Raw genomic sequence first — 121,896 nt, forward strand, 5'->3', positions numbered from 1 at the left:
TAAACAATAAAAATATCTTGCAAACTTAATTACAATACGTTTACAGCGTTATAGTTAACAAAAATGCACTATTATGTTAATGGTTCTCAAACAACTAATCTGTCACTGAAAAATTTCCGGGTAACACAATCTCATCAAACATACTGTTGAGTCAAATTCCATTTTCAAGTAAGTGTCTTAGTAAAAACACATCTACTTTTAGCACATAGATAACTGAATGTTGAAGACAAGAAAAAAGTGGGCACAGAACTGTATTCCAGTTTAAAGACATGTGCGGTGGGGTGCGATAACTATAATAAATGAGCGGAATTCGAAAAGAATTATGCAAGTAAGAAATTATTCCATTCAGTGCTACTCAGTGACTTTCGATAAATTAGATAATATCTATGTCCACTAAGGCCCGAAAGTCCTGTCACCGCCTCGTTTTGGTAATGATGTATATTTATAATCCATATGTCTTTACTTTTTTTCTCAGATGGTGAACGCAAGTACCTACAGTGTGGAAGAGTGTGTTCCAGCAAGTGCATGGCTTCGTGAACGTGCATACACTGCGAAAACCATAAAACATGTTCTATGGTATTTTGTGGCTCGGTTCTATAAAGAAACTACACCAAAGGGAACGATATTGCGATGACAACAGAAACTCTTCAGAATCGGATCCATTTCCGATGAAAAAGAGAACAGGTTGACCATCAACACGACAGCAAATATGTGCAGCGGTGGCGGATTCTGTGCCCATATCTCCCATAAAATGATTGCAGAAAAGATCTGTTGCACTGTGTGACGTCGCGGCACTCCAAGCGCGTGCTGATATTGTCGACGCTGTAGAGCTGCTACTGCCACAGCTCTCGCAGTGGAGTTGAGACACGATGCGCGATGACGTAGGTCCCCGTTGGTGAACGGGAGACAGAAATGCGAACTCGTACGATGGACGCTTCTTCTGATTTAAGATTGAATGATTCGTTGCCCGGATATGCAGTAGTTGTTAAATCTTATCTCATCCGCATTGTACACACCACCAATTGCGCGGAAACATTGTAATTATCAGTCTTCTCGTACGTTGTTGGCTCGTTGCTATGGAGTTGTTGAACCTGTATGAAGCAAGATTCACAGATACTCTTTGATCACGTCTGAGTGAACCTACGCCGTAATATATTAAAAAAAATGTTCAAAAGGTCTCTTTTCAATTAATGAAGTAGGTATTTTGATATTCAGATTAAATTGTCCCTGCTGAACAGTCGTTGGTTAACTATTATTGATTAAATCACTTAATAATGTAGTCCACGCTTGATATTTCACTTGGAACGAACAGTTTATTGTTCCTTGGCCACTAAATACTTTGTAACTTTCGCACCACACGCACACGCAGTTGGTTGGTAAAGCCAGTTCTATTAAAATTAAGTTTCTTGACAATTACGACAACTTGACTCTTCAGCGTAATTGTATTATCTTCGTGAAGTCGTGTAATTGTGTCCTACTCGAGACTAATTGAGTGTAGTCCTTTGATATACTATCCACTCTTCTTTTAGTTCCAACTATTTGAAAGTCAAGTCCAATATTCACTAGTTTCGTCAATAAAGTTCAATTAACCTGTTATGCACGGTTAAACGCGTCTATCAGTTCCTGTCTCTGCTTAGAAAATCAGTTTCCGAAGTTCGTAAATCACGTCACGCAAGAAACACTTTTGAACGCAAAACAATCTCGTCGCGTTCCGTACTCTCAATAACTAAGACAAGAATTGTTCTCGCACGTCTTTACAGGACGACAGCCAGCAAGCGACTTCTTCTGTGAAAGAACGCGCATTGAATTTCTTCGTTGCGCTTACAACTCTCTTCCACATAAAAGTTATCTCTGACTAACATCAACTTGGACTTAGCTTTCAAGATATCAATTGCAGTTATCACTTGGATATTTGTCCATTAATTAAATCTGAGATTTCTTCCTCCTCTTTTCATAACAAAAACTCTCAGTGCTGTATAATGTTGTTATTATCAAAACTTCTTGGTGTTAGTTTATCGGCAAAGATGTCGTATTTGCCAAGATAACTCTTCCCTATTTCACATTATGATATTCTGTCTTAATTGACTTTAAGGGCGTCGTTGGTGTGTTATAACTGGGAATTCCAAAAACGATTATGCTGACACACATAAGAAATGATCTGGAATTAGAATCTTTTACGTCAACATTCGCAGACGGGTGATAACCTGCGGGGAAGATATGAAGCTTGCTCAGGTTTACTAGATGTGTTTGTGACGCTCCCGCGGCGGGCAAGATTTTCTTGTCAGACGAATGTGCAATTCATCGAGCTTTTGGGGGTAGGGTATTTTCTTCTGGAGCAAGGAAACCCCATCTTAGTATGGTGAGTTAAGGAATAATCCTCCACACGTTATGATCTGGGCTGCAATGTCCAGTGGGCACCTCATAGGGCCGTATTTCTCTGACGGTGCAGTGAATCAACATTCTTACTAGCAAATGTTGCGTGAATGGTCTATTCCAGACCTCCAAAGACTGAACATTATTGATGACGAGTTGGCTTCAACAAGATTAAACTCCTGTCCAAAACGCTCTCCGTGTTCGAGAATTCTGGGATGAAATATTACCCCAGAAATGGAAAGGGAGTTAGGACTTCCGGACTAAGCTGTAATACACTCCTGGAAATGGAAAAAAGAACACATTGACACCGGTGTGTCAGACCCACCATACTTGCTCCGGACACTGCGAGAGGGCTGTACAAGCAATGATCACACGCACGGCACAGCGGACACACCAGAAACCGCGGTGTTGGCCATCGAATGGCGCTAGCATTTGTGCACCGCCGCCGTTAGTGCCAGCCAGTTTGCCGTGGCATACGGAGCTCCATCGCAGTCTTTAACACTGGTAGCATGGCGCGACAGCGTGGACGTGAACCGTATGTGCAGTTGACGGACTTTGAGCGAGGGCGTATAGTGGGCATGCAGGAGGCCGGGTGGACGTACCGCCGAATTGCTCAACACGTGGGGCGTGAGGTCTCCACAGTACATCGATGTTGTCGCCAGTGGTCGGCGGAAGGTGCACGTGCCCGTCGACCTGGGACCGGACCGCAGCGACGCACGGATGCACGCCAAGACCGTAGGATCCTACGCAGTGCCGTAGGGGACCGCACCGCCACTTCCCAGCAAATTAGGGACACTGTTGCTCCTGGGGTATCGACGAGGACCATTCGCAACCGTCTCCATGAAGCTGGGCTACGGTCCCGCACACCGTTAGGCCGTCTTCCGCTCACGCCCCAACATCGTGCAGCCCGCCTCCAGTGGTGTCGCGACAGGCGTGAATGGAGGGACCAATGGAGACGTGTCGTCTTCAGCGATGAGAGTCGCTTCTGCCTTGGTGCCAATGATGGTCGTATGCGTGTTTGGCGCCGTGCAGGTGAGCGCCACAATCAGGACTGCATACGACCGAGGCACACAGGGCCAACACCCGGCATCATGGTGTGAGGAGCGATCTCCTACACTGGCCGTACACCACTGGTGATCGTCGAGGGGACACTGAATAGTGCACGGTACATCCAAACCGTCATCGAACCCATCGTTCTACCATTCCTAGACCGGCAAGGGAACTTGCTGTTCCAACAGGACAATGCACGTCCGCATGTATCCCGTGCCACCCAACGTGCGCTAGAAGGTGTAAGTCAACTACCCTGGCCAGCAAGATCTCCGGATCTGTCCCCCATTGAGCATGTTTGGGACTGGATGAAGCGTCGTCTCACGCGGTCTGCACGTCCAGCACGAACGCTGGTCCAACTGAGGCGCCAGGTGGAAATGGCATGGCAAGCCGTTCCACAGGACTACATCCAGCATCTCTACGATCGTCTCCATGGGAGAATAGCAGCCTGCATTGCTGCGAAAGGTGGATATACACTGTACTAGTGCCGATATTGTGCATGCTCTGTTGCCTGTGTCTATGTGCCTGTGGTTCTGTCAGTGTGATCATGTGATGTATCTGACCCCAGGAATGTGTCAATAAAGTTTCCCCTTCCTGGGACAATGAATTCACGGTGTTCTTATTTCAATTTCCAGGAGTGTATAACAATATCAGTGCATCTGCCAGCGCCGGTCGAGTGGCCTCCGAAGAGTCCTAAGCGGCATGTCGTGAAACAACGATACAGGCAACTAAAGAGCTGAAGCAAGCTGTTAGGGAGGCATTCGAAAAAATCACACAGCCTATGCCTCAGAAAATTTCACACAGGACCTGACGCTACATTTTGTGGCGCCCACACTGATGTTCTGGATCAATAAACAAGCTGGAACATCGAGTATCAACGTTTGTCACACATCTACTATGACATGCTTGAAATAAATACACTTCATGCCAAAAAAGAGAGGGGGGGGGTGTTTGATAGGACTTTCGGACTAAGCTGTAATATAACAATATCGCATTTTAGAGAGAAATAAGTACAGGAAATGATGCCATATTATCACTATAGGGATAAAGAAGCTATTATCGGATGTTTATGTTTTTATTATATTCTTAAAAGGGCGTGGAACTAATGAAGAAAATTGCTAGCTGCAGATGTCATACTACACGTGAACTAAAACCTTATGTTGACAAATGGACAGAAACGTCCCACAGAATTATTAGTTTTTAAGGCAGGACATGGACAGAAGGTTTGCTTTTGTGACGATCAGAAAGATTTCGGCTCTGTTTTCCTTCGTATTAATGTCATTTTATCCTTATGTGGCTAACCAGCGTCTACCGATAGTTATCGTTTATCATTGTTTCATAATGAGTTTCCCAAAACTGGTCACCTCTCAGGGTCCTAGGGAAACATAAAAATGACCAGTCTTGTGTCTTCATTCTGCTGTTTCTACAATGTATTGTGCTACGCTCGCTGTCAATGTTAAAAACCATTACAGACAGAACGATCCACACTCACCAGATGCCAGAGTCAACAGGTCAGTTTGCCAGCCGCTCGGCACATTGCTACTGCAATTCGTAACAAAAACGAACAAGTGTCGCGACCAAAAGCGGGAAACACGTTCCATTCGTATATTTACGGAATTCCCTTATCTTTCCCTCCCCTTCTCATGCTAGAAATATAGTCAAAACCAGTAGGCGCAAATAAGAAAATGCATTTAGCGCACGTCTTTCGCTCAACCTTAGTGAGATACAGAAAAAATTGAGATGTTCCGCCATAAAAATATTTGACCAAGTATCTATCAAGTCAAGTAAAGAATTTGACATATAACAAAATTGACTTCAGTCACAAACTAAAATCATATCTGCTTGACAGCACCTTCTACGCCATGCAATAATGTGAAATAATACGAAGTGTGTGTGCGTGCGTGTGTATGTGTGTGTTTTTGAGAGAGAGGGAGAGAGAGAGAGAGAGAGAGAGAGAGAGAGAGAGAGAGAACATGGCTAAGCGTAAACTAGATCTCTGTACTGTTCACTACGAGTACTTACTGCACAATGAACCGCAAAGCTGGAGTGTGGCGGACGATGTGGTGTGCTGACGAGCTTCCACAAGCCGCTACCACTGAAGAGCTGTCGTACTGTGGCTGGGTCATTGCTGTGCTATTCGGTTTACTGAAGATAGTGCGTGGACGCTTGCCAGGCCCCTCCGAAGATCACCGATCATCGCACTCCAATGACCCAAGCATAAATACCGATAGGCCACTTTTCAGATACGGAACTTGGGTTTCGTTACTAGATCAAAACGTCTTCTATTCCACGATTTACAAATATGTCTTAGTTTGTGTGGTGTTAACAGTTGGGAAAACGGGATTCTAAATGATTGTATGGTGATCCTGCAACAGATAATATACTCATAGCAACTGGGGACAATGGCGCAGAAGAGCATAGCACCAAACTTCGGCATGAAAGTAACAACGAAGCATCATGATAGGAATTCTACAACTACATCTACGTACATACTCCGAAACCACCGTACGGTGAGTGGCGAAGTGTAATTTTGACCACAGAGAGTAGCTTCCTTTCCTGTTCAATTTGCAAATAATGCGAGGAAAAAACGATTATTTGTATGCCTCCATATGAGGCACAATTTCTCTTATCTCATATTCGGAGTCGTTACACGAAATACACGTTGGCGGCTGTAGAATCGTTCTGCAGTCAGCTTCAAATGTCGGTTCTCTAAATTTTCTCAATAGCAGTCTTCGAGAAGAACATCGCCTTCCCTTCAGGGATTGCCATTTGAGTTTCCGAAGCATTTTCGTAATACCACCACTCGCCTTCCCTCTTACCATTCTTACATGCTCTATCAATTCCATATTGCTTTGCAACGTTATGCAGAGATATTTAATGAACATAACCAATGCTGTTTTCGAACATTACGGGATTGTTTTTCCTACTTATCTGCATTAACTTTCATTTATCTAAATTTAGAGCTAGCTGCCATTAATTCGATATTCGACATCCCACAAACAAACACGACCAACAGAGGACGACAATTCAATGGTCACAGTTTCGAGGAATTATTTCAACTCTTTGGAAGCAGGCACGAAATTCTGGTTTGACACATTACCCTTGGTGCTGTAGGGACTTCACATTGCAATTAATGAAGACATACACTGTTCACCCATGAAAATTATCTGGCGATCAGTTATGGTTGCTAATTATTGTTGCCTACGCCTTTTCCTTCAGTGACTCAGGATCCCTTAACCTTCACCCACCAACTGCATTCTCACATGCACCACTTCATGCCACTTAACCCAATCAGTCACAGTAACAAAAAGATTTTCATACATGCAGATTCATCCGAGAGTGAGTTTGTCTGATTCCGAGACAGTGCACTCTGACCCCCACTCTCCCCACCCTATTCACATTCATCATCGAGAAAACTGACAGACAAGACACATATCAATTGAACGCTTAATATCAGCATATACAGACGATGCAGCGCCTGTAACGCTACACTTCCATCATTTCATTCGCAGGAACCGACAACAGATGCCCCAGAACCACTGCAGGTTTTACAAGGCCTAGTACCGATGGCCATGTAAGTTCACAGGCCTCCACTAATTTTCACACATTCCGGCAGATAAGTGATGCAAATTTCGGCTCTTAGGAGGGGCTCCTACTTTCGTGACGAGAGTATTTGGTCAAAGGGCTGATCATATAAAATGGATCAAACATTCTGCCGAATGCTTTGTGGTATCCCAGGAAAGTATGTACAAGTGACTGCGAATGGTGTCACACAGAGTTCATCTCTACTCTCTACTTGCTCCACTCTGTGTCGCAACGAGAAAAGGGACAGCTGTGTTCCACTTCACCTCCCCCAAAATTCCTCAGCGAAGTAACAAGCAACGTGAGGAACGCATGCATCCATTCACGCCATCACTTCGTTGTACCCCGACCTGCAACTTTGTAAAAGAGTTGTGAGAGGGGAGGGGGGGGGGGGGCTGATGTTGCGACTGGCGACTGCGGTAAATATCGAATCGACACCTGTGTGTGTGTGTGTGTGTGGGTGTGGGTGTGGGTGTGTGTGTGTGGGTGTGTGTGTGTGGGGGGGGGGGGGGGGGATAGTGGTTCGTAAACCTTCGCTTAAGGCAAGATAAAGTCACATAACCTTTTCTACTCAATCCTGTCTCTCAACTCCAACTTGGCGAACCCTGGAAACCTGAGCAACCCAGTGGAAGGTTGGGTACCCAATCCTACTGAGAAACACAGTCAAGACAGAGAAATTGTCCTCCAACGCCCGTACCTTGGAAAAAAATGTTGTGAATAGCTTAACAGAGAAAGCCAGACTGCTTACTGAAGAGGAAATCAGCTAAGGAATAAGAATACGTATAGGACTTAAATTTGGAACGTGGAATATGCGTACCGTGCTGCAACCAGGAGCAATGAAAAGTACAGCCGAATCAGTGTTGAATTATGGACTGAAATTAGTCCCCCCCCCCCCCCCCCCCCAAGAGAGCAGATGGAAGGGTAAAGGAGTGATGAGGAACCAAAATTTTACATTATGTTACTCTGGGAGAGATGATAGACAAGAAGATCATGGTTTGGCTTAATTGTAGCGAAAAATACGCGCAAATTTGTCCTTGCCTTTTACGTCATATAATGACAGAATATGCACCCTCAGAATAAACGAAAGATTCCATAACACGACTTTTGTAAACGTGACCAAAAGGGACAGATGAGGCTCTGGTGGATGGCTTTTACAATCAACTGCACGAAGTCTGCAAAAGGATACCTTCACATGATCCATTAACAGTCCTGGGAGAATTACAATGCAAAGCTTGGAAAAGAATCTTTCCACACTCTTTTTAGGAAGGAAAGCTTGCATGAGGAAACAAGTACTAATGGGCTGAGACTTGCCAGTATGCGGTTGCCAATGATTTTAAAGTAGTAACCACATGTTTCCCAAGAAAAAATATTCACAAGAGGACCTGGAAAATTCCAAGAAGAAATTATGCAAATGAAATTGACAGTATGTTTGTACCAAAAAATGGTCAAGTGACAGTGGAAATATACGCACATTTCGGGGAGCAAACTCAGATTAGGACTACTATCTTGTAGCTGCACAGGATTGCTATGGCATATAAAAGGAAAACTAAGGGATATATTGGAAGATGAAGATACAGATCTTGAATATCAGAATAAACGGAAACAGAGACTAGAGCTGGTGCAGCACAGTAATGACACGGGTAGAAATGGGAATGTGTTAAGAATAATATCATAACTGTGGCAATGGACGTAATAGGGAAATCCAGAAGACCTAGAAAAGAGGAGTGTTATTATGATGAATATAGACAGGTGGTGCATCAGAAGAAAAAAGTAAGACTAAAATGTCTCCAATGAAATAAGAGAATCAAGCAGGCTATGCATAGTGAAAAGAGGATAGATGCGGCAAGGGTATGCAGAAGAAAGAAAAGAGAAACTTTAAATAGAAAGATATAACACATGAAATATCGTGATAATACTAATGAAAATACAAAGTTTTGTAAGAAGTTAAAGGAAGGAACAAGGGGTTCAGACGTAAATAACAGGCTGCAAGGATAAAGATGGAAACCTGCTGATAGAAAAGGGGAAAGTAATGAACAGATGAAGAGGATATTGTAAAGAAATGCTGGAGAGTGATCGCACTGATGGGGAGCAACGGAAATACATACAGTAGAACCAAAAATAGAAGAATCTACCTTTGCAGAAGAATAGAAGGTGGTGAATTGTCAAAAAAATCACGTACTCCAAGAAATGACGGAATAGTTGCCGACCTGTTAAAGAGAGGAGGCATTACTTTACACATATGGATACAGAAACTTATCAGTTTAATCTGGAATAAAGATAGAGTTCCAGAAGAATAGACTATAGGTGTAATCCAGCCCACGACAAAGCATGTTGCTCTAACTACAGAGGGATCACTCTGCTGAATGTGGCATACAAGATGTTATCCATAATCTTACACAATACACTAGCACCACGCGTATAAGACATATTGGGTGGTTATCAGTGTGGCCTTAGGCGTAATATGTATATCAACTGTGGACCAAATATCCGTACTAAGAAAAATACAGAAAAAGCATGTGAATATAATATACGTAGAACTCAACAATAGCTACTTAGTCGTCCAGAACATGTCGTCGATAGTCTGAATAGGGAAGAGATGTTAGAAGACACAAACCTGCTTTGTGTACCACCCAAATATACACGTCTGGCCATTAAAACTGCTACACCAAGAAGAAATGCAGATGATAAACAGGTATTCATTGAACAAATATATTATACTAGAACTGACATCTGATTACAATTTGGGTGCATAGATCCTGAGAAATCAGTACCCAGAACAACCACCTCTGGCCGTAATAACGGCCTTGATACGCCTGGGTATTGAGTCAAACAGAGCTTGGATGGCGTGTACAGGTACAGCTGCCCATGCAGCTTCAACACGACACCACAGTTCATCAAGAGAAGTGACTGGCGTATTGTGACGAGCCAGTTGCTTGGCCACCATTGACCAGACGTTTTCAATTGGTGAGAGATCTGAAGAATGTGCTGGCCATGGCAGCGGTAGGAAGGCCCGTTCAGGATCTGCAACATGCGGTCGTGCATTATCTTGCTGAAATATAGGGTTTCGTAGGGATCGAATGAAGGGTAGAGCCACGGGTCGTAACACATCTGAAATGTAACGTCCACTGTTCAAAGTGCCGTCAATGCGAACAAGAGGTGAGCGAGACGTGTAACCAATGGCACCCCCTACCATCACGCCGGGTCATACGCCAGTATGGCGATGACGAATACACGTTTCCAATGTGCGTTCACCGCGATGTCGCCAAACATGGATACGACCATCATGATGCTGTGAACAGAACCTGGATTCATCCGAAAAAATGACGTTTTGCCATTCGTGCACCCAGGTTCGTCATTGAGTACACTATCGCAGGCGCTCCTGTCTGTGATGCAGCGTCAAGGGTAACCGCAGCCATGGTCTCCGAGCTGATAGTCCATGCTGCCGTAAACGTCGTCGAACTGTTCGTGCAGATGGTTGTTGTCCTGCAAACGTCCCCATCTGTTGACTCAAAGATCGAGACGTGGCTGCACGATCCGTTACAGCCATGGGGATAAGATGCCTGTTATCTCAACTGCTAGTGATACAAGGCCGTTGGGATCCAGCACGGCGTTACGTATTACCCTCCTGAACCCACCGATTCCATATTCTGCTAATAGTCATTGGATCTCGACAAACGCGAGCAGCAATGTCGTGATACGATAAACCGCAATCGCCATAGGCTACAATCCGACCTTTATCAAAGGCGGAAACGTGATGGTACACATTTCTGCTCCTTACACGAGGCATCACAACAACGTTTCACCAGGCAACTCCGGTGAACCGCTGTTTGTGTATGTGAAATCGGTTGGAAACTTTCCTCATGTCAGCACGTTGTAGGTGTCGCCACTGGCGCCAACCTTGTGTGAATGCTCTGAAAAGCTAATCATTTGCATATCACAGCATCTTCTTCCTGTCGGTTAAATTTCGCGTCTGTAGCACGTCATTTTCGTGGTGTAGCAATTTTAATGGCCAATAGAGTATTTTGATCATTAAGGCAACCTTGGCAGGTTCCAGGCAATAGAGAAAGTGAATTGGGATTAATCGACTGTTTCGGTATCAATAAAGGAATTAGACAAGATGATGCTCTTCCCATAATGCTTTTTAATTTGACCTTAGAAGCAAATACACGAAAACTATTAGTATCTGGACACATGGGTATAACGACTGCACAGTTGGCTGCATATGCTGATGATACTGCAGTTATTAGTATACAAAGTATGCTGTTGGAGAAAGTAATTGTGAAACTGAAAGAAGAAGCACAACATAGGACTGGAAACTAACGAATCGAAAACTAAATAAATAAATACCATAGAACAGGGAAAAATAACCTGAATAACTACTCCGCAGCAAGTTTTAATTTTCACTATGTAGAGGCTTTTGACTACCTAGTATTGTATTAACAAAGTAAATTCTATGTCCACTAAATAAAACCCCGCATTTTAAAAAGCTAATGTCATCTCTAATGGTAAACCAACAGCTCAAAGTGACTTTATGTGATGATGTGATTAGGGTAGCCGTTACATATGGATGTGAAGCAAGAGCGATAACCAACACTGATGAACGACGTCTCAGAATATGCATTTGAACGAAATATACTACGGAACATTCCTGGAAGGATTCGAAACAATTATGTTACCTGAAGAGCAAGGACTAATTATGAGTTGGAACGTCTTACACAATGCACTCAAATCGTAAGGCTAATTAAAAGTAAAAGAATGGCCTGACTAGGGTTTGTGCTAAGGATGGACGACATAAGAACTGCAAAGAAGGTCTTCCATTTGAAACTGACAGGAAGAAGGTTTAAAGAAAAACCATATCAATGATGGCTGAACGACATTGAAGAAAACATCAAAGCCTAGGAATCAGAGGATGGAGAAGGAAAGTGAACGAAAGGGCAGAATAGAAGGAAATTGTTAAAAAGGCGGAGACTCATGTAGAATGTGAAGCCACAAGAAGAAGCTACCCAGTGTGACTGGGAACATTTTATCAATGACTCATCTTTGATACCTGGAAGATATAACTGTCTTTGTTTCCTTGTTGTTTGGTATAGTTCTTGTGTATATTGAGAGTATATGGGATATTATTCGTTTTCATTTAGTGAGATCGTACTTAATGCAAACAAAGTTGTATTACACTTTAATTGCCCTGTACGCATTTAATACAGGGGACAGGTGGAAACTATCCCATAAGGCTAATTCAAAATGGTTCTCACATCACTTCAAAACATTCCACAATACATTTCAAATGGCGGCATTTACACAGGCTATCGACAGACGGTAGTGTTACATTAAGGTTTATCGGGAATAAAGTTTTGAAGGTGCATGTACATGTTGTTTACGCAGTACGAACTCTCGTACATAGGTGATGACCCCAGAGCTAAAGTGGCGTTGCAGTGGATACATTATTAATCCATAACTCATTTCATTACCTATTGGCATGTCGTCCTTCTGCATTACCACTGTCACGGAATGTGGTACCTCACACCAATAACAACCACGATATCACAGTATCACCTGCATCAGTTTGCTGTTGTATTCAGTGTATTTGTCACACGGCATTGTTTGGCTCAACCAGAAATGTGTGACATTAAACCAAATGTGAAGATATTTCCGATTCAATAACCTGCACTGGTGCCGCTCGCATGGACTACAGAGTTCTCGCTCAATAGCTCTTGTAGCCCACCCACATTGCGATTACAAATTCGGGCGCCACCGTTTGTACCCGAACAGCCGGATATTTGGTTTTCTATAATGGAGAACCTTTTCATATATATGATGAATTTGAACAATTTATGTTAGTGATCTGCAACCTTGATAAATGTGCTTCTTTGGTGGCGTTGGACAATATTTTACACCCCAATCCACAGCAAGACTATAGCACTCTCACAATGGTATTCTCTGTCGCTGCAAGAAACCAACAGATCAGCGACTAATACAGCTTCTTTATCATGAGCCACATGGCAACAGATCGCCTTCCAACTTTCAGAGACACTTACGAGCTATGATTGACTCAAGCATTCTTTCACATACTGTGCTATTACACGTTTGGTAGCAACAGGCACCTGTGCACGTATGTTTAACTTAACTGTGCACGAAAGTCGGCCATTGTGCTAGTTGCCGCAAGTGGCCGATAGAGCAGATCCTTTCTCAACTCACATGCTACCGTGGCAGCTGCCGCAACCACTGTTGTTCATGAAGAGTTCCAAGTGTTACCACATCCATCCACAGTGGCGCTGCTGAGCTGTGCAGCCACGACCGATTGAGGACCACCAAGCATCCCGATGATCTCCGATCTCTCTGCACTGCCACCGAGAAGCTGACAAAAAGCTGCAGATGTTGCAACAGCAGAACACAGTGGCACATGGCTCAGTCCCCAAACTAAATATGCACCACAACTCATAGATCACAAACCTTACCAGACAGGATTTTGCTGGTTCCACAGGCGTTTCTGTGTTCAAGCTATGAAGTTGAAAGCACCGTACTCTCACCCAGATGCCTCCCACGATCTGTTTTAAGCGCGACAGATAGTGGTAACTATAAGCAATGCCTACCCCCCCACAGGCTGGTGTTGAGAAACATGAGCGACGTACATCTGAGGATGATGCTACAACATGCGAGTTGACTTCTGTAGCAATGATCAGATACGTATCATTGCAAAGACTATTCATTTCTGATCATTCTACAGGGCTGACAGTTGTAGTCGACACTGGGTTGGATGTCAGTGCATTGCCTGTTAGCGCCTTCTTTGATGCCAAATGCACTAACACAGCTCCCTTAAAACTGGTAAACGGTTCTGCCATACAAATGCATGGATTAAAAATAATGATGTTTGATATTGGACTCTCTACCAAGTGCAGATGGACCTTTCTGTTTGCTGATAGTGCTCAACCTATTCTAAGCGCCAATTTCCTTACGAAAAACACGATGATCGATAGATGCAGAACACACACGTCTTCATACCATCAATGGGCGCATTACTCTTGGAGTTAAGTTACAGCTGACATCTTTAATCTACTGTAGGGTGGACAACCTCAGAAAGCCTAACATGGAGCACAACAGGAGCTAGTGGGAGCACTATCACAGCGACCTAGAATCGGCTACTATAACTTGGAGGAGAAGACTGAAGTGGGTACGTGTGAATCAAAAGAATTACATAGAGAGAACAAGGGGTTGGTATTTTGGAAGTGAAGTCCAGCCTGCAGGCTCTCCAAAAATGGCAGAACAGCTCACAGTACAGCAACAGCGAGACGCTTCTTCACCCTCTACTACAGCCTCCAAGTGACTGTGACACACAATGGATAGGGGCATGTTCAAACACAAAATGGTACACCACATCCAGAAAATGCCAGGTCCGCTAATTTCCTCACGTGTTTGCTGAATAACGCCTGATCGCCTACACAATATCAAGGCCATCTTAGATGAAATGTTAAAAAGAGAAGTCATGTAGCCATCCAACAGCCCATGGTCCTCTCCTCCACACCTCGTGCATAAGAAATATGGATCATGGTGACCATGTGGTGACTATTAGGCACTGAGCGCCAGAACCATTCCGGACTGACATCCCATGCCACACATTCAGGATTTCGCAAATCAAAAAGCGTTTATTGTGTTAGATTGTTGTAAAGCATACAATCAGATGCCTAAGGCGAAGCAGGTCATACCAAGACTGCAGTGACTACCGAATTCAGACTATTTGAAGTTTTTGTTATTATGCCATTTGGGATCAAAAGTTTTGCCCAGACTTGGCAGCGTTTTCTGGACGGTGTATTGAGGGGACTACGGTCGCAGGTTCGAATCCCGCCTCGGACATGGATGTGTGTGATGTCCTTAGGTTAGTTAGGTTTAAGTAGTTCTAAGTTCTAGGGGACTGATGACCTGAGATGTTAAGTCCCATAGTGCTCAGAGCCATTTGAACCATTTTTTGAGGGGACTACCTTACTAATTTACTTGTGTTGATGACAATTTGGTATTTTCAGAAAACGACTAGGAATATGAGAAACATTTGAATGAAGTGCGAAGCAAGCTAAGTACCCGCTGAATGAAGATAAATCCATGTTCAGTGAACAAGTGGTAACTTTCTTTGGCTGCAGAGTATCGGCTCAAGGCAGCTCTCCTCTACAGGAAAAGTTGGAGATTTTACATTCCCTTCCTCAGCCTCAGAAGCACAAAGAACTCAGGAGGTTTCACAGAATGGTAAACTTTTACCGCTGCCATCTTCCCAGAACCACTGCTATTTAGACACCTCTAGCCAACGAATTAGCTAGACACAACAAAAGTGTGCAAATGATTCCCTCTGTGGACGCTGAAGATGAATTCTGCCTTTAACAAGCTGCGAAATAGCCTAGCTGATGCGGTGGCCCTCGCACATTCTTTCCGTGGAGCACATCGGCTGTAGCGGATGACAGCCGGTTCGCTAGTGGCGCGGCACTGCTACAAAAAGTGAGTGCAACCTGGCAGCATTTGAGTTACAGCCTGCCAAAACTCACCGAAGTGCTTACAACAGGGAACTCCTCGCAATGTATAAGAGTATCAAACACTTCGCCCCTTCATACAGACCAGACCCGTCATTGTTTTCTCTGATCATGAACCAATCATGGTGGATTTTCATAAACTCAGTGACAAGCGCTCCCCTCGTAAATTTCGTCATGCTGAGTACATATTCCAGTCCACTTCAGACATGTGTCACATCTATGGAGATAACAGTATCATGGCAAACTATTTCTCACACCAGAATGAGATTTTCACTCTGCAGCGGATTGTGCGCTGTTATGAAACTTTCCTGGTAGATTAAAACTGTGTGCCGGACCGAGACTCGAACTCGGGACCTTTGCCTTTCGCGGGCAAGGGCTCTACTTCCGCCAAAACCTCGTCTCCTACTTTCCAAACTTCACAGAAGCTCTTCTGCGAACCATGCAGAACTAGCACTCGTGGAAGTAAAGCTGTGAGGACGGGGCGTGAGTCGTGCTTGGGTAGCTCAGATGGTAGAGCATTTGCCGGCGAAAGGCAAAGGTCCCGAGTCCGAGTCTCGGTCTGGCACACAGTTTTAATCTACCAGGAAAGTTTCATAGCAGCGCACACTCCGCTTCTGGGAAAGTTTTATTTCTCACACATTAGCAAACTAACCCCAGTGACGAACTATACAGAACTTGCGAATGCCCAGCTTTTCTGATCGCAACTGCAGAGGTTGTTAACTGACTCATCAACTGGCCTGCATTTACAGCTACTGGAAGCACCGTGCTGGACAGCAGAAAAATGGTGTGTGATGTCTCCACTACTAGACATTCACCACACATTACACCAAGTTCTAGTAAGTGGTTTTCGACTGCATCGACAACCCAATAAATCCTGGGACCAGTGCAATGGTGAAGCTAGTGACAAACAGTTCTGTGTAGGCTTTGATCAAGAAAGATTCAGAGGCTTGGGCACAAACTTGTATTCACAGTAATGTGGAACATCATGTGCACGCTCCAGTAACGAATTACCACCATCTAAGGTGCTATTCAGACATGTTCACACCGATTTAGTTAGGCCCCTTCCCTCTCCCACGGGCTATGGATGCTTATTTACGGCTGTGAACCGTTAGACCCGATCAAAAACGTTTCTGCGAAGATAGCGGCAGAGGCATTCATTGAAACCTGGTTGGCGTGCTTTGGGTGCTTTTTTTTTTCATTACAACCGACCAGGGACACCAATTCGAATCATCACTTTTCCAGGAATTTTCGAGATTGTGCGGCTTTCAGTACAATCGAACCACAAGCTGCCACACAGCAAGCAATGCCATGGTGGAAAGATGGCACCACATTTTAAAGGCCGCACTGATGTGCCAAGAAGATTCCTGGATGCATACATTGCCACCAGAGCTGTTAGGCCTACGTACCACGCCAGAAGACCGACCTTAGTTGCTCGTCAGCGGAGTTGGTATTTGTCCTGGTGGAATTTTTAGCACCTCCTGGTCAGGCACAGTTAATCAGCATGATGTGACATCTCTGGAAACACGTTGCAAAACTTTAGGTTACACCAGCATCACAGCATGATACTCACCCAGTTTTCATGCACAAGTCTCTCGAAAACTGTTCCCATGTCATGCTCCACATGGACCTTATACGTTCTCCTATACAGCCTCAAAAACCCCAGCCTGTACTCTGTTTTACGACATGACACACACATGATGAAGATTCTTCTCCAGGGAAAATCAACGAAGGTTTCTATCAAGTGGGTCGAACATGAACTGTGTTCCATGTACTTCTATAAAACTATGTTTTCGTATATGTTGTAGGTTCACATTCGCTGATGATTCATAAGTGCTTTTGTATCGGTAGTATCGGTTATACTAATAAAGTCATCTTTTCCTGTACAATATCCATATATGCACTGCTTATGAAATATGAGTACTCTGACAGTGTGTTTGTATATGTACATTTTCGCTAGGAAATAAATGTTCTGAAATGTTGTTTCACTTCTCAGCACTGTACCAAACAAAACTGATTAACAACAGTTGTTATGAAGTTTGCTATGGCCATTAATAAAATTTATCGTCGTTATTTCCTCACTTCAGATACTAAACTCAGACATCATGGAAGTAAATCATAGCCTCACTGTCACTCTTGGGTAATGGGCTAAGCAAACTGAAATGACATGACCTGATGGACAGTTTTAATACACCCTGATGTGATGGTGTCAGTACATGACGGCCAGTGTGAATTGGCCTTTAAGTGAAAAAGTCAGCTCTAATGAAGAAGAAAAATATAGTTGTTTATGGTGTAATTAGCTATGTACGGAAGAAAATAATGGATAAGGTAAACAGGCTCTGTTTATTCCCTTGTAAATACTGTCTGTTGTGTTTGTGTGTACATATTTTCGCTATGAAACAAATATCGATGTTTTGAAATGTTGTTTCACTTCTCAGCAGTTCACCACACAAAATTGATCAAGAACATACGTTATAACTTTATTTTGGCCATTAATAACTTTATCATTGTTAATTCCTCAGTGCCAATACTATACTTCGACTTTTTACATTACTTTTAAGCTCGCCTTCACCGTTCAGTACTAGGTTTAAGTGAATTGATTTGACGTGACTTGACGTGAAGTGACATCCAGTGTGAATACACCTTGATGTGATGTAAATTGATGTGACAGTTCGAGGATGTGTAATCATCCAATAAGGCACTTTTCACACTAGTCAATTTAAGTTGACCAATTTTAGTTGATCAGCAAAAATTGAATGAAAAACCTAACGAGAACCTTTTGTTTCAAGACAGCTGATCATCTTTTTATTGGTCCACAGTTCGTGGTCTAGTGGCTAGCGTTGCTGCCTCTGGATCACGAGATCCCAGGTTAGATTCCCAGCCAGGTTGGGGATTTTCTCTGCTCGGTGACTGGGTGTTTGTGTTGTCGTCATCATTTCATCATCATCATCATTCGTGACAGTGGCTACATTGAATTGTACAAAATTGGATGTGTAAAAATTGGGACTTTGTAAGTGCACTGATGAACATGCAGTTGAGCACACCCACAAACCAAACATCAACTTTTTAGTGGACCGAGAAATGTTAACAGTCAGACTTTATCGTTCAAGTGATGAGTCATCTTTGAGATGAACCAGGTATTGGACACGTGTGAAACCTCCAGATCGCCCAATTGGCCTACCAGTTTGCTTTCAACTCGTTTTGAATTCCAGGGTCGTACTGTGTGGTGTTTTGGGTGCTGTAATTTCAAATATCTCACAAAATGAGTGTCAAGTGGTCCAAAAGCGTGATGTTCAAATTTTTAGAACTATACAATAAGCACAGTTGTCTTTGGAACCATCGGTTGGATCATTATAAAAATAAAGAAGCATGGGCAAATGCTCTGACATGTATAATAAAAGAACATTTATGGTTTAACCATTTCTGACATAAAAAGCAAAATCAAGGCACTCAGAACTATGCATATAAATCTTTTTAAAAAAAGCGGAATGGGAATGGATAAAATGTATGTGCCCAAAATTTTTGGTATTAAAGACCAGATACATTTCTGAATGGTTTTACAAATATAAGAGATACGCCATCAAATCTAGTAAGTACTCTCTTTATTTTTTCAGGCAACTTGAAATTAACTTGTAATAATAATTATTTACCATCATCCATCATATCCAATTGCCATGCTACAGCACCTTCTCCCAAAAAATATTCTGTGTGTTCATCACACACAGTAGACGCTGATCTGGTGTTCTTATGACTCCCTAACTTAACTTTCAAAGTAACAAAACCATTCAGTTGAGTGTTTCGTGTTCTCCAAGAACCTGGTATAACGGCAGCACCATTTGGTCGTCTAGTCGTACCTACGTCTAAATTGCGAGAACAATAGCTTGTGTTTATTAATGCCATAAAAAAACGCTCTATGTACATTTGTAACTAAAATACTCTGATTCACTATGAGAGGCATTTCATATAATGACATGCTTTCCGTGTATAGCACCACAACAGTTGAGAAAATTCCATTGGAAGTAGTAGTCCTTTTTAGCTATCTTCTCTTCCTCTTCAGCTTGTGGCAACTATAACAAAAAAATTACCTTCTTTGCACAAATTTGAAACACTGAAATTACTTTTACGAAACAGCGGCTTCTTGTCAATAGTTCAACATAAAGATATTAGGTACCTACGAGATTGTAAAAACTGTTAACATTTTCATAACGTGCGATTTGTTGTACACTTTTTCACAAAAACATTTTTTTATGTTACAACAATACAACTTTCAATCATCTAGTATCCGAGCTAATTTTCTTTTATTTTTCAGAATTTCCTGCATGATGTAGGACCCAAAAGCGCATTGCACGAAAAAACACAAAAAGCCCAGAGGAACGTCTGTGCTTTTGCATCTATTACTACCACAAATACTAACAGCCAGGAAGAAATAGGGGAAAACATCGCAGCACCAAGAAGGACTTAAGCAACACAAATAAAAGTTGGTAGATGTGTTTCTACATATGAAAGACGATGACTAACGAAATTTCGCTTCAGTTGCATAAGAGTGTCGCTAGTAGCGCCACTGTGAGGATGCAAATCAGATTCGCTTTAAATTCATAGTGTAACTGTCGTGAGTGTTAACTAACCTTGAGATTGGACGTGGTGTGTTGATGTTAGTCAAGAGCACCTTCAAGGCGTAATAGGGCTATGGGAAAAGCTGGATGCTCCTTCTACGATATTGCAGAAAGATGTGGCAGGTATTTAGCCACCGTACACGACCTCTGGCAGGGGTGGTCATGAGAGCATATGGTCACAAGGCACTACCAAGAGGGAAGGCCATTGTGTCCAGTGTATGGCTTTGGCACATTGTACTGCATCTGTAGCAGCAAGCTGCCTAGCAGTTGGCACCAAAGTGACACAACGAACTGTTTGCAAATGGATAGTTACGAGCCAGATGCCCTGTAGCGTGCATTCCATTAACCGAAACCACCGCCATTTGCGACTTCAGTGGCATCTAGTGAGAGCTCGTTAGAGGGCAGGATGGAGGTCTGTCGTATTTTCTGATGATAGCTGGTTCTACCTTGGTGCCATGATGGCTGTGTCGGTTAGAAGGAGGTGAACCAACCTGTCTGCATGCTAGGCACACTGCACCTACACAGGGTTGTGATTTCGTATGACAGAAGGAGCACTCTCGTTGTTATCCCAAGCACCACGACTGCAAATTCGTATGTGAGTCTGTTGATTCGACCTCCTGTGCTGCTCTTTATGAACAACATTGAAGATGCATGGTGAAAAACCCCCCCAGATACGGTAAAATTAAAATTTATTAAAAACATAAAAATGGAACAGCGATCGACCATAAGCGTCGGCAAAGTCATAAATTATGAATGCGCGGTAAGGCGCAGACAAATGAAAAACCAAATCAATATTCATTTTTCTTTGTACATGATTTTTGTTTCTCACTCTCTCCTATGTAGAAGTTCTGTTAAGACGTGCTGCTCAGAGTATGACGGGCTACAAGTGTTTTGTATCATATATGTTTCGAAATAAGAGAAGACTTGATATCAGTACTAAGTTTTTTATTGGAGTGAAGTGAAACCAAGTAAGGTGGATTTTCTTATTTTTGACATGCACTGGTGTCCTTGAAGTCGGTTGCCTGCATCTACAATTGAAATGTAAGAGAGGAAGTCGAATTGGTCTAAATTCGTACAAGCAGAACATCTCTAATAACGCAATTGTAATATACTTTAAATTAATTTTTTCCATTTTTTATTATTATAACACAACTGGCGACCTGAGTAACACGATTTCAAGGCACCAGTTGTAAGTAGGGTTTGGTAACTATTGTTATAGCAAGAAATTTCTATGACATTGTTGTTTGTCATAAAAACTAATTGTCTGTATTTTCTGTTTACATGAATCACGACAGGGAGCAAGTAAAGCGAAAAGGCCAAAATTGAGGAGAACATTTTGGAAAGCAATAAGAACTGGACCCAGGTCACGTAAAATTTTCCATGGTAAGCTGTTTTGTTCGGCGCAGCAAAGGTAGGACGGCTACGCAAGTCGCTAACATGGTTATACTTGGTAGTGCCTCTTTTGATGTAGATAGAAATCTTTTCCTCATTATTTTCTTCCTTGAATTTTATGGTGGAAAATTTACAGGAATTTTTAAGTGTGATACGCATGATCAGTAAAACATAAGGAACTGCGACATAGTTCAAAATTGTTTCAAATGGCTCTGAGGACTATGTGACTTAACATCTGAGGTCATCGGTCCCCTAGAACTTAGAACTACTTAAACCTAACTAACCTAAGGACATCACACACATCCATGCCCGAGGCAGGATTCGAACCTGCGACTGTAGCGGTCGCGCGGTTCCAGACTGAAGCGCCTAGAACCGCTCGTCCACACCGGCTGGCTGCGATATAGTAATTTGCATATCATGATAGACGTAAAACAGGCATTAAGATCACGTAAATTACAATTATCAAGTGTAATAATTATAATATGAAATTTTAACGTTTTTTGTGAAATTGTTATTTTTGAATATTCATACAACATGGCCGAAAAATATATGTATATTGTTGATAACAATAGCGAAAACGCAATCAACCAAGATGGCGTAGAGTTGTGCGCTGGTACACTTGAAGTTCACAGGCCATGCATATCTACTGCAGAAAGTTTAAGTAGATCAGAGATGAGTGTCGTAGGTGCGACAAATGATAGCGCTGCTCCACAGCGGAATAACCTTGACAACACAATGTTTACAGTTGACAAGACGCTGTACGCATCTCCCAGAGCGACGTACCGCTTATGAACGAAACATCGGAGAGCGATTCCAATATGAATCTTGACAACACGTTACAAAGCCCACTTGTTCACAACACAAACATTAACTTGGAAGGTACTGTGGACAGCAACCGCAGTAGTACAACTGAAGCACTGCTATGGGAGTTATTATCTAACAAAAACACGAAATTACGTAGTATTGACACAAATTTCAGTGATATGAAACATGATATAAGTACCAAATTTGATAATTTGACACAGAATCTGAACACTGTCACACAATATCTAAATATAATAAAAAAGAACAGAAACAAGTATTCAAGGATTATATGAAAAAACAGGTATGTAAAGCATGAAGTACTTTCTGAAGTTAACAGTAACATTATGGAGTTAAAACAGAAGGCAGATTCTTTTAACGACCACCATGATCGAGTAGAGCAACAGATAAAGAAAATCACAGACCCAAACACAAATTTTGAAGCCACACAAAAACAGTGATATTTGCAGATATTCGAGAAAGATAAGTCTATAATGGTCATAACTTCTTCATATTTCACACTAAGCTACATGTGAATTGAAGTAAACAGTACTGGCATGTGAAGAAACAACTTGATACTATGTGAATGACTAGTCAGTACACATTATTTCCATGAAATAAAATTTCCTTAGCAACAAGTCCATGACTGTATGAGTAACATTTCCTCATAAATCCTTGAACAAGTAGATGAGTATTTCCTTTCTTCCCTCCCAAGCAAAGGAGGCAGCACCAAGTGTAATTAGTTCAGCAGTGTTTAAGTCCTAATTCGAATGTTTTTCTCCCTCATCTACCAAAGGAAGAAATGAGCTCCTATAAGTGACAAAAGCCTATCTATAAAATGAAGTATAAATGTATCATATGCTTATATTGTATCATCATAATGTGGTATGTAATTAATTTGTATTTGTGGTGTGAATGAAGTTAAGTTAAAACTAACAAACAACTGTAGTAACATAACACACTTAATGAAAAACTTATGACGTTTTAAAACTTAAGAAATTTATGCTCATAGTATAAGTGATGGATGGAATATCAGCCTTAGATATAAGCTATCATATTTGTATATTGTTGTAACTCAGTACTTGCATGAGTTTTCATTGGAAACCAAACTCCATGTGAAGGAAAGAACTTTAAACACAAGTAATTTATACAAAGTTTTGGATGGCTATATGTGTCTTTCAACAAGTAGACGGTCAAATGTGATGGCATTAACATAAGCTCACAATGAAATAATTACTGGGTATTGTGCCTCACAATGCTTGATACATTAATAAGTGAACTATAGTTGTTCGAGCCAGTACTTACCTCGCTGATGGATGCTGTTGGCCAGGGTTCTCTCGGCTGAAAATGCGAGTACGGCGGGCAATAATGACATAAGGCCGTAAAAATGGAGACCTTCTGTCACAGCGCCCGAAATTGAACATAAAGGCCCACCCACTGCACCCAGAATGAACGCAAACACCACAGGAATTCCTCAGTATGTGATACTCAGGTGAAAGTGTGACACTCAATGTGAAATTAACACTAAGAAAACGAGTACACGCACATGCGATGGTCATAGCTACATGTTGACCATTAGCAACAAGGGTTTAGCCACCAAACCTGTCAGTGCGCAAGCGTGAGACCCAGCAGCAAGGCAGAAGCAAACTGAACATTATTGTCAGTGCGCTATATTCAAATATGTAATGGACTATCATATTATGTATATAATCTTTTAATTTCTTATAGAGCTCTAACATACATAGGATAAGCTGACATGTCCATTCCCTTAAATATAAGAGAAGCCAACAAATAAAGTGCACCCCTATCAGCAAATATAAATATACATTATGAACATACAAAAACACTGTATGTCTCCTTACCATGTCAACGTGCAGTGTGGGGGCAATTGTGTAGGTACATGGTAAAAAACCCCTGGATATGGTAAAGTTAAAATTTATTAGAAACAAAAAAATGAAACAGCCATTGACCATAAGTGTCGGCAAAGACATTAATTAAAAAATGAAAAAGAATCATCATCCATTTTTCTTTGTACATGATTTTGTTTCTCACTCTCTCATATGTGGAAGTTCTGTTAAGATATGCTGCTCGGAGTATGACAGGCTATAAGTGATTTGTATCACATATGTTTCAAAATAAGACAAGACTTGATATCAGTATTAAGTATTTTTATTGAAGTGAGGAACCACTTATTAACATACCAGGGATTTCACATTTGCAATGGCTTATCTCGTGCTTTAGTTAACCTGTGATCTTACAATGTTTATCAGTTAAATATATTATCTAGAGAAATGTATTCTAGAAATTTCTTTATTCTACATTAATTATGTTTTGGTGTTGTGATTTGTCCCCAACAGTGTATTATTGCGCCTTGTTTCAATGGCAAATGTTCCATAATGACTTGGGCATTTTTCCATTCAGTGTTCTTCCACAAGCAAAGTCAGTTATCTAAAAGTGAAAAAGATTTATGTTTTACAATAACAGAAAAGAGTTGACACCCACATTGTACCTAAACAAGAACATAAGATGATGAGGCAATTTTCATTAAATAACACTGTAAAGTGGAAAATTCAGCTCTAACGAAGGAGAAAAATACAATTGTTTATTTCATTACTAGTTACGTAAGGAAAAAGCATAATGGATCAGCTAAACATGCTCTGTTTATTTCCTTATAAATATTGCCTGATGTTTTTGTATGTATATATTATCGCTAGCAAATGAACGTAATGTTTTGAAACGTTGTTTCACTTCTCAGCCCTTTGCCACTCTAAATTGATCAAGAACATACAATGTTACAAAGTTTGTTTTTGCCATTATTTTTTTCCATCAGTGTATGTGTCGAAAACACAGAATCTGCCAATCAGTCTACATTAAAATAATCAAAACCGACATATGTGTATGTGCTCCTCCGGATCGCAAATGGAAAATGGTCCACGACATAAGTGCAGCGATTGATGAACTTGGCAAAGTAGAGCAATATAATAATAAAATGAATTTGATATATTTATTAAATGTGTTGTCTGATATCTCTTTACAATCCTATCATCTCTCAAGAAGAAATTCAAACTGTATTAAGATAAAAGCGATTAGATCTCATAACGAAACAGTCACAGTATACAGCCCCATCACTAGTATTTTCACCTTTTCCACGTGTTACTCCTTGACCAGCGAGCTCAAATAGCATAGATGGAGAATAATGGTCATTCTCAATTGCAGCTGATTTCAACTACAAACAACAATGTGAAGTAGATTTGAAGCAGCCATCGGATATACTTGAGAAAGCTGTAAATAGATTCTAGAGTAAAAAATAAAATAAAATGTTGTAAAGCATCTTAACTTTGATACTTTTGTTAAAATGTATTGTACTTAGACTGAGGTGACAAAATTCATTGGATAGCTCCTAATATCATGTCGGACCTCCTTTTGCGCAGCATGGTGCAACAACTCGACATGCGATGGAATTAACCAGTCGTTCGAAGTCCCCTGAAGAACTCCTTAGCTATCCATAATTGAGAAGTGCTTCCAGAGTAGAATTTTGTGCAACAAATGAGCTCTCGATTATGTCCCATAAACGTTCCATGGGATTTATGTAGGATGATCTGGTTGGCCAAACGATTCCTTCAAATTGTCTAGAAAGTTCTTCAAACCAATCGCAAACAATTGTGGCCCAGTGACGTGGCTCATTGTCATCTTTAAAAATTCCATTGTTTTTGGGAACATGAAGTCCATGAATGGCTACAATTGGTCTCTAAGTTGATGAACGTAACCATTTCCAGTCAATGATCGGTTAAGCTCGACTAGAAGCCCCAGTCCATTCCATGCAATCACAGTCCACACCATTATGGAGGCACACAGTATCTTGTTGACAACTTGAGTCCATGGTTTCGTGAGCTCTGTGCAACACTCGAACCCTACCATCAGCTCTTACCAACTGAAATCGGGACTCATTTGATCAGGCCACGGTTTTCCAGTCATCGAGCGTCCAATCGATATGGTCATGAGCCTAGGAGAGTGATGCAGGCGATGTCAAGTTGTTAGCAAAGGCATTCGCTTCGGCCGTCTGCTACAATAGCGCATTAATGCCAAATATTGCGTCATTTGCTAGATAGTTTCGTCGTAAGTCCCACATTGATTTCTGTGGTTAATTCACGCAGCATTGCTTGTCTGTTGGAGCTGACAACTAAACGCAAATGCTGCTGTATTGTCCGTTGTGAGAGATAGTGTCTTAAATCTGATGCACTCGGCACACTCTTGACGCTGTGATTTTGTAATATTGAATTCCCTAGCGATTTTCTAAATGGAATGTCTGGAGTCTAGCTCCAACTACCATTCCATGTTCAAAGTCTGTTGATTCCCTCTGTGCGGCCATAATCACCCCAGAAACCTTTCCACACGAATCATATGAGCATAAATGATAGCTCCGCCAATGCGCTGCCATTTTATACCGTGTGTACACTATATTACCGCCATCTGTATATGTGCATTTCGCTATCCCATGACTTTTGTCATCTCAGTGTACTTTAATAAACTCTTCTAAAGCCTCGTATACAGCTGCACAAATCCCCTTCAAAAAGTTTGAAATGGCATTTTGAGGTAATGTTTTATGGAAGCAAGCATTAAAAATGAATCTCCTGTAACTAAATGTCTGAAATGTTTCTTGCAGCCGGCCTGAGTGGCCTAGTGGTTCTAGGCGCTACAGTCTCGAACCGGGCGACCGCTACGGTCGCAGATTCGAATCCTGCCTCGGGCATGGATGTGAGTGATGTCCTTAGGTTAGCTAGGTTTAAGTAGTTCTAAGTTCTAGGGGACTGATGACCTCAGCAGTTAAGTCCCATAGTGCTCAGAGCCATTTTTGTTTCTTGCACCTTTAGGCTTGGTGAAATAGCTTTTCGTATCACTGCACTGCATTTCTTTATGAGGCACTCAATTTTTTCTTCTGAAATTATCAAATGATTTCTGTATTCTTCACTATCCTTTAACGCTACTTCCTTTAGCAATATCTCTGAAGCTCCTAATCGGTTTCTTCTCAAGATCTACTGTCTCACCAAAAACGACGCGTTCGACGATTGTTACTTAATAGAATAGAACGTTATACAGCCGAAATATTAGAAGAAGAACGAGAATTCTTGCGGCTGCACACCCGAAACTTAATGGAACAGTCATTGCGCCGCCAAAACCTGAAGATTCGCATCAAGAGAATAGGGTATTTGACTGTTTGCTGGAAACTGTCTTAAATGATTAATTATGTCATTTTCTGTTCCTAAAATTCAAATAGTTTGACAGCCTGCTAAAACGCCTCATTCGAGTCATGTGATGCCGATGATGTCAGTGGCTAGCTCACTGCTTCTACTGTCATAATTCTAATTACAGTGGTCTTGTTTTGGAATTCACATTTCGGGAAGTGTGTTGTAAATGGTGTGTAGTACCATACTGTACAAATACATCTATAAAAACTCCTGAAAGTTCTTTTTGAGTGTCCCAGAGAATGAGAAGATATGTAAAATGTGGTTGTACTGAACCAGCAAATTGCCGTCACATCAACGCACAAGTTCAATAACTTAATTAAAAAGTGTTGCACTGTGAAATTAACATCAATTTGCCTCGGACGAAGGATAGCGTTATTCAACCAAATTAAAGTCCTGTCGTTTTATCGAGCTACACGTCAATTATTCGGTAGCTCAGCGTGTTTGGTTAGAGAGGCTCTTATGATGTCCGCCCAGACCAAACGCAACGAACATTAGAAGAACAAAATACAGGTTGTTAGAGCGATAGACAGTCGAATTTTATAAGATGATGTCCTTAGATCGTTCGTTCGAATCTAAGACGGCAGAATATTTTAACTTACTTGAAAACGACTCGGCAGTCGTCTCATGTGAAAACCAAATCAAATTTACAAAACTTCATCACACCAGTCAGAAACAGAATATTATTGTGTTTTCCATGCTATTTGCATGCTCTTATATTTGCAATTGCTGTTTACACACATCACGTTCAAAAATATATTTTCTAGTTAATGGGACCATACACTTTTTACTTTATTACTTTATTTTTATTCTGTCTAGCTAGCATCCTTATTGTTTAATGTTTTGCAGTTTCATCACCTTATATAAAGATAAAGTAACTTGGCTTCAGACGCTAACATTAGTTTACACTCACAAATATCACAGCCCTTACGTTTGTGTCACCTGCATGTTGGACTCGCTTTATATCTCTTTGTATAACCTCATCGTCTACACTTCATTGTACTGTGGGAATATGGTGATATCTTCACTACTAGCAATGCTTTCCAAAAAAGAGAATTGTTTGTACGCAAAGCAGTGACGGATTTATATGGGGCGCCCCCCCCCCCCCCCCCCCCGTCACCTCTTGCGGGGTCGGCAGCATTGCCACCCACTTCGTCCCCGCCGGTCAGCCTGCACGTCATTCATTCGTTTCTTTTGTCAGTCGAATTATCCAGTAGTTGTTCTTTCCTATGTAGCAAGCGTGTCCGCGGCATCCAGTTTTATACGTTTCTGTCTGGCACATAGGTAGCTAACACATACCTACGAGAAAAGTCGAGGGCATTCTAGTGACCTCGATACGTTAATCTGTCTGGTATTTGTTCGAGAAAAGTCGCGAATATTCTACTGTTTTCTTGTACAGAGAAACTTCGATACTTAGAGTTATAAATACAGACTATTCGTCGAATAGGAAGCTAGTTTAGATTCAAAAGCAGAAATATGAAGACTGAAGAATGAATAAGTAAAGAGTCCTAGTTGTAGCAAGTGCAAGTGTGAAGATTAGTCAAGAATGAGAGTGATCAGTTGATTGTGAAGTATTAATAATAGTAATTCATAGTAATTTCTCAGTTAAAATATTGCTACAAGAGGAGTTAGGTATGGGAAACTATTGATGCGTATATCTCCGATAATATTTATTTATTTATTTACTTATTGTGTCCTTTGATCATATTTAGTACAGTGTACAGGATGATATTGGACTTATTACTAAGTTGAAAATGATACATATTTAAATAATCATTTTTCAACATGCTACCAATTTCAATAGTTGCAGTTCTTACAATGATACAATGTTACAAATTACAGTAACTTTAGTTCTTAACAGTTATTCTGGTCCAAGTATTCCTTTACTGAGTAGAAACAGTGGTACTGTAGATATTCTCTGACAGATCTTTCAAAAGCACTAATATTTTGTAAGCATTTTATACTATTTGATAGTCTATTATAGAGTTTAATACCCAGATAGCATGTACCTTTCTGATACAAACTGGTACTGGCTTGGGGTACATGCAAGTTATATTTTATTCAAGTATTATAATCATGTATATCTTTGTTTTTTAAAGTATTATCATCATTTACAATCATATACTTTTTTACGTATATTGGTGTGTCAATAATAAACATACACGGTAGAGGTAGTATATTCAGTGCTTTAAATATTAGTTTGCAGGACTGTCGAGCACCACTCCCTGTCATAATACTAATGACTCTTTTTTGTATTCTGAAAGTCCCTTGAGCTGCTGGGGAATTTCCCCAGAATATGAGTCCATACTTGAGATGGGCATTGACGTATGCATAATAGGCATACAATAGTGCCTGTTCATTTATGCATCGTTTGAGAACCCTAAGAAGATAACAGCCCGTGTTCAGCTTGGCATTAATTTGTTCTATGTGTTTGTCCCATTTTAAGTCTCTTTGTATCCAGATGCCGAGAAATTTTGTAGCCTCATCATTTGCAATAGGGTGTTGATTGATTTTTATTTCTGGATATATCAATGTGGTATTTTGGTGGTTATGGAAATTTAAGGCTACTGTTTTGTTGTAGTTTATTATCGACTGATTTTCTGCTGTCCAGTTACTTAGATGTTTTGTAACTGTGTTTACTTCTTCTTGTATATCTCATTTTTTGCTGCTTTTACCAGTATTGTTGTGTCATCAGCAACTATTATTACTTTGTGGGAATCAATATGTATATCCAAATCATTGATATATAACAAGAAAAGTAGGGGTCCCATTACCAACCCTTGTGGTAGCCCGTAAGTGGTCGGGCTTTCTGATGATACATATTCTGTGATTATTCGTGCTTTATCATCTATACGTCTGATGGATACTTTTTGCTTACAGTCGCTGTGAAATGAATGAATCCAATCATTTACCAATCCCCTAATGCCATAGTGCTCTAGCTTCTTCAATAGGGTTTTGTGGTTTACCATATCAAAGGCTTTGGTTAGGTCCAAAAATATACCTGTTGTTTGTTGTTTTCATCTATTGTTTTTAATACAGTAGATATGCATTCATAGATTGCTGTCTCTGTTGATTTCTTGCTTCTAAAGCCATGTTGAGTATTAGATAGCACACTATTTTTGTTTATAAGCTTTAACAACTTACACATAATTTTTTCTATTACTTTTGAGAAACAGGATGTTAATGTAATGGGACGATAGTTTATTACTTCGTCTTTGTCACCAGTTTTGAAAATAGGGATGACTTTTAATATTTTTAGTTGATCTGGAAAGATACCTGCCTCTAGGGAACAGTTGCATAAGTGAGTAAGGGGGTCAATTATATTTTGGATACAGAGTTTTAGGATTCTGTTCGGTATACCATCAGTTCCTGCTGAGTTTGTTGTCTTTAGTTCTCTGACAGCCTTCAGTGTCTCCTCCCTGCTTACTTAGTGAATTCCGAGAAGATTCCTAAAAACGCATTGTTACTATGTTATTTTTTATTACGGTAAAAGTAAAAGTAGCTCAAGATATCTTTAGCGCCCCATCCTTGAGGTTTTTCTGATCTGCCACTGACGCAAAGTAAATGCATGTATGATCTGTTGTTCATTTCTCAGACTCAGAATAATGTGATGCTATACACTTATAATCGAAACAACAGTTATGATCAGTTCTTGCTAACGCAATTTTCGTTATTTCGTGTAAAACTTCTTTGATTAGAACATATAACCTCTTCAGTTACAGTCGGATAGGCTATCCGTTGCGACCGCCTGCTGAATGTAATATCTCTGCTGAGTGTCTTCTAAAAAGGAAATCGCCACCAAGTTTTGCGAAGAATAATATTATTATGTTTTGTGTCGTAGCTCATGACTGATAGCCAACCATCAAGTTACAACAAACGGACCCATTTGCAAAAGCTTTACAGTTCCTTGGTTTTGAGCGTGTTTGGTGATGTAACAGGGAGCAGGGTAAAGACTGTCGGTCGTTGCACATATCGCTGCTCTAAATGAATAGAGCATCAAGGCATCAACTTTCGCAATGCTTCCACTATCATGGTTCACAAAATTCCTTTCTGTTGTTACTTGCGTTTTCCATCGCTAAACAGGCTTGTAGAAAAAGTACGTGAAAACCTCGTAACTTCGGCTAGTGCTCCTATCACACACGTATAGCTTCGTCTTATTAGTCTGTGCCCCCCCCCCCCATGAACCATGGACCTTGCCGTTGGTGGGGAGGCTTGCGTGCCTCAGCGATACAGATGGCCGTACCGTAGGTGCAACCACAACGGAGGGGTATCTGTTGAGAGGCCAGACAAACGTGTGGTTCCTGAAGAGGGGCAGCAGCCTTTTCAGTAGTTGCAGGGGCAACAGTCTGGATGATTGACTGATCTGGCCTTGTAACAATAACCAAAACGGCCTTGCTGTGCTGGTACTGCGAACGGCTGAAAGCAAGGGGAAACTACAGCCGTAATTTTTCCCGAGGGCACGCAGCTTTACTGTATGATTACATGATGATGGCGTCCTCTTGGGTAAAATATTCCGGAGGTAAAATAGTCCCCCATTCGGATCTCCGGGCGGGGACTACTCAAGAGGATGTCGTTATCAGGAGAAAGAAAACTGGCGTTCTACGGATCGGAGCGTGGAATGTCAGATCCCTTAATCGGGCAGGTAGGTTAGGAAATTTGAAAACGGAAATGGATAGGTTGAAGTTAGATATAGTGGGAATTAGTGAAGTTCGGTGGCAGGAGGAACAAGACTCCTGGTCAGGTGACTACAGGGTTATAAACACAAAATCAAATAGGGGGAATGCAGGAGTAGGTTTAATAATGAATAGGAAAATAGGAATGCGGGTAAGCTACTACAAACAGCATAGTGAACGCATTATTGTGGCCAAGATAGATACGAAGCCCACACCTACTACAGTAGTACAAGTTTATATGCCAACTAGCTCTGCAGATGACGAAGAAATTGAAGAAATATATGATGAAATAAAAGAAATTATTCAGATTGTGAAGGGAGACGAAAATTTAATAGTCATGGGTGACTGGAATTCGAGTGTAGGAAAAGGGAAAGAAGGAAACATAGTAGGTGAATATGGATTGCGGGACAGAAGTGAAAGAGGAAGCCGCCTGGTAGAATTTTGCACAGAGCACAACATAATCATAACTAACACTTGGTTTAAGAATCATGAAAGAAGGTTGTATACATGGAAGAACCCTGGAGATACTAAAAGGTATCAGATAGATTATATAATGGTAAGACAGAGATTTAGGAACCAGGTTTTAAATTGTAAGACATTTCCAGGGGCAGATGTGGACTCTGACCACAATCTATTGGTTATGACCTGTAGATTAAAACTGAAGAAACTGCAAAAAGGTGAGAATTTAAGGAGATGGGACCTGGATAAACTGAAAGAACCAGAGGTTGTACAGAGATTCAGGGGGAGCATAAGGGAGCAATTGACAGGAATGGGGGAAATAAATACAGTAGAAGAAGAATGGGTAGCTTTGAGGGATGAAGTAGTGAAGGCAGCAGAGGATCAAGTAGGTAAAAAGACGAGGGCTAGTAGAAATCCTTGGGTAACAGAAGAAATATTGAATTTAATTGATGAAAGGAGAAAATATAAAAATGCAGTAAGTGAAACAGGCAAAAAGGAATACAAACGTCTCAAAAATGAGATCGACAGGAAGTGCAAAATGGCTAAGCAGGGATGGCTAGAGGACAAATGTAAGGATGTAGAGGCCTATCTCACTAGGGGTAAGATAGATACCGCCTACAGGAAAATTAAAGAGACCTTTGGAGATAAGAGAACGACTGGTATGAATATCAAGAGCTCAGATGGAAACCCACTTCTAAGCAAAGAAGGGAAAGCAGAAAGGTGGAAGGAGTATATAGAGGGTCTATACAAGGGCGATGTACTTGAGGACAATATTATGGAAATGGAAGAGGATGTAGATGAAGATGAAATGGGAGATACGGTACTGCGTGAAGAGTTTGACAGAGCACTGAAAGACCTGAGTCGAAACAAGGCCCCCGGAGTAGACAATATTCCATTGGAACTACTGACGGCCGTGGGAGAGCCAGTCCTGACAAAACTCTACCATCTGGTGAGCAAGATGTATGAAACAGGCGAAATACCCTCAGACTTCAAGAAGAATATAATAATTCCAATCCCAAAGAAAGCAGGTGTTGACAGATGTGAAAATTACCGAACTATCAGCTTAATAAGTCACAGCTGCAAAATACTAACACAAATTCTTTACAGACGAATGGAAAAACTAGTAGAAGCCAACCTCGGGGAAGATCAGTTTGGATTCCGTAGAAACACTGGAACACGTGAGGCAATACTGACCTTACAACTTATCTTAGAAGAAAGATTAAGGAAAGGCAAATCTACGTTTCTAGCATTTGTAGACTTAGAGAAAGCTTTTGACAATGTTGACTGGAATACTCTTTCAAATTCTGAAGGTGGCAGGGGTAAAATACAGGGAGCGAAAGGCTATTTACAATTTGTACAGAAACCAGATGGCAGTTATAAGAGTCGAGAGACATGAAAGTGAAGCAGTGGTTGGGAAGGGAGTAAGACAGGGTTGTAGCCTCTCCCCGATGTTGTTCAATCTGTATATTGAGCAAGCAGTAAAGGAAAGAAAAGAAAAATACGGGGTAGGTATTAAAATTCATGGAGAAGAAATAAAAACTTTGAGGTTCGCCGATGACATTGTAATTCTGTCAGAGACAGCAAAGGACTTGGAAGAGCAGTTGAATGGAATGGACAGTGTCTTGAAAGGAGCATCAGCCAAGAACAAAACGTTTTCGAACACGTGACCACATCTTGAAATTTAATGATTTTTAAGCTTTAATTATATAAAAATAGCAGATATTTTGTGAGAATATTGACCGTAAATGCAATTTAAATGTTATATTCAATCAGAATAACAACACTCTGAACCATATTTTTAACATAGGTAAATATCGTGCTGCTCGCAGTTGTTCTTGTAACATAACTGTTACAGCACTGTTTTCGCGCCCTGCTACCTACAAAGCCAATGTCACATTGAAACGGATTGATCCATTTAATTTGAAATGTATGAACAGAAGATGATTCAAGTCGCATTCAACTTCTGCTGATCAACTGAAATCAGTCAACTAAACTTGACTCGTGAGAACGCGCCTTTACTCTTGTTAAAAGAAAGGAAAAATTCCTTGATGTCTATATTTACGTGCTGCTCCATGACTCTGCTGTCAATATCTTTATTCTTGGCTTGTGTGTAACTTCTGTTTTTTTTTCTTGCAGTTAATGTGTTTTTTTCGTATCCAGGGTGTATTTACAAAGCTAATAAAATGTTTTCTTGCCTTTAAATAATATTTTTCATCAGGTTATGGGCCCAGTACACGTGTAAAGGCAAACAACACAGTTTAATTAAAACAATATTTGAAATGAGCGTATGTCTGTAAAGAAACATGACTGCTAGCGGCGATTTTAAGGTCAGCATTGATAAGCTTGAAGGACCTGACGACTGGGCCACATGGAAATGGCATATTTCTATGGTGCTACGTTCATATGGACTAGAAGATATTATTAACGGTACACGTGAATGTGTAGAGTTGCCGCAAGATGCGACAAGTGAACAAAAAGAAGCGTATGTGGAATGGCACAAGGACGATGCAAAGGCAGCAAGTCTTATAGCAAGTGCGCTAAGTAAACCTGTTGCAGAACTCGTCTTAACGTGCAAGAATGCTATAGAAATCTGGGACAAATTACGCGCCCAATTTGAATGTAGCAGTACTCAGCATTTGAATATGTTGATTGAAACATTTTTCCGTGTTAAACGTGATGAATCGGAAGATATTAGTGCACATGTGGCCAAACTGCAAAAGTTATTTGTGGACCTGAACGATTAATTATCAAAACATGAAGAAAATACGCTATCTGAAAGAATCTTAAATGGTCGAATTTTGTCTACACTGGGAAAAGACTACGACAGTTTTAAGGATCTCTGGGATACGATACCGACAGAAAAGCAAAGCTTGAATTTATTGATTGAAAAACTCTGTACTATTGAACTGCGTGAACAAGACGTTAATGGAAGTGCAGCTTTTGTCGTTTCTAAAACAAGAAAACGGCAAACAAGTAATCAGCAAGTAAAGATGACGAAGTCACAATTAAAACAGAAGTTTCCGTGTAATAAATGCAAACAATTAGGTCACTGGGCAGCAGAGTGTCCACAGAACACTCGTGACAGCAATAAAAAAAAAGAGAAGAAGCGAGACAGTGAACACGCTGCATTTACTTCATACGCTATGGGTGTGTGTACCAGTAATCACAGTGACCCAAATAAATGGTATTGCGACAGTGGCGCTACAAATCATATCACTCCCAACAAACAGTATTTTGTTTTGTATAGTGAATTTGATGTTCCTCAAGTAATTTCATCGAGAAAACATGATGTGAAAATGTGTACATACGTCAAGGAACAGTTTACATCCAAATCCGACGAAACAATAAATGGTACAATGCTAGAATGGACAATGTTTTATACGTCCCTGATGCAAGTGCTAATCTGTTCTCTGTGAGAGCCATTGCCTGCAGAGGCTACAGTACTAATTTTAGTTATAATAATGTCTGTGTTCGAAAACAAGTCAGTGGCAATATTGTTATGACAGGTTATGTGAAAAATGGACTTTATGTGTTGAACATGCGTGTTGTTAGAAATGCAAAAATGAATCGTATGAGCTTGATGACTTCATCCAAAACATTGCAAGTGTACCATGAAAGGTTTGGTCATCAGAATAAACAACATGTGAAGAATATTTTAAAAGGAATGAACATTAATGTGGAAGATGCCAAGAGTGAATTTTGTGACGGCTGTGCGGTTGGAAAGATGCATAGGCTGCCATTCAAAACACGAACAATACGCACTACCAGTACTGGTGAATTAATCCACGCGGATGTAAATGGACCAATGAGCACGAAATCTTTTGGAGGCAAGCATTATTATGTATGTTTCAAAGACGATTTTAGTAAATTTCGTCGAATTTTCTTTTTAAGACACAAAAGTGAAGTGTGTACTGTGCTTAAGCAGTTTTTAAATGAAGCACGAACTAATGGACATGTTGTCAAACAATTTAGATGTGATGGTGGCAAAGAATTTAACAATAAGAATGTCAGTGAACTGCTTGCAGACAGGGGAATAGAGCTACTGATTCCTCCTCCTTACACTCCTGAACAAAATGGTGTGGCTGAACGGGAAAATAGGACCATTGTTGAAGCTGCCCGGTCAATGCTAAATCCGAGTAAATTACCTAAAGGGTTGCGGGCAGAGGCATGTAACACAGCAGTCTACCTAATAAATCGTACTGGAAAATCTTCGGTTGAAAATAAAACCCCTTATGAACTATGGTTTAATCGACCAGTAGGACGAATTTTTGGTACAGGCTGCTATACTCACATTAACAAACAATTCCGTTCCAAGTTTGGTGATAAGGCAGTTTTTGGACGACTTGTTGGATATGTTAATGACAAAGATGGGTTCAGAGTTTGGATTCCATCTAAAAGAAAAGTGGTGTTGAGTCACGATGTAAAATTTAAGCCAGAAATTGTTTGTGATTTACATAGTGATCATGTTGAATTTGAAGTCCCTCGGGAAGAAGTTAATGATCCGAATTCATCTAAAGATGACCAATGTAAATCTCCTAGGCTGTACACTTCTGGAGGAAGCCAAACTCAAGAAAAAAATGATCCGAATTCATCTAAAGATGACCAATGTAAATCTCCTAGGCTGCACACTTCTGGAGGAAGCCAAACTCAAGAAAAAAATTGGCACTCTCGATTCTAGAGAAAGTCAAGAGTCGAGTGAATCTGAAGAAAATAAAGAATTAACAGAATTTCTAATAGCAGAAGCTGCTGAATCTTCTAATGAAGAGAAACAGAAGAATAAAAGACAATGAAGAAAACCAACCTGGATGGAAAGTGGTGAATTTTGTATGGCAACATAAGTTGATGCACTTGGATACAAAGATCCAAACTGTTTTTCAGAAATATTGCAGTCAAACGAGAAGGAAGAATGGCTGCAAGCTATTAGTGAAGAACTTCAATCACTTAAGGAAAACAATACCTGGGTGCTGGTTGAACGTCCAAAGAATGCCAAAGTATTGCAAAACCGCTGGGTTCTACGGCGAAAGGTCGCAGTCAATGGAGGTACTCGCTTTAAAGCCAGATTGGTTGCAAAAGGCTGTATTCAGAAAGCAGGAATTGATTATGACGACGCCTTTAGCCCTGTGGCACGTTATGACACCATACGAACTCTGTTGGCTGTAGCTGCTTCAAAGAAAATGCTGCTAGAACAATTCGATGTAAAGACAGCTTTTTTGAATGGAATACTTGAAGATGAAGTATATATGGAACAACCAGAAGGTTTCGAAGATGGTACAGGCCGAGTATGTTTCTTAAAAAAAGGTCTTTATGGGTTGAAGCAAGCGCCACGTTGCTGGAACAAACGTTTTGTTGAGTTCATGAAGAAAGCTGGTTTTTCAAACAGTGATGCAGACCCATGCCTATTTTATCGTAGACAAAATGGAAATAGCCTTTATGTGGCAATCTGCGTTGATGATGGCCTGATTGTCGGCAGTAACATGAAAGAAATTGCTGTTTTTATGGATGTTTTACAACATGAATTCGAAATAACAACTGGCAGTCTTGACAATTTTCTTGGCATAAAAATAAAGCAATATGAAGATGGAGCAATAATGATAAGTCAAGAGAAATACACAGAAGAAATTCTGCAAAGATTTCGAATGGCAGAATGCAATACAATCTCAACTCCTATTGGACGTGAGGACAATAATCAAAACGAAGAAGTTTCGTCATCTGTACCCTACCGTGAAGCAATTGGTTGTCTCATGTACCTTTCAACAGTAACTCGTCCAGACATCACTTTTGCAGTCAATAAAGCTGCTCGAGCTATGGAGAAACCAACCACTGAAGACTGGAATAGAGTAAAGCGCATTTTCCGGTATTTGAAAGGGACCTTAAATTTTGGAATTGTATATAATAAAAAAGAAGAGTTAAAGATTTACGCTGATGCAGATTTCGCAGGTGATAACCGGACAAGGCGCTCAACAACTGGAATTCTTGCAAAGTACTCAGGTGGTGCAGTGTCATGGACAAGTCAGTTGCAGAAAGTAGTGGCCACATCCACAACCGAGGCGGAAATAATTGCAGCTAGTGAAGGAGCAAAAGAGTTAGTTTGGTTACGTCGTCTGCTATCAGAATTAGTGAAAATGTCGGGGCAGCCTCCAGTTCTTTACATTGACAATGCTAGTGCATTGAAGTTGGCAAAAAATCCAGAATATTATCGCCGTTCTAAACATATAGAGGTCCGACATTTCTATGTTCGTGAAAGATATCTGAACGGTGAGATTTTCTTGGAACACATTGATGGACACAACCAGTTGGCAGATATTTTGACGAAACCTCTTGAACGAGTTCGATTTAATTTTCTATGTTCAGAAATTGGCATGCAAGAGACAAAGCAATAATTTCATGATTTTTTCTTTTGGAGGAAGTGTTAAAAGAAAAGAAAAATTTCCTTGACGTCTATATTTATGTGCTGCTCCATGACTCTGCTGTCAATATCTTTATTCTTGGCTTGTGTGTAACTTCTGTTTTTTTTTTTCTTGCAGTAAATGTGTTTTTTTCGTATCCAGGGTGTATTTACAAAGCTAATAAAATGTTTTCTTGCCTTTAAATAATATTTTTCATCAGGTTATGGGCCCAGTACACGTGTAAAGGCAAACAACACAGTTTAATTAAAACAATATTTGAAATGAGCGTATGTCTGTAAAGAAACATGACTGCTAGCGGCGATTTTAAGGTCAGCATTGATAAGCTTGAAGGACCTGACGACTGGGCCACATGGAAATGGCATATTTCTATGGTGCTACGTTCATATGGACTAGAAGATATTATTAACGGTACACGTGAATGTGTAGAGTTGCCGCAAGATGCGACAAGTGAACAAAAAGAAGCGTATGTGGAATGGCACAAGGACGATGCAAAGGCAGCAAGTCTTATAGCAAGTGCGCTAAGTAAACCTGTTGCAGAACTCGTCTTAACGTGCAAGAATGCTATAGAAATCTGGGACAAATTACGCGCCCAATTTGAATGTAGCAGTACTCAGCATTTGAATATGTTGATTGAAACATTTTTCCGTGTTAAACGTGATGAATCGGAAGATATTAGTGCACATGTGGCCAAACTGCAAAAGTTATTTGTGGACCTGAACGATTAATTATCAAAACATGAAGAAAATACGCTATCTGAAAGAATCTTAAATGGTCGAATTTTGTCTACACTGGGAAAAGACTATGACAGTTTTAAGGATCTCTGGGATACGATACCGACAGAAAAGCAAAGCTTGAATTTATTGATTGAAAAACTCTGTACTATTGAACTGCGTGAACAAGACGTTAATGGAAGTGCAGCTTTTGTCGTTTCTAAAACAAGAAAACGGCAAACAAGTAATCAGCAAGTAAAGATGACGAAGTCACAATTAAAACAGAAGTTTCCGTGTAATAAATGCAAACAATTAGGTCACTGGGCAGCAGAGTGTCCACAGAACACTCGTGACAGCAATAAAAAAAAAGAGAAGAAGCGAGACAGTGAACACGCTGCATTTACTTCATACGCTATGGGTGTGTGTACCAGTAATCACAGTGACCCAAATAAATGGTATTGCGACAGTGGCGCTACAAATCATATCACTCCCAACAAACAGTATTTTGTTTTGTATAGTGAATTTGATGTTCCTCAAGTAATTTCATCGAGAAAACATGATGTGAAAATGTGTACATACGTCAAGGAACAGTTTACATCCAAATCCGACGAAACAATAAATGGTACAATGCTAGAATGGACAATGTTTTATACGTCCCTGATGCAAGTGCTAATCTGTTCTCTGTGAGAGCCATTGCCTGCAGAGGCTACAGTACTAATTTTAGTTATAATAATGTCTGTGTTCGAAAACAAGTCAGTGGCAATATTGTTATGACAGGTTATGTGAAAAATGGACTTTATGTGTTGAACATGCGTGTTGTTAGAAATGCAAAAATGAATCGTATGAGCTTGATGACTTCATCCAAAACATTGCAAGTGTACCATGAAAGGTTTGGTCATCAGAATAAACAACATGTGAAGAATATTTTAAAAGGAATGAACATTAATGTGGAAGATGCCAAGAGTGAATTTTGTGACGGCTGTGCGGTTGGAAAGATGCATAGGCTGCCATTCAAAACACGAACAATACGCACTACCAGTACTGGTGAATTAATCCACGCGGATGTAAATGGACCAATGAGCACGAAATCTTTTGGAGGCAAGCATTATTATGTATGTTTCAAAGACGATTTTAGTAAATTTCGTCGAATTTTCTTTTTAAGACACAAAAGTGAAGTGTGTACTGTGCTTAAGCAGTTTTTAAATGAAGCACGAACTAATGGACATGTTGTCAAACAATTTAGATGTGATGGTGGCAAAGAATTTAACAATAAGAATGTCAGTGAACTGCTTGCAGACAGGGGAATAGAGCTACTGATTCCTCCTCCTTACACTCCTGAACAAAATGGTGTGGCTGAACGGGAAAATAGGACCATTGTTGAAGCTGCCCGGTCAATGCTAAATCCGAGTAAATTACCTAAAGGGTTGCGGGCAGAGGCATGTAACACAGCAGTCTACCTAATAAATCGTACTGGAAAATCTTCGGTTGAAAATAAAACCCCTTATGAACTATGGTTTAATCGACCAGTAGGACGAATTTTTGGTACAGGCTGCTATACTCACATTAACAAACAATTCCGTTCCAAGTTTGGTGATAAGGCAGTTTTTGGACGACTTGTTGGATATGTTAATGACAAAGATGGGTTCAGAGTTTGGATTCCATCTAAAAGAAAAGTGGTGTTGAGTCACGATGTAAAATTTAAGCCAGAAATTGTTTGTGATTTACATAGTGATCATGTTGAATTTGAAGTCCCTCGGGAAGAAGTTAATGATCCGAATTCATCTAAAGATGACCAATGTAAATCTCCTAGGCTGTACACTTCTGGAGGAAGCCAAACTCAAGAAAAAAATGATCCGAATTCATCTAAAGATGACCAATGTAAATCTCCTAGGCTGCACACTTCTGGAGGAAGCCAAACTCAAGAAAAAAATTGGCACTCTCGATTCTAGAGAAAGTCAAGAGTCGAGTGAATCTGAAGAAAATAAAGAATTAACAGAATTTCTAATAGCAGAAGCTGCTGAATCTTCTAATGAAGAGAAACAGAAGAATAAAAGACAATGAAGAAAACCAACCTGGATGGAAAGTGGTGAATTTTGTATGGCAACATAAGTTGATGCACTTGGATACAAAGATCCAAACTGTTTTTCAGAAATATTGCAGTCAAACGAGAAGGAAGAATGGCTGCAAGCTATTAGTGAAGAACTTCAATCACTTAAGGAAAACAATACCTGGGTGCTGGTTGAACGTCCAAAGAATGCCAAAGTATTGCAAAACCGCTGGGTTCTACGGCGAAAGGTCGCAGTCAATGGAGGTACTCGCTTTAAAGCCAGATTGGTTGCAAAAGGCTGTATTCAGAAAGCAGGAATTGATTATGACGACGCCTTTAGCCCTGTGGCACGTTATGACACCATACGAACTCTGTTGGCTGTAGCTGCTTCAAAGAAAATGCTGCTAGAACAATTCGATGTAAAGACAGCTTTTTTGAATGGAATACTTGAAGATGAAGTATATATGGAACAACCAGAAGGTTTCGAAGATGGTACAGGCCGAGTATGTTTCTTAAAAAAAGGTCTTTATGGGTTGAAGCAAGCGCCACGTTGCTGGAACAAACGTTTTGTTGAGTTCATGAAGAAAGCTGGTTTTTCAAACAGTGATGCAGACCCATGCCTATTTTATCGTAGACAAAATGGAAATAGCCTTTATGTGGCAATCTGCGTTGATGATGGCCTGATTGTCGGCAGTAACATGAAAGAAATTGCTGTTTTTATGGATGTTTTACAACATGAATTCGAAATAACAACTGGCAGTCTTGACAATTTTCTTGGCATAAAAATAAAGCAATATGAAGATGGAGCAATAATGATAAGTCAAGAGAAATACACAGAAGAAATTCTGCAAAGATTTCGAATGGCAGAATGCAATACAATCTCAACTCCTATTGGACGTGAGGACAATAATCAAAACGAAGAAGTTTCGTCATCTGTACCCTACCGTGAAGCAATTGGTTGTCTCATGTACCTTTCAACAGTAACTCGTCCAGACATCACTTTTGCAGTCAATAAAGCTGCTCGAGCTATGGAGAAACCAACCACTGAAGACTGGAATAGAGTAAAGCGCATTTTCCGGTATTTGAAAGGGACCTTAAATTTTGGAATTGTATATAATAAAAAAGAAGAGTTAAAGATTTACGCTGATGCAGATTTCGCAGGTGATAACCGGACAAGGCGCTCAACAACTGGAATTCTTGCAAAGTACTCAGGTGGTGCAGTGTCATGGACAAGTCAGTTGCAGAAAGTAGTGGCCACATCCACAACCGAGGCGGAAATAATTGCAGCTAGTGAAGGAGCAAAAGAGTTAGTTTGGTTACGTCGTCTGCTATCAGAATTAGTGAAAATGTCGGGGCAGCCTCCAGTTCTTTACATTGACAATGCTAGTGCATTGAAGTTGGCAAAAAATCCAGAATATTATCGCCGTTCTAAACATATAGAGGTCCGACATTTCTATGTTCGTGAAAGATATCTGAACGGTGAGATTTTCTTGGAACACATTGATGGACACAACCAGTTGGCAGATATTTTGACGAAACCTCTTGAACGAGTTCGATTTAATTTTCTATGTTCAGAAATTGGCATGCAAGAGACAAAGCAATAATTTCATGATTTTTTCTTTTGGAGGAAGTGTTAAAAGAAAAGAAAAATTTCCTTGACGTCTATATTTATGTGCTGCTCCATGACTCTGCTGTCAATATCTTTATTCTTGGCTTGTGTGTAACTTCTGTTTTTTTTTTCTTGCAGTAAATGTGTTTTTTTCGTATCCAGGGTGTATTTACAAAGCTAATAAAATGTTTTCTTGCCTTTAAATAATATTTTTCATCAGGTTATGGGCCCAGTACACATGTAAAGGCAAACAACACAGTTTAATTAAAACAATATTTGAAATGAGCGTATGTCTGTAAAGAAACATGACTGCTAGCGGCGATTATAAGGTCAGCATTGATAAGCTTGAAGGACCTGACGACTGGGCCAAATGGAAATGGCATATTTCTATGGTGCTACGTTCATATGGACTAGAAGATATTATTAACGGTACACGTGAACGTGTAGAGTTGCCGCAAGATGCGACAAGAGAACAAAAAGAAGCGTATGTGGAATGGCACAAGGACGATGCAAAGGCAGCAAGTCTTATAGCAAGTGCGCTAAGTAAACCTGTTGCAGAACTCGTCTTAACGTGCAAGAATGCTATAGGAATCTGGGACAAATTATGGAGAAACTGAAAGGTGGCTGATGTGTTAGTATCTCGCGCCAGTAAAACACCTGACTGTGTGGTGTTGCAGACCGGAAATAGTCATCACTTAATCATACCAACTCGGCTTCAGAGAACGCCTGGTTGTTCATGTTCTATCATTATGAAAGTATCTGCTATAAAACGTGCTATACTCGCCTACTCTCATATCGCTTGCTTCCTTCGTTATTTTTTGTTTTTGCTTCTTTTGTTTTATATTTGCTGCTGGAATTTACTTATTTCTTACATAATTTATCCTGTTAAAGGTATGAATACAGTAAGCAGGTTGAAAAGGATGTAGGTCGCAGTAAATATTCGGAAATTATGAGGGTTGCGCAGGGTAGAGTAGCGTTGAGAGCTGCACCAAACCAATCGTCAACTGAAGATCATAACAACAACACTGTTATGGTGACGATTGTCATTATTTAAACAATCTGTTATTCTTTGAATCCTAACTTCTTAAACTGGGCTTGCAGGATTTTCTAGATTTGCATCCTTTATGATTCTAATGGCCTTTTTTGTATTCTGAAAAATCACTTAGCTGTTGCCAAATTAATCGAGAATATGACACTATATTAAAGGAGGAAAAGAAAGTAGGCCTACTCTTGATTGTTTTTCTGGTGGCACTCATATTTTAAATAACAATGAAGCTGATGCTATTTACATTTACCATCACCGACTCAGTGACGGAATAAGTATGCTGGACCCGACAGCTAGTCATACAACTAGATCTCAAATTCTGACACGATAAGCAAATACTCACTAGACATACAGCAAGCTATTAAAAATGGTTTCATCCTTCACAAATTAATAAACCACTGTGCATGATAAACAGTTGCTTAGAAGATACACTTTCTTCTGTGAACATTTTCTTCTTTGTATTAATCTTTGTGGAAAGTATACAATACACTAACAGTATTCCAGTGGTAAACAATAAAAACAGCCAGAGCTATCAAAGGAATATTTAATACTACATGTGACTGAATCGTATAGGCCACCCTTCTCAGTGATTTGCATTATTAATTGCATTACCACTGTGTTCCAGAAAATGCCTTAATCCAAAAGTAAACAGAATTAGGGTGGGTCATTATCACACAGATGTAGTGTACACAGACCTGACCCTGCAGATGTTAGTAATCTACATTTCATTTTGGACAATAAATTTCAATAGTTTTAACTTCGCTGGAATGAAGATGTCAATGAACTACGTTTACCAGTCATACAGACGCCTTGAAAAATATGAGAGTTTGGTGTCCTACCCAATTGTTAACAGAGAAGTGTTTGTGAAATTTTGAAGGCTTTTTACATGGTTTAGGCAGACAATCATACAACATTAAAGCAATTTACGGGCATAGACTAATAATTACATTTAAAATATCTGTATAAATGTATTTAAAGTAATCCATAATGTTGTATTAATTTTGCAGGAAAAGCTTCAATACCGTAATGCATTTCTTAATATTTAATACACAATGATAACTTACTTGACCACGTACGTGACAGCAAATGACTATTGTTTAATATTGAGTCTGCTTCTACGGCGGGGTCACACACATGTATTATAAAAGTAAGAATCACATGCTATCTTTCTGTCGGTTCTTAAGCACAAATGAAGTGTAATTGGCAGCGTATTTTTCCATTTAATAGGAATCAGCCATTTTAGTACATTCGACAATTTGTTTAGTACTTATAGATGACTGAAGGATCGAAATGAGGAAAAGTACTATAGGCACAAACAAAGTTGGCACTCAACGCGTTTTTTCCAATTTACCGTAGCTTTTGTCAGCCACTGCGTCGAGTGTCAACTCTGTTCGCGCGAATATACAACCATATTCGAATTCCTCGTCCGCTGTTCATCTGTTATTGCGGTCTGGCCAGCTACAGTACAACCACAGTCTAACATAGATTGTGGTTATACTGTGGTTTAGTCTAGCACATAGTCACGTGATACTGGTTTCAGGTCCGAAACGTCAACGCGGCTAGTCGTTTATTCGTTTTGCTGGCGCTAGACAGTCCTGGATGATGGGAGCTCCTATTTACTCATGTGACATGAGTCATGTCATTCTGCCGAGTGTGCTACGCTTGCGCGAAGTTATATGAAAAGCAGTGGTGTCTCGCAGTAGAATCAGATTCTGTTCGTTTCTACCAAATATTTCAGTTCTCGTATCTGAGAACTGAATAGTATTGACAAACATGCATATTTCTAGCGATAAATAGTCTTTTCTAGAAAAATTCGTTAACAGCTAGGCAAACAAAAGTTCTTATCCCCGTACAACAACGAGAAGCAGCTAAACAAGTATAAAATGTAAAGTTCCTCTTATACCGGGCACATACATCCTAATTATTTGAAGAGCGTAGAGGTTGCTTATTTTCCTTCTGTTGCTACTTTCGTAGATGTTTTAGGAATTAGTTGCATGCTGCATCAATAAGGTAATATTTAGTGCTCGATCTTGAACTGTTCAAACAAAATTACGTTGTAGCCAGACAAACACTTATATGAGTAGTAGTTTCGCAGTAAACTATCTTTACTTGTGCAATGCCACACATCGAACAAATGGGAGATCTTGTATACTTTTATTCTTTAAACAAACTGCAATCGAAGTCGTTTATGGTACCGTACAAACAGTTGTCCACAAAACGTATTGTGAACATAGGCTTGTAATTTCAACCCAGAAGCACCACCATTTCTCACCGAAGAATTAATTTAAAATGAAAAGAAAAAGAATGAGCGGGATAGTAGGTATCAGGGTACAAGTTGAAAGATTACAGCGGACAGAAATTTCTGGCAAAGCAATTTTGGTATTTGTTCCTCTTACTGTAAGGTTATGGATGTATTATGGTGGAAAGCAAGAAAATACATTCAGCAATGGTACAAACTCAGGGGAATATTTAACTAATGAAAAAGGAGAACATTCACACAAACAAACTTAACTTCTGCTTCAAAAAGCCAAACATGAACTGCAATTCCCGTCTTATATATTCAACACACTGCACATTTTCCTTCATTTCCTTTTTCAGTGTTGCCGCATGTTTAAATATTTCAGGTGCTTCAGCCTAGAGGAGGTTGGGGGGAGGGATGGGACTCATACCCAACATTTTATTTAGTTCTATCTAGTCTCAATGAAAAAATATTTTTCTTCAACTGTCAGACAGAAATCTACTTCTGTAATTGGTTTATTCTTTGTTTCTTGAGACATTGTCTATCAGACACAATTCCCTTTCCTGTAAGTGCTGGATATGTAATGTATTTCTTGGCTTGCACATTTGCTTTCACTTTTCATTTGCTATAAAAGGTGTAAATCAGTGACACTAAAAACATCTTACACTTCTGTCATGAACACCATTATGGTTTGCTTTTAAGGTCCTCGGCCATTATCCTGCAATTTGAACATGGTTCCAAAAATTAAACAGTAGTGCAGATAGAATTAAGTACTTGCAAATTTGTGGCACGAAATATGCCTTCCTAAGTTTTATCTTAAAAGTATGGAGAGTCATGTGAAGATGAGCTTTTATAAGAATTTATTCATGTGTGACAACTTTCTTATTAACAGTGTGACCAAACACAAACACCACTTGAGGAGCCTTGTATTATATACACTACCACATCCTTTTAGAACTCAATTCTGATCTAGTGATATTTTTCTTTTCCAGAAGCGAAAAGAAATTTTAAGTTTACTTGTTTTGTGTTTCTGAAACTATGTCTAGCTATTAAACGCACTTAAAATTGACATAGTTTGGTATTATATGGTGAGCTGTTCTGTGAAACTTTAGGTATAAGTAAATGCACTTAACATTGTAAGGATAATAATAATGATAATGAGAGGTGCTGGCATAACTTACGGAAGAGTCCGATGCCACCAGTCTGTATTGACCCACGATGTCAACAAGATGGCGGAAACCCCTACTTACAGCTTATGCATTATGGTAACCATAATGTCACAACATACAAATGCGAACACTCCAGAAATAAAATGAAATGAATGGGATGACAGCAGGAAGTAGGGGGTTTTGAGGGGGAGGGAGAGACAAGATAAATATACAACAATACAAAAAACAGCACCATCCCAAAATGTACGTCATGTAGAAAATCAAAACAAAAGATTCTCACCATACAACATTACGTTACGAACACCAGACCTCAGGAATCGTACATTTCGCATGACCTATATAGTTCAAACCGACCTCGATGCAAAAAAACCAAGACGCACTCAAAACAGCTCAAAATGCTGAAAACCCCAGATTCACTTGACCAATTAAATGCAAACAAAAAAACTATTAGCCGAAACAAACCAACTCCAAAAGAGCACGCACATACACACAAATGAAACAAAATCCTCCAAAAAACCCCAGGCTCCCAATCTTTCCCCCCCCTTTAACCTGCACCAACTCACCCAGTACCACTCCTAAACACAACACTAATAAAGAAACAGAAAAAATATGAAAAACATTAAAACAACCACATATTACAAAACAGAAAAAAAGTGTTTCATATCATTCCAGGGGAAATTATAGGTCACACTTACGTCCTTCTAGATAAGGAAAGGTGATCATGAAGTTAAGTCGTCATTGCATTTTGAATTAAGGCAAGAACAGCCCATTGTGTGGGAAATGTGCAGTTGTCAAGGGTTTCATGGGTGCAGCATAATGGCTGAGCAGCACAGGGGTCGGGGTTGCCTACTCTTGGTAGGCGCAGCCCAAAGATATGTTATGGTCATTGAATGCTACCACTAATTATCTGCAAGATGTTATAAAATAGTGGAAATTGTGTTATTTTGTTATTATTAATGAACTATATAGCTGGAGATGAGCTCTTGTCTTGTGGAATAACGTATACCTACGTAAGGAGAAGAGAGAGTTAATTGACGACAGGCTTTTGTCATTTAGTTAAGTTGAAGAAGATAAAAAACCTTTTCCTTTTAGTGTTAGGGTGCAGCATAAACTGCTAGGAGAAGTAGTTTGATGTAACATGGTGCTTCAGAACAGAGTAGCTGGTCCGAAAGAAAAGAATTAAAAGACAGAGGTAATCAATTTTATTTAGTTCCATTATGGAAGATAGGTGAGAAGGCTGCAAATCTAGACTTAATCCACACCAGAAGAGAGACGTGAACACCTCATTGTCCCCGCTCCCCAAACCCAACGCATTCAACTCACAACCCTTGGCCTATACAATCTCCCCACTGACCTCAAAAAACACATTGCTTTTCTGGGACACACTTTCATCAGCAATATTTATCTAAAGGAGATTGCAAATTGGAAGAGCACCTCTTTCCCCTTCCTACAACAGAACTGATGCACCCCCCCCCCCCTGCACCCTCCCTCCCCCCCCCCCCCCCCCACACCGAACATGTCTTTTGTATTTGTAATTTGTATAAGCCCGGGTGTCATAATTCTTAAACTCTTTACTATGAATCACTATTAAAGGATGGAACCTCTATATCCTCAATCTCCTATAAGATGAAAAAAGGCATCAAACATGACAACACTCCTCTCCTCAATATGTTCTTCTATCAACTCCATAAGTACCCTCTTAGTTTGATTCTGCAATACTCAAAACACAACCTAAAAACCCAACCCCCAAAATAACACCCCAAGCCCGTAAACCAGCATGATAACCACCCTTCCAATGCTTCCCTTTCCCAAATTGGACTTGTCAGTCTCAATTACCACTGCAGAACCTCCTCCCCTCACCCCTCCCCCCCCCCCCCCCCCACCCAAACTTCCCCTATACTTCATATATTTTGCACAACTTCCTTACAAAAAGAAAATCTTTCCATTGCACATTTATTCCTATTTTATGAACACAAAAATATAAAGATGATCCATGACAAAGATAATGTGTAAATAAAACTATCTCCTGATGTCCAACCTAGATCACCTGAATGACATGCCTCGTGTGCCAAACATTGTAATGGCAACACTGCTACAAATACAAGTCCCTGGTATGAGAAGCTGGGACTCTGAGTCAACTTCATAATCTCATCACACATGACACATCATGGAGTCAGCAATCAAGCCCCAGTGCAACCAGGAGAGAATAACTATTAAATTTTTCTGACATATCCATTACTAACAAAAAGTAAGAAAAACACTATTACATTTTGCTCCATAAAAAACACACAACACTAATCATACCTAATACAAACACGAATTCATAAACCCCCTAAACAGGCGGCACAACACACGCTTCCTACAACTCACTGGTGACACGACACTCTCTTCCAACAACTACTTCACAGAATGATTACACATCAGTCAGTTGACGGAATACCAAACATAACACAAACAACTACAAACATGAACATCCACCACAAGAGCACACCACTAAATACAACCACCTGTCATCTACAAACATGACCTGACTCGAAAACACCATGCCACAGTGACATCACACAACGCCTTTATGTCTCAGGTCAAAGCAGACAGGTGGGATCAGATGCTGCCCAGAAAAGTGTGTAGGAATGACTGCTAATAATTTAAAATAATTTAAAGAACACTGCTACAAAGTGACAAAAGTCATTCTTTTTGATGGACCCAGACAAACACAAACCATTGCCTTTGTAAAACAAGAGAGAGGTACTGGTACAATGAGGTAAAAGTAATGCTGGATGGCCCAATGAAGTGCAGAATAACACATTTTATGGGTCTATAGCTATGGTTGATCATTAAATGAAATCATTTTTAAGGTTTTCTATGTGAAGCAGTATTGTGAGAAAAATTGTGAAGACTTGTCCACCAGTATGTAATTTCTGCTGTAATTTTGATGGGAATAAAGATAATTGTTGTGTTTAGAACTTAGTCTTTATGAATTAATTATAATTTATTTTATTCATGTATCAAATTATATCTCTACTGATTTCTTTTATCTGAGGTTAACATTAGATCAAGCCAATAACATACGGATCCTTTTTTTAATTCAGCGATAATGTATTCATAATTTCATACGGTTACGTTTGTACATTAATGTTAGTGCTAGTGGAAACATAAATAAATTAAAACTGAGGTTTGCAGGACTGTGTGCCGTCAGTAAGCAACAAGGACTGCAGAGAAAGTGTGTTTGTACTTGATTGGTGGTGAGTCACAAAAGTGGAACTGTGCAAGCAAGTGTTAATGTGTCTCATTTACTTCAAACAGTGCAGTATCATAATGTTGATGGGTCCAAATGGGTAAAAAATGATGACAGTGGTGCGTGTGTGGAACCAGTGGATAGAAGTGTATCATATGTATTGACATGTGGATGGTGGTAGTGGACCTGGCTGTGTGATCACAGCAAGCTACAACCACCTTCTTATGTACACATCACTAATGAACTGTAAAAATTCGTTCACACGGTATGTCATGTAGCACTGCAATGGTTGTGGACATGTTCCCATTGATGGTGTGGGTTGGACTCAGGACAGCATGTCATTGTGCTAGTTGGTATCGTCCAGAAACCACAAATGCTTGTGATAACAATGTGTACATGAATAGGCCTCCCACTGCTGGCATACTAAATGTCAAAATATAGTTTTCCTAGAATGAAATGAAATGTCATGTGGCTAGGGCCTTCTGTTGGGTAGACCAGTTGCCTGGTGCAAGTCTTTTGAGTTGACGCCACTTCGGCGACTTGCACATCGATGGGGATGATATGATGATGAAGACAACACAACACCCAGTCCCTGAGTGGGGAAAACCCCCAAGCCAGCCAGGAATTGATTCTGGGCATTCGGCCTCACTGACCAGTCACATTCTAGAATAAATGACCAACAGTGATGATCACATACTGGTCAGGCATTACTGCAGTGAGCACATTGTAACAACCCCCACAGACCATACTGCCCATCAATAAAAATGGCTCACACCCGAACACTGCCATCTGTGTCATGTCTGTAAAGTGACTTTACTACTTGTCTCTTTAAATGAAAACCTGCAACAATCCTCTACTTTAACCTGGCATGTCATGTCACATATGTCTGCACCAGCTTACCACCTTAAAAACTGTAAATTCATAATAACCAAATTTATATCTGTTCACTCATTCTTATTTTTATATGCATAAATTTGGTATGGAGAAATAGTATCTTTGACTTCTTTCAGGAAAATATCTTTGACATTATATGTACTAAAGCAAGAAAACCTTTGCATTTTGAAAATAATATTGCACTTATAATTGTCCCATCTATCATCATCATGTACAAATGCGAAAACAAAGTGCAGTATACATAACAATAAATGACTGGTCACTGAAAACATTTATCCATAAAACAAATATTACTTCCTCACAGTCTATGTTTACTCTTCTGTTTATTTTGCTTCCTGTCCAGTCAATGTGTTCAGCTGCTCTGAATATAAAAACTCATTAGTTGGTTCTATAACTTCAATTTAAATGTATACGGTTTTCTTTTCAATGTGTTGACTAAACATTATTTTAATATTGTTACAATAGATTTTTAGGTTCTGCGTTCAAACTTGCTCTGTGAAGTACTTCTATATGTTGTTGAAGTTCGTCTGCACTGCAAGTAAACAACGAAAAATCATTTGCAAAACACAGTTTGTTTTGATATATCCACTGAGATCTATTTTCTGATTTGAAAATGTGAAAAATGAAGAATGATACTCACCAGACAGAGTAACAGACAGGCACACGTAAAAGTTGTCATTCCATCCTAGATTATCCATCGTGTGAAAAAGAAGAAAATATTTGTGAATGTAGCATACCTGAAGCATTAGCAAGTTTCTATTTCTCTCAGATCAGATATAATTTAACAACAAATGGAAGAACTTAATAGAGCATGTTGAAAAGTGCTGTAGGACTGAAAATCAGGTACCAGTATATGAAAGGACTAATGTATTGGAATGAAAATAGTGCAAATTAACACGGAAGTCAAGAAATGATTGATGGATGTCGATGTCAAAAAGGTGATGGCTGAATAGAAAGAAAATAAATAAATAAATGGAGGTATGAACACGGTATGATTTTGATAAACTAAATAAGATTTGCAAAACTAAGATTTTTTATGTGCCTGAAAAGGATTTTACAATCAGTGCGTTACCAGTTCTGAAGCAAAGCAATAAAACATTGAATTTTGATGTGGAAACTACTCAAAAACCCAGGAGCTTGGTAAGCATGGGGAGATGACTGTTAGGCACAGTTTCCACTGAGGCGATATGATACAATACACGATGCGACTTGTGGCATTACACAGAAGCAACCTACATTGGTGTATCACATAGAAACATAGTTGAATTGACTTAACTGGTTAACACTGAGATGGCAGTGACACACCAGCATCATGTACCTCCATCATACTGCCAGAACAACATGGTATGCTGGCTGCTCCATGCAGCTTTGTTATATGATACACTGGGAGGAGTGGGGAGAACTAAATTTCGAGCCACTGCATGTACCTGGAAAAAAATTGCTTTATGTAAATGAAACAAAGTTACACCTATCATTCTACTTAGTTTCTTAGAAAAGCTTTTACTTTTTGCATAAAAAAATAAAAACCGCAGTTTTTTTAGACTTACATCTGTTCTCCACTGTGCAGTCTTTCTCATTTGATTCTAAGGAAACTATTTGGTGAAAAAAATTTAGTTTATCACATCCTATAGTCTCCCATCACAGCTTGTTAATGAACTGGTTTTCTTTTCGCTATTGCTCATAGTTATTGTGCTACTTAAAAAAAAAGTAGACCGTCAGGCATATTTTGAAAAGTTTGCAGCGAAGAATGTAGTTGCTCACCTCTTTATGTTTGGGGCATTTTAGGGCATACTTTCTGCATATGGAATGTAGCTAACATTCAACACTGGAAGGAGAGCAATGTCTCTTTCCAGTCCCAAGTAAGTGATACATTTTGATGTTTGGCCGCAACAAGTTTTGACTGCCATACTTGTTACAGGTGCGCACTATGTGGAATTGTGGCTCATTTTACTCTTTAGTATGTGTTTTGTGAAGTTGGTTACAGCCACATTTAACATTGCTTTAAGAATTGGTTTCATTTTATTATTAGAGATAGATAACTGCATATCCAACTAAAGAGGTAGCTGTGTTCTGTATGCAGCAATTTTTATTGTCTGCAGTAATAGCTTCAGTCATGAAACATTCAGTAACTGTTTTTGTTCACTTATTGTTGAACAAAAGGCAATTGTTCCAGGAATAATGAATGTGAAATTGGATTTTGCTAGTGATATAACTAAAGCATACTCTGCTCTGGATGTCACCACCTTGAGGACAAATTTACTGAGAGAGGATTTGAATCTGCAACAAACTTAAATGGAAGAGTAAGAAATCTGTGAGCAATAATAAACACTGATGCAATGATTAATTAATCTGAGGTTTTACTTAAGGCAGAATATGAGCCTTCCTTTGCATGTGCAGTTTCGTCAATTACATGGCTCCATCTTGATTGTTATTTTCAGTAGTTTTATTTGTAAATTCTTCTGAAACATGATAAAACAAACTAGTCTGCTGCTGATGACGCTTTCACGTGGAGCACTTACTGAATGTGTTGTTGTTTAATGTTCCATTTTTATTGACATAAATATCACTATTGCTGATGACATAATTGCCTAAGTTAATGAAGTTGCTTAATTCACGTGTTGCAAAGGAATCAATGTCACTACTGGCACTTGTTCACACCTTGTAAGAAATTGTAATGCATGCTGCCACCGATGCATTCATGCTGTCTTGTTGCTTGTTGTATCACACCATTGGGACCACTAGTGTCGCATGTATAAGCATTGCATCGCGTGATCTTTATTTTAACATGTTGTATTGCATACTGTATTGTCTTCATGGGAACCATGCTTTAGGAATTGCTGGGGAGATCAGAAAGCAAACAAACTGATCAGGAAATGTACTGGAGTGGAAGATTTGATTAAAATGACATTGAGGTGAGTGGGGCACATAGCCTGCAAGAGGATGATTTTTGTGAAATACAAGCTGCATGCATTAGTGATTGTGCAAGAATCAGTATCAGTATCAAGGGTGAGGAAAAACTTACAATTCGGTCCTTCTATTAACCATCATATACACATGCGCAGCCAGATGTAATTGAAAACTTTAGAGAAAACCTCAGCTTGCTAGTACATATGTCTCCCATTCACATTTTCCTCATTGGAGGAAACTAATCATCCAACAATCAATCAGTATAATTATTGATTTAGGTTGTGAAAGTGACATGACATTGGGTGAAACAATACTAAACAATTTCTTTGAAAATTACCTAGAACAGATGGTTCAGAAGCCCTCTCATGATGGAAATATATGAGATGTTATGGAAAAAAACAGACCAGACTTCTTGGAGGATTCCAATACAGAAACTGGTATCCATTACAACTGTGATTATGAAATATGAAGTGCAAGCAAAACAAGTTGATAGATATACATGTTCAGTAAATTAAAGATGTAGATGTGTCATATCTCAATATGGAACATACAGCATCTATCTGTGGGCACCTGCATGTGGAGGAGCTGTGGCTCTACTTTAGGAAAATAGTTGACCAACAGTTAGATATGTACCCATTAAAACAGTATGATGGGACCCTCCGTGATATGCAGTCTCTGTAAAGAAATTTTAAAGAAACAGCAATACTGCACAATAAGTGTATGATAAAGCATAGTGCCATAGATAGAGAGATGTTAAAAAAAGACAGTGTGGGAAGCCTTAAGTAACTAGTGTGACAGAATCTCACTGAAAGACCTTTCACAAAACCAAAATAAATTCTGGTCAAAAAAGGTTAGTGTCCATACTCTCATAGATGACTGAATGACAGGAATCGAATTTTAGGGTATCAAAGCAAAAGCAGAATTACTTAACTTTGTTTTCATATGTTCCTTTACAAAGGAAGACCTTGAGTACTGCCCGTGTTTAATTCTTACACTACTGCAATGCTGAGTGCTATACATATCAGTGTCAGTGGAATTCAACAACAGCTAAAAGGGTCCGATGGATCCCTCTCAGTTTCTATACAGATTTGCAGCTTAGTTAGTCCCTCTCTTAACCATAATATACATTAAGACCAAAAACAAAGTGACACACCATGAAGGAATTACCTGAAATGGGTGGAAATAGGAAGATGTGATGTACATGTGCAAACAAACAATGATTACAGTTTCAGAAAATTGGATGATTTTTTCAAAAGAAAGAGCTACACAAACTGAACACATCAATAATGCAATGGTCCATCCCTAGCCCTTACGCCAGCAGTTATTTGGCTTGGCATTGGTTGGTAGAGTTGTTGAATGTCCTCCTTTGGCATACTGTGCCAAATTCTCTTCAATCGGCATGTTAGATCATCAAAAATCCCAAGATGACTGGAGGATCCTGCCCATAATGCTTGAAACGTTCTCAATTAGTGATAGATTCTGCAACCTTGCTCTCCAATGTAAGGTTAGGCAAGCAAGAAGACACCAGTAGGAATTCTCACCATGTGTGAGTGAGCATTATGGGACCTAGAATATTGTCAGTGCGCCACTGTGCTGTAAGGGTGCCTTGGATTGTACCAAAAAGGGTCTGCTATGAGAAGAAATGGCATCCCAGACCATCACTCCTGGCTGTCTGACCATATGACAGGCAATAGTCAGCCTGGTATCACACCACTGTCCAGTGCGTCTCCAGACACACATTCAGTGGTCATTGGGACTGCATTCGAAATGGGGTTCATTACTGTAGACAATTCTACAATGTCAATGAGACTCAGACTTATGATGTGTCTTATTTTGAGGGGAGGTACCCCTTTGGTTGTCATCCACAGCACCTTTATAGCACAGCAGTACATCAACAATATTCTTTGCCCTGTTTTGTTGCCCTTCGTGGCAAGCCATCCTCAACTTACATTTCAGCAAGATAATGCCAAACTGCACATGACGAGGGTTTTTAATGATGTCTTCGTGCTTGCTAAATCCTACTTTGGCCAGCAAGATCCCAGGATCTCTCCCTAATTGAGAATGTTTAAAGCATTATGGGCAGGGCCCTCCAGCATCTCGGGATTTTGACGATCTGGCATGCCAATTGGAGAAAATTTGACACACATATCTCTCAAGAGGAGGACATCCAACAACTCTATGAATCAATGCCAAGCCGAATAACTGCTTGCATAAGTACCAGAGGTGGACCAGTGAGCTGTTGACTTGCTCAATTTGTGAAGCCCTTTCATCTGAATAAATCATTCAATTTTTCTGAAATTGTAATCATTTATTTGTCTGTACACGTGCATCAATCTACCAATTTCTGTCCCATTCAGATAATTCCTCTGGTGTGCATCTTATTTTATCTTCCATTGTATATTGTAGATCAATGTAGATCTCCCCGGGGGGAGGGGGATAGCACAGCATCAGGAGTGATCCACAAAACAACCATCCAAATTAGGGACAGCCATCTATTTTAGAATCTTGGTACATATTTTGAGCTCAAACATTACGGCATATCATGAACAGAATGAGTGAAAACTTCAGTCACATGAAACTAAACTTATTCTTTTCTCACATGATATCCTGAAAGCAATGGATCAAGGCAATCAGGTTGAGCCAATATTTCTTGACTTCTGGTAAACATTTAACTTGATACCACACCAATGCATATGAACAAAATTATAGTTATATGGTGTATCACATGACATTTTTGACGGATAATGGGTTTCTTGGTTTCTTACTGGGGAGCGGGGGGGGGGGGGGGGGGGGGGGGCGCAGGATGTCTTAGATGGTGGGTCATTGACAGATGTAGAAGTAGTATCCTGTGTGCCCCAGGGATGCGTGTTGGGATGCTTGTTGTTCAGGTCATACCTCAGTCTCTTGCAAGATGATGCAGATATTCTTATGAAGTGCTATCTGAAAAAAAGATGTTACATTCCATCCTGGATTTTCCATTGAAAGATGTACAAATATACTCAGAGCTAGATAAGATTTCAAAGTGATGCAAAGATTGGCGACTTATTTTAATCCTAGAGGCAGACACGCTGCTTTTTATGACATGAGTGGGCATGTGGTGCATTTTTTACACGTGTAAAGGGTAGCTGTCTTGATGTTACCAAGTTAAATATGTACTGTATGATCATAATTACAGTTTAATCTTAGTTTAATTAAGCAGTGATAAAATGAGCTTACCTTATATGAGCTAAATCATTGTTTAGTTAAACAATAAAATAAATCTTTCATTATATCCCGGTGATGCCCCTTACAAGTGTTGCCCCCACAGTAATTACCCATTCAAAGCATTAAGCAGTGTAATTGCATCAGATCCCTGCCAACTGCTTATTTGATTACTATCCTCATAGATAACTGCCTCATTGTGGGATTGTGCTGGGTTGTTTTCTTGCAGGAAATGTAAATTATTTCCAATCTATCTCGCTGTGTATTTTATATTACTGATGCTCATTTGGACTTATGATAACATAATTTATTACTGTTTAGTTAAAGCAGTAATGGAGCAATAGGTATGAGTTTGCAATTGTAAAACAACAATGGGACGGTACAAAACGATGTTGGGTACAAAACAATGTTGTTTGGAATTGGTGCACTTTACACCTGCTTGAGGGTTAAATGTTTAGAAATGTAAAGTTGTGCATTTCGTATAATGCAAAACTGTAATATCCTAATACCATGATATCAACATGACACAGTTGAAGCCAGTCAACTTATAGAAATACCTGGATGTAACACTTTGTAGTGGTATCAATGGAATGATCACATGGGGTCACTCATAGATAAAGTAGGTGACAAGCTTTGGTTCATTGGTAGGATAATGGGAAATTTCAATAAGTCTACAAAGAAGAATACTTAATTCCTTTGGTGCAATCCTACTACTTGGCTATTCATTTTTTCTGAGTTGATCTGTAGGATTGCTTCCTTGTCAACAAATGGGTTCTCTGTAGGACACTGATTATGATGATTTACAATGTTTTCTCCAGACTTTCTTTCATACTTATTTCTGTTATTCACATATGATTCCTGCATATGGGTTTGACTTCCATTCTTTCAAAATTTTACAGTAGTATGGGAGGCTTGTCCAATGGGGTGCACATTCATCCACTGTGCAATCCTATCGTAAGCACCTCTTGTTTGATTAAATTGTATTACGTGCCAAAATCCTAACACAGTACCCAGTCTCTGGGAGAGTCCTCGTTCGGAGAGGTAGTACCGTCCGTGGCAGATGATCTTTAATGAAAAGATTCAAATTTCCTTACACTGCTGCTCACAAGACCCTCAGCAGTCTCACTCAGGAGAATACACCATTTCAATGCAGGAAGTTATGACCCCATGACTTTTCCTTCCATGTCCATGCTATGGGAGGAAAGCAAACACAAAAGAAACAATGAGAAATTACAGTGCTGCACTTAGTTTGTAGCTGAACAGATGATGATTTCTTTTTTACCACAAAAACAGAGTTTTTTGTTGTAATATTGAGAAAGAATTCAGGAAATTAACCAAAACTAACAAGATGTGAAGTGGGTCCATTCTGATTAAAACGGTGATGTCTACTCACCTCCTTATGAGAGCCTCAACATGCTCCAAAGTGCAATTTTCCATTGCAGCCAGATGAAGTGCAAACTTGGATGAACAGGGTGTCCATTTTGTCCCTTGTGTAGAACAGGGACAAAAAGATAGCAGTTGACATTGGTGCTTTTATTTTAGCTTTCAGAGGAGACACATTACCAAAAAGATAAAAGTGTGGTTTTTTACTGTGATATAAAGTCATATGTTTTAAGCACATGTGGTGTTTCTAATGAATGTGTTTTAGTCATATGTTTTCTTGCTGCACAAATGACTTCAAGTTTGGAGACAGAAGGCTGTTGCATAAGAAACTGTATGTATGAACTGCCAATATATATAAACTGTGAAGAGTAACATTCCTCTTGGAGTTTGAATTACTGTATTTCGAAGAAAGAAAGATCAATACAGGAGTACAAAACTTTTGACCATCTTTCATATTTTGAAGCAAAGAAAACATACCCGGTTCAGACAACTGTATGCATACTTCACAAAAACAATGATTAAACCCCGTGTAGAGCATGGGTAAAGACATCTAGATCTCACATAGTGTTGGGGCCAGATGGTTGTCTCAATAGAATTCTTCGTGAGATGAGCATGGCACCCTACACCTCTGCTCCCACAACATGCACATCAGGGACCCAGTTCCCTACCACCTGCCAGGAAAGAGTCCTACTCTGTCAGCAGTGGAAGGTTATCTTCCTCTGACCCTGCTAACCAGCCTTGTTGTCAGGCATCAGCGACTAGATGACAGAGGCATCTGCAATGGGCTGCAGAACAATTCAGTTGTCCTTCCAGATATATATCCAAATACCTCCCCAGTCAGAGACAAAGCATTGTAAGGAGAATAAAGATAAAATCAAAAAAGAATACAAGGAAAAAACCATAGTTTAAGGTGAATACAGCAGACCCCCCCCCCTCCCCCTCCCCCCCCCCCCTCCCCCCCCACCCTCCTTGCTCCTTCACTGCTGGTGTTGAAATTATTACCCTTTATTTCTTTCCTACTTAATAGGTCATGAAAGCAGAAGCTGAAATGTGGCCCAACTACTTCCAACATCTACTGTGTACACTTGGAGCCATCATGTAGTTCAACTGTAACAGTTATTTTCACCACCTAGTGGATCTCAAGACAGCTACTGTTATTTTATACAGCAATATGTACCACCCTCAAGAAAATTGATTTGCTGAAACATAGGCACCTACCCTAAGTAATCAACATGTCTTTCAAAAATAGAGCTGGTATTGAATGAGCATTTGGTGTGGTGTCTATATGTTGGTATTTGTAGATGGTTTTAATAATCACGTACCACTCAGTACACCATAAGAGGCTGTGGCTGTTTCTCCATACATATAATTTTGGATTTTACCCTCTGTAATAACTGTCTCCCTCCACATACAGAGAGCTTACCTGTCAAGAGCTTGTTAGCCTGATCTATTAGCAATCTCCACTTTTCCTCCTCCCAGGTAATTGCAGTGCCCACAGCCCATAGTTGGATGCAACCCCCATGGAACAAGTTACCACAGAGCTTGACATCAGTTTAAAGGACAGCAATACTTTTAGTCATTTTAGTGTGGCACATATAATATGTTTAGCAACTGAGCTCTCAATCTGTAGCTCTATCCTCCTTCCCTCGATCCAAAGGAGGATGCATGATGATCTCTTTGAGAGTGATGATTTCTTGAATGTCATGTTCTTCTAACACTGTTAACCAGCCAAGTACCCTTACAGGGGACCCACAAGAAAGCTAAGTGGCATGCTTTCAACACTGCTATACCACCCAGTCTTACTCCTCCGGGAATGTTGATGATTATTTACTGCTGGATACATAACAGCAATAACAACAGTGGGCACTTGAATGACATAGGTGTAACCCTTCGGTGGAAACCCTTATTAATTTTAAAATGTTATGTGTGTGGCTATGCCGTTACATAAACCACCAGAAGAAGGAATGATGGGAAAGATCTGTCACTACCATGGGGATCCACACCTCTTTGTCGCAGGTATGAGCCAGTCATATCAGTGGCCATCAGCTAATAACCAATGCTGCTGGTATTGTTCATACTGATGCTACTGTTATTGCAGATCACTTTGCAGCACCCTTTGCTCATGCATCTGTGTCTGACAATAATCCTTTCATTTTTGTATTCACAAAAGATGGATAAAGAGCCTGTTCTTCACTGCACAGTGTCTGGAAGCATATAATGATCTTTTCAGTGAAGGGAATGAATGGTACTTGGACATGATAGAATCCACCAATCAGATGCTACAGCACCTATCAGTGGATTACCGACTGCAATCTTCAGTCACATCTGGAGTGAGTTCTCAAATCAATAGAGGGAAAGCACAATTGTCCTAGTCTCGAAAGTGGATAAAAACCCATATGAGATGGACAGCTATAGTCCATCAGCCTTATATGCTGCATAAGTTTTTCATACAAATGGTGAATTGGTGGCTGTATTGGTCCCTTGAGGTGTCTTTTGTCTGACTCCCAGTGTAGATGTTGGGAGGGCCAGTGAACAACTGATCATTTAATTTGCCTGAAGTCTGCTGTAAGGATGGGTTTTGCCAATTGCCAACATCTCATTGTTGTCTTATATCATTTCAGAAAGGCCTATGACACTTCATGCCCTTACGACACTCCATGAATGGGCTTTAGGGGCCTACTCTCGAGTCTTCAATTTTTTGTGTTTGCTTAGGTACATCTACAGTTCCCCTCATGCTCAAGTGAACAGAGTTCCTCAGGAGTTTATAGTAACTGTGGCCCTTTTTCTTATGGTGATTAATGAGCTTGCAGAGACTTTAGCGCCTGTTGTCTCGCCATCCGTAACTGTCTGGCATTTTCAGTTTACTACAGTTCTTCAATGTTGGCTCAAAGATCAATGATCACATCAGGTATGCCTTCATGCATTTCAGAGATCGCAAACTTCACTCTCTACCATAAGTACATAGTGTTTTTTACAATAGAATTAATGGCCATTATTCAAGTCTTCCCCCCCCCCCCCCCCCCCCCAACCCGCCCTTTCTCCAAAAACATTTGCACTGACCTTGTGAGAATCTGTAGTGCTATCCTCAGAATCACTTGTTTTAAATAATCATACACAATCTTCTTACTGAACTGTGCAGTACTGTGAGTTTGACTGAATTCCTCTGCATCCAGTAGTCACATTGGTATTCTGGGGATCAACCTTACAGATCAACAGGCAAAGACAGCTACCAAGATGGAAATCTTGGAGTGGGGATACTGGAATCCAACTTGTGGTCAACACTGTGTCTTTGGCTGTTGGAAGCTTGGAACAGGAAATGATACATTGCAGCCACTACATACAGATTATGAGCAATAAAAGGGACCACTAGCACATGGCAATCTCCAGTTCATCATTTCTAAAGAGAATCCACTATCCTTTGTTGACTTTGGGCCCTGATGACCACGCTGTTTAGCGCCCGTAAACCTCAAACACACACACACTTTGTTGACTTGTATCAGCTGCACCTAGCTGACTCATTGCCACATCCTCAGGCAAGAGGGCTTATCCCATTGTCGTTGTGATGCATCTCTGTCAGTGGCCCACATCATTTTAGTGCCCCAATTTCACTGCTTTGCAGCAAAAACTGATGCTTGAGGGCTCATTGCCTTTGCTGTTATTAAGTAACAACATCCAAATGGAAGATTTGGTTCTACATTTATTTAACTTCATTCGAAGTTTGTCACTGTCATTTGGCACCTCTTTTTACAATTCTGTGATGTGAGAACAATGCCAGAATTCTACAGTGACTGGAGGACTGCTGGTTAGGTGTCAAAGTTGACCTCCCACCAGGGGGCTGGTCCCAGGGTATCTCTGGCTCACAATAACTGTAAATATTTATACAAAATACCTGAAAGCTTATGAGCCCTTGAAAAGATTGTGAGAGAATGGCGCACGAAACGACCGGTTTGAGTATTCAGAGTGGTGTCTACCTGGACTGTAAGAACGAAGAACTGATTGTAGATTGCCTGACTTTTGCAAATGAAATGTCACTGATTGCTGATTCTCTTGAAATGGCAAAATGAAGGTAAACCGCCTCAGGAAACAGGTAGCCAAAGGGTGTCTTCAAGTGTCACTGGAAAAAACAGAGTTCTTCACCAACATCAAAGAGATGTTGCTAGACCAGGGAAACTCCGAAAGAACTGAGAAATTTAAGTATCGGTTTGAACCCAACTTATCATAAAAGTCATTATCCATGAAAGTCAACAAGTTGGAACTAGCCTATCGACTGACTATGAACAACTACAACAAAAAATGCCTGTCTTTCCATGAACCGGAGAGGTTCTGATGGAGAAATTGGAAGTCAGTGAGAGGAGAATCCTCAGGAAGATCCTAGGGCCAGTAGAAGAAGCTGGGGAATTCAGAAGGTGACATAACTCAGAGCTCTATGAACATATTGAGAGGCTCTCTGACTGTACAGGAAAAAGAAGGGTATCTTTTTATAGCCATGTTGCAAGATTGCCTCCAAACAGATTGACCAACTGTCTGTTCACCTTCTGGCAAAAAAAAGAAGGTTCGCACCACTTGGCTGACGAAATTGAAAAGGACATTAAAGAAATGGGAATAACTGATCTCCAGAACAGACAGTCTGTGAGACAAACTCTGAAGGAAGTCCAAGGATTTCAGGAAAAGCCCCGAAGGAAAGGTACCCCCTGGACAGAAAAAAGAAAGGAGTTACATCGGCAGAGGATGCAACAGTACTGGTTGAAGATCAAAACCCAACAGTTAAACAAGCATGGTCCAAAGTAGACCCATTCGAAACAAGAAGAAGAAAGCTTATGGTGTCAGTATTTTGTTTCTTAATCTGTTTTGCAATCCTAGGACAAGCACTCACCCAGAAATGCTGCTTCAGAGCTTGCATGATTTATGTGACTCCCAACAATTCAGTTGCCCATAGCACTACATCCCCTTGAATATATGAACCTGCAAGCATACCTCCAAACAGTGGAATGCTTAGTGTACCTCTTAAATACAGTGAAATATTGGTTGTGGTTTACATGTTCATCATGAACACACCACAACATAATGAAACCTGATTCTTGCTCACCAGTTGAATTTACAATTGATTCTGTGGACTAATTATGTCCTACTTTTTCTCCTTGCAGTTTTTAAGTAGTTTAACCTCCACATTCACTTTTGTATACAGTGACACAGTCATAAGACTCAGAAAATTCGTGTTTTAAATCAAGAACTATCTCCCCTAGATCTGTGAATTTCTCTTAGTCTTTTCTACCTCGGATATTACTTTGTTCACACAAACATAATCTCCTCTTCGAAGTTTTCTCTGTCACCTTCAGCTTACTTCTTATTACACTACTGGTCAAAAGTTTCTGGTCACGACTGATAAAAACTATACATTTTGTTTCAATGTACAAACACATTGTCCAAATTAAACAGACCAACAAAATAAATATTTTCTCAATCGCTAGGTGCAGCACAATATGGTTACGATTTTAGCCTCTTCAAAGTATCCACCCTTCACCTTCAGAACAGTTGCACAATTTTGTGGCATTCTGCAGATATGATTTTCTATGTTTTTGGAGGTATCACAGTCCAACACATATGTAAATTGTTCCCTAGATCTTCAAAGATCTCAGTTTTCTCACCTCTCTGTCAAGTTCATCCTAAAAGACTTCAATTGGATTTACATCAGGTGACTGACTTGCCCAAATCGTCATATTCTTCAGTTCATCACATTTGTCATTTCTACTGACATAACCTCTGCGCAATTTAGAAGCATGTTAGCAATTATTGTCTTTCTGCAGAAAAAATCAACAACCAATAAGTTTCTTTCCAGATGGAGTGACATTGTTGGTCAGTATCCCGTGATATCCTTCCATCTTTAATGTTCCATGTATTCTCACTACTTGCTGACTTCATCTCCAAAAACCATCCCCACACCATGACCGACCCTCCACTATGCTTCACTGCTGGCATCACACAGTGACTCTTCATACGTTCTTCATGAAGTCAATGAACAATCATTTGACAATGGCTTATGAATACTGGCGACTTACAAGACGAAGGCCTCAGACATGGCCAACTGATTTGGCTCAAATTTGGCAGTTCACTTGCATACAACCTAAAACGAAGGACTCTTAAGATATTTTGGCTCAACTCCCTCCCGTTTTTGAGAAAATCACCCGTAAAGGTTATGACAAGCAATTGACTCAAAAAACTGCTGCTTATCTACCCACATGGGAAATGCTTTTCAACAATAGTGCAACGGCAAAGGTAACTGGCTGGGATGCAGAGAACCCAGGTTTGAATCTCAAGGGAATCTAGCGGATGTTATTCTTCTCATTTGTATTTTTCCATATCTCTATTGATAGGGATAGGAGGGTTAATAAGGTAAGTAAATCAATAAGGAATGATAAAAAGGTAGGCAAATAAGTTTCTCAAACTTCTTGTGATAGTAATCAACGAAAATGTTACTCCTGGTCACTTTACAATGGCTCTTCCAGTCACTGTTACATGTCCTCACTTTTCTTCGAACAACTAGATGGATGGTACTTGTCATATAAACATTCGAAACAAATATACTCACGGCACCAAGAACATTTAATGAATGCAATCTTTTGACAGTTCCTTCCAAAGAGTCAGCAGAAAATAAACTTAGTTTACATTTTAAAATATGGCATTTTTGGGAATTAATTTTGTTGCGTACCATGCATACAATATCAATGCATGAAAAATCAGTGCTGAAAGTTAGTTATGGATTATGCTGTGAATAGTTATTGCATCTGTGTGGCTGTGCAATTCCTGCTGGGTTTCCAGAAGCACATTGCAATTCTGAAGCCTCAAAATTAAGTTTTTAACCTGGTGATAGAAATAAACGTCACGTGGCTGGTATACCGGTGTGCAGTTTGTCGGTATTACTTTTACTGTGCACATCGGTTGACCTTCGTCATCTACAAACATGGTGTCATATATTAGAGTATTAGTTTGTCCACCCCAGGAATCCAATATTAGACAAAACTTGTTATCAGCAACATATGATTTTAAAACATTGTCAAGAAATATTCTGTAAATCACATTTGTCAATTTCCCGGATTTGGAGCAAGTAATGTAAACATTTTTCAACGAGTCAGTTAAACGATTGACCTCTTCTATAACCCGATGAACAAATGTAACATTTGTTTCTTGTAAACACAGGAAAACCTTAGGCAACACTTTTCCAGAGGCTGTGATGGCATACTGTGCCATGTACGAGTGTGTTAGTTTTTTTTTTTACTACCAATTGCGACAAGGGTTCGTTTTTCTCCCTTATGCGATAACGTGCGTCGAATGTTCACCCGATACTCGCATCCTGTTTGATCAGTGTTGATCATGTAATCACAATTAAAACCGGTCATAAATGACGCCATTTGCATGCTGAAAAGAGCTGCCACTTTTTGTATATCTTCTATATTTTCTACCTCCTTGTGGGAGACGTATTTAGTGACATACTGTTGATGAATATTATATTCTGATTTGAAATTCCTTGCCCAAGATAATGATACAGCAAACATAAAATCCTTGTTGGTTGTATATTGAAGCGCTGCACCTGCAGCCCACTCCTGGAGTATTGTCATTGTTGCATTCTCATCACAATGACAAGATTCGACAAATTGGTCGTACGTCCCCTTATTTATCACCTGGTATTTGTTGTATCTTGTCCCTCCTTTAACAATATCATTTTCCCACAATTTTAGGTCCGTCTTCCTTTTCAGGGCTATTGTTACTCCATTCTTTTGCAGTGTTTGTAATTTACAATTTGGATGATTCGTGGTTAGCACTACTGCCTTTACTTTTACTTCAAGGGATATAGTGCCATAGTTCAATCATATAGTAACCAGTTTGCAGTGCTCATCGGGAACAGATGAAGCACAGATTGCCTGCAACGTGGGCGTTTCCAAAGTGCTATGAGCATTTTGTGATTCACTAAGTTGTGATATCTTCCACGGAATCACCTTCTGCTTCACCTTCATGGTATAGTTCTTCAGTATCAACAAAAGTCATTTGATTCATCAGCTCCAAAGTCACTCGACGGTAGCTGCTCCTATCAATCTGGAATGCTGAAAAGCAGAACTACCTACTTCTGGTAGTGCATTGATAATACTTTTACAAACCAAAACATAGCGTCAGTAGCTTCCTGCTTGCTGTAATCTGTGACAAACTCCTCAACTATATATTTCAGAGCTGGTCAAAGGGTGTACATCCTCCATTATTCAGATTATGCAACTGAAATATATGACACAACAAAAAATAATTAGTTACTACATCATAAACAGAAATGCTAATTACTACAAACTACATACAGTACAAGTTATATATTGCTTACGGAAAATCACTGTATTCTTTCACAAAACATATTTTATTTGGTGGATTAACAATGAAAATTCATTACATGTATCCTTGAGGTTCATGGCAGCCTAATGATGGAAAACAACTCTTTCTGATGAACTTCTTTGAGGTTCATGCTGGACACCCTCTCTCTTCGAGGTTCACAACCATGATATGATGGAGGTTCACAACCATGATATGATGGACAGGGAACTGGGACAACATAAATCTCCCCACATGCATCCTGTCCCGTGCCTCACTGTAACTGTAATTGTAATTGTAATTTTATTTATCCTGTAGATCATACATTATGTGCAGAGAAGCACATGATGCTGTAGGACAAGCCAAAAATGAAGATAGATGATACAAGGTTAAAATGATTATGACAGTGATCTTATAATGGATACAAGTGTTCATATAATAATACATGTGTAATGCCAAGAAACAGAAAAGTGTATACATTGGATATCTTGTGAAAAAATCAGAATCGCACACTATTTCTAAATAAGTTCAAATTATTAAGGGACAGAAACATATAAGCAAATAACATGGAAATTAAAAAGTACCATATACATTTAAAAATCCATTACTAAAGGAAAACAGTAAAGATGTCACACTTCTGTATTTAGGTGTCTGAGTTTACATACAAAGTACAGAACATGGACACAACAAATTTTTATCTTTCAGGATATTCATCTATACTGTAAACAAGCGTTGTGCAGTTGGCTATCTGTGGTCCCTCGTGAGGAATTTGCGACACTCTTATTTGGTGTTGTTTTCATGTGACAAGGCCTATAAGTTTAATTCTTTACTAATTCACATCATTTGGAAAATTAGTTTGCCTACCTTATTACTATTATTATTCCATGTTGGGTTGCATACCTTATTAACCCTCCTATCCCTACAAATTCTGATATGAAAAACTGCAATTTATAAAAATGAAAACCACATAGTTTCCTCGAGATTTGAACCGGGTTCTCCACTTCCCAGTCAGTTACCTTGGCCACTGCACTGTTGGTGCTCTTGGCGAAAAGAGTTTACCATGTGGGTACATAAGTGGCAGTTGTAAATGTTTCTTTCCACGGTTTCTGGAAAAGTATGCATTTGTGGACCCCATCCTGATGATAAAAAATGCTCTGTTTACAATTATTTATTGATCCTGCCAATTTTGAATCGATTGCTCATCATAACCTTTAGGGGTGATTTTCACAAAAATGGAGGGGGGGGGGGGGGGGGAGTGTTGTGTTGAGCCAAAATATCTTAGAGTCCTTCGTTTTAGGTTGTACACAAGTGACCTGCCAAATTTGAGCTGAAGCGGTTGGCCACGTCTGAGGCCTTCCCCTTTTTAGATTCACCTGTGAATAACAGCTCAGACCATTGCTGCACACTCCAGTTTTTGTTGCTGTGCCCATTGCAATCTTTTCAACTTATGTTGTTTTGAATCATAAGGGTTTTTGCTGCTATGCACCCCATTACACCTTGTTCACAGAGATGGCATTGCACTGTTGAGACAAAGATTGGAGCTGCTCATATATGTTTAGTTCCTCTTGAATTTCCGATGCAGCATGAGTCCTCTGAATATTTACTCTATACATGTATGAACTGATCTTCCCTGTATGATGATACTTAAGGTCTACCGCGAAACACTTGCATCGGCACCAGTTTAAGAAAACTGCTGCAATGTACACACCACTGTAGATTATGATAGAATAGTCTTCCTGATGCTGAGCTACAATTGCAGAACTTTCTTCAGATTCAGTCTCCTGCTTCCATACTACTGGATGGTAATATGGTATGAACCCGATCAGGTATACGAACACACTTCTATACCCAAAAAATTTACTGTAAATGAATGTGAACTGATTGCTACACAGACAGCTGAAGTACTAAGGTCTATTCAGATGGCACTGTCTTAGGTAAGGGCACATCTATATTGTTGTGGATACTCATCGGTGCCCCTCTACATGAACAACCAGTCAAATATATAATTGAGGTGCTTAGTCTTTTCATGTTTGTATTTCTTTTATTATCAGATTGAAGATATGATAGAATATTCAAAATAAAATCCTTGTTTTAACTGCAAATCCATATTTCTGATAGATAATCTGAAACTTTTGATCCCTAATCTAGGAGTACAGTGCTCTGTATTGTCATGTAATCATCACTTATATGTGCATATGATTTGCATTTGTTTCCACTGCATTCATTTCATACACCCTTAATGTGCTCACAAAGTTGAATAAGCATCTCATAATCTGTAATTACAACATGGTTTATTGAACTGATTTCCAGTTCATTTCTTGTGTAGCTTAATAAGCATACTTTTTATTTCTAACGCCCAGAGCCATCCAGTGTCGTTCAATTCAAGTTTTCATCTCTGATCAGCCTTGTTCAGGTTCATGTAACCTCTTACTTTCCTAATTTAAAGTTTCTGGTTTTCCTCTTATTTATCAAATATTTTGATTAACTTCAGTAAGATTGACTTGATTAAGTCCAGTAAGAGTTCTTTTCTAGCCAGTATGAACATTTAAAACTTATACCAATTAATCTCAATAAAGCTCTACTAATGGCTGGCCCCATTCTCAACAGTACCGTGAAACATAGGAAACGCTGTATCTTTGCTTTTAGGTGGACTCACAAATTCTGATTTGAATATCTGAAACACATTTTTAATTTCTGAACATTTACAAAATAATTAAATAGTGCAATTAATTGGCAGTAATGTAACAGATAACTTGCATGTCTTCCAGCATTAGATCTCTTCTCAGTCAGAGTATTTCCTTCAGGATAGACTTTTACTCATTATTATCTTAGTTTGTTTTGATTTCTTGTGTGACTACTTGTCTGCTTAATTTTGATATTAATAATCATGCTAACTGTACCTCAACTTGGTGACTCTGATGTTATCCAATAATCTGAAGATTTTACACTAGGAAACTAGCATACTGTGATATACTGTACTTTACCTATTTGGCTGTCAAATTCTTGTCTACCCTGGTGCATAATCAAGCCAAGTGGCAGGGCCATAGTATTTATAGCATATTTGCCTGTAGTACCTGTAATGACTTCACCATCCGTCATAAACTGTGCCATTCTAACATTAATCTTCAGCTTTTGTTGACTAAGCAAAGTCCTGTCCTAATATCGGTTCTAACTCACTTGTGAACATGAACTTCCACTTGAATTTTCTGCTGAAATGGAGGTCCAGTTCCACCTTGCAAGTACCATATGCTGTTAAAGGCAAATCATTGGTTGCTATAAGGTGGATAGGTACAGCTACTGATGCATTCTCATCCTTGCCAATTGGTAGAATACTTACATCAGAACCTGAGACAGTCAGCTAGCAACAGCTTGCTTTTTTGTCCTCTACATATAACAGGCACAATAACATGAGCAAGCATGATCGGCTCAATGCCTGTGTTATTGAGCTGTAATTAATTACTGGGCCAGTGTTGGACACTTGTAACTTAGAGCTCTTTCAGATTTTCGTGGTCTGCAGTGCCTACTGGAGGCCACTGAAGCCGTTTGGATAAGCATGTGGGGACCTTCATCTGGTTTCCCAATTACCAAAATGCTGGTGATTTCAGCATACAGTTGTGTTGCTTCATTTGTACCATCTGTATTTCTGGTTGCTTCTCCTGGATTGATGCATACCTATCCTCTCAGTCTTGTCTGGTCTGGGTCCACTTGCCAGTCAACAATGCCAACAACAGCTTATGCAGTGTACCTTCTTGGCATTTAAATTTCTAAGATTTTTACTAACATTTATTTGCTGCTCCTTCTGAATCATAGCTGCCTTCCCAAAGCTGACATCATTGGCAACTTGAATCGCTACCAAAGTGCTTCCTTCATCTATCATCAGGTACACTTTGTCTGCTATTGCAAGTGCAGAATTTGTGTTGTTTCTCTAGCACACTTCCATGGCTGTTTTTACTGGTAATGGCAATTGCCTCAATGATACACAGTATAGTGTCACATTAGATACTGTCCCTTCTCCACCAATGCTGCTTAAGTGATGCCAAAAACTCTGACGGCATTCTGTCTCTAATATGTTCACTCCACAACATCTGCTGCACGTGTTGTCCAACAATTTGCACATTTGGCTGACCGGAATTCCCCTCAAATCGAGATACTGTTGCTCTGAGGGTGACTTCAATAATATATTTGAGGTCACTACCCGGGCATCTTAACTGCTGACTGCTACAGCAAACTTCATAAATGCCAAATTCAACATTACAACCAACAGCTCTGGTTTGTCTGGCAGAAACTGATGACTTGGTACTTTTATTTGTGTGTGAGAAACTATGTTAGACTTGTCGACTAAACTGTTTGTCATATTTTCAGATCATCTCACCATTTGTGGGGATATCTCTATATGGTTTCATGTTCTTGTTTGAGCTTGAAGGTTGTTTATTAGCTTTTGCAGATCTTCTCACAGCTTCAACAACTGCATTAATGTCTGAACCCATTTGAAGTTTTGACATGACACCACAGTATTGCTTTGTGCATGTTCTTGGGTCTCTACACTTTTCAGTATACCAGGGGACACCAGTTTGTGGTTGCTTACCAATAGTTGATACTACCAGTTCAGTGAGTCAGCGACATTTGATTTGGCAGTTTTATTTCACAAACTTGGATAAATGAGACTTAACAATGACTTGAGTAAACAAGAAACTATCAGTCATAAAAACAAAGAGTAAATGTAACAGCAGATAGATGTGTCTGCAATCCAAAGAACAAATAATGTTATTGGATAGATAAAAGAAAGCTACTCACCAAGTGGTGGTAGGAGAACACACACATATAAAAGAGGGTTATACTTATGCAAACTTTCAGAGCCAGTGGCTCCTTCTTCCAGTGTGTGTGTCTTCAGGCTGCCACTTGGTGATTTTTTTATCTGTCACTTTATATTACATTCTCTAAAATTTTCAAATAACAAATAACATTATTATGAAAAGGAAACTTCCCACTCACCATATAGCGGAGATGCTGAGTCACAGATAGGCACAACAAGAGGACTGTCACAATATAAGCTTTTGGCTACACCAGTACCTCTGTCCATATCAAACCTACTAACCACATGCAATACCTCCACTTCGTCAGCTGCCACCTGCTGCATACCAAGAAGTCCCTTCCATACAGCCTAGCCACCCATGGTTGTCGCATCTGCTGTGATGAGCAGTCTATCTCAAAACATACTAAGGATCTCATTGAGGCCTTCACAAACCATAATTATCCTCCCAACCTTGTACAGAAAAAAATCTCCTGTGCCTTATCTTTCCAGTCTCCCACAACCTCCCAAAGTCTCACCATCCAGCCACAGAGGAGGATTCCCCTTGTAATTCGGTACCACTCAAGACTGGAGCAACTGAATCACATTCTCTGCCAGGGTTTCAACTACCTTTCGATGTGCCCTGAAATGAGAAATGTCCTACCCACTATCCTTACCACCCCTACCACAGTGGTATTATGCCGTCCACCTAACCTACACAATGTATTCGTCCACCCCTTCAAAACCCCTGCTCCCACCCCCTTACCTCATAGCTCATACATCTGTAATAGACCTAGATGCAAGACCTGCCCTATACATCCTTCCACCACCACCTATTCCAGTCCAATCGCGAACATCACCTATCCCATGAAAGGCAGGGCTACCTGTGAAACCAGTCATGTAATCTACAAGCTAAGCTGCAACCACTGTTGTGCATTCTATGTAGGCATGACAACCAACAAGCTGTCTGTCCGCATGAATGGCCACCAACAAACTTTGACCAAGAAACAAGAGGCCCACTGCCCAACATGACATCCTTCATTTTAACGACTGCTTCACAGCCTATGCCATATAGGTCCTTCCCAGCAACACCAGCTTTTCTGAATTGCGAAGGTGGGAACTCTCCCTGTCATGTATCTTACATTCCTGTAACCCTCCTGGCCTCAACCTTTGTCAGTCATTTTTCTCACCCATCCAGCCCCTTCCCTGTCCCCATTCCAGCACTATACAGCTGTCATTGCACCAATGCACCCAGTCTTTTTACTTCTCCCCTTTTCCTCAACGCCTCACCCCTCCCCGACCTCTCCCCTTCCCTTCGTCTAACCTCCCGACTGCACATAGCTGCTCTACCCTTTCTCCACATCTTTCTCGCGTGCTCCCCAGCAGCACTTCACTGTCTCCCACCCCTACTGTGCTATCCTTCCCCCTCCCCACCCCAGCCTCCTCCGTAACCCCCGCCCAGTTGCCACTCCCATCACGCACTGCTGCTGTTGCTCACAGAGTGGCTTCAGCTACTGGAGGCTGCAGTCATATGTATTTGAGTTGTGTTTGCATGTGTGTTTGTGTGTGTGACTGTCGTCTATTTTCGACAAAGGCCTTAATGGCCAAAAGCTTATATTGTGACAGTATTTTTGTTGTGCCTGTCTGCGACTCAGCGTCTCCACTATACAGTGAGTAGCAACTTTCCTTTTCATAATATTGTTACATTCCATGCTGGATTTTCCAAAGAACAAGAAAGATACACAGCGCATCTTAATCCACAAAAAATAATACATTTCAATTGCATTTTTCCACAGCACACATGCTAAATTCAAATTTGCATCATACATTATTTACTCTGACAGATATATCAGACCACAGTACAAGAGTGATGTCCATTCCCATTACCATTAAGCCCCCTTTGTTTTGGCAGCCACCTTGACTTTGCACATCTGATGAGATGGAGTATTTATGTTCATAGGTATCCTCAGAAGTACAGGATGTACGCACAAATAGTAATGTGGTCAGGCAAACACTGATTGATCAATTATTGCGGGTGGGGGTTAGTAACTAAAAGAATTATTATGATTGGAACAACTAGGAGACTGCATTTGCACTCAGTTATTCCAAGAGTTAATCATTTCTTCACACATGGGGTTTCTACTTTGTTCGTATTGCAGTTTGACTGTGCACTTACCACATTGATCTTCCAGACTTCCTCATCAAAACTAATAACTCCTTTAAATTCAGAAAAAAAACATTGTCTATTTATACCACATTTTAGGATTAACTTTCCACTTAACTTACAATTGAACATGCAATATATTTTTCCCTACCTGAAATACATCAACAATTCACATTAATCTGACGTGTTCATGGTTCCACTTATAAGATCAATAATACTCTCAAAGTTCATCACACATGCGCGCACATGCACACACGCGCGATGGAAGACTTATTGCTATTTCAAAACAAATATTTCCCGTAGTTAAATTGCCATGACTGCTATACCATGCTGATGCTGCATGTTTTTGCTCAATACGGCTAGCCAAATGCACAATAAAAAAAAATCAGTGTATAATATCTGCACATTTGTACTAGACATATCATTTTACGTTATTATTTTCTTACCAATAAAAAACTTTTGTTACAATATCATTCGTGGGTAAGAACACACAGAGATTTGCATCACTCCTCTGGAGTGGTGTGAATCACTACAAATTCCTCCATTTAGATGAATGATCTTGCTGTAGACATATCTACATGCAATGTGGAATGTGGAATGTTTGTACCATGAAAAGTCTTCAATTGCGTTACACTCAGCCAGGTGTATTCACATGTAACATACAATGCATGATAATACTTTAGCAACAACCACTTTACATGTTTGTTATTGATTCTATCTCTGGTTTTTTGTTTTGTTTTATATTATGAATTTGTAGTTCTCATTAGTAAAATAAGGTAATAAATTGGGATGAGAATAAGTACTTTACAATTGGTTAAAGTACTGCCTGACCATAACAAATATTTATCAAAATCTTTTGGTTTTGCTAATTAGGACTTAAGACTAGTGGATGTTGAAAATTGACTGTGTGACAACTTTATGGTTGTAGTAACAAGATTTTATGGGCAATTGCCTTCTAATAAGTCCCTTAGTAATCCAAATTGGATCATACTTACTTACTTACTATAGTTATGAAAATAACCTTAAATACACTGATCTTTCATAATTAGCATAATAGCACATTGTTGCACAGTAGACTTTATTTTGACTTACTGTTAATTTCTAGAAACTACATTCTGAGGACTTAAAAATCTTAAACTTTCATTTAACTTCTATGTCCTTGTCCTTCGCCTCCACCCCCCCCCCCCCCCTCCCCCCCAAGTCCATCCTTTTCAATGTACAGATTGGCCCAAGAAAATTATACTCAGTTTAAGTGTTGGTGAGTTCCAAATCAATTGACAGAAAGATCTAATTTTTGGTAGTTTAATAGTTTATTATCCTGACAATTGCCACAGAGACATTGTTTTGTTTTGTTATGTGGTAGTCACCAGATAAGTACAGGGCTATTACAAATGATTGAAGCGATTTCATAAATTCACTGTAGCTCCATTCAATGACATATGGTCACGACACACTACAGATACGTAGAAAAACTCATAAAGTTTTGTTCGGCTGAAGCCGCACTTCAGGTTTCTGCCGCCAGAGCGCTCGAGAGCGCAGTGAGACAAAATTGCGACAGGAGCCGAGAAAGCGTATGTCGTGCTTGAAATGCACTCACATCAGTCAGTCATAACAGTGCAACGACACTTCAGGACGAAGTTCAACAAAGATCCACCAACTGCTAACTCCATTCGGCGATGGTATGCGCAGTTTAAAGCTTCTGGATGCCTCTGTAAGGGGAAATCAACGGGTCGGCCTGCAGTGAGCAAAGAAACGGTTGAACGTGTGTGGGCAAGTTTCACGCGTAGCCCGCGGAAGTCGACGAATAAAGCAAGCAGGGAGCTAAATGTACCACAGCCGACGGTTTGGAAAATCTTACGGAAAAAGCTAAAGCAGAAGCCTTACCGTTTACAATTGCTACAAGCCATGACACCCGATGACAAAGTCAAATGCTTTGAATTTTCGGCGCGCTTGCAACAGCTCATGGAAGAGGGTGCGTTCAGTGCGAAACTTGTTTTCAGTGATGAAGCAACATTTTTTCTTATTGGTGAAGTGAACAGACACAATGTGCGAATCTGGGTGGTAGAGAATCCTCACGCATTCGTGCAGCAAATTCCCAATTCACCAAAAGTTAACGTGTTTTGTGCAATCTCGCGGTTTAAAGTTTACGGCCCCTTTTTCTTCTGCGAAAAAAACGTTACAGGACATGTGTATCTGGACATGCTGGAAAATTGGCTCATGCCACAACTGGAGACCGACAGCGCCGACTTCATCTTTCAACAGGATGGTGCTCCACCGCACTTCCATCATGATGTTCGGCATTTCTTAAACAGGAGATTGGAAAACCGATGGATCGGTCGTGGTGGAGATCATGATCAGCAATCCATGTCATGGCCTCCACGCTCTCCCAACTTAACCCCATGCGATTTCTTTCTGTGGGGTTATGTGAAAGATTCAGTGTTTAAACCTCCTCTACCAAGAAACGTGCCAGAACTGCGAGCTCGCACAACGATGCTTTCGAACTCATTGATGGGGACATGCTGTGCCGAGTGTGGGAGGAACTTGATTATCGGCTTGATGTCTGCCGAATCACTAAAGGGGCACATATCGAACATTTGTGAATGCCTAAGAAAACTTTTTGAGTTTTTGTATGTGTGTGCAAAGCATTGTGAAAATATCTCAAATAATAATGTTATTGTAGAGCTGTGAAATCGCTTCAATCATTTGTAATAACCCTGTATAATGTGTGCAGTGACTGGGAGTGAGATGTGAATGAACAGTGTGGCATTAGCCTTTTGTTATTAGATAACTTATTTGTAAAACACTATTGTACACTACAGGCAAACCAAATGTGGTAGCGTTGTTTTAAACAGAGTGGCCTTGTATCTGGGAGGTTGCAGGCCCCAGTCTTCATCCTGGCATCCTCATTTAGGTTTGATGTGGTTTTGCTAAATTATTTCATGTGAATTCTGGAATGGTTCCAGCTATAAGACCACAGCCAACTATCTGTCCCAATCTTGTCATACTACACTTGCAAGGCTGTACTTGTCTGTATATGTTAATCACTTTATTTCTGTAGTGCTTAAATTTTGATACCAAGACCTGTCTAATATCTTTGTAAAAGAGATCTCTGGATGAATAAAACTACTACTACTACTACTACTACTACTACTACTACTACTAATACTATAAAACTGCATTCCTTTCAACAAATGTCAGCCTTGTGCCAGACATGTTTACTCACATAAGTGGGGAAAAAAAGTGTAGTGACATCAGCAGTCACCACATTGATCAACAATGAGAGTGAGATCAGTGAGATGTCTTTGTTACTCAGTGAGTTTTTTGTATGCGAACTGTAAACATTGCTTATCTTATGTGTTGTATAAAGCAAGTGTTTAATAAATCTCTGGTGTTTGATCCTTTCTCCAATCAGTTCTGTGTGGAAGTTATAACACATCGGTAACTAAATTCCAATAGTGGTGATTCAGTGAAGAGCTTATGACATAAATTTGGAAGGTTCTGCATTGTCTCCACAATGACTCCAACGACCCCTGCTGCAAACAACGGCTGCAAGCATGAGCAAACATAATTCAGAACACCAAAAATACGGAAAAATTAAGAAAAGTCAAAATGAGAACAATCAAAGCATCTCAGGCAACCTGAAGAAGCAATGCAAGGTAGGTCTCTTGGCCACATAAAATTGCCACCATTCTGGCAAGCTAGGCTTCAATCATTTGTAATAACCCTATAAGCCGGCCGGAGTGGCCGTGCGGTTCTAGGCGCTACAGTCTGGAGCCGAACGACCGCTACGGTCACAGGTTCGAATCCTGCCTCGGGCATGGGTGTGTTTGATGTCCTTAGGTTAGTTAGGTTTAATTAGTTCTAAGTTCTAGGCGACTATTGACTTCAGAAGTTAAGTCGCATAGTGCTCAGAGCCATTAGAACCATTTGAATAACCCTATATGGTTTCACTACATGATAATTCCCACATAAGTGTTGTTTCAATTTGTTATGTGATGTGTTGTTGTTGTTGTTGTTGTTGTGGTGGTGGTGGTCTTCAGTCCTGAGACTGGTTTGATGCAGCTCTCCATGCTACTCTATCCTGTGCAAGCTTCTTCATCTCCCAGTACCAACTGCAACCTACATCCTTCTGAATCTGCTTAGTGTAGTCATCTCTTGGTCTCCCTCTACGATTTTTACCCTCCACACTGCCCTCCAATACTAAATTGGTGATCCCTCGATGCCTCAGAACATGTCCTACCAAACGATCCCTTCTTCTGGTCAAGTTGTGCCACAAACTTCTCTTCTCCCCAATCCTATTCAATACTTCCTCATTAGTTATGTGATCTACCCATCTAATCTTCAGCATTCTTCTCTGGCACCACATTTCGAAAGCTTCTATTCTCTTCTTGTCCAAACTATTTATCGTCCATGTTTCACTTCCATACATGGCTACACTCCATACGAATACTTTCAGAAATGACTTCCTGACACTTAAATCAATACTGGATGTTAACAAATTTCTCTTCTTCAGAAACGCTTTCCTTGCCATTGCCAGTCTACATTTTATATCCTCTCTACTTCGACCATCATCAGTTATTTTGCTCCCCAAATAGCAAAACTCCTTTACTACTTTAAGAGTCTCATTTCCTAATCTAATTCCCTCAGCATCACTCAACTTAATTCGACTACATTCCATTATCCTCGTTTTGCTTTTGTTGATGTTCATCTTATACCCTCCTTTCAAGACACTATCCATTCCGTTCAACTGCTCTTCCAAGTCCTTTGCTGTCTCTGACAGAATTACGATGTCATCGGCGAACCTCAAAGTTTTTATTTCTTCTCCATGGATTTTAATACCTACTCTGAATTTTTCTTTTGTTTCCTTCACTGTTTGCTCAATATAGAGATTGAATAACATCGGGGAGAGACTACAACCCTGTCTCACTCCCTTCCCAACCACTGCTTCCCTTTCATGTCCCTCGACTCTTCTAACTGTCATCTGGTTTCTGTACAAATTGTAAATAGCCTTTCGCTCCCTGTATTTTACCCCTGCCACCTTCAGAATTTGAAAGAGAATATTCCAGTCAACATTGTCAAAAGCTTTCTCCAAGTCTACAAATGCTAGAAACGTAGGTTTGCCCTTCCTTAATCTAGCTTCTAAGATAAGTTGTAGGGTCAGTATTGCCTCACGTGTTCCAACATTTCTACGGAATCCAAACTGATCTTCCCCGAGGTCCGCTTCTACCAGGTTTTCCATTCGTCTGTAAAGAATTCGCGTTAGTATTTTGCAGCTGTGACTTATTAAACTGATAGTTCGGTAATTTTCACATCTGTCAACACCTGCTTTCTTTGGGATTGGAATTAGTATATTCTTCTTGAAGTCCGAGGGTATTTTGCCTGTTTCATACATCTTGCTCACCAGATGGTAGAGTTTTGTCAGGACTGGCTCTCCCAAGGCCGTCAGTAGTTCCAATGGAATGTTGTCTACTCCGGGGGCCTAGTTTCGACTCAGGTCTTTCAATGCTCTGTCAAACTCTTCACGCAGTATCATATCTCCCATTTCATCTTCATCTACCTCCTCTTCCATTTCCATAATATTGTCCTCAAGTACATCACCCTTGTATAGACCCTCTATATACTCCTTCCACCTTTCTGCTTTCCCTTCTTTGCTTAGAACTGGGTTTCCATCTGAGCTCTTGATGTTCATACAAGTGGTTCTCTTATCTTCAAAGGTCTCTTTAATTTTCCTGTAGGCAGTATCTATCTTATCCCTAGTGAGATAAGCCTCTACATCCTTACATTTGTCCTCTAGCCATCCCTGCTTAACCATTTTGCACTTCCTGTCGATCTCATTTTTGAGATGTCTGTATTCCTTTTTGCCTGCTTCATTTACTGCATTTTTATATTTTCTCCTTTCATCAATTAAATTCAATATTTCTTCTGTTACCCAAGGATTTCTACTAGCCCTCGTCTCTCATCTTTTTACTTACTTGATCCTCTGCTGCCTTCACTACTTCATCCCTCAAAGCTACCCATTCTTCTTTTACTGTATTTCTTTCCCGCATTCCTGTCAATTGCTCCTTTATGCTCTTCTTGAAACTCTGTACAACCTCTGGTTTTTTTAGTTCATCCAGATCCCATCTCCTTAGATTCCCACCTTTTTGCAGTTTCTTCAGTTTTAATCTACAGGTCATAACCAATAGATTGTGGTCAGAGTCCACATCTGCCCCTGGAAATGTCTTACAATTTAAAACCTGGTTCCTAAATCTCTGTCTTACCATTATATAATCTATCTGAAACCTGTCAGTATCTCCAGGCTTCTTCCATGTATACAGCCTTCTTTTATGATTCTTGAACCAAGTGTTAGCTATGATTAAGTTGTGCTCTGTGCAAAATTCTACCAGACGGCTTCCTCTTTCATTTCTTAGCCCTAGTCCATATTCACCTACTACGTTTCCTTCTCTCCCTTTTCCTACTACCGAATTCCAGTCACCCATGACTATTAAATTTTCGTCACCCTTCACTATCTGAATAATTTCTTTTATTTCATCATACATTCTTCAATTTCTTCGTCATCTGCAGAGCTAGTTGGCATATAAACTTGTACTACTGCAGTAGGTGTGGGCTTCATATCTATCTTGGCCACAATAATGCATTCACTATGCTGTTTGTAGTAGCTTACCTGCATTCCTATTTTCCTATTCATTATTAAACCTACTCCTGCATTCCCCCTATTTGATTTTGTGTTTATAACCCTGTAGACACCTAACCAGAAGTCTTGTTCCTCCTGCCACAGAACTTCACTAATTCCCATTATATCTAACTTTAACCTATCCATTTCCCTTTTTAAATTTTCTAACCTACCTGCCCGATTAAGGGATCTGACATTCCATGCTCCAATCTGTAGAACGTCAGTTTTCTTTCTCCTGATAACAACATCCTCTTGAGTAGTCCCTGCCCGGAGATCCGAATGGAGGACTATTTTACCTCCGGAATATTTTACCCAAGAGGACGCCATCATCATTTAACCATACAGCAAAGCTGCATTATAGTCACCACATAAGCGTTGTTTTGATTTGTTGTGTGATGTCACCACATAAGCATTTATTGGAATTTAGTTACAGATACTAAGAACTTCAACACAGAATTGATTGGAGAACAAACTAAACACCAGACATTTATTAAACACTTGCTAGATACACTTTATAAGATAAGCAATGTTTACAATTCATATACAAGAAACTCTCTTAGTAGCAAAAACATCACGCTGATTACACTCTCACTGTTCATGATCAATGTGTTGACTGTCAAGATCACTACACCAGCAGCCGTCACCCCTCCCCCTTTTTGAAAGCTGGAGCACAGGGCATGGAAGAGAATTAGTGGTTGACAATTGTGGCAGCCTGTGTGACAGCAGATGGTCATCGTATGACATCTGATGGTCATGGCAATGACAGTGTCTGCTGCTCCCAACGGGTTGGTGGAGTGGCCAAATCTTTCCCCTGTTCTACAGAGTTTGAGGGCATTTGAGGTTGAGAGGGATGTGTTCTTTCAGTGTTTGGGGCAATCTGCACTGAGACTGTAGGGGTTTGGTCTGCGGCATCTCTTCAATGTATGCCAGTTTGAGGCATCCAATAGACACTGTCTCTTTCTCCTGTTTTGCCCTATTTTTAAGGTGTGTATGGCCCTCTGGAGAACCTTGTAGGGTCCTGTGTACAGTGGCTGCATGGGAGTCATACACTATTGTCTCTTAGCCAGACTTGTAGTATACTCAGTTTACTGACTGTTGTTGCACATTAGAGCTGCTTTGATAATTCTGTGGGACCTTTCTACTGTCCCATCACTTGTGGGATGGTAGCTGGTGGTTCTGAGTGGTTGCTGCTGCATTGAGGCGGAGTTGTGGAAAAAATGAGACTCAACTTGCCTCCTGGAGTGGGATATTATGGTTTAAGGTACTCCAACTCTCAAAATCCAGGTCATTATAAGGGCTCTGGTCACTCTTTTGGCTGGAATGTCCTTAATGGAAATGGCCTCTGGCCAGCACATGAAGCTATCTTGGCCAGTGCAAGAATCTATCTATGACTGTCAGTATGTATGTATCTGTGTTGGTCTGAGACTAATAGTTGCCCTATCAGATCTACATGCAATTGCATAAAATGAGCTGTAACTCTTGCAAATAATTCTGCTATTGGTGCACGAGCAGTGTAGACTGTGAAGGGCTTTCCTTCCAGTCAGCACCAGAAGTGTTTTATCGCCACCCAGATTGCAGTTCTCTATCACACTCCATTTTTTTCTCTGCATTAGTGAGCATTTGTGGGAAAAATGCCAATTGTTGCTATGTTCTTCTGGTGTGATGCAGCAATGGTGCTCCGACAGCATTCTTATTGGCATCTACCATTAATGCCAATGGTGCACCATGATGCTGGTGGGTAAGAAGCATGATATTTGCTACTTAATTTTTGAGTTTATGGAAAGCATCTGAGAGATCATGTGTCCACTTCACTTTCCTTCTCACATATGTATATTTTCATTTTAAAATGTTCATCAGTGATGCTTGCTGTAGGCAGTCAGTAGACAAGCTGTATGAGGTGCTTTCTATGTTGTTCCAGTGAGATTGAGAACACTAAGATGCCATCTATTTAACTGAATGAAAAGTCCAAACCTCTAAGAACTTGATGGCTGAATCATTTCCTGGTTTGTGCTGCATTTTTTAATCTGTACAGCATGAATCGGTACTTGAACAATCGAAGAGCGTAATAATGGCTGTTTTTTTTTTTTTTTTTTTTGACATCTTCAGGGGTGTGACTGGAAATTGTGAATAAGCTTTCTCGCAGGTTATGATGCTAACTATCTGGGCATTTGAAATTGTGCAATTGAAGTGTGCTCTATGCGGAATATGGCATCTGTCCAGCAAGATCCTTGCATTCAGTGCTCTGTAGTTGCTGTAGAAGCACCAAGTGGTTTTTGCAGAAGAACCATATGGAGGAGCAAGGCCCAATGACCTGAAGGTGCCATTATATCATTATGTATTTGATGATTTATGTTGTCTGGAGCTGCTAAAAATTTTTTGGGTGTGAGATGGTGCCACTGGTACCCTGGACGATGTCCTAATATGACACACGGTGTTGTGTTTGCATGTTCTCATGGACATTGATGACAATGTTAGTTCCAGGAAGCATTGTAAATGACTCATTAGCTGCTGTTAATATCTGTGCTATTTCTGTATCATCTGCCTTAAAACTGTGTCGAGGCAATGCACTGAAGTCTGACCATGTGCCCACTGGGAAAGTAGTTCCTGCTACGTTGTCAGTAACAAGAAACTGGAGTGGGCTGCCCTCTGCTGCTTGTGTGAACCTGAGTTATTGTGAGTTGTTTGCTGTCTGCAGTTATGTGGCTGATGCGGAAGCCATGTCTTCTGCCATGATGTCTTGAGCATAGATGAGTGGTCATTGTGAAGAATTTTATGCAGACACCTTCATGTGTGTGCAACTAGTTGCACTCTGCTTACTTTCTTGCTGATGATGGTCACTGGCATCTGTTAGAGGCAGTCTGTGGTGTTTGGGCGTTGGCAAGGTGCCATACATTTTTCTGCCTTCCACCCAAATTGCTAATGATACCTGCGCCAATTACTGAATTCTTCCAGTTTCGTGTCATTCCATTTGTGTGGTGAAGGTTTGCCATGCTACCTGCAGCATGTTCCTGATGCTGATGCTGGTCAGTGTTTGGATTCGCTAACTGTACACTTAGCTCACGCATGCTGGTTGCCAGCTGGTCCTGTGTTGATGTGTGGGCTTCTGTAGCTATGCGTGTTCAAGGTCCAGTGTGTCAGTGTGCTGCCCTGTCTCGGCATGCACATTCTGGGTTTGCACATTATGTTGTTGTTTGCTACAGCCCAGGAAACAGTGTGCAGGCTATTTGCAGTGGTGTCAGCTTTATCTGCTAAGATGCAGAAAGGCATCTGTGTCATCAAAACTGTCCTTACATAATCAGTAGCCTTTTAAGCCACAAAATGTTTAGAATTTTCAGGTAGCAACTCCATTCCGGTCAGTGTCTTAAAATCAGTTAATAACTGTGTTTGAGACCTATCCCTTAATTGCTCTTCACAGAGTAACTTTACAAGACATAGTTCAAGTGACAGTGCAAAATTCTGGATTAGACAATCTCATAATGTTATGTAGCACTGAGTTTTTAACACCCCTCAGTTTGCACAGTTTGAGTTTTGTTTTAGTGAACTACTGTGCAATGAAATGTTTCCACATTGCTTCTGATCTTGTGCTGTTCAAAAATGCTTTTGGCTTCCATAAACCATAATTGAAGCCTAGCTTGCCAGAATGGTGGCAATTTTATGTGGCCAAGAGACCTACCTTGCATTGCTTCTTCAGGTTGCCTGAGATGCTTTGATTGTTCTCATTTTGACTTTTCTTAATTTTTCCGTATTTTTGGTGTTCTGAATTATGTTTGCTCATGCTTGCAGCCGTTGTTTGCAGCAGGGGTCGTTGGAGTCATTGTGGAGACAATGCAGAACCTTCCAAATTTATGTCATAAGCTCTTCACTGAATCACCACTATTGGAATTTAGTTACCGATGTGTTATAACTTCCACACAGAACTGATTGGAGAAAGGATCAAACACCAGAGATTTATTAAACACTTGCTTTATACAACACATAAGATAAGCAATGTTTACAGTTCGCATACAAAAAACTCACTGAGTAACAAAGACATCTCACTGATCTCACTCTCATTGTTGATCAATGTGGTGACTGCTGATGTCACTACACTTTTTTTCCCCACTTATGTGAGTAAACATGTCTGGCACAAGGCTGACATTTGTTGAAAGGAATGCAGTTTTATAGTATTAGTAGTAGTAGTAGTAGTAGTAGTAGTAGTAGTAGTTTTATTCATCCAGAGATCTCTTTTACAAAGATATTAGACAGGTCTTGGTATCAAAATTTAAGCACTACAGAAATAAAGTAATTAACATATACAGACAAGTACAGCCTTGCAAGTGTAGTATGACAAGATTGGGACAGATAGTTGGCTGTGGTCTTATAGCTGGAACCATTCCAGAATTCACATGAAATAATTTAGCAAAACCACATCAAACCTAAATGAGGATGCCAGGATGAAGACTGGGGCCTGCATCCTCCCAGATACAAGGCCACTCTGTTTAAAACAACGCTACCACATTTGGTTTGCCTGTAGTGTACAATAGTGTTTTACAAATAAGTTATCTAATAACAAAAGGCTAATGCTACACCGTTCATTCACATCTCACTCCCAGTCACTGCACACATTATACAGGGTTATTACAAATGATTGAAGCGATTTCACAGCTCTACAATAACATTATTATTTGAGATATTTTCACAATGCTTTGCACACACATACAAAAACTCAAAAAGTTTTCTTAGGCATTCACAAATGTTTGATATGTGCCCCTTTAGTGATTTGGCAGACATCAAGCCGATAATCAAGTTCCTCCCACACTCGGCGCAGCATGTCCCCATCAATGAGTTCGAAAGCATCGTTGTGCAAGCTCGCAGTTCTGGCACGTTTCTTGGTAGAGGAGGTTTAAACACTGAATCTGTCATATAACCCCACAGAAAGAAATTGCATGGGGTTAAGTCGGGAGAGCGTGGAGGCCATGACATGAATTGCTGATCATGATCTCCACCATGACCGATCCATCGGTTTTCCAATCTCCTGTTTAAGAAATGCCGAACATCATGGTGGAAGTGCAGTGGAGCACCATCCTGTTGAAAGATGAAGCCGGCACTGTCGGTCTCCAGTTGTGGCATGAGCCAATTTTCCAGCATGTCCAGATACACGTGTCCTGTAATGTTTCTTTCGCAGAAGAAAAAGGGACCGTAAACTTTAAACCGTGAGATTGCACAAAACACGTTAACTTTTGGTGAATTGGGAATTTGCTGCACGAATGCATGAGGATTCTCTACCACCCAGATTCGCACATTGTGTCTGTTCACTTCTCCATTAAGAAAAAATGTTGCTTCATCACTGAAAACAAGTTTCGCACTGAACGCACCCTCTTCCATGAGCTGTTGCAAGCGCGCTGAAAATTCAAAGCGTTGGCTTTGTCATCGGGTGTCAGGGCTTGTAGCAATTGTAAATGGTAAGGCTTCTGCTTTAGCCTTTTCCGTAAGATTTTCCAAACCGTTGGCTGTGGTACGTTTAGCTTCCTGCTTGCTTTATTCGTCGACTTCCGCGGGCTACGCGTGAAACTTGCCCACACGCGTTCAACCGTTTCTTCGCTCACTGCAGGCCGACCCGTTGATTTCCCCTTACAGAGGCATCCAGAAGCTTTAAACTGCGCATACCATCGCCGAATGGAGTTAGCAGTTGGTGGATCTTTGTTGAACTTCGTCCTGAAGTGTCGTTGCACTGTTATGACTGACTGATGTGAGTGCATTTCAAGCACGACATACGCTTTCTCGGCTCCTGTTGCCATTTTGTCTCACTGCGCTCTCGAGCGCTCTGGCGGCAGAAACCTGAAGTGCGGCTTCAGCCGAACAAAACTTTATGAATTTTTCTACGTATCTGTACTGTGTCATGTCCATATGTCAATGAATGGAGCTACAGTGAATTTATGAAATCGCTTCCTAATCATTTGTAATAGCCCTGTATACAAGTTATTTTGTAATACTACACACACTATCAGCTGATGTTAGGACCACTGAAGCAGTACATTAAGTACAAAAAAATTAACACCAGTGGTAAAATGACTTTCAGATGGAGCCACTGCCACCTATAACAGTTATGTGCATTTGAGATAAATTTGAAGTTGAAGGCTGTATTTAAGGTGAACACAAACAATGATCTGGATGACCTGTGACAGTAACAAGTCCAGTGAACTCCCATGTTCTGTTACAACAATTTGCTAACTCACCATGGAAGTTAGTGAGACAGTACCTGTGATATCCGGGTGAGTCACTCAGGTGTTCGTCACATCTTGAAGACTGCGAAGTTTAAGTGCTACATCCCAAGACTGCTACATACAATGAATGAGAACAACCTTGATTGTAAAATGGAGTACTGTGAGTGGTTTAATGGCATGGTATGCAACAGTGAAGTGTTCACAGAGAGAGGCCTAATGAGCTGAAATTTAAACTCGACAGAACAGTAAACTGCCACAGTTGCAGCTATTGGGTTTCTGCAAATCCACATCTCACTGTGGATGAAGCCCTGAAGTTACCAGGAGTGAATGTGTGGGTTACCTTATCAGGATTTGATTGGGCCATTCTTCTTTGATGCCACAGTTACTGGTGAGGTGTACCTAGAGAAGCTTGAGACATCTATTTTACTTTGTATCTGTCTGTTGTGTGGGGCTGAAAGGCTTTGCTTTCAACAAGATGTTGTTCCATCCCTCTACCATAATTATGGCAGTGAGTACCTCAATGAAGATCTACCCACATGATGGATAGGCTAAAGAGTATTTGCCACACTCTCCAGACTTAATACCTCTGTACTTTTACCTATGGAGATCACTGAAGGACATCATTTAGTGACAAATACCATGCATGTTGGATGAAATTTGAGAATGCATTGAATTTCTGTACTGGTATCCAACTGGATATATTGCAGTGTGTAATTCATGCAGCAGTTCAGCAACATTACCTGTGTATGGATGTTGATGGTGACCACTTTGAATACCTACACTGATTGCAGTAACGTGAACTTTAAGCTACACTCTCACATTATAAGACACAGCCTTTAGTTAAACTTATGATCAATTAAACAGTGTAAACATTTTTCTGGTTGGAAGTTTTCTCAGAAGGAGAGGTCCCCAGTGGTAGGATCAACTTTTTGAAACCATCTATACAGTGATGTAGGATAAGATCTCAGGTGTCACACACTGCAGCCATTCTTCCTGGTGGGGGCTCATTTGCAAATAATAATAACAATAATAATAATAACAATAATAATTTAAAGTTTACTTGATTCTCAACAGCATTAAAAGAGAAGAATTTTATAGATTGGCAGTGTGATGTAATGGATAAGATAAGGCCTTCATGAGCTGAAAGTCATGGGTTTGGATCTTGTCAGGTGCTTCAAATTTCTTAATTTTTGAGAAGTGACTTTGATTATAATTTTTTTTCAATTAATTGGTTTAAATGTAATTTTTTTTCTATTTCTCTGTCACATCATTTTAATCATCATATGAATTTTTTAATTTGTTCTCATTTTTTCTTTTATGTCATTCTTTTTTGAATTAGAGTTATTGTGAATGTGATTTTAATTATGCTTATCTATTATAATATTTGAAAACACTGAACTGTCGGTAAAAAAAAAAAAAAAAAAAAAAAAAAAAAAAAAAAAAAAAAAAAAAAATTGCTGAAACAAGAGGAATGATGGATGCTTCTCAAGATAAATATTCCGGAGTAATAGCCTCCCATTCGGATCTCTGGGGGGAGGTGTTTTGTGAAGGATCCAAAGGTGTTCAAGATCAGAGTGGGAACTTTAAACGTGGGAACGATGATGGGAAAGGGAAGAGAGATAGTAGACATGATGCAGAGGAGGAAGATAAAGGCTTTGTGTGTGCAAGAGACAAGGTGGAAGGGCAATAAGGCAAAGATCTTAGCGGAAGGCTATTAGTTGCTTTATAGTAGTGCAAGCCCGGAATCAAGAAATGGAGTTGGGGTTATTTTGCACAGAGAGCTTCAAGAAGAAGTATGTGAAGTCAGCAGAGTAAATGATAGGACCATGTATGTTAAGATGATGTTTGGCAGAGAAATGGTAACAGTGCTGACAGCCTATGCACCCCAAGTGGGATGTTCAGACGACGAGAAGGAAATATTCTGGAGAAATTTGGATGGAGTAATGGTCGGAATACCAGAGAATGAAAGAGTGATAGTCAGAGGGGATCTAAACGGTGTTGGCGGAAGGAAAGGTGGGGAAGAGAGGTGGCACGGAGGATGGGGGTATGGCGAGAGAAATGAGGAAGGAAAAAAGATAGTGGAGTTTGCAGTGGCTTTTGATATAATGATTACAAATACCTACTTCCAAAGAAAAAGAGAAAAACTAATAACATACAGGAGTGGCGAAAATATAAATCAAATTGATTACATATTATGTAGAAGGAAAAATAGAGGGGAGGTGTGCGAAATACTAAGGTCATATAGAGTGAAGGAACAGCAACACAACATAAGTTGATTGTAGCAGATTGTGAGATGAAAGTATGTAAAAGAATGAGGCCCATAAATCAATGTGAAAGGAAAATTAAGTGGTGGAGATTAAAGGATAAAAATTTGAGAGAGGAGTTTAGTGAAAAAGTACTGGGAAAGGTAAAATTGGCAGAGAGTGTAGGAGTGGTAGAAAACAAATAGTGCTGTTATAAGGAGGACCAGGGAGGAAGTGTTTGGGTTAACATCTGGGAGAGGGGTGCCAAAAGATAAGGAAGCATGGTGGTGGAATGAAGAGGTGCAGAAGTTTGTGAAGGAAAAGAAAAACACTAAGAGGAAGTGGGATATGTCTGGAAGTGCTGAGGATGGGCAAGCATACAAAAGTGCAAAGAAGGAGGCAAAACGAGCCGTGGCTAAAGCTAAAGCTGAATCAGTAAGGGAGGCATACGAACAACTACAGAAAAATCAGGATATGAGACAACTGATACAGATAGGCAAATCAAGAGATAAAGCTTCTAAGGATCTAATGGCAGTAAAACAAATGAAAGATGAAACAGGAATAATTCTGCATGACCATGGAAAAATAATCCAAAGGTGGTTGAATTATTTTGCTTAAATTCATAGATTGAAATAGTGAACAAAAACAACAGCTGAGTAATGTAAGAGGAAGAGGTTGTATGCAAAATAATCTAGAAGTAATTGCCACAACTGCCAGTATGAGTAGATTAACACTAGTGATAATTTGCTGTTATTGTACTTTACAGAAATTGCCTGCAGTGATTTCTCCTGCCTGGTAATTTATAACTTGACTTGTGTCATATCCCTGATGGGATGATGTTTGAATGGCTGAATCTATGATATGTGCTCTGGTCCAAATCTGAATATTTCATTGGACTTTTGAACATTTAATTTGTCACATGAAATGTCTCAGTATATTTATTCCTTAATGAAATTTGTTGCAGGTAATATATCTCTCTTTCCAACCAAAAGCTCAATACATAGTATCAATACTAGGAATAACCTAAATTACTTATCTTGGTCCAAAAAGGAGTCAGATATTCAGGAACACACATTTTCAATAAATTGGCAGTAACCATTAAAAGCTTGGTTCAAGATAAAGTGTGTTTTAAACAAAGTTTGAAAGACTTTTTGATAGGCACTCCTTCTACTCTACAGATGAATATCTTAGCAGGGACTGCTAGACCAGCTTAAGTAAAAAAGCCTGTTAGATTACAGCTTTGACAGCACTTGGTCACAACTGTCAAAAATAGGTATTTTGTGAATGATAAATTTATTAAAAGTGCATAACTATGTCAAACAGTGGAAACTCCAGGTAGGAATATCAACAATGTAGCAAAAGATAGATTGCTACTTACTGTAAAGAAGATATGTCAAGTTGCAGGCAGGCACTCACATGGAGCTATTGGCCACAGCATTCGTCAGTAAAGAGAGATGTGTGTGTACTCACTCACACACACACACACACACACACACACACACACACACACACACACACACGTACATGAGCAAGCACAACTCGTGCACTCACAAACACCAACTCCAGCATCTCAGGCCAGAATGCTACATCACATGCATTGCAAGCAGCAATCTGGAGGGTGTTCCTTTTTCCTCACCTCCCTGCCCCACAACTTCTTGACACTGTGCCTGTTGGAGTCTAGTCCCTGCACACTCCACCAGACAGCATTCATCTCTCTCTCCCCGCCTTTACACTACACTCTCTTCCCTTTCGCATTCCACTACCCCTCCCCCGTCCCCTTCCCCACCCCCTACAGATTGCTGCTTGCATCCCATGTGATACTACATTCTGGCCCAAGATGCTGGAGTTGGAGGTTGTGTGTGTGTGTGTGTGTGTGTGTGTGTGTGTGTGTGTGTGTGTGTTCTTTACTGACAAAGACTATGTCTGAGTGAAAGCTTCATGTGAATGTCTTTTAGTCATGCCTGTCTGCAACTTGATGTATTTTCTTTACGGTAAGTAGCAATCTATCTTTTCAAACATTGTGCATAACTACATTTCATTCTTGCAGTGTATTAATTCTGTAAATATTAGCAGTTCTAGTTTACTGTAATGTATTCACATATTTTGACAACCTCCTGACAAATGATGAGGGTAGTGAGTATTATATGGAACGAAAACTGAATCTAAGCTAATCTAATTACTAAAGTCAGTAATTGCATAGTCATTTGTCTGTTCTGTTTTTTCAATCTTTGATAGTGCATTTCCCAGTGATGTTCCTGTGATTTATCAGTTAAGTCGAATACTATTTCAAACATAGCCTTCATATCAGTTGCTTCCATCCTGAAGATTAGATCTGCAGTATTAGGGTAAGATTCGTAAATAAATGCATTCTTAGATCTCACTTACCTAAAACTGCAGTACAAAACATTATATCCATTACATTTTATAACACTACAGATACTGTTGTGTTTAATTGCTTTCATGCATTATTAGAGAAGTTCTACTACATTTTGATATTCACTCTTTTACTCCAATAAAAATCTAGGTTAGCTTCTACTCACCAAGTTTTTGTAACAAATCTCTTCCTGGTTTTTGTCAATACCAGATCAACAGTAGTTTTCTTCACTGGCTTGGATGTACTCCTCAGTGCTGTAATGGTTTATGTTGTTTTTTGATACATAAACATGTCTCACTTCTTTCTACTCTAATGATGAAACATGTTCATGGAGAAACATGATTTTAATTAGTAGTATAAGAAAGACTGTTCACTGTGTTTTACATTTATGTGCAGTATGAAGGGAAAAATGTGAGCATAGTGCATCATCAAGAAGCAACAATGTGCAAGTGTCTTTACTTGTGATGCAGAAGTAGTTACACTTTGGAGTCATGCTGTGGATTCTAGAGAAGAAAGTGTCGGATGACAATGGTCTATCCTCAGAACTAAAGAAGCTATATTATGTAGTCTCTTACCTAGTATTTATCATTTGATGAGTTATCTTGCCCAGACTGGCTCATGCATGTTGCAGTTGAGCGATCTGTTCACTCAGTGTTGTAATAGTTTATGAGGAATGTTAAATAAGGAAGAGTACTTTAAAGAGTGGTTACGTGATTCCATAGCTAGTTGCTAGAGAATATGAACTCCCTTATAGCCCTCGACCGTCTTCAGATGGAGGCAAGGTTCCATAGCACAATTAATGGCACTACATATTAGGATCACTGCATCAAGAATTGATGGAAAGGTGACGATAAGAAGATAGTCAAAATAATTGGTATTACGGAAAGTGTCAGGGTGACAGATCACTTCATGAAGTAGGTACACTATGCAATGCAAACGCAAGACTGAGCCAACATAGCATTTCAGTGTGCACTCAAGGTTGAAGGTGGAGCTCCAGAGAAGATACATGATCAACATTTGTTCTCATAGGGTTATGAGCAATGTTGGTTTTGTTAAGGTGATCACACTAAGAAACTAATGGAGACTTACCCTGGATTAGATTGACAAATTATGACAGATTACAGAGAGTCTTTTGGGAGGGGGAGTGGGGCATGACATGTACTGTTTCATGAGCCATAAGTCGCAAAGCAAGAAAAGAGTCCACCCCCAAAATATTGTCCACTTTGGGGACAGCTACCACAAGAAAATTTACTTGACAAGTGACTTGGGTGTAAGAGAGCAAAACTGGTGGTTTTCCTAACACCAATGTACGATGGAGTCTATAGCGTCAAAGGTTTGTCTCTGCTGCCTGGAAGCATGATGACCCCAACCTTAGGTAATTAGGCTGGTTTAGTAAGAACACAGAAGCAACAGTGTCTAGGAATAGCTTCACTGATTCTTTGCCTATGAACACATCTTTGTACATTTACTCAGCTGCATGCTGAGAAGTTTGCACTTCTCTATATTCATCATACACTTGCTTCACTTCCACAATCTGGCATGCATTTGTAGCAGAACTACTAAAACACAGCTCTTGCAAGTGTCCCTTTTTGTTACACCTGCAGTATGCTGGATGCCGATGGGAGCATGCACTTCAAGCAAGGTGAAGGAAGCAATGTTAACAGCTGAACAACAGCACTGCTGCTGACGTGGCCCATTTCTGTTGGTGTGTTTGTTGAGGGGGTCATTAGGGCCATGGAAAGTGGGAGGGCTCTGCCATGCATTGTGCGACCTCCGTAATGACTGGTGGCAGAGAGCTGACTGCCTCAACACCTTCTTCCCTCATAAACACTCTCTGAGCTTTGCAGGCTCTTGCATAAGCTTGAGCATTTTGCATTAGTTCCATCAGAGTGGGATCCAATTATCTCAATGTGTGTTTTCTTACTTCCAAGTCATGGGTAAGGAGCACTACAACATCCCTGATTGGAGAGTAAGCATAGTTCTGCTTACACAAAATTTCAGAATTGCAATTCCAACTTCATTCTTGTAGATCAATGGTCGAGTCTATGTAAGACCGATAAGAGCCCCATTTCATTGCCAAAATTCTAACCTGACTGCAAAACATGATTCTTCATTGAACAATGCCCTTGTAATAATGAAGCTATGCTAGGCAACTTAAGTTATGCTGGATTTGTTAGTGGCTCTAATTTCTGAATTAGGTGATGCCCTTTGGGATATCGTGACAAGAACATGGCCATTCATCTTTCTGTGTCATAAGCTGAACAAGCTCTGAAATTTAACTGCAATCATTGGTGGTAAGCGTCCCACCCTTCACTTTGTTCATTCTTTCTTTATTCATGTCAGAGGTACACTAAAATGAACACATGTACAATACATACAAAGATAACTCTTCAGTATTCACCCAGAATTGGGCAACTTTGATAGCATTGGGTGCTGCAGATGTTAAGTCCTTCATGCCACAGCTGGTTGGGCTTGAGTTACATTTGAAGAGATGCCAGGTTGTCTGCAATTCACTGCATTCACACAGTGTTGTGCTGGCATTTGGGAGTTGGAAGTTCCATTTAAGGAGATTGTCCCTCGATCTTGCGACTTCGGCCCGTAGTCTTTTCAAGGACTTCCAGATGACCTAGGGGCTGTTAAGTTGTTAGGAAACTCTTCCTGGACTTCAGTCTTGGCTTGGCAGGTTGACGTCCAAAGAGTGGATGTGATGTCACTGTATTTGATTTATGCCTCTAGATGTTAGCAGCAACCTCTCTTCTGATGTCACATGGAGCAATCCCAGTGAGACATTGAACTTTGTCCATGGGGGTTGGCCTTAGGCAACCTGTAACAATTCTACAGCTGTCTTTTAAGGCTACATCAACCTGCTTTGCATGTACTGAATTGTACCACACTGGGCTAGCATACTCTCCGGCAGAATAGCATAAGGCAAAAGCTGCAGTTCTTAATGTTTGTGGATGTGTACCCCAGTTCGATCCTGCCAGTTTCTGAAGAAGGCAGTTTCTGCTTCAGCTTCAGACAGTGTTCCTTGTAGGTCAGTGTACGGTCGAGAGTGACACCCAAATACCTGGGGTGGGAACAATATTCTAGTGCAACTCCATTCCAGAATGTTTCAAGTTTCCTGTTAACTTGTTTATGTTTCAGTTGGAATGAACACACTTGCATTTTCTTAGGATTGGGTGTGAGTTGATTCTTTTCATAGTAAGTACCACACTGTTGTAGACCGTCTGTAAGCATTATCTCTAAATCTTCAAACCAACTGCCCTGGGCACCAAGAGCAAGGTCATCAGCATATATGAAACTTGTGCATCCTTGAGGCTGTGGTTGATCGTTAGTGTACACATTAAATAAAATAGTTGACAGTACACTTCCTTGGGGGAGGCCGTTCTTTTGAGTTCTCCATCGGCTGTGTTTTCCTTGGAAGTCCACGAAAAAATGCCGATTCTGCAGAAGTGTTGCAATTGTCCTCGTCAGTGCATCCTTTGCTCATTAAAGGGTAGAAAAGCCATAAACATGACTGCCACAAAAGATGTATCTGCTGCATTCAATAATGCTTGCACTTCCTGTGTGACTAATAGTTGTAGTTGCTCCATGGTTGAAGGCCCTCACTCTCAACTAACCACAAAATTTTCACAGTCTGATTTTCATATGTCACAGGTCTCATCCTTGTCACCACTTATGTAAAGGAAATCTACACTAACAGAGACTTGTCCCAGTTTGTTGGACAGAGTGAGATAGGTTACAGAATGCTCCCCACAACAGTGAAATCTATCTTTAAGTAATAAATGCAACCCAAGTTCATTGTCAGAGCCTAAATAGCAAAAGCCTATAAACCAAGTCTGTAAGGAGAAACAAACCAATAGATCAATTGGCACATACTTCTCTAGCACTCACTCTGTTATCAAATTACAACTGAATCAGACTGATGCTGGGCTGGCTTTTATGGAGGATTCTGGTAGGTATGGCCTAATCAGAGGGTCTCCTGGTGACAAGTTCCACCTAGGTAGTGGCACTATGGTGTCAACAGTAATGTTGCACTGGCTACTCTGATTCTGTAGTGAGGTTGGGTGGTACAATTACAGCCAATATAGGTCATATTCTGCCTTGATGTCCCTGAGAGTAATTATTTGTTATCTTTGTCATCTTCTTCCCTTACTCTTATCACTTTCTCTCTTGTACAGTGTTAAATTTGTGTTCTCACTAGGTAAAAAGATGCAGTGGTATAGGACCAAATAAGAATTTGTTTTATCTTTCTATTACTTCATTGTGTAATAGTAAATTGGTGGATTTGGTGAAAATTTTATAACTTTTGTCCAACAAGAAGTTTGCATTGCTTCATATTGTTCTTGATGTGAATGTAATGTTAAGATTGGCATTGGAAAATTTTCAAAGCTGCATACCATTACTTTATCTTAGTTACATAGAATTTGTACTGAACTATTTACAGCAATAAAATGGCTGGTTTTGGACATAATATTGTAAATGACTTTCAGCACTCCATAATTAAAGTTTGCCATAATTTGCCTTTCAGTAGCTTTAAAGGACTTCACTATTTATTCTCTTGCAGTAGATACTGTAAGGTGTAGTATCCCATCAGTTTTTTTGAGCCACTGTAATTTATAGATCAATAACTCACTTGTAAATGAAATTCTTCTATGTAGCTGCAGTGGATCATTAATCAAATAAAAAGTCCAGTTTATTAAAAAATTAATTAAAGTATTAAAATTATTGTTTATATAACTTATATGCAGTTATAATAAATAAAGTAATAATTACATTCAGTAAGATTGAGTAAGTCTTCAGATTGTATGCAGTTGACATGCCATATGTTAATTCCACTAGGCTTGACACAAACTGTCTACAAAAGATCTTTTGATCATACTGAGTAGCACAGATTAATAATGATTATTTGTAATTTCATTAGTGTGATTGTATTGTGAAATATTATCACTGTTATCAGCAAAATTTCGTTCACAATCTTTGGTCTTTGCATGCACACTGACAGTGAGCAGCTGGTCACCTCTGGTGAGTATAAATAATAAATTCTTGTGAATAAAAGCAGACATTTCAAATAATCTTTGATAAATTGTTATGTACACTTCATAACTACTTGTCATTTCTCCATAATGAGGATACTTAATGAAAACTAGAGAATTATCACAACTCATCTTTAGATTTTAGTGGGAAGTGATAGGTTTCTGCACAAAAACTAATGACAATTTGAAAAATTCCCATACAAAAATTAGAAATTGAGACAAGTACTCATTTTCATTTCATTCATACCTATCTTTATTCACTGCTTCATTTTATATGTCTCTGATAATCTGTCATATCAATCATTGTTTGTATTTCATCAAACATTTTCTTTTCATGATAAAATGCACATACGTAATACATTTGTCAACAATACCCTACTTACTTTCTTCAGTTTTTTGTTGGCATTTGACTGCTCACAATTAATGACTTTTTTATGCTACTTGCATCTTTAATTTCTCCCTGAGTTTTGATTGCCCACAATTCATGAGCTTAATTGTTTACACTACTTATTTTCTTTAATTTTTTCCTTGGGTTTTGATTGCTCACAATTCATTGCCTTTAACTGTTTTAAGTGTCTGTTAACTCGACACCAACTGTTCTCAGTTCTATCTGTTGTAAATGCATTTTACATTGTGAATATAATTCACTGATATGCATCATGGGATGTTCATAATGCCTCCTCTTTTCTCCTAGCAATGGCTGCAGATATTGATATAGCTTATGGAAAAAAAGTGGGAACTAATGAACCATGCTTCATTATTGCCGAAATCGGTCAGAACCATCAAGGTGATATTGGAATAGCTAAGAAACTAATCAGTTGTGCAAAGGTGAGCTATAATTCAAGATTCTCTATTTAGCATTTACAATAAATAATGGACTAGGCATTTTCTTAAGCAAGATGTTAACTGCAAGAAATTTTTATAACTTCAACAAATGTTTCTGGGTATGTGACTGCAGCATCATATTATATATACCAACATTTTGGCCACTTGTAACAAGGGCTGAAATGCTTGTCTACATAACAACATAATTCCACAGTCACAAACCTGGAAAAGTTGTTGTAATGATGGCAACAATATTCCTAAAAATCTCATTTTGGGTATAAATCAAACAATGAAAATTCCATGATGGAATAACAACAATATTTATTTATTTATTAGGTCTGTGGACAAAATACATTGTATGGATCAGGTGAAATTATATTACATGCACTGACAAGTATCCACTGATACTAACTGGCATTGAGCAAATCATAATTTTGAGCAATGATATTCTCAGCCCATTTCATATTAAATTACAATTTTGTTTACATCATTAATGTTGTTTGTATTTGTACATGTAAGTTACATCTCCTTTTGTTATAATAGTAGCATTGCAATTGCTCTTAAACTGTAGGGCACTTTATACTATAATAACAGTTTTATACCAAAAAGTTTTGAGAGATTGTTTTGAAAATATTTTTATTATTTGTCTCTCCCAAGTTTAAAGGGAACTTTTGTAGGGCTTTTGGTGCTGCATGTGATGACTTCGATTTGCATTTATTGGTGGTAGGTATCGGCTCACGGAAAAGGTTTCATCCCTTGTGTCATGGCTGTGTTGTCTCGTGTTATCTTGAGTATCAGGAGTTTATTTGAATTTTTTTCGGCATAGGAGTTTGAATAAGTATAGGCTGAGAAGTGTTAGCATCTTAAGAGCTTTAAATGCTGATCTACATGATGCTCATCATTTAATGTTTGCTATCATTCCCGTTGTTCTTTTCTGTAACTGGAATACCCTATGAATGTTTGTTTTGGAGATGCAACCCCACAAAATAACTTAATGTTGAACAGCTTAGGGCCTAGTACATCTTTTTCATAATATTTGCTTCTTTTAGGTAGCACATATAGGTTTGAGCTATGTTTTCTACTCATAAATTCTATATGTTTATCTCAGTTTATATTTTCCTCCGTTGTTATCCCAAGGAATTTTGTATATTTGTTCTCTGCTATGCACTCATCTATGCAAATGTTGATATCTTCATTGTGTTGGTTTTTTAATTTGAAACTTAGACAAGTTATTTCAGTAATATTGTAATGCAAATTTAATTCTGTAAATCTCTGAATAGCAGTAACAAGATTGGACTGAGAATGGAACCTTGGGGGACATCATATTTAACACTCTGTTTCCCTTATTGATTCATCTGTATATTGTTTCCTCCTTGATATTTAAGTTCCACTACTGTCTGATGTTCAGGCATGATTGTAACTATTTGTGTCCCAGTCCTCTGATACACTGATGTTCCAAATCTGAGAGTAGAAGTTTATGGTTTACAACATCAAAAGCTTTGGTAAGGACCAAAAATATAGCAGATAACTGATGTTTATGGCCAACTGAGATCAGAGTTTCACATAAAAAAATCAAAGGTAGCAGTTTCTGTTGACCTACATTTACGGAAACTATGCTGTGATTTTGAGAAGCCGTAATGTTCTTCTATGAAATGAATCTGCCACTTATAAAATATTTTTTTCTAATATTTTAGAAATTAGAGACATTAGAGAGATTGCTCTGTGATTTTTTACCTCTGTTCTTTGACCCTTTTTAAACAGAGTCTGATTACCAGTGACATCCTCTCTGACAAAATCAGTATCCATCCAATCCCCGTGATTCTCAATATATCCACTAAGCTTTTGCTAAGGAAAATTATTCCATTAAACTATTGTACAGAGTAAGTATAGCTAAGTTGAAACAGCTCCCAGAAAATAAAAATTACAACTCGGACAAATCTGTGCAACTGAGAGAAGAGCATTTAGTGTCTTCCTTTAAAACATAAAAAACTTACAAATGAATAGCATGAACTTTTAATAGTGATAAATAAAAACAGAAGGGCTATTGGAATATCAGAAAGTGTTTTATGCTTATCAGATGTCATACAACCTTCCAGCACAAAGTTACAGAACATTAACAAGAATGTAAGAAGTTCATCTTAAAGGTGAAGAATTTGAAGGCTTTATTTAGATTATGTGAGACCACTGATATCATATATTTACTTTTAAATGAAGTTATGATTGACACACAACTTCAGTGACAGGTGTAAACTATTTTTATCTTTTAGTAAACCAAACTAACTTTGGACAGTAGATTAAGCTTTTACCAAATTGACACTTAATGCAGGTACTGGTGGTGGTCAGTTCATTTATGTGGACAGACCACAAACGCTCCAGCTGCCACCCCTTTCACATCAAAAGATCCCTCCCACATAACCTAGCCAGTTGTGGACGACATATCCAGTGTGCTGAAGGTATCATGAAGGCCTTCACAGACAGGCACCACATCTACACCCACATCTATACTCTGCAAACCACTGTGAGGTGCGTTGGAGAGGGTATGTCCCATTATACCGGTTATTAGGGTTTCTTCTTGTTCCATTCTTGTATAGAGCATAGGAACAATGATTGTTTGAATACCTCTCCACATGCAGTAATTATTCTATTCTTATCCTCATGACCCATATGTGAGCGATACATAGATGGTTATAGTATATTCCTAAAGTAATCATTTAGACCCAGTTCTTGAAATTTTGGTAATAGACTTTCTCGGGATAGTTTACGTCTATCTTCAAGAATCTTCCAGCTCAGTTCCTTCAGTATCTACCTACGTGATTCTCTCCCAACGATCAAACAAACCTGTGACAATTCATGCTGCCCTTGTCTGTGTATGTTCAAAATTCCCTGTTAGTCCAACTGGTATGGGTCCCGCACACATGAGCAATACTTTAGAAATAGTCGCACAAGTGATTTTTTAAGCACTCTCCATAGTAGACTGATTGTACTTCTACAGTGTTCTACCAATAAACTGCTTTACCCATGACTGAACCTATGTTGATCATTCCATTTCATATCCCTACAAAGTGTTTACCCAGATATTTGTATGAGTTGGCCAATTCCAACAGTAACTCACTGATATTATAGTTGTAGGATACTACGTTTTATCATTTCGTGAAGTGCACTATTTTACATTGCTGAACATTTAAAGCAAGTTTCCAATCTCTGCACAACTTTGAAATCTTATCAAGATATGACTGAATATTTATGCAGCTTCTTTCAGATAGTTCTTAATTATAGATAACTGCATCAACTGCAAAAAGTCTGATGTTACCATTTAATATTGTCTGCAATGTCATCAATGTACAACATGAACAGCAAAGGTCCCAACACACTTCTTTGGCGCTCACTGGAAGTTACGTCTACATCTGACGATGACTCTCCATCCAAGATAACATGTTGCATCCTCTCTACCAAAAAGTCCTCAATCCAGTCATAAATTTCATTTGATACCCCGTATGATCATACTTTTGACAGTAAGCACAAGTGTGGTACTGTTCAAATGCTTCTTGGCAATCAAGAAATACAGCGTCTCTCTGATTGCCTTGATCAAAAGCTTTCAATATGTCATGTGGGACCTCCTAAAGCTAGTCCACAAACAGATTTCTCGTGCCATATCCTCACACACCCTCAGTCCTCCCACCACTCGCAAGAATCAGCTACAAAGGAGTGCCCCCTCGTCAACCAATATCACCATCCACTGGAACAAATGAACAATATCCTTCGCCAGGGCCACGTTTATCTCTCATCATGCCCAGAAATGAGAGACATCCTACCCAAGATCCTTCCCATCCCTCCTAAAGTGATGTTCCCTTGTCCACCCAACATACACATCACCTTAGTCCATCCCTACGCCCCTCCCGTTCCCAAGACCTGTCGAATCCATCCACCCAGCATATCCTACTCCAACCCTGCCACAGGCTTCTCCTGCCCCATCAGAGGCTGGAACAACTGTGAAAGCACCCAGGTCATATACCAACTCTGCTGCAAACACTGCACACCTTTTTACATCTTTACGGCAAACAACCAGCTGTTGACCAGGATAAATGGTCTCTATCAAACTGTTGCTAAGAACAAAGTTGACCATATGGTGCCACAACATGCAGCCAAGCATAACACGCTTGATTTCAATATGTGCTTTAAAACTTGGCCCATCTGGATCCTTCCCTCCACCACCACCTTCTCCGAACTACGCAGATGAGAATTGTCCTTAAAACTCATCCATCACTCCTATATTTGTCCTGGCCTCAATCTCCTGTAGCTCATTCTCCCCACACCCTTCACCCAACAGTTTCCCCTTTGATGGGATTCATGTTGGGCAATCTGGATTGCCAAATCATTTGTTTGAATTGTTCAGAATGTTCACCAAACCAATCGTGAACAATTTTGGCCCGGTGACATGGCACATTAACATCCAAAAAAATTTCATCATTGTTTGGGGACATGAAGGCCATGAATGGCTGCAAATGGTCTCCAGGTAGCCGAATATAACCATTTCCAGTCAATGATTGGTTCAGTTGGACCAGAGGACCCAGTCTATTCCATGTACGCACAGTCCACACCACTGTGTAGCCACCAACAGCTTGCAGAGTGCCTTGTTGACAACCTGGTACACAGCTTTGTGGGGTATGCAACACACTTGAACCCTATCATCAGCTCTTACTAACTGCAATCAGGAGCCATCTGAACAGGCCACAGTTTTACAGCTGTCTGGGGTCTAACTGATATGGTCATGAGACCAGGATGGAACTTAAGATGATGTCGTGCTGTTAGCAAAGGCACTTGTGTTGGTCGTCTGCTGTCATAACCCATTAACACCAAATTTCGCCACACTGTCCTAACAGATAATTCTGTCGTATGTCCCACTTTGATTTCTGTTGATATTTCATGCAATGCTGCTTGTCTGTAAGTACTGACAATTCTACACAAATGCTACTGCTCTCATTTGTTAGGTGAAGGCTGTTGGCCACCGTGTTGTCCATGGCGAGAGGTAATGCCTGAAATTTGTTATTCTCAGCACATTCTTGACACTGTGGATCTCCAAATATTGAATTCCCTAACTATTTCCAAAATGGAATGTCCCATGTGTTTACTTTCAACTAGTATTCCGCGTCCAAAGTCTTGTAATTCCCATCGTTCGGCCACAATCACATCGGAAACCTTTTCACATGAATCACTTGAGTACAAATGGCAGTTCTGCCAATGCACTGCACTTTTATGTCTTGTGTATGCAGTGGTAGTGCCAACTGTGTATTGCATATTGCTATCCCTTTACTTTTGACACCTCATTGTATGTTGTGTAACAAATCATTGAGTAGACTGGCAATACGAGTCTATCACAGTGCATTCACATTTTTCCTGAAGAACTGGTTTATTATTAGCTAGCTGTGTCCGTTTAAGTTGCTGTCCTTAAAACAGATTAATCATATTGGTGCATGGAAGAAGCAGATGTTACAATCACGAATCAAGGTATGAACAACTGATGGCAAAACCTTGGTTACCATCATCTCTTTTATATGTATCTACTGCAGTATGTAGTGTACAGACTTCTTTCCTAGTAATCTTTTATGAAATGCTTTAGCACTCACAGTCATCTTCCCAGACTTTGCTCAGAAATGTAATCAGTAGAAACATTAATAAATCCTCATGAAAAGTAATCACATCTATCGCAATTTACAGAATATACAAGCCAGATGAAGATATTGATAGAATGGGTGGGTATACTCTTGTGTTGCCTTGGAAAAGATTAAATTTCTGCAAAGTAATAGTTTTATTTTAACAAAGTTACTTGATTTATTATTATTATTTTGCAGAAAAGTGGAGCTGACTGTGTGAAATTCCAAAAATCTTGCTTATCCGAAAAATTTAATGCTGAAGCTCTTAATCGGCCTTATGAAAATGAGAACTCTTGGGGTAAAACATATGGTGAACATAAAAGATTTTTGGAATTTAATCAGGAGCAGTTTAGAGAGTTGCAGCGATATGCTGAAGAAGAAGTTGGAATAATGTTTTCGGCATCAGCAATGGATATGGTAAGTATACAGTCCCTAAAAGCCCTCAACTCTCTTAACAGTAAATTTATTGTTTTATCTTTATCATTAATGATGTGTCATTCTTAGGTATCAGTTGATATGCTTGACTCTCTGAATGTCCCATTTATAAAAATTGGTTCTGGCGATGCAAACAATTTTCCCTTGTTGAGATATGCAGCATTTAAGAAACGGCCCATGTTCATATCTACAGGTATGTATTTATAGTTGTTTTATTTGCAAGTTCCTTGAATTTCTATGAGTGTTGTAACTATGTTGTAATACATTTGTTTTATATAGGTATGACAAACATGGAAATAGTGAAAAAGATATATCACTGTGTTCGAGCTATCTTTAGTAAATTTTGTTTATTGCACTGTGTTTCATCGTATCCTACAAAGCCCGAGGAAGTCAACTTGAGAGTTATCACTACATTCAAACAGGAATTTCCTGATGTACATATTGGATATTCTGGACATGAAGTTGGGATAGCAATTTCAATAGCTGCTGTTGCTATGGGATCCAAGGTATTATCAATAGTCTGCTGTTACTTTGTTTGTGGAGAGTATCTAACATAGATATTAAAACCTTCTGAATATACACTCCTGGAAATGGAAAAAAGAACACATTGACACCGGTGTGTCAGACCCACCATACTTGCTCCGGACACTGCGAGAGGGCTGTACAAGCAATGATCACACGCACGGCACAGCGGACACACCAGGAACCGCGGTGTTGGCCGTCGAATGGCGCTAGCTGCGCAGCATTTGTGCACCGCCGCCGTCAGTGTCAGCCAGTTTGCCGTGGCATACGGAGCTCCATCGCAGTCTTTAACACTGGTAGCATGCCGCGGCAGCGTGGACGTGAACCGTATGTGCAGTTGACGGACTTTGAGCGAGGGCGTATAGTGGGCATGCGGGAGGCCGGGTGGACGTACCGCCAAATTGCTCAACACGTGGGGCGTGAGGTCTCCACAGTACATCGATGTTGTCGCCAGTGGTCGGCGGAAGGTGCACGTGCCCGTCGACCTGGGACCGGACCGCAGCGACGCACGGATGCACGCCAAGACCGTAGGATCCTACGCAGTGCCATAGGGGACCGCACTGCCACTTCCCAGCAAATTAGGGACACTGTTGCTCCTGGGGTATCGGCGAGGACCATTCGCAACCGTCTCCATGAAGCTGGGCTATGGTCCCGCACACCGTTAGGCCGTCTTCCGCTCACGCCCCAACATCGTGCAGCCCGCCTCCAGTGGTGTCGCGACAGGCGTGAATGGAGGGACGAATGGAGACGTGTCGTCTTCAGCGATGAGAGTCGCTTCTGCCTTGGTGCCAATGATGGTCGTATGCGTGTTTGGCGCCGTGCAGGTGAGCGCCACAATCAGGACTGCATACGGCCGAGGCACACAGGGCCAACACCCGGCATCATGGTGTGGGGAGCGATCTCCTACACTGGCCGTACACCAGTGGTGATCGTCGAGGGGACACTGAATAGTGCACGGTACATCCAAACCGTCATCGAACCCATCGTTCTACCATTCCTAGACCGGCAAGGGAACTTGCTGTTCCAACAGGACAATGCACGTCCGCATGTATCCCGTGCCACCCAACGTGCTCTAGAAGGTGTAAGTCAACTACCCTGGCCAGCAAGATCTCCGGATCTGTCCCCCATTGAGCATGTTTGGGACTGGATGAAGCGTCGTCTCATGCGGTCTGCACGTCCAGCACGAATGCTGGTCCAACTGAGGCGCCAGGTGGAAATGGCATGGCAAGCCGTTCCACAGGACTACATCCAGCATCTCTACGATCATCTCCATGGGAGAATAGCAGCCTGCATTGCTGCGAAAGGTGGATATACACTGTACTAGTGCTGACATTGTGCATGCTCTGATGCCTGTGTCTATGTGCCTGTGGTTCTGTCAGTGTGATCATGTGATGTATCTGACCCCAGGAATGTGTCAATGAAGTTTCCCCTTCCTGGGACAATGAATTCACGGTGTTCTTATTTCAATTTCCAGGAGTGTATTACCATTGTATTTACTCCCTCAAAACTTGTTTGTTTAGAAAAATGTAGAGCTGAATAAAATCAGTTATGTTACTGCTTTAATGAATTCACAGAATCGACTGGGAAGTGTAGCTCCATATAAATATATAATGAAATTTTAATTTGCATGTAAGTTGTATTCAACAGGCGAACATAAAATTAAAAAGCATTCAAATTAGGATGTGAAAGTAAACAAAATCATACTAGAACTGAAAGATTTTGTTCATGATACTGGGCTGTAAATGAAATAATGTTTATGTTAGTAATTTCAAACGAGATGTATATGTCTTCATTTATGGATTCTTAGGGTACTTCTTTATTCTTCAAGTCTAGCAATGCATTTAAAGGAAATAAAGGGAAGATTACAGTTCAATGTTATGTCAACATTATGGTCATTATAAATGGAAGACAAATCCAGCTGAAAGAGGAAAGAATCTGCTGTGGCATTTTAAAACCTTCCTGTAACTTGTTGTTAGCGATTTAGGGGTGCATATAAAATATATATCAGAATTACGCATTAGTATCAGAATTATGCATTAGTATCAGAATCCATCTGAATATGGGCCTTTGCCTCTATATCAGATCATTTGTGGATATCCTTTTGCAACAAGCTGAAAGCAGTTTCTACAAATCCCAATAAACTGCAGCTCACCTGTCAATAAATTACCTAAATTCCAATAAAATTTATTATTATCAAAAGGATATTCATTTGAGAAAACTCACTGTTGGGTGAAAAACATTCAAGTTCTGCTGTTTCTGAATATCCACTGAGCATTAAATTAGTCAACTGTTTATGCAAAACCTAGAAAAAGAGGGAAAATTCCACATTTTCTGGCAATGAGACAGCAGTCCAAAAGAGACTAGAAAGCTGATGGCATTTATAGAGAGCTGCAGTAAAACCTCATTCTGTAGGCTTAGCTGAAGGTGTAACACAGTTATTGCTAAATTAGATGAGGATATATTTCCCACCACTGTTCAAAATTCATCCAAAAATGAGTAGCACTGGTAGGTCTAGGTTGTAGTTGCCATGTAACATCTGCCCACATATTTTTATTGCTTTGGATCTGGTGATTTTGGTATGAAAGGAGTATGTTTATGTCTCTCTTTGCATTCAAACCAGTTCTGAACAGCTCTGTTGTTTTAAATGAGACAGTGGTCCTGTAAATAAATCAGAAAACTGTATATTGGATGGAACCTGAAGTGATGCTGCAGTCTTTTATGGGCACTGCTGCACCAATTTCTGCAATCTAGATTAACTTCCAAGGCTAATCCAAAATGTCCCCTTCCCCTTTTCACAAACACTCTCTTTCTCTTCTAATCTCCATGCTGCCTATCTTCGAAACCAAAAAGGGATAGCACCCCAAAGTAAAAATAGGGTGATACAGAGAATGGTTTAAATATGGTATCAGAGATGTTGCTAAAATTAAATTGGGAATTTTTAGAACATCTCTTTGTTCCCTCATGTTTTCTTCCAAAGTGAAAGTGAGACTTAAGTTGCTCCACAATGCATCATGCAGCTAAAATAAAAGAATCATATTCACAGGAGGCAGAAACAAAGATATGAATAACATTTAATGTGCTACAAATGTTAAAAAGTGTAAATTACAACTGATGTTTAAGAAAATATCTTTTTAATCAAACTTTTCCTTTTATATTCTTGATCTTGACTTCAAATTTTTACACAGATCCTGTTTTCAGGTGCTAGAGCGGCACATAACGCTCAACAAGAGTTGGAAAGGAAGTGATCACAAATGTTCATTAACACCAGAGGAATTTACAGAAATGGTAACAAATATAAGAATTGTGGAACAAGCACTAGGTAATCCCCAAAAGAAGATTCAGCCCAGTGAATTACTGTGCTATAACAAGCTAGGTAAAACATTGGTAGCTGGGCAAGATTTGAAGCTGGGGTCTTTACTGACACAACATGATATTAAAATTAAAGTAGCAGAACCCAAAGGGATAAAGGCTGAAGACGTGGAACATGTTCTTGGGAAAAAATTAATCAGAGATATTAAGAGAGATGAAAGCATATGTTTAACAGATCTGACTGAAATCCAAAGTCTATCAGATTTAACTGTTACACAACCAGAAAGTTAAAGATATCAGTGTTTATAACTAGGAGCAAAAAAAAACCATTGTAATGAGTGCTCTTATTCACAGTGGAGCACCTGCACGATCAGAATAATCTATTGTGATAACTCAGATCTCTTCATTTTATGATGTTCTGCAGGTCTGGAACCTTAACCCTTCGAGTAGGCATGCCGATTTTCATAACACAATAGGCACTTGGCATACTTTGTACACATCTATAGCATGTCTGTCGTCGTGTTACGAAGGTAAACAAGTATGACCAAAATCACAGCTTAAACTTAGTTTAATTAAACAATGATAAAATTAACTTAGATTATAGGAGCTAAATCATTGTTCAATTAAACAATAATAAAATTAACTTTCATTGAATCTCTCTGTTGCCACACACTAGTGTTAGTCCACAGTAATGAACCACTTGGAGCATCAAACAGCACAGTTGCATCATTGCGAGCTAAACACTTATTTGATTACCTATTATCTCGTGCTGTAAGCTCAGAATCTGTCTTCTTTTCTTGCATGGAAGGTAATTTTTTTCTCCCCTAGCTCGGTGTTTATTTTATATAATTGCTGCTCGCTTGGACCTATGACAACACAACTTATCACTGTGTTAGCTGAAGCAATAACAAAGGAATAAGTATGGTCTTGCAATTATAAAACAACAATGGAATGGTACAAGACAATCTTATTTGTGGTTGGCGCACTTCATAAATAGGTGCACCTGCTCGAGGGTTAATATTATTCCAATTGTTCTGCAAGACACAAGAGAAAAATCTAATTATCATCTGTCGGAAGATGAACTTGAGAAAATCTGACAGGAACAGAAATTATGAAAGTATATGAATATTCAACTACTGCAATCTTTAAGCATTTTGCCTATCAGGGTAAAGAAACAAAATGCAAGAGAAGTAAGTTAAGAATCCATAGTTACCGAAGGACTGAAAAATCACTGCACAGTGTGAATTAAGGGGTATGAGAAATAAAGGAACTGAACTGGAAATCAAAAGGGGCTACATACATAGATATCAAAGCACTATCAAAGATTGGAGCTCAACTTTGAAAGAGCAGATATAGATGAAACAGGAAGGAAAGGAATGCCACAAAGATTTTGGGGAAAGATGAGAGAGATCCAAATTAGATCTAAAAAGTGGCTTCCTAGAGCACATTTAAAACTATCAATCCTACCTTCCACCAAATTTTACTTACATTCTATGTTCTCCTTCTAATGTTTTATTTCTGTCACTATAGGTTTTTTTAATCTTTGTGTTTTATTACCATTCTTTACTCGTTCCTTTGCAAATATGCTCCTCTCACCCCTCCTTTCACTCTATTTCTGTTTTCTCTAATCTTCCATATCCATCTACATCATGTGAGTTGTTTAAGGTTTGATTTCTCATTCTCAAACTCTTAATAGTTTGCTAAAATTTGGGTCTCTTGCATTTAATATTGTTTTGGTTCCAATTTCTTTCATCTGCCTACTGTCTTCCTTGATGCACAGCTTCTTATCACTTTAGCTAATTATTTACTGCTTACTCCTGCTATAAGCACATTTATTCTGAAGCAGTTATGTAGTTCTTCCATTTCATTATAGCTTCAGTTCATATTGTATGCATATCAAACTGAACCATTGTGTGGTTGTGAGCTCTTATTTCAAAGACTGTATGTATTTCAGTTATAAATAAAAAATAAATGACACAACACAAAAATACTGTTTTTACCTTATATTGTGGCTGCCAGGTGAAAACCATTAGTAGATATAAATACCCACACTCCATATTTATATATTTTCTTATACATTGCATGACTAATTGTTAGATGTTATGTTTTGTGTGTATTATTCAAATAATTGTTTAATGTGTGTTTCAAAACATTTTACTCTGCTATTACTGCTGCGTGTTCTGGATTAGCGGTATATGAGATTCACCCTCAGGAATCCAGTCATAGAGTGTATCTGGGTTTGGCTCATTTTCCTCTCCTCTGGCAAACGTGCACTGCAAGTTAAGCTATGTGAGTTGTTCTGTCCAGTGTACAAAGAGTAGATAAATATTACTTGTGAAATGTTAATAGGAGCCTTTCAGTGATACCAATGGAGACCTATAGCTTACCACAAGCATTGTTGTAGTAAAGAAAATAAAGAACAAGATGACAAGAGGTTCATTGTTTAGACTTCAGATATGCAGTACTGACCTTAATTTTTTTGATTGCTATTACGTATCAAAATTCTGCTTACACTGACCAAAAACAAAATGATATCCAGTTGATCAGTGAATCCAATTATTTACTTGTTAATTAATTAAATCATTCATTCATTCAACAACGTAAGGAAAGATGAGAGTGCTACTTCCGTAAAGAAGACACATCAAATTACAGACAGGCACTAGGAAAAGAGACTCAAATGTAGCTTTCGGCCACGGCCTTCATCAGTAAAGACACACACACACACACACACACACACGACAAGCAAGCACCTCTCTCTCTCTCTCTCTCTCTCTCTCTCTCTCTCTCTCTCTCTCTCACACACACACACACACACACACACACACAGAAAAGCTGGTGGTGGACCGAAGGATCCAGATGGCGCAGGTAGTGAAACAGTCATTGAAATCAAGTGTGATATGTTCAGCTGCATGTTGTGCCACTGGGTGGTCTACTGCGCTCTTGGCCGCAGTTTGGCAATGGCCATTCACCCTGGTGGACAGTTGGTTGGTAGTCACACCAACATAAAAAGCAGTGCATAATTGCAGCAGAGCTGGTATACAACATGGCTGCTTGTCAGATGGCCTGGCATTCGATGAGGTAAGATAAGACGTGACAGGATTGAAATAGGAAGAGCTGGGTGGGTGGATAGAGCCAGTCTTGCACCTGGGTCTTCCACAGGGACATGATCCTTGTGGCTACGGGTTGTGACTGGGAGTGGCATACAGATGGACCAGGATGTTGTGGAGGTTGGATGGGCAATGGAAAACCACTTAAGGAGGGGTCAGAAGTACCTTGGGTGGGAGTCTCTCATTTCAGCACACAATGATAGGCAATCAAAGCCCTGGCGAAGGATGTGGTTCAGTTGTTCCCTTTTGAAGACCCAGGTGCAGAACTTGCCAAATTCACACACCCAGCACTTTCTATTCCAGTCCTGTCACAGGTCTATCCTACCCCATCAGGGGCCAGGCCACCTGTTAAAACACCCATGTCAACTACCAGCACTGCTGCAATCATTGCATAGCTTTTTATATTGGTATGACTACCAACCAGCTCTAAGCAAAGAAGGGAAAGCAGAAAGGTGGAAGGAGTATACAGAGGGTCTATACAAGGGTGATGTTCTTGAGGACAGTATAATGGAAATGAAAGACAATGTAGATTAAGATGAAATAGGAGATATGATACTGCATGAAGTGTTTGACAGAGCACTGAAAGACCTAAGTCGAAACAAGGCCCTGGGAATAGACAACATTCCATAAGAACTACTGACAGCCTTGGGAGAGCCAGGCCTGACAAAACTCTACCATCTAGTGAGCAAGATGTATGAGACAGTGAAATACCCTCAGACTTCAAGAAGAATATAATAATTCCAATCCCAAAGAAAGCAGGTGTTGACAGAAGTGAAAATTACCTAACTATCAGTTTAATAAGCCACAGCTGCAAAATACTACCACGAATTCTTTACAGACGAATGGAAAAACTGGTAGAAGCCGACCTCACGGAAGATCAGTTTGGATTCCGTAGAAATTCTGGAACACGTGAGGCAATACTGACCCTACAACTTATCTTAGAAAATAGATTAAGGAAAGGCAAACCTATGTTTCTATCATTTGTAGACTTAGAGAAAGCTTTTGACAATGTTGACTGGAATACTCTCTTTCAAATTCTGAAGGTGGCAGGAGTAAAATACAGGGAGCGAAAGGCTGTTTACAATTTGTACAGAAACCAGAAGGCAGTTATAAGAGTCAAGGGGCATGAAAGGGAAGTAGTGGTTGGGAAAGGAATGAGACAGGGTTGTAGCCTATCCCCAATGTTATTCAATCTGTATATTGAGCAAGTAGTAAAGGAAACAAAAGAAAAATTCACAGTAGGAATTAAAATCCATGGAGAAGAAATAAAAACTTCGAGATTCGCCAATGACATTATAATTCTGTCAGAGACAGCAGAGGACATGGAAGAGCAGCTGAATGGAATGGACTGTGTCTTGAAAGGAGAATATAAGATGAACATCAACAAAAGCAAAACAAGGATAATGGAATGTAGTCGAATTAAATCGGGTGATGCTGCGGGAATTAGATTAGGAAATGATATGCTTAAAGTAGTAAATGAGTTTTTCTATTTGGGGAGCAAAATAACTGATGATGGTCAAAGTAGAGAGGATATAAAATTTAGACTGGCAATGGCAAGGAAAGCGTTTCTGAAGAAGAGAAATTTGTTAACATTGAGTATAGATTTAAGTGTCAGGAAGTCGTTTCTGAAAGTATTTGTATGAAGTGTAGCCATGTGTGTAAGTGAAACATAGACGATAAACAGTTTAGACAAGAAGAGAATAGAAGCTTTCGAAATGTGGTGCTACAGAAGAATGCTGAAGATTAGATGGGTAAGTCACATAACTAATGAGGAGGTATTGAATAGAACTGGAGAGAAGAGAAATTTGTGGCACAACTTGACTAGAAGAAAGGATTGGTTGGTAGGGCATATTCTGAGGCATCAAGGGATCACAAATTTAGCATTGGAGGGCAGCGTGGAGGGTAAAATTCGTAGAGGGAGACCAAGAGATGAATACACTAAGCAGATTCAGAAGGATGTAGGTTGCAGTAGGTACTGGGAGATGAAGAAGCTTGCAAAGGATAGAGTAGCATGGAGAGCTGTATCAAACCAGTCTCTGGACTGAAGACCAGAACAACAACAATCAACCAGCTGTCCACCAGGATGAACGACAACCGGAAACTGTTGTCAAGACTAAAGTAGACCATCCTGTCTCACAACATGCAGCTGACATTAAAACACTTTATTTCAATGGCTGCTTACTAACCGAGCCATTTGGACCCTTCCCTCCACCACCAGCTTTTCAGAACTTCGCAGATGTGAGTTATGCTTAATACACATTCTCCACTCGTATAATTATCCTGGCCTCAACCTATGGTAACATAATGTCCCCACACCCTCCACCCAACAGTTTCCACCCCCTTGGTCCAATCATCTCCTCCCCATTCTCATCTTCCATCCTTTTTATTTGCAGCTCTCTGCCAATGCATCCACCCATCTTTTGCCACTGCTCTCATTCTTGGTTCCCTTTTTTAACCACCTCCCTGCCCCACAACCTCTTGTTGCTGCACCTGTTGGAGACAAGTTACTGCACACTCCACCAGACAGTGTTCATCTCTCTCCCCACTCGTCCACTACTATCCCTCCCCCTTCCTCCTCCCCACCCCCTCCAGATCGCTGCTTGCAACCCATGTAATGTTGCACTCTGGCCCGAGATACTGGAGTTGGAAGTTGTGTGTGTGTGAGGTGTGCTTGAATATATGAATGTATGTGTGTGTGTGTTTACTGATGAAGGCTGTGGCCAAAAGCTACAAGTGAGTGTCTTTAAATTGTGTCTGTGTGCAAGTTGACGCTTCTTCTTTTCATTAAGTAGCAATCTATCTTTTCCTACATTGTTGAAATTCCTACCTGGAGATTCCACTGTTTCATTCATTTATTCATAAGAAGAAACTTCAGGAGCATGGAACAAGTCAATGTATACATTTACAAAAGAGGAGCAAGTGTCAGAAACTTAAACTGAACACTGCATAAAATAGCCTTCTGTTTACCTTGTATTGGTAGCTTCATATTAATACAAATGCATCGAAAATTTTCAAAGACAGTATTATCTACCTTTATGACAGCAGTAGTACAACTACTTGTCATAATGCCTGTCATTTTGGGTACAGAAATTTTCAATTTTTGAACCTAAGCGATCAAATAATTTATAGAAGTCATAGCTAAATATTTTAATTAATAATTAATATTATATAAGTTAATATCTTCTGAACTGGTAGCTCCTTTAATGTTAGATGGAAACTTGTTGACTACCTTACCAGCAAATAACAGTATATGTGAAACAGATTTTTATCATCAGAACACAAACACCATTAAGGAATGGAGACATTGGAAAGTGAGTGTAAGAATTCCAATTACTTTAAAGAGACATCTCCAAGATATGCTGGTATCTACTTAACACAACATTCATACTGCTCATTACTACCAAAGAAAATACTTTATTTCGCTCAGGTGCATTACTTCAGAAGATAATTCCATGTGACAATAGAGATAACGTGTCATACAGCAGGACACCAAGGAATACTCAAGTTGTTTCACTTTATGTATGAGCATTAATGTCTACTTTAGTACTGTACTTCAATTAAAATAAATTTGTGATACACTACAATGAGTCAGTTGGTAACAGTTGGGCATCAGCTGGTCACAACTATTTCTCAGGCTCTAAATGTGACAGAATGTGAGCACTTCATTTTGTGTCGTCTCATAGTCCCTGTAGGCTTGTACCATGGGAAGCAAGGAGAGGATGTTGTTTGGTGCCCAGTATCCTCATCTATAACACAAACTGCACGCAAGTATTAACAGGGTTCTTTATTCATAAGAACAAAAAGTTACTTAAGATAGTCCAGTTGTTGTGGTATAAGCTCTTCGGTAATGGTCCACATTAGCCTCACTGCTGGTGAAGCACAAGTCTCACTGTGTACATTACTCTGGTCACTAGGTACTGACTGACTCTGAGCTAGTGACCGAGATAACTGCGACTGCGACTCCCATTGGGCTATGGCTGATGACTCAACTCATTGATTCATTGGATGACTGACTGGGCCCTCCGATCTGGGGATGCGATCTAAATACTGGCAGCCAAGAGGGTGTTGGTGGCGCATATTTCTTGCAAATCTCTATTTGGCCTCTCTTCTGATAGGCTCACTTGTTCCAGTGCCTACTATCGGCTTTCTTGCAGTCTCTTTGCTGTCTGGTGTGCTGGTGACAGCTTACACCAGCACACTTCACATGTTGTGTGTGGGATAGTAGCTCTGCTCCACACATCTGACATATGTCAATCACAAAGTTATTTTAATCAAAGCCTGCTATTGTACAATATGAGTCTTTGTGAGATTAAGACTTAAACTGTTCATTGTGAACCAGGCCTTCTCAGTTATCAGTTGAACTGTGTCTGGACAATTGGTATGCTTGTGTCACCAGGAAAAATTACAGTTTTTGACTCATCTTTTGAGATCACTTATGTAGGTTAAGGACAAGAGCAGACCTAGTACTTATCCATGTAGGAGCCTACAGGTTACATTCCTCAGTTCTGAGGTCAGTTACAGCTTTGTGACAGAGTCTGTCAACGCAATCCTTTGCTTTCTGTTATGATAGGACACCATTCATATAAAATGAATGCTACAAAATTTTAGTTTGCAAAGTAGAATTTTATGGTCCATACAGCAGAAGCCTTAGCAAGATCACAGAATATACCAACAGGATAATTTTTCTTGTTTAGCTCTGCCACAACTTCATTTGTGAGGTGTTGTATGGCTTTCTCTGTGGTAAATCCTTTATGAAAGCCAAACTGAGAGGCAGCTAACAAGTTCTGGGCACAAAATGGATCATTATTCTATCATGGGTTATTTTGAATGGCTGGAAGGAGTAAAGTGAGTTTTGAGTCCCCAATTAGGGTGGTTTGCATCTACAGGTATTCAGTTTTTTATATGGGTGTAACTGTAACATGTGTAGTGTGTTGATAAGTATGCCCTGTGCCTGATTACAAAGATAATACTGAACAACACATGATATTCATACTCTGATAGAAACACTATCACAACCTGTTAAGTTACTTCTTATTAGTAACCTGATATTTTTTAAGGTTCCTTAGGTTTTTGAAAAGTGTCTGTTACTGGTGCATGTAGTGTCTACCAAATCTGAATTTGATCACTTATTAGTAGGTACAACATTTCCTGCATATGTGAGGGAAAGATAAATGAATTTGGTGAGCAATGATTTGAATATGTCACAGTTTATGTCAGAGCTACTGTCCTCCTGGGGATTCACTTTAATTTGGATTGCTATTTTTGATTGATACTCATTAATAATGTTCCAAAAAGTTGGATTTCCCATCTACATTATCTGATACGTAATCTCTTCTCAAGGTTCTTCACATATTTTCTTACTAAACACCATGATCAAGTCACTGTTTATAATTCTGTGATACAAGGCTACTTAGCATATTTTATTGTTAAAACTTGACCATATTGATCAAATAAACCACAGAACACCCATTTTTCATCTAAATCAGTGAAGGAAGTTTTATCTTAAAAGTAATCGTAAATGGTTGTTTTATTATACTCGACTGTTCAGTTCACGTTGGGAACTTGATTATTCTCGTTGTCCTTGATCAGCACTATCTCAAAGAAAATGAACATTAAATTCTTCCCAAACAATGATTCTGCAAATACATCAGTATAAACTTACGAAAACTGTTTGTAGCAGTTTTATGCAGCTTAAGCTTATTTCCTGCTGGGTGAGCTTGTAAAGTGACGGTACACACGGCAAGTGTGTGAGTTTCTTGATATACTATTGTGGCACTGCATTTGAGGAGCTGAGAATATTTATCAGTCTAAAGGGCCTGGGACTTTTTGCATATATGCTGTGTCCCAGGAGGAATGGACAATATTCAGGGATATGATAGGGGTGGTCATTCAAATCAGGGATATGACAGCAATTATCATTCAAATCAGGGATAAGACAGGGATGATCATTCAAAGCAAAATGTCTAGTAAACATGGGCTCTATAACAGATACTACCTTAAGAGCTATAAGCACTTCATCGTCTTCAATACTGTGAAGCAAATCTCTTCTACTGTATGCTCATTTCTTTCCATGTTTTGAGAGGAAGTAGTATGAACCAAAATAAGAAAAAATTGTCTAGGTCAACATGGGTTCCAAAATGCATACCTTAAGAGCTATGAGCACTTGTTCAGTGGAACAAATACACTCCTGGAAATGGAAAAAAGAACACATTGACACCGGTGTGTCAGACCCACCATACTTGCTCCGGACACTGCGAGAGGGCTGTACAAGCAATGATCACACGCACGGCACAGCGGACACACCAGGAACTGCGGTGTTGGCCGTCGAATGGCGCTAGCTGCGCAGCATTTGTGCACCGCCGCCGTCAGTGTCAGCCAGTTTGCCGTGGCATACGGAGCTCCATCGCAGTCTTTAACACTGGTAGCATGCCGCGACAGCGTGGACGTGAACCGTATGTGCAGTTGACGGACTCTGAGCGAGGGCGTATAGTGGGCATGCGGGAGGCCGGGTGGACGTACCGCCGAATTGCTCAACACGTGGGGCGTGAGGTGTCCACAGTACATCGATGTTGTCGCCAGTGGTCGGCGGAAGGTGCACGTGCCCGTCGACCTGGGACCGGACCGCAGCGACGCACGGATGCACGCCAAGACCGTAGGATCCTACGCAGTGCCGTAGGGGACCGCACCGCCACTTCCCAGCAAATTAGGGACACTGTTGCTCCTGGGGTATCGGCAAGGACCATTCGCAACCGTCTCCATGAAGCTGGGCTACGGTCCCGCACACCGTTAGGCCGTCTTCCGCTCACGCCCCAACATCGTGCAGCCCGCCTCCAGTGGTGTCGCGACGGGCGTGAATGGAGAGACGAATGGAGACGTGTCGTCTTCAGCGATGAGAGTCGCTTCTGCCTTGGTGCCAATAATGGTCGTATGCGTGTTTGGCGCCGTGCAGGTGAGCGCCACAATCAGGACTGCATACGACCGAGGCACACAGGTCCAACACCCGGCATCATGGTGTGGGGAGCGATCTCCTACACTGGCCGTACACCAGTGGTGATCGTCGAGGGGACACTGAATAGTGCACGGTACATCCAAACCGTCATCGAACCCATCGTTCTACCATTCCTAGACCGGCAAGGGAACTTGCTGTTCCAACAGGACAATGCACGTCCGCATGTATCCCGTGCCACCCAACGTGCTCTAGAAGGTGTAAGTCAACTACCCTGGCCAGCAAGATCTCCGGATCTGTCCCCCATTGAGCATGTTTGGGACTGGATGAAGCGTCGTCTCACGCGGTCTGCACGTCCAGCACGAACGCTGGTCCAACTGAGGCGCCAGGTGGAAATGGCATGGCAAGCCGTTCCACAGGACTACATCCAGCATCTCTATGATCGTCTCCATGGGAGCATAGCAGCCTGCATTGCTGCGAAAGGTGGATATACACTGTACTAGTGCCGACATTGTGCATGCTCTGTTGCCTGTGTGTATGTGCCTGTGGTTCTGTCAGTGTGATCATGTGATGTATCTGACCCCAGGAATGTGTCAATAAAGTTTCCCCTTCCTGGGACAATGAATTCACGGTGTTCTTATTTCAATTTCCAGGAGTGTATGTTTCAGAGTAGTGAAGATGTAGAATTGATCTTTTTGCTTGTTTTGTTCCATACTATGATCTCTCAAAATATGGAACATAAAGAGCTTGCACTAGACAAGATTTATTTCACAGTTTTGAAGATGAGGCTCATAGCTCTTTTATATCTCCATTAACGTCTATACTCTGCAAACCACTGTGAGGTGCATGGCAGAGGGCATGACCCATTGTACCAATTATTAGGGTTTCTTCCCATTCCATTCAAATATGGAGCACAGGCCATTCCATTCACATATGGAGCACAGGAAGAATGATTGTTTGAATGCCTCAGCACATCCAGTAATTATTCTAATCTTATCTTCATGATCCTCATGTGAGCAATACATAAGGGATTGTAGTATGTTCCTAGAGTCATTATTTAAAGCCAGTTCTTGAAACTTTGTTAATAGACTTTCTTGTGATAGTTTATGTCTGTCTTCAAGAGTCTTCCAGCTCAGTTCCTTCAGTATCTCCGTGACACACTCCTATGGATTAAACATACCTGTGACCATTTGTGCTGCTATTCTCTGTGTACTTTCAATATCCCCTATTAGTCCTATCTGGTATGGGCTCCACACAATCGAGCAATATTCTAGGATGGGTGTTAAGAGTGGTTTTTAAGCAATCTCCTTTGTAGACTCATTGCACTGCCCCAGTAGTCTACCAATAAACTGAAGTCTGCCACCTGCTTTACCCACGACTCAGCCTACGTGACCATTTCATTTCGTATCCCTACAAAGTGTTACACACTGGTATTTGTATGAGTTGGCTGATTCCAACAATCATTCATTGATATTATAGTCATTGGATGCTATGTATTTTTCATTTCTTGACATTTAAAGCAAGCTGCCAATCTTTGCACCACTTTGAAATCTTATCAAGATCTGACTGAATATTTATGTGGCTTATTTCATATTGTACTTCATTATAAATAACTGCATCATCTGCAAAAAGCCTGATGTTACTACTTAATATTATTTGCAAGGTCAATAACATACAACATGAACAGCAAAGGTCCCAACACACTTCCCTGGGGTACACTTGAAGTTACACCTACACCTGATGATGACTCTTTGTTCCAAGATAACATGCTGTGGCATCCCTACCAAAAAGTCCTCAATCTACTCACAAATTTCACTTGATATCCAATATGATCATACTTTGACAATAAATGTAGGTGTGGTACTGAGTCAAATGCTTTTCAGAAATCAAGAAATACTGCATCTACGTGACTGCCTTGATCCAAAGATTTCAGTATGTCATGTGAGAAAAGTGTAAATTGGGTTTCACATGATAAATGTTTTCAGAATCCATTCTGGTTGGCACTGAGGAGGTCATTCTGTTCAAGATACCTCTTTATATTTCAGTTCAGAATGTGTTATAAGATTCTACAACAAACTGGTATCAAGGACATTGAACCACAGATTTGTGGATCACTCCTACTACCCTTATTGTGGATGGGTGTGACCTATGCTTTCTTTCCAAGAACTGGGCATGGTCTTTTGTTCAAAGGATCAACAATGGATTATAGTTAGAAGAGGGGCTAACTCAGCTGTAAATTCAGTACAGAACCTGACAGGAATTCAATCAGACCCTGGAGATTTGTCCAGTTTTAAAGATTTCAGCTATTTGTCAACACCACTGACACTAATACTTATTTAATTCATATTTTCAGTGGTAGAGAATTAAATTGTGACAATTCTCCTGGGTTTTCCTTTGTAAAGGAACAATTGAAAATGGGGTTAAGCATTGCAGCTTCTGCTTTTCAGTTCCTCTCTCATTTGCTAGGGACTGAACACCAACCTTGGTGCCACTAACAGTCTTTACATACAACCAGAATTTCTTTGGGTACTGTGTAAGATAATTTGACTGTTCTAATGGATATGTCTCTATCCTGTGCATGGTTAACTATTGTTTTAAATTTGAGCCATTGTTCGTCTACATGCTGCTTAAAGTTTAAGGAATGCATTTTAAGAGCTCATTTGTAGCACACATTTTTGCTTTGAATGATTGTTCCTGTCATATCCCTGAATACTAACCACACCTCCTGGGACACCATGTATAACCACTCTGCCTATCCTCTTACTGATCCTACTGATTCTATAGTAGTACAGTATCATCAAGTTGTATCTGTCCAATTTCAGTTATTTCCAAGAGAAGTTCTCAGTAACAAACGTCTGCTGACATTTTACCTGCACTTTTTATTTTCCTGTATGGATATTAAAATTTCATCCTTTTTGTTAATGAGGCTTTTGATATTTTGAAGGGACATATTAAATGAATGAACTTTAATAGCCATAGCCATAGCTTTCTCTCAAGTGCAGTATTTTATTTTACGAGTAGCCATTTTGACTGTAAGCGATTTTCATCTCTGTCTTGTGGATGAATTTGGCCTAAAGTAGACATAGGAAACACACTGGAAATTACAAGGATACTGGTTTGGTCAGATGGGACACATCTTGTATCCTCTTACCAGATGTTCTCATGCCGTATACGGTATGGTGGAGAGAGCATGGTGAGACAGTCATATCCATGTGTGGTTACTCCTCTCTCCTAAGTGATTCTCCACAGAATGCTTAATGAATGACACAAACTTCACATTACTGTAAAGAGCATTCTCAGCCTATGTGCCTGATGTCTTTCTCAGTTGTATAATTGAGACTGAGGTCTAAACCATGCCCGCATCCCATACTATAATAACTGATTAATGAACTTAATAAAAACTAACAAAAAAGTTCACTAGTTCCAGCATTTTAGAGCTACTGTCCTCAACAGGTAGCAAACAACAAATTGATTGATAATAATTATAAAATTTATCGAAGCAAATCAGGATAGCACATTTCAGTAAGCTCCTATGTTTCAAGTCGAGTTCTCATGTAACTACAGTAATGATACACCACACTGTACAATAGTGAGAACAATATTTTTCACTGGGTTTTGTTATACTTTCTGAGTCTATAGGGCTGGGATGAAGTATTATCTTGGCTGTAAGCCAAAAAGTGCATTCTCATGCAGCCTTTTAGTGACTGGAGCAACTTAGTTATCTCCAGTTGCTTACT

The 121,896-nt window shown here is 39.9% G+C and overlaps 1 protein-coding gene across 3 annotated transcripts; it reads left to right on the forward strand.

Moving 5' to 3' along the window:
• Positions 1 to 45,983: 45,983 nt before the first annotated feature.
• On the forward strand, positions 45,984 to 109,606 carry LOC124795233 (sialic acid synthase). Of its 3 annotated transcripts, XM_047259157.1 has the most exons (7): positions 45,984 to 46,393; positions 97,334 to 97,353; positions 98,059 to 98,192; positions 104,039 to 104,257; positions 104,345 to 104,468; positions 104,555 to 104,781; positions 107,996 to 109,606. In XM_047259157.1, the coding sequence occupies exons 3-7, from the start codon at positions 98,061 to 98,063 to the stop codon at positions 108,395 to 108,397; spliced, it is 1,104 nt and encodes a 367-aa protein (XP_047115113.1). In that variant the 5' UTR covers positions 45,984 to 46,393; positions 97,334 to 97,353; positions 98,059 to 98,060; the 3' UTR covers positions 108,398 to 109,606. The 3 variants fall into 3 exon arrangements, with proteins under 3 accessions (XP_047115113.1, XP_047115114.1, XP_047115115.1); XM_047259158.1 differs by lacking the exon at positions 97,334 to 97,353 and having other exon boundaries at positions 45,984 to 46,518; XM_047259159.1 differs by lacking the exons at positions 45,984 to 46,393; positions 97,334 to 97,353 and adding an exon at positions 103,905 to 103,939 and having other exon boundaries at positions 98,105 to 98,192.
• Positions 109,607 to 121,896: the final 12,290 nt, after the last annotated feature.

Source organism: Schistocerca piceifrons, chromosome 4, assembly GCF_021461385.2.
Source record: "Schistocerca piceifrons isolate TAMUIC-IGC-003096 chromosome 4, iqSchPice1.1, whole genome shotgun sequence".
Taxonomy (NCBI): domain Eukaryota; kingdom Metazoa; phylum Arthropoda; class Insecta; order Orthoptera; family Acrididae; genus Schistocerca; species Schistocerca piceifrons.

Bases quoted from the DNA above. Each gene is read 5' to 3' on its own strand.
- LOC124795233 (XM_047259158.1), top strand. From the start codon at position 98,061: ATGGCTGCAGATATTGATATAGCTTATGGAAAAAAAGTGGGAACTAAT. The intron at 98,193-104,038 runs GTGAGCTATAAT...ATTATTTTGCAG, and splicing joins AACTAATCAGTTGTGCAAAG to AAAAGTGGAGCTGACTGTGT. The intron at 104,258-104,344 runs GTAAGTATACAG...TGTCATTCTTAG, and splicing joins CGGCATCAGCAATGGATATG to GTATCAGTTGATATGCTTGA.